The sequence below is a fragment of the Betta splendens genome, chromosome 14 (assembly GCF_900634795.4).
Source record: "Betta splendens chromosome 14, fBetSpl5.4, whole genome shotgun sequence".
Classification (NCBI taxonomy): Eukaryota; Metazoa; Chordata; class Actinopteri; order Anabantiformes; family Osphronemidae; genus Betta; species Betta splendens.
The window spans coordinates 2954856-3097588 of NC_040894.2; the positions used below are offsets into that span (position 1 = coordinate 2954856).

Here is a 142733-nt window from a genome sequence, read left to right on the forward strand (position 1 = left end):
GACTTTCCAAAGCTTCAGTCAATTTCAATGGCGCTCTGACAGCAGCCGCGTGAAATGAAAGGTAAAGCTGAGCGAGACGCAATCACTTGGAAAAGTTTGAGAAGCGCAACATGAAACAATATTTGAACTTATTAGTAGAGATACAACAGTGCATCGGAGGCAACTGAAATATGTTTAACACCATTGCACAAAATGCAAATGAGGTTAAACCCTAAAACAACCAGATCCAATTAAGACCAAACTGCAAAGTCAGACACAGTCTCCCAATTAAATGCTGATTTATGGATGAAATGCTAAAAGCCTAATCTCTCAGTCATGGAGGCTTTGACCAGCCCTCATCAGTCTCCTGGACATTATTAAAGATCAAGAAAAGACCATGAAAACAATCGCAGGTCCTATTGGTGCATATTAGTCTTTGAAGCCTCTAATTGGCATCTGTTATTTCTCTCATGAAAAGAACGGCTCAGCTTCCGACAAACACCGCAATCAGTACTGGGTGACACGAGGCCGCCCTCCTGACAACCAGAACGAAGCAGAGGGTAATGCATCATCTCCAGGTCTCTAGATTAGAGGACCGGCCTCGCAGCGCTCCCTGGACCGTGTCCATGCAAACGCAGTATTGATCAGAACGGCGCACTGAATATAAGATCATAATGGCCTCGTTTGGTCTTGAGCCTGTAAAGCAGGAGCTCATCACGCGGGGATAAACTCCGGGGGCCGTGTGGGCGATAAGGCAGAAGGAACGCGGACCGTATGTGTGCAGATTTACTGTAGCATATCACACAATGAGAGGAGGTCTGGCTGCTTCAGAAAAGCAGATCCCGAGACTCTTCAAGTCCCCTGAGCAGCGACTGCATAGAAAACGAGAGCATATATAGAGAATATGACGTATAATCATCTTAATTGGTTCTTTGCTTCATCTAATTACCACAGCTCCGCTCTTCACTCCGTCATAGAGCCTGCGAACACGAAGAAATGGCTGTGGATTCACATTTTAGGGTGCGTGTTGTAAAATGCGTTTATAATGACCACCTTTAAACGCTCACAGCTTCACAGACCTGAAAATAAAAAACATGATTTACACTTGTCTCTACTTTGTTTAGTTTTGCAGTTGTTTCCTCTAAAGACCAAGCCGTTAACTTTAATCCTCGTCACATTACTGTACAGGCTAGATTAGATCATGCAGCGCAGACTATTCAAATAAATCCACAACCCAATCAATAGCAATGGCCTATAACCATAATGTGATAATAACACTTCTTGCCGACTTGATGTTCCTGTAACCGCTTGTAGTCCATTCTACAAAGTGCTTCCTCTGAGCAGCAAATGAAAACTGACAAATTAAAAAATCATTACAATGTAAAAACAGATCAAACCAATTCAGCGCGAGCACAAACAGGAAAGGCTCCTGGTTCTGGTTCTAGTCCAGGCGCTGATACCTGCTGGGCTAATGCAGGTGCGGTACTGAGCAGCTCCTGAAGGTGAAACAACGTGACTTCCACCACACAGTAACATATTGAAATCATAATGTATGAGTCTGGTCACGGCTCCTATTAAATTTTCATGCCAGGTAACGTGAAGGTGCCTCCTCCCCGGCGCATTATGTGGAACTAAAGGAAATGGCGTAGACACGATGGCTCGTTGCAACAACTAAGTTCCATATCACCTGCAATCTATTCTGACTAATCAATCCGCCAGAGCTCCCACAAGATTCATTGTTCTGCCGCGGTGCCTTCGATTCCAACCAGTGGCACCTCGTCACAGCCCACTCCACCACCGCGTCCCGCCGCCCGGATCTGTTGGTCGATAGTGGGTGCTGGGGATTTTAGTGCACTTTAAAGTGGACTGAGACGGATTCCAGAAACCTGCAGCCCCTCTCGTGTAAAACAAGCCGCCACAGAGGCCACAGCCCCCGGCCCCACTGCTCTGCCTGCCGAGACAAGCGGCCGTGAGCTCCTCAGCATCATGCATCTCTATTGATTAGGTCTCAGAGCCTATCGGGAGGCGGCGGGTAATTTTTGGACCGTTAGCAGCTCGGAACTGTTGCAGCTACATCTGTCTGCGCGTGCAGGGACAGTTTTTCTTCTAAGCAGCATGGATTTTTAAGTCAGCTGAACGGTCCAGTGAACCAACAGGCCTTCAGGGGCCTGATTTATCAGCCGCGCGTACTGTATGTGCAATGCGCTCTGCTGTGATCATGCTTGCATGTATCAATGTGTCTGTGTGGCTGAATGGAATGGAATTGAATAAAGCAGGATGTTTTGGGGCAGTAGCGTCCCACTGCTGGTTTCGCTGTGTGGCACGTTGGCAGCCTTTACAATCAATGCTGATCGATGGATATGAGCTTTGGTCAAACCATCCATTGTACGATGAGGTGCTTTCAGGCCTGGAGAGAAAGTCATAATTCAAGTTTGATTCATAGCACTGAGTCTTGAGATGAAAAATACAGCATTTGATTTTATTCTCTGATAAACGAATCAATGTCCTCGTGTTGGCTGAATCTAATTTTCAATTTCCCCTGTGAGTGATAAATTGTCCATTTTTACTGTCAGTCCTCTATTGATGACACGGTGCAGGCGCCTTCAAGTCAAAGCTTCCCTATGCACACTGGAGTCAGATATCTGTAAGTGCAGTTCTTGCTTTATTTGATTTCCTAATCTAATGTCAGTCCTGTTGGCTTCCTTTGGCGACAGAGCGGTCAGTCCGATCGCATTACCTGCTCTGAACCCCTGTGTGTTTTATCACTAGCAGCAGATAACGATAAAAGAGAAGTTCATCAGTTTCCTCTCTACTTTGTCTGCTCTACTTTAAACTGCTCCTGTGGAGGACAATATGAAAAGCAACAGCACCATCGTCATCTAAAGCTGTAATAATCATGTTTGAAATGTTAAACTCATATTTCTATTTGAATAATCCTTGTTTCGATTACACAGCATAACATCAGATACCAGGTAGTGTTTCTTGTTCCCGGCTTTGGCCTTTATGTAAGTTTGATGAGCTCCTTCCTTTCTGCCCACACACTGTTTCCCAGGTTTCTGCTGAAATGGAGGCATGTGGCTGTGAGAGACAGCGGAACTCTGAGATGCAGCTTCACTGCCTGCAACGTAATAATGGTTTGATGTTTCACTTTCTTTCCCCTCAGCGAAGCCAAAACAAATATATATTTTGGGACATGTTTATCTGAAATATCTCCATTCAGGTAGTCGGAGGGAAGCCAATGAGGTGAAACCACAAACACAGGAGCTTCCAATGAATCAGGACTCATAGAAAAACCTTCAATTGTTCTGCACCTACAGAACAGACATCAAGTTATTTTGTGTAAACCAATACAACAAACTGCAAGTGGGCTGAAATGAAACAATATGATAACGATGTCGCCTGTGACCAGGAAGAAACAGGAGCGACGAATCACGGCCTCTGCTGACGTCCGATGGCGCCGATGGATCTGGACGAATGCTGGCGTCAACACGCTCCACGCGCTGAAACACGCTCCACGCGCGACAAACCTGCACCTCCACCTACAGACGCGCGCCTTCCACCACAAAGCTGCAGTCGCTGGAGGTCACACGAGAAGCCACCAAGTTAAACATGTCGGCTTTTATTTATGTCCAATAAAACCTGAATAAATCTGCCTCGATCTTCCAATCCGTGTTGGCGGTAAATCACCGCTGTGGTGTTTGAGCTTCACTGTTACGAGCCATTACGCCTGAGTGAAGGTGAGCAGTATTTCATTTCCCCCTTTCTCTCGTGCAGTCACCTGACATGAGCAATCAGATCATTTAACTGTGTAGAGACCTCTATAATTACAATTACAGCCTGTGGTGAGGGAGATATATGGCAGAAATAAACACTCACCTCCATGGTTTCCTTCCCAAGCATCACTCTTGGGCTGAAGGTAAACAGGCTAAGCTACAGAAGCTAATGCTACAGTGCTGGCTGTAACACAAGGTCGAATTCAATCAGAAACACACCGGGCGGTTTTATAGCAAATGCTGTGAAGGGTTTATGATGCTGAACAGGCAGAAGCACAAATAGACATAAAGCTTTCAGCTGCGATTATTACTGCACAATGTGCCGATTATAAATGACTTCTTGTCTTGTTCTGAGCTGGAGAGCAACAAAGCGATAGCTGGTCTGTATTGTCGGCCTGACAAGGCGTTCGCACCTGTGTGAAACCTGTGCAGACTCTGTGACGACGCTCCTCTGGATCAACATTTCTACAGCAACGGACTCATTCCCAGGATCCTCTCATCTCTTTTCATGAAGCACTCAGGCTAATGTTACTCAGCGCTCCTGCAGATGTTACCAGCACAGCGCTAAAATACTGTAACTGCGCCTTCACCCGTGTTCCAAGTCACAGAGAGAATCCCTTTGTGCTCTGGAGGGGTGTAGTTGGAGGGGTTGGAAGGGTAAATGTCCGTCCAAACCAATGTGCTCTTGTGGGTCAGAGGACCTGGATTCCAGCTGTTTCCTGGTGATGCTTTGTGTCTTCATGAGCAAGAAATACTGTACAAACGGCTTATTCCTCCAGTGCACCTGCAGCAACGCTGCTGAACGGTAGCGTTAACCTCTAAAAACACATCTGCAGTCGCTAACTGAAGCCATTTGTCAAGTCAGTATTGTCGGGATGTTGTTTTTTTCTAACAATGACTGATGACCATCCAACCTGCTGGAAGAATTTCAGGTAACAAAGCAATTAAAGACATAACGAAACTCTAACAAACAATGTCAGGATTCAGAAGAACCACCCGCTTTAATGTAGAACAAGTTTTCAGGTTGTCTGGATGTTGAGTGGAGAGATTTAACTTTTCATCAATAGACATTTAAAAGAACCAAACCTGTGGCTTCTGGACGACACGCTCTTTTTTAGAATGTAATTACTCTGAGTCTTGTAGCTGGAAAGCCCTTGACTCTTGTCACTACCGGTTCCCAGTTGGCTTTTTTAACCATGCCGTTGCCTGAGCACAACCAGAGCTGTAATAAATCAATGACTAATGAAAATCAAACATTCAACAGGCGTCACATCACTTCTGGTACAAAGATTTCTAGTGGACGTTTGGGAACCTGGGAGCTGATCACACGTTTGCTGTCCTCCAGTCATTCCTTTCTCGCCCACCGCCCACTAAATGTCACCGCATGTCCAGACCTGTAGCCTTTCCTCTCTTCTCAGATCCGAGACAAGCCCTGTTCCCATGCACTGCGTGGACGACACCTCATATGCATCGAGCAGCACTGTGATGTTGAAAGCTGACAGGGAACAGCCCCCGTGGGCCTCTGTGGCATTCTCCTTTCAGCCCCTGAATTAATGAGCTGTGTTTGAAGGTAGTGCCACTGAGAGGTGAAGCCGAGGCCTCCGCTCGCATGACGGAGGTGTTTATGTTAATGTGTCTGTGTTCCGTGTGCAGTGGTTTTAAAGCAGGAGAGACTGAGCGACATACACAACTAGCGTGCAGGAAAATGCTAATTCAGCATTATTGTGAAAGTACTTGAGAGGTGGGTGTTAGCAGAGGCCTGAGGCAGATGATTACTGTAGGTGGCTGAAGTTAATGTTCAAAGTGGCTTCTGGTTATTTCCTTCCTCTTCACTGTTGCCTGGTGCTTTGTTTGTACATACATCTATTTTATATTTGTGCTCTGTAAAATGTTCAACTTAAAAGGCTTTTGCTGCAACTTGGCTCTACATGAATGAACTGGATATAATTTGATTGTGTTCACATGAGAAAACACATCCTGGCTTCAGCTTCTCCTCAGTTTGGCATTTGTCCATGTTCCACTCAAATGTGATTGAAGCGCGTGTTGAAGAAAGTGTTTCAGGAAGTAGTGATGTACAGTGGATGAGCAGTACTTTTATTACTAACAGAGCAAATGAAGCCGGCCAAGTGTTTCAAATTCAAAAGTGCAGAATGTGATGATTTCATGATTTTTTTTCTCCTCGCGCTCATAGGGTCGAACGTCTAATTATCATTCAGCAGTGTGCGTCTGATAGGGAGAACTTTGAGTTTTGAGGGTGGCCTGGATTTAAGCTCTGCAGCTCAGTATAAATCTTTGTGTGAAAAACAATCTGGGTAAAGGTTGTGCTCAGTCACTGTCACGACAGCTGCCTCGCTCTCCGTGTGTCAGAGCCTAGAACCCAGCCTCCTCTGCACGGAGTGACGTTCTGCAGCTAATTGGGGCCCCATTACTTATTTAAAGGGAACTTGTTTATGCGAGTGCAGAGGTATAAATTATCCAATAGAGGATGTCTTTGGGGTGTTTTGTTGAACAGAGCTTTATTAGCAGCAACTGGTGAGGGCACTGTAATGGCATCCCAATTATTTCTGGAGTCCGCGCCGTTGCCACAGCCAGCCAGCAGCAGTCGGCTAGCACCTATTTAGAGGCGGGAGGGAACTGTAGCACTTAATGACACCGTTAAAGGATTCTCTGTGGACAGATGAGCATTTTATCTGGACCAGGGGACAGTTTTGTAGTAAAATGGGAGCAGTGGCACTAATAGAAAAAGAGAAGCCTGCGTTTTTTTGTTCCCAGTAACTGAATCAAGCCAGATGGACACTTTGTTCTACGATTAATGCTGCATGTCGTCAATGCTCCAACTGATCTTGCAGCTTTTAGCTTAATAAAAAAGTGATAGTACAATAAGTTCAATTAATCTACATTATACGACAGCGATGTCTAGATCTGTGAGGCGTTCATGGGTCATTCCACTATAATGTGTCAGCGAGTCAATGACTCTGAGTTTGTCGTCTATTCATCAGTTGACCCTGTGAAGAAGCTAAGAGCTCTTAAAGTTAGCAGAGCAATCAAAAGCAGAAACTCTTCACACCTGCTTCAGGAAACACTTCACACCAGCAGTGAAAACCTTCAATACTGTAAGTGTTGAATTCTCATTTTCATTTTAGAATCAGACAAATATGAGCATTGTGATGATTAATTATTCCACGTCTTCTGCTCGTGTTTGTACGTACATGTACCTGGTGAAGCGGCTCGTCTTTTCATATCAATCTCTCGATACTGTAAGTCACCTAGTCTTGCGTTTCCTCTCGCCACCATCTATCAAAACTTCTAGTTTCTCTCCATTTCTCTCTCCACTTCCATCTATTTTCCATTTCATCTGTAGACTTCATAGGTCGTCCACATATGTAGCTGCTCTTTCATCTGCCTTGGAGCGAAACATGCACGTAATGTCAAATGTTTGGTCCCACTCACATATTATTCAATTTGTTTTTGGGCCATCCAGATATTATGCAGCTTGTAAACATTCCATTTAATCTTGAAGACGATGTGGCTGACCACCCGCTCGGCTGACAAACGTCATGCAGTGATTGACTTCATGAGGCGATCCATTTGTGGCATTTGTGGCACGGCACTAGAGGCGCTCCTGTGTTTTGTGTGGGTCTTTACCTGAGTTTGTTTCCTGTCTAATTAGTTGACCGACCTACAGTATTTAGTATTTAAGTCATGCCTTTTGTTTCAACCATTGTGGGTGTGTACGCGGTCGTAGCTTGGAAGCTACACCAATGTTACCAAGTTAAAGAGAGGAGCTGTCAATGAAGTGGAGTTTTTTGGTTTCCTTTGATGTCTTGGTTAGTTTTGCTCGTTGTAACGAAGCGTTTTTTGTTAGCCTGCATTAGACAGTGCTGTACATTAGTTTCTAGCAGTCTAAAATGATTGTTTTGTGTTTCTTTGCTTAGGATTTTGCCCGTTAGGGCAAACGTATTTCAGTTTGTTAAAGTAGTAGTGTTTGGGTTTCCTGCATAGCAGTGATTTTAAGTTCTTACCTTTTTTTGTTTGAACTCAGTGCTGCCCTGCAGTGAGTTTATGTTTGTGTTTAATAAATTCTCTGTGTTGGGTTGTGCACTTGGGGTCTCCCGTGTTCCTGTTCCCCTGCGACCTGGTCAGCGGATGCGACCAGGTGAGTGTAATGCTTCAGCAGAGAGCACGACGACGAGGCCGTGTGCACAAAGGCCGTCATGCGTGTCTCCTCCCGGCTCGGTGAGAGCCGTAGCTTGTCCTCCGTCTCCACAGTGTCTCCTCTCCTGTCCCCAGTCCCCTGTCCAGCACAGCCAGTTTGCAACCGACGGGGGGAGTTCGTAACAACATTTCTATCGCTAGGACTCCTACGTCTTTTCCTCTCAGTCTGCATCTATCCGACATTCAGCGAGTTACTGTAGGTACTGTACAACAACCAAAGCACATTAAGCGATGACAGCTGGAACACAACGCACAGGAGGTGGATTAATTAGCCATGTATGAAGCTCTGCCAAGCTGGAACCATCCCAGGTCTGTGAGAAAAGACACAGAATACAGACCATTACCCTGAAACACGAATTCATCACAGTTCAAATATGGTGTCCATTACCCCCCAAAACCACCGGCAATTACAACAGCGGCTTTTAATGGGTTTTAACAGACAGAATTCGTGTAGTGGCCCAAGCTCAGCACCACTTACTGTACCAACAGAGGGTGTGTAGAGGAAAGAAAACAAAGGACTTCAACTCCCTGAACTCTACTTTAGCACAGGTAAAAAGGGAGTCGTTGACAAATGTGTACTGTGCAAATCCTGCTACAACAAAACACTGGGTAAACACAAATAGGTCAAGAAGGTATATCAGACCCAAACTCTAAAGCATGTCCTGCATTCCAACAACCAACAGGTTTTACAGTAAGTTCCCAAAAGTATTTGAGACCTTAAATACCAGTAAGTGTAGTGACAAGGCTGACAGTCTCCCTCCAGGTTCTACAGGTTTTTTAGCAGCTCAAGTGCTTTTAGTTGTAGGAGAATGAAACTTAGTCGCTTTGTGGCTGCGAGAGAGTAAAATGGCTCAGACAGGAGTTCAGTTAAACCAGAAAACCTTCTCTTGTTCCATCTGTCTGGATCTACTGAAGGATCCGGTGACTATTCCCTGTGGACACAGCTACTGCATGAACTGTGTTACAACAATCTGGGATGAAGAAGACGGTAAGAGACTCTACAGCTGCCCTCAGTGCAGACAGACCTTCACACCGAGGCCTGTCCTGGTGAAAAACACCATGTTAGCAGAGTTAGTGGAGCAGCTGAAGAAGACTGGACTCCAAGCTGCTGCTGCTGATCACTGCTATGCTGGACCTGAAGATGTGGCCTGTGATGTCTGCACTGGGAGGAAACTGAAAGCTGCCAAGTCCTGTCTGATGTGTCTGGTCTCTTACTGTGAGACTCACGTCCAGCCTCATTATAATTCCTCTGCCTTTGAGCAACACAAGCTGGTGGAGCCCTCCCAGAAGCTGCAGGAGAACATCTGCTCTCGTCACCACAGAGTGAAGGAGCTTTTCTGTCGTACTGATCAACAGTGTATCTGTCATCTCTGCTCTGTGGATGAACATAGAGGCCACGACACAGTCTCAGCTGAAGCAGAGAGGACTGAGAGGCAGAGAGAGCTCGAAGGGAGTCGACAGGAAATCCAGCAGAGAATCCAGGACAGAGACAAGGAGGTGAAGGTGCTTCAACAGGACGTGGAGGCCATCAGTCGCTCTGCTGATCAATCAGTGGAGAACAGTGAGAAGATCTTCACTGAGCTCATCCGTCTGATGGAGAAAAGAAGGTCTGAGGTGAAGCAGCAGATCAGATCCCAGCAGGAAACTGAAGTGGGTCGAGTCCAAGAGGTTCAGGAGAAGCTGAAGCAGGAGATCACTGAGCTGAAGAGGAGAGACGCTGAGCTGGAGCAGCTCTCACACACAGAGGATCACATCCAGTTTCTACACATCTACCCGTCACTGCCAGCACTGAGTGGATCCACACAATCATCCAGAACCAACACCCGTGCTCTGAGATACTTTGAGGACATGACAGCAGCTGTGTCAGAGCTCAGAGACCAAATACAGGAGGTTCTGAGGACGACGAGGACAAACATCTCACTGACAGTGACTGAGGTGGACGTTTTACTGTCAGGACCAGAACCAGAATACAAGGGCAGAGCTGGGTTCTTAAAGTATTCCTTTGAAATCACTCTGGATCCAAACACAGCAAGCAACTGGTTGTTATTATCTGAGGGGAACAGAAAAGTAACATATAAGAGTCAATCACAGTATTATTCTGATCATCCAGACAGATTCACTGATTGGTGGCAGGTTCTGAGCAAAGAGAGTTTGACTGAACGTCGTTACTTTGAGGTGGAGTGGAGAGGAAAAGAAACAGTTATTATAGCAGTCGCATACAAGAACACCAGAAGAGCAGGATGTGGTGCTGAATGTGGATTTGGATTTAATGATAAATCCTGGGCATTGATATGTAACAACACCAGTTATGAATATTGTTACAACAACATCTTCACTCATGTCTCAGGTCCTCCATCCTCCAGAATAGGAGTGTACCTGGATCACAGAGCAGGTCTTCTGTCCTTCTACAGTGTCTCTAAAACCATGACTCTCCTCCAGAGAGTCCAGACCACATTCACTCAGCCTCTCTATGCTGGACTGTATGTTTATGGTGATAATGCTACAGCTGAGATCTGTAAATTGAAATAGACTCAAGTCATTTAAGATGCAGCAGGTTAAACTTGACTTCATCTTTATTTTTATCTTAATTTTTCACATGTATTACTTGTCTCATCACTGTTATGTGCTTTAAAATTCTATCACTCATCTTCATCTTGTGTTGGACTTTCTTTAGGAGGCAGATTGTTAACTAGTTGAGCAGTGACAGTTGTAAACAAGGCCACCCCTATAGCTTAAAATCCATGTGCAGCTTGTGAAACGACAGAAGAGAGGTTCAGAACAGGTGTCAGAGTGTTGTTGTTGCAGGGTGGTCCACAGGGGGGCGCGTTTTGTTTTTCATATCTATGTCTGTGTAACATATGGGTGTCAGTCCCACTCTCAGTACACAGGTGTAGGGATTTTCCAGCTATGAAGAGTGTAAAAGAACTGAGCGACAAGTTGTTGTGTTTCAGTATATTTGTAGACAACTTTATAATAAAAGCACAAGAGAAAGACAGCGGCTGGTGTCATCATTCGACTGTGCTACAAAATTGGGGACTCGTCTGGGACCAACGGTGCAACTGTGCAAGAGAAGGAGGATGAAATGCTGCATCTGCTTTGGAGTGAATTATGCATATAATGTAATCTTTTTTTCAAATTGGTGCCAGTCACATATAAAATTTCTTTTGGTTCATCCAGATATTAGAGTTCACACACTTCATACAGTACATTTCACTTTGAAGACGATCTGGCTGACAAATACTGGGTAATGTTCCATTTCTATCTGGTAGAATTCCTGTCATGAATTGGTCCACAAGCTGCTCAGGCAGTGGCCTCCAAAAATGGGCTGCAGAAGCTACTCATTTTAACAATGTTTATTGAAACTTCAAACACAAACAACAGAGCGTGAGTCCTGCCTTTGACGCCAACACTGTTCACTAAAGAAAAGAGAGAAGATTATTAGCAATAAGTCATGAAATCACAGCGCGATAAGCAGACGATGACTAGGAGGAAGGTGGCAGGTTTGAGGCTTGGTGGGGTTGATGAAGCTGATGGAAGGTGGAGACCAGGTCTATGGAAAGGAGCTATGGTGATCCTGATGATGAGGCTGTAGATGATGATGGTGGAGGATGGAGCTGGGTAACACCCAGCATCTATATCTATGTCTGGGGCTTTCCGGAGAGCAACATTTGAGAATCAGAGTCCAAACTCGACTCTGTGAAGAAACAAGCACCAAAAAACCCCAATTCCCTAATCCTAATACCGAACAATGTCTGATATCCTGACAAAGCCTTCCGTTATCAGGGCTTGTTCCAAGACTTTAATCAAAATTTCTGTTCATTTGAGTACGGTCAAAAACTTATTTTGAACCACCCTAGCTAGCACCTCTTCTTTACTTCTTATTACCTGCGCATGCTTTCCTCCACTTACCATAGCGCTGCCTGCTGCTTGGAGGTAAGCACTACACCTTACCAATAACACGGACAACAAGCAACTTGGCACTATATAAAACTAATCGTACAATGAATGCAACAACAATGAGGCAATGCATTAACAATAAACCAAAATAACCAAATTAAACAAATGCTACTCAGTGGCTCGTACACCTACAGTAGTAAGTAATTACTGTAGTTCTGTTAGGTGGTAACTGAAACCACCACAATACAGTGTCCTCAGGACGCTCCGAGTCCAATACCACTCAACAATAACATGACCACAAAAAGGCAGAACTTACATGTGAACGAAAGAAACTTACTGAGAGCACATTGGTAACTTGATTTAAAAACAGAAACGAAACGGGACCTTGCCGCCTGCTAGTTGCGTCAGGTGAAAAGTTGTACTGTATTGTAAATCAGGCCCAGACTTTTTTGACTGCACATGTGTAACAGCAGAAGTTGGAAAGAGGTCTTTCTGGTCAGTCATCATCTCCAGCACATCCAATGTCTCAGATGGCGGACCCACATGCACAGCACAGAGGCAGTCACATAAGTTTGAGGGTTTAATGACAGTCAGGACATAGGCGAGGTTCACAACACAGAAGGCAGAGAGGAGGGATCCACAGGCTTCAGCAACAAGGTAACTAGACGTACAAGGAACGCTGGAACGAGGTACAGGATACGACGATCTGGTGGAGAGCTGCGTTGAGTACTGACAGGTAAATACCATGGTGACAGTCTTGTAGTAAAGTGGAAGCAGTGGCACTAATAGAAAAAGAGAAGCCTTCGTTTTTTGTTCCCAGTAACTGAATCAAGTCAGATGGAAACTTTGTTCTACGATTGATGCTGCATGTCGTCAAAGCGCCAACTGATCTTGCAGCTTTTAGCTTAATACAAAGGTAATAGTACAATAAGTTCAATTAATTTACATTATACAACAGCGATGTCTAGATCTGTGAGACTTTCATGGGTCATTCCACTATAATGTGTCAGCGAGTCAATGACTCCGAGTTTGTCGTCTATTCATCAGTTAAACCTGTGAAGAAGCTAAGAGCTCTTAAAGTTAGCAGAGCAATCAAAAGCAGAAACTCTTCACACCTGCTTCAGGAAACACTTCACACCATCAGTGAAAACCTTGAATACTGTAAGTATTGGATTCTCATTTTCATTTTAGAATCAGACAAATATGAGCATTGTGATGATTAATTATTCCACGTCTTCTGCTCGTGTTTGTACGTACATGTACCTGGTGAAGCGGCTGGTCTTTTCATCTCAATCTCTCCACTGAAGTCACCTAGTCTTGTGTTTCCTCTCGCCACCATCTACCAAAACTTCTTGTTAAGGGAAAAATTGTTTCTCCTTTATTCTATGCAGCTATTATATGATTATGACTTATGTTTTGCAATTAATATCTTGTGTTTTGTCTTACTTCTGTTTTATGTATTTGACATTGCACCTAGATTGTTCAATGGTTGTCTCTGCCTGATGGACTCTGGAATCTAGCTTCCAAATGCAAAGCTGGGGAGTTGTGTCTCTCTGTCTGTTGGGGCTTACTGCTCCTTCCTCTTTGATAGTCAGACACCAGGAATGCAGGTGTGAGAATGTAAACACCTCCACACACACGGAGACAGGGATGAGATGGTGCATGCAGTCGGATTGGGCTACACAGACGTTCCACCAAAGCCAGATAAAAGGGGTTAAAAGGCAAAAGCAACTTGAGGATCGTGGGCTCTTTGCATCACACCTTTGTGGTGTGTGCACGGATCTCCCCAGCTGGTTTTTGGTTTGTTGATGTGCACCATCAACATCCATGCTTTTGATTTACTTTCCCCATTATTTTTATTTTCCTTTATTTTTATAATAAATCTCACAAAAGACAAGTCTCTCATCTGCCTATTTATGGGACATTTCCACAACAATTTTGGTGTCCATGAACAGGATTTGCTGCAGGTTGTCTGGACGGTTCGACCAGGGACGATAGTCCTGAGGACTAGGGTCGCTCAGAAACACTAAATTTGATTTGGAAAATTGATTAGATCAAAATAATAAAAATCACTAATACATTTTCTTAATTACTGTAGGTCAAAGTTTGCTCTGGATGGTGAGATGTCCTTTGTTAAGGGTTGGCTCGTAGAACAGAACTTTCGTCAGTACTGAGGGTACAGACAAGGTTTTTTGATCTGTGCTTGGTCTACATGTGGGGGACTGAGTATAAAATACGGCTTCTGAAAGGCAGAGTGCGTTTGCAGAGTGAAGTATTTTTAAGATACGAGGGAAAAAATTGGGTCTTAGAGGGGCCTAACGTTTAGGAAATACTTCGGGAAAGACTCTGTCGCCAGATCAGGTTGGTTCCCTTTTTACGGAGACGTCCGATAAAAAGAAATTTTGATAATGTTCTGGCCAGAACACACAAAAAAATCTAAGGCAGGAAACCGCCGAACTCTGAAGGACGGGTTTGGGGCAATCTGAGTCTTCACCACCAGACAGTAACAGTACAAAATTGATGACGAGTAAATATGGTTATTAGTGCGTTTCATGTTTCAATGAGTGGGAAACTGGTTATGGGTTCAAAAGGAGAATCATTTAGTGTAAAGAGCATATGCACCTTCTTCAGGGCCATCAGTGGGCAAAACGACCGCATCTTCAGGGCTAACAGTGGGCAAAACGACCCCTTCCTCAGGGCCAACATGGGAAAGAATGGCCCCTCCTGGGCCAACACGGGACAGAATGGAGACCTGGCTTGGCGGAACAGCAACCAAAGCAGGGACCAGATGCGTTGCATGTGCCTTCTGGGACTGGGTTGGAGGATGAACTAGAGTCGGAGCCAGGCGCAACTGAGCTGCCGCTGAAGTGGTAGGGTTCTCGCGTGGTTGTAAACCCAGAGCTGCAGAAGTCTGACATAGCAGCGCTGGCCAGGAAGCAGACTGTGGTCCTATGGCAGGATCAAGCAAGACTGTGGTGCTGCGACAGGCTTAGGTTCTGCAGCTGGAGCAGACTGGGGTGCTGCAACAGGCTGAGGTTCTGTGAGTGGATCCTGACTTGTCCCCCTCCGACGTCGGCCGGGATGCCGGCAATTGGGGCCCGACCTCCTCCTCTCAGGAAACAGAACAGGGGCTGAGAGCAAGCCACTCTGGGCCTTCAGTGTCCTCCAAATTTGGCATGCCTCGAAACCAGCACAACGGTCAGTGGTGGGGTCAGCACACCGGAGGGAACGGCGTCCAGGAGCAGACCCAAGCCGCCTCCCGATAGTCCTTCAACAATGCTGAGAAACTAACACGGAGGTGCCCGGGAAGCTCAGCACACAGAAACTCCATGCCATCGGGAAACAATCTTCTCCGGGAGGTAAACAGGAAAAAACAAAATCACTCCGAAGCTGGCTGGGTCCAAGTCTGGCCAGATTGTACTGTCACAAACGAGGGTTGAGCGGAGATGGCGGACCCACATGCATGGCTTTAGAGACTCATGGTAGCAGATAAGTGGTTTAATGTTTCTCTTGGTCAATTACAGGCACAGATCGAAAAACAAGGAAGGCAGATTGGCAAAAGTACAGAGACGGCAAGGAGGTCAATCAGGCAGGAGTTAATAAACAACAGGAAGCTCAGGCTACAGCACCGACAGGGAGAATCCAAGGGACAACGTGCGAGTGGTAACAGGTAAGCAGAGGAACAGGATGCCTGAACGGTACAAAATCAATGATCTGGCGGAGAACAAAGGCAAGTGCTAGTGCTTAAATACAAGACTAATGACCGGATAGGAAACAGCTAATGGATCACGTGACTAAGAACCTAAAGCGGGATATGGATATGGAGTTACTAACAGAAAACAGGAAGTAACTTAAAAATAAAACAGGAAACATGACACAAAATCCAAGACTATGGCAGTATGTGGGTGATGCAAATGCTACATCTTGCTGTGACAACTTTTACACCTTGGATAAACACACATCAGTCAAGAATGTAGACCAGCAATGCCCTAAACTAGTTCTTGCATTCCAGAACAGATTTTACAGTAAGTTCACAAAAGTATTTAAGGCCTGTGACCAAGAAAATGAAACATTTACACAGAGGTAACAACAAGATGACAAGTATCTGAAGCCCAAGTCATCAATTATCATTATATAGCACATACTCATCAACATTTAGATATATATGTAAAGCAAAACAAAATCTGGTTTGAAGACATGTGGAAGCAGCCTTGGGTGACGTAAACGGCTTGGCACTCTTTGGCTACTACAGAAACAGGTTTTTTAGTAGAGAGTGAAGCTGAGACTCAGTTGCTGCAAGAGAGTAAAATGGCTCAGGCAGGAGTTCAGGTAAAGCAGGAAAGCTTCTCTTGTTCCATCTGTCTGGATCCACTGAAGAATCCGGTGACTATTCCCTGTGGACACAGCTACTGCATGAACTGTATTACAAGATCCTGGGATGAAGAAGACGGTAAGAGACTCTACAGCTGCCCTCAGTGCAGACAGACCTTCACACCAAGGCCTGTCCTGGTGAAAAACACCATGTTAGCAGAGTTAGTGGAGCAGCTGAAGAAGACTGGACTCCAAGCTGCTGCTGCTGATCACTGCTATGCTGGACCTGAAGATGTGGCCTGTGATGTCTGCACTGGGAGGAAACTGAAAGCTGCCAAGTCCTGTCTGATGTGTCTGGTCTCTTACTGTGAGACTCACGTCCAGCCTCATTATAATTCCTTTGCCTTTGAGCAACACAAGCTGGTGGAGCCGTCCCAGAAGCTGCAGGAGAACGTCTGCTCTCGTCACCACAGAGTGAAGGAGCTTTTCTGTCATACTGATCAACAGAGTATCTGTTATCTTTGCTCTGTGGATGAACATAGAGGCCACGACACAGTCTCAGCTGTAGCAGAGAGGACTGAGAGGCAGAGAGAGCTCGAAGGGAGTCGACAGGAAATCCAGCAGAGAATCCAGGACAGAGACAAGGAGGTGAAGGTGCTTCAACAGGAGGTGGAGGCCATCAGTCGCTCTGCTGATCAAACAGTGGAGAACAGTGAGAAGATCTTCACTGAGCTCATCCGTCTGATGGAGAAAAGAAGGTCTGAGGTGAAGCAGCAGATCAGATTCCAGCAGGAAACTGAAGTGGGTCGAGTCAAAGAGGTTCAGGAGAAGCTGGAGCAGGAGATCACTGAGCTGAAGAGGAGAGACGCTGAGCTGGAGCAGCTCTCACACACAGAGGATCACATCCAGTTTCTACACATCTACCCGTCACTGCCAGCACTGAGTGGATCCACACACTCATCCAGAACCAACACCCGTCCTCTGAGATACTTTGAGGACATGACAGCAGCTGTGACCAAATACAGGAGGTTCTGAAGAAGACGTGGACAAACATCTCACTGACAGTGACTGAGGTGGACGTTTTACTGTCAGGACCAGAACCAGGACCCAAGAGCAGAGCAGGGTTCTTAAAATATTCATCTGAAATCACACTGGATCCAAACACAGCCTTTACACAGCTGTTATTATCTGAGGGGAACAGAAAAGTAACACGACTGACACAACCACAGTATTATTCTGATCATCCACACAGATTCACTGGTTGCTTTCAGGTTCTGAGCAAAGAGAGTTTTACTGAACGTTGTTACTTCGAGTTGGAGTGGAGAGGGACAGAGGTTTATATAGCAGTTTCATACAAAAACATCAGCAGAGCAAGCTATCAGTCTAAATGTGTATTTGGATGTAATGATAAATCCTGGGCATTATTGTGTAACAACACCTTTTATGAATATTGGTACAACAACATCAGAACTCCAGTCTCAGGTCCTCCATCCTCCAGAATAGGAGTGTACCTGGATCACAGAGCAGGTCTTTTGTCCTTCTACAGTGTCTCTGAAACCATGACTCTTCTCCACAGAGTCCGGACCACATTCACTCAGCCTCTCTATGCTGGACTGTATGTTGTTGGTGATAAATCCACAGCTGAGATCTGTAAACTCAAATAGACTTAAGTCATTTACGATGCAGCTGGTTAAACTTGACTTCATCTTCATCCTGTGATTTTTCACATTCATTGGTGAGTTCTTATTAATGTTATTTGTCTTATCTCTTATCTGTCTTCTTCTTGTGTTGGACTTTCTTAAGGATGCAGATTGTTGATTAGTTAAACTTTGTCCAATGTAAAAATCGAAATGTGTTTCTGATAGTTTGTTGAACATTTCCATTGATCTATTGGTTTGTTTCGGCTTTTTATCCATTATTATTATTTGTATTTGAATGTCCATCAGTGTTGATTTTGGAGGCATCTACACTGGAATCTTCATCTTTCCCAGACTAGGTATTCCATTCTGAGCTGCTTTGCTGTATATAACTAAAACCAAAATCACTGCATAACTGCAATATAAGAAAGAGATTTCAAATTTCAAGCTATCCTCTGAAATGTGTCGTTTATGTTTTGCAGTTCATTGTTCCTTTTCATTATACACTAACTGTCAGAGTGAAAGTTACAGCAGCTTCTGTCCGTCCATCTGTGACGTTTAGTGGTACAAATGTTTATCAATTCAAATGACCGAAAATGATGCTGCAAACTAAATAAAAAAAATTGAAAAAGGAAGAGAAAAGAGAACAACAACATAAAACATTCTGTCCATTGTGAGCTGTCAGACTAAGGACAGATTAATTAATCATCTGCTCCATTTACTTTTTCCTTTACAGTAAGTAGAAGTACAGTTGACCCGTACTGTATCACACAGTTCAGACTATACAACATAAAGGAGATGATTTGATGGTAGAGGCACAGTCACACGCAACAAATGAGAATTGTCCTCATAATCATTAAGAATTTCCTGCAACAAAACAGATGCTGTACACATAAACTTCTAGGAGCGACAGAAAGAACAACTGCCACAACTTTGAAGGATTGTTGTCGGCGGAGAGTGGTCAGACAGTGTGACTGAGCTCCACCAACACCACCAAGGTCAGTCCTGTTTTTTTTTACTGCAGTGGCAGCGTTCTGAGAGTGAGGGAATTTTAAATTAATGTCTAAGTAGATGCTGAATGCAGAGAGGCCTAGTTGAATGTGGTGCAAGGAACTACTCAGGCAGGTCTAGGAGGAAGGTTGAGAACTGGGACCGGTACCGCAGATTATTAAACCTTTACTTTGTTGCATTTCCTACGACAGTTGTGTTGCCGTCACAAACAAAGGATGTGCAGCATGCACTGTTCAAGCTGTGACTTGAAAGTAAGTAACTGTCAGGACTCGGGCAGGCGGCGGACCCACATGCACAGCACGGAGGCAGGATTATGATCAAACAGAGGTTTATTTTCCACGGCAGGATCAGACGGTCCAGGTCATACACAAAAGGGTCACGGCAAAAATACAGGCAGGGATCAGGCAAAACTCACGGTCAGTTAGTTAGTCCAGGTTCTTTTACAGGCGGCGGTACAAACAAGGATCAGGCAGGATACACGGTCAAGACAATACAGGAACAAAACACGAGGATCACGGAACACGGAACACGAAACACGAAACACGGGAACGAGGAAACTCAGGGAACTCGGGAACTCAGGAAACTCGGAGACACAAAAAACTCGAAACTCATGAAACTCGGGACACTAATGAAACTCGGGGACTCACAAGAAACACGACAATCTGGCAAAGGACGATGGAACAGGTGGTGGCTAAATACACAGAGTGATTACATAATTACTGACAGGTGTGGATACTGAGAACTGGTAAGTGGACAGCTGACTGGAACAGGAAGTTAACAAAATAAAACAGGACATGGCGTGACGACAGGAAACAACTAGAAACGAAACCCAAATCATGACAGTAACTTGCTAAGCTTTGCTAAGCTTCAGAGGACATTGTACCGTCCACCAACACCAGTGAATGACTTTATCTAAGAGCAATTTCAAATTTTTCTCGATGAGTGTAAAACATATAGCTTCCATAGGGATCAGTCTCATTATGTGCTGCAGCCACTTTTTAAAGGTTAGGGGCTTATCCCAAACCCAAGACGAGTAAAATCCCTCGCCTTTCATGAAAGAAAGCCGTGGAACAGTTTGCCTATGGGATTTACGTTAAACTGGTGTTTCTATTAGACGTTAACGTAGCATGTTATTCGACAGGCTATTAGCAATGCCATGCTATGTTGTGATGCAGCTCGAGTTAAGGTGGGTATGTTCTAGTAACGCTACCGTTGTGACTCTAGGTGATCGTTTATCAGAACACCATAACCACGTTTACTTTAACAATGATTTTAAACAGCCTTATACGTAATGCAGTTGTTAGATAGGCCTGGATTTCAGTGCAGTATCTTGGTGCTTCCCGCTAATCAACACCGTCTACAACAAGATAGACACCCAGTGTTGCTGCAAAATCTCTCAAGATGTTACCGATACCAATTACACGGGCAGAAAGCTTGGTCTGCGAAATCACGATCTGTTAGAGCGAGTAATCTATGGACAGAGCGTAGCATTTAACTTGTGTTTTGTGTCATGTTTTTGTGAACGATCAGGAGCGTCTTGTCCTTTACCCAATTAACTGTTACCTCCCGGCAGGCGTTGTCAGGGTCTAAGTAAACTGTGGGTGAGGCAAAGCAGAGTCAGAGTGGTGCAGGTCTCAGCTGACGGTTGAAAGTGAACACTGCAAACTAAATAAACGATTGTTATTTCGCAGACCAAGCTATCTGCCCATGTCTTTGATATCGGTGACATCTTGAGAGATTTATTGATGTTGATCAGTAACCACAGAACAATGAGTACCGAAGACCAAATTGCCCCACATTGTCAATCATCATTTGTCAATTAATGCTATCTGCCTACCTTATTAATGAGAGTTACAAAGAGTCACACCAGCTAGGACATAGCCCGGGTCAAGAAGGTCTGTGTCAAATGTTGGAGAACCAGAACAACCTGATGTGAAGCAGGCTACTGGAACAAATATAAGTGATGAGAACAGGGAACTATTGGAATGCTACTACACCAGTAACCCTAGTAAGCAGAGTTGCATGAAAAGAATGTGAGAACTACGGATACTTCGAAACCCAACATTTACACTAACATCAAAACAAATAGTAGCACGGTGCTCTAATATCCTCAAAAACACCTGACAACTAGAAATTGATAAGATACAACAAAACATATTGTAAATGAGGGGAAGATATCATCATCCTCCCCAAAATCAGAGATTGGGTCCCAAGCCCCATTATTAACGTTACTTAATGCGAGAGCAGCTGACCTAAGGTTGAAGATCATGACTAAGATGGACACATGGAAACCCAAGGCCAGTTACCAAGTATAGGTGAAGCACCATCTGAAAGTCTGCAAACAATACCAATTAGGTGATATACAGCACAGCAACCATGATCCTTGAGGTACTTGGCTTTAAGATCAAGACAAGCCATAAGGTGCAGTATAACCCATGGAAGGTTGGAGCTAAGATCAAGGCAACACAGAAAGAATATAAGAATTGCAGAAAGGCATGACGAAGAAGTACCACCTACCTAACTGGTACAGCGACATTACTGTATATGAGGCCTTGATGACTACCAAGCAAAGACTCACAGATAAGTTGAAACCAGGAGATCCTCCACTGAGCCACCCAAGGTGTACTTACAGTGGTAGGGTAATAGCATGAGAGCAGACCCACCCCCAAGGCTGGAGACTGAAGAATACTGGAAAGGCATATGGGAGAAGGAGGCATCACATAACAGCAATGCCCAGTGGCTGGTGTAATTCAGAGCAGACCACAGCAACCTTCCTGAGCAAAATCCAGTTACCATCATAATGGCAGAGATCCAAGAAAGGGTCTCTGTCACGGATCGGCAGAGAGCGGACCCACATGCACAGTGCGAGGACACGATGGTAGGTAGTAAAGAAACAAGATTTAATCCAGAAAGCGTGGTCACAGACGGTCCAGGTCATACACAGTAGGCTCAGGTCTCAATACGAAAGGAGCAAGCGTAATTGGGTCTATTAACAGGCATGGTTCAGTAACAGATTAAACAGGCAAAGGTACCATACAGGGTTGAGCAGGAATCGGTGATCAGAGGCACGGAATAGGATCGAGACGAGATAAGCAGGACTGAGGTGAGTGCTGGAAGGTGACGACTGGCGTTCAACGATCTGGCAACTGGCTGTAGTAAGTACTGGGGTTTATATTTTGGCAGTGATTGCTAGATTATTGACAGGTGTGCATGGTGAACTGGGAGTGACAGGAAACAGCTGTGACATGAACAAAAACCGGAAGTCCTTCAACATTAAACAGGAAATGGAAACTGGAACCAAAACATGACAACTAAGTCCTTTCAAACTAAAACAAAACCAAAACCTGACAGTCTCAAGTATGAAGAACACAGTACCAGGCCCTGACATGATCCATGTCTACTGGTTGAAAAAGCTTACCTCACTCCATGAGCAGCTAGTGGCACAAATAAACAAGCCACTAGTAGATGTAACTCGCCCTGAATGGTTAACGAAAGGCCGAATAGTCCAGATCTTGAAGGACTCCCAGAAGGAAGCATTCTCACCCAACTACCGCCCAATAACCTGCCTTTGCACAGCATGGAAAGTCCTGTCAGGAATTCTAACAGCTAACATGAGCAGGCACATGGATCAATACATGAGCAGTCCTTAGGAAGGAATTTGTAGTAACCATAGTAAAACCATAAATCCCTTCAGGTCAAGTCCTGTCTGTGCTGTGCATTTGGGTCCTCCACCGTGTTGATCTCTGACACGTGACGTGTCGTCGCCTCACGCTCTCATTAGTCACGTGATTTGAAACATGCTCGAGATTCTGCTTGACGTCACTTCTGCTTCAAAAGATCGATGCTATGTCGAGTAGAAGTTGGTCATCTCTAACCGACCTTGGATCTCGTTTTTGACTGTGCCTTGCTTGCTCCCTGTCTGTACTGTTTTGGACTCTGCCTTGTTGATTGAACCTTTTCTGGAGACTGACTGCATTGCTTGATCCCTGTCTGTACGGTTGCCTTCATCCTGCTACTCCATGTACCAACCTCTGCCTGTCAGGACGAGGCAATCTCGTGGTCAGAATAGCGTGCAGGATCGTTACCAGATGAGCTTGGTTGACACGGCAGACAAGGCAGACAAGGAGAGGCAGCAATCATTAACGGTGGTCAAAACCAGGTTCAGGCTCACGAAGAATGACAGGAACAAGGACGCTGGAGAGTAGTGAAATGCACTGCATTTTTAACAGGTGTGTGTAATGAGGACCGACGATGACATGAAAACAGCTGGGACGTGAGTGAAGTCCTTTCAAAGTAAAACCGGAACTGTAACTAAAACATGAAAATGGCATAGCTGTGATGTGAGCAGAGCAGGAACCAGACCAAAACTGTGACATATATTTTCTATCCAATAACCTCCCATCATTGTTTCATGTTTAACTAACCTCGTCTTTTCTCTCCAGTAGTTGTGCTTTATCCTCTCTTTCTCTCTCCCCCACTCAGACTCAGAGCAGTCTCCAGTCTCTGGTACAACCATCCTGCTTGTGCTCTGTTGTTACCTGTTCCTGCTGTGCTTTTCTCTCTCTCTATCCCATCATCCCAACTGGTAGAGGCAGATGGCTGCCCAACATTCAGCCTGGCTCTGCTGGAGGTTCCTTCCTTGATAAACAGGGATTTTTTTTTCTCTCTATTGTTGCTGTTAAGATTGTAATTAATTACAATTAAGGCTTGAAATAACTGTGTTGCTATTTGGCGCTATATAAATAAAATAAAATTGAATTGAATTGAGACCCTCACTTGCTCATGCAGTAGCTCAAGCTGAGGTAGTTTTTAGGTGCCCTGAATAGATCTGCTGTGCACAGACCAAAAAGCAAAAATGCCCATTTGCGCAAGTTCCTACAGGGAGCATTGTCCTCCGCCCACTGCAGAAACAGGTTCTTTATCAGCTCAGCTGTTTTTAGCTGTAGGAAAGTGAAACCGAGAGTCAGTCGCTGCGAGAGAGTAAAATGGCTCAGACAGGAGTTCAGTTAAACCAGAAAACCTTCTCTTGTTCCATCTGTCTGGATCTACTGAAGGATCCAGTGACTATTGCCTGTGGACACAGCTACTGCATGAACTGTATTACAAGATCCTGGGATGAAGAAGACGGTAAGAGACTCTACAGCTGCCCTCAGTGCAGACAGACCTTCACACCGAGGCCTGTCCTGGTGAAAAACACCATGTTAGCAGAGTTAGTGGAGCAGCTGAAGAAGACTGAACTCCAAGCTGCTGCTGCTGATCACTGCTATGCTGGACCTGAAGATGTGGCCTGTGATGTCTGCACTGGGAGGAAACTGAAAGCTGCCAAGTCCTGTCTGATGTGTCTGGTCTCTTACTGTGAGACTCACGTCCAGCCTCATTATAATTCCTCTGCCTTTGAGCAACACAAGCTGGTGCAGCCCTCCCAGAAGCTGCAGGAGAACATCTGCTCTCGTCACCACAGAGTGAAGGAGTTTTTCTGTCGTACTGATCAACAGTGTGTCTGTCATCTCTGCCCTATGGATGAACATAGAGGCCACGACACAGTCTCAGCTGTAGCAGAGAGGACTGAGAGGCAGAGAGAGCTCGAAGGGAGTCGACAGGAAATCCAGCAGAGAATCCAGGACAGAGACAAGGAGGTGAAGGTGCTTCAACAGGACGTGGAGGCCATCAGTCGCTCTGCTGATCAAACAGTGGAGAACAGTGAGAAGATCTTCACTGAGCTCATCCGTCTGATGGAGGAAAGGAGGTCTGAGGTGAAGCAGCAGATCAGATCCCAGCAGGAAACTGAAGTGGGTCGAGTCAAAGAGGTTCAGGAGAAGCTGGAGCAGGAGATCACTGAGCTGAAGAGGAGAGACGCTGAGTTGGAGCAGCTCTCACACACAGAGGATCACATCCAGTTTCTACACATCTACCCGTCACTGCCAGCACTGAGTGGATCCACACACTCATCCAGAACCAAAACCCGTCCTCTGAGATACTTTGAGGACGTGACAACAGCTGTGTCAGAGCTCAGAGACCAAATACATGAGGTTCTGAGGACGACGTGGACAAACACCTCACTCACAGTGACTGAAGTGGACGTTTTACTGTCAGAACCAGAACCCAAGAGCAGAGCTGGGTTCTTAAAATATTACTGTGAAATCACACTGGATCCAAACACAGCAAACTTGTGGTTGTTATTATCTGAGGAGAACAGAAAAGCAAAATATAAGAGTAAACTTTGGTTTTTTTCTTCTCATCCACACAGATTCACTCATTGGTCTCAGGTTCTGAGCAAAGAGAGATTGACTGAACGTTGTTACTGGGAAGTGAAATTGACAGGGGGAACAGTTTATATAGCAGTTTCATATAAGAACATCAACAGAGCAGGACTTGGACCTGAATGTGGATTTGGACATAACGATAAATCTTGGGCATTAATATGTAAAAATACCAGTTATGAATATTGTTACAACAACATCAGAACTCCAGTCTCAGGTCCTCCATCCTCCAGAATAGGAGTGTACCTGGATCACAGAGCAGGTCTTCTGTCCTTCTACAGTGTCTCTGAAACCATGACTTTCCTCCACAGAGTCCAGACCACATTCACTCAGCCTCTCTATGCTGGACTGTATGTTTATGGTAATGATGCCGCAGCTGAGATCTGTAAACTCGAATAGACTCAACTCATTTAAGAGGCAAAGGATTAATCTTTACTTTATCTTCATCTTATAATTTTTCACATTTAATTCTCATTACTGTTAGGTCTCTGCTTTGTTATTCCATCACTTGATGGTCTCCTGGTGTTGGACTTTCTGATGGCAGACTGTTAGCTAAACTGACATTTGTCCAGGTAACAAATGGAAACAGGTCTCATAGTTTGTTCTACTTTTTAATTGCTATGTTTCTTTGGGCTTATCATCCCTTATTATTGTTTTTTTTTTAATTTGATCAATGAGAGATGTTAGGGGTCAGCTACACTGGAATGTTTACTCCCTTTTCCCAGGAAAAAGGGGCTGAACAGTGGGTGATGGCATCCGTTCTGACCTGTTCCATCTGTATATAAATAAAACCAAAGTACTGCATCCACCTCTGATATGTACCATTTGTATTTTGCAGTAGTAATAAGCTCTGACAAACTCCTGGGTAAAGTAATTGTAATTACTGTACTATCAATGGAAATAATGGAAATGAATCTTTTAATTGAATAAATCTTTGGTCATTTTTCATCATACACTGTCAGACTGAAACTTACAGCAGCTTCTGTCCGTCCATCTATGACATGTATAATGGTATAAAATGTTTATAATTTCAAATGACTCAATATGTTGCTGCAAACTAAATTAAAAATGTATAAGTTAAGAAAAGAATAAGGAAAAAAGATAACATCAACATAAAACCTTCTGTAGCCTTCCTGGTTAGCTGTCAGAATAATCATAAATACTGTGGTGCGTCTAGTTGCAGTCTTATTAAAGACAGATCAATCTTCTAAATAAAGAGAAGTGATGTCAAAGCAAAGATACTACACTGATATTTTACTGTATATGTTTTGACGTATGTAGAATCAGTCAAGAACGTAGACCAAAAACACCCTAATTTACTTCCTACATTCCAGAACAGGTTCTACAGTAAGTTTCCAAAAGTATTTGAGGCCAGTAAACACAAGCAAATGCAGCATTTATGAGTATCTGAATTTCAAGTTATCAATCAACATTATACAGTACATACTCATCAACATGTCTTATGATTTCTTTTTCGGGTAAGTTGCCATGGCAGGCTGAGAGGGGCGGACCCAGGCTGCTGGAGCCCAACTGCTCAGTCCGCCATTGCTTTTCATGTATACACCTAAAGCACTAATATTCAATGGCCGTATGATCCAGAGTGCAGCCCAAACGCGAAGCAGCTGACAGCGGGGAGATCGACCACAGGGCAGTTTAGAGGAGCTGTGTGCAGTAGACAGCTGTTGATCCGCACCACACACCGATGTGAACAACTGAATATCACTGTGCTGAATTTTACCGCTGCTGATTTTGTTCAGATAAAATTGCAGATTCTACTGCTGATGACACACCATTAGTATTGGGCTACATGTGAATGGAGGAGCTAGAAAGTAACCTCAGGATACTAGGAAGAAACTCGGAAAAAGCACAGTTACAAGCTGCTGCTTTTCATGTTGTGGACTGTCAGGGATAGTGTTGCTAACGTTAGCCTGTGTATTAGCTTGGCTAGCAGCAACCCTTTTTTTTTCTTCTGCCTTGGAGATTGATACCAATACCAATACTAGTGTTAAGGTATGTGCACATACTCATACAAACATATACATATCATATACATACACATATGCATTGTTACTATATACATGTTCCATACTACTTAATAATACCCATATAGCCATACAACACCACAATTTCCATATTCACACATTATTGATATTGGTAGTGATAAGTATCAGTAATACTTACAGTTGGGTTTAGAAAGCCTGTTTATCAGCTCAGGTGTTGAGTATCCCACTGCAAGGTTAGTAAGGCTGTAGCTTAACATTATTCACCCAAAGGGTGAGGCAGACGTTGGTGCATGAACAATGCCACTCGTGAAAGCCAGGGTGATGTAAGGAGCTTGGTCACTACGCCCATCCAGCAAGCAGAGGAAAGAATCCTAGCAGCCAGGGAGCCCACACACCTTCAGTTCCAGGAGGGCAGGTGTTGCGACCCAAGCCGCCCACACAGAGCCCCCATGCAGAGTCGCAGCAGCCACAGAGACAGCACCCAAGGCCAGAGTGGGCCACCGTGGGTCAATGCTGTCCGCCTCATGAGAACCAGGGGACCCCCCCCCCCCCCCCGTGGGAGGGTCGGCCTGAAAGAGTGGAGCCCGAGGACCCACGGTCCGTAGGGAGCCCACTAGGAGATCTCCCCGCACCCAAAGTAGGGCCCACCCCTAGTCCACCCCCACCCCCACACGAGCGGAGCGGGGCCGACCCCATCGGCCCGACCATATCCCCTGGCACCACACCGGGCACAAGGGCAGCAATTGGTGGGGGTCAGCAGAAAAGAGACCACCCAGGCAGCAGATCTATGTACCCCGAGCGGAGAACGGGACCCTCAACAAACCAACCGCACCACACGCATACGTACTCACACAGACATAGACACACACCCACACACACTTAAACACACACAACCACAAACACTCACACAAACAACCAGCCAATCATGCGTGAACTCATGCACTCTCAGATACATTCTCGCACCCGCATCATTCGCTTGATCTCATTCGTGGGGAGGGTAGGTCTCCGGCCTGCCGCCCATTATGCCCCAGGCAGGGACTGCAGCTCCTCCCGAGCCCCGCCCAACCCCCCAACTCGGGAGAAGAAGGGGGCATTGGAAAAGGCACCCCAGAACCCTGCAACCCAGCTTGGACATGAGTGTGTGGAACTAAAGTGCACTGAAAGTGGGGGACACCTCCAGGAGCATGACTGCTGGCTGACGGTTTGACCCCCGGACATTGTCCCCCCACCGTTAATGTCTTTTTTGCAGTTAAAACTGGGTGGTGATCTTTCCACCAGGGCCAGTGAAAGGCCCAGTGAAAGAACCCACCCCCGACCCTAAATGTATGTGTATGTGGCTAGGTATGAGGACTTTTGGAGATCACCAGTCCCTGAGGGGTCCAGCAGACAGAGCCATCAATGTGAAGGCTCCTTTCACTGCCAGCCCCCCCGGAGGGAGCCCCCAAATTCCTGGATGAGTGTGTATGACTAATGCAATTAAACTCCAGAGCATCCCACTTAAGAGGAACGGAACCACTTCCCGGTAGCCCCGGTCCCTCCATCAGCAGGACGCCCCTCGCAGAGCTAAGTGGATGAATGTGGAGAAATGCCGTTTGGAAGTAAGGCACCAGGGTCCGCAGAGCCAGGTTCCCGACTAGTTCTGCTACCCATTCCACCGCCCCCCACAACCCCCAGCCAGGAAGAGATAGCCGAGACCCGGTGACCGCAGTACTACTGCCCAGGCACCGCACACAGTGCAGCCAGAACCATCCTCACCTTTCTGTCACACCTATTCTCTTGCTCAAGTATGCCAATCCTCGCCCCGTGTAGTGCTACAACCTACACACATACTCTGCGGTTGTGCATTGAGGGCCAACCTCCGCCCAGGGCCAGGGTTAGCAGCAACCCTAATACTAATAAAATAATTAATTTCATCCTTTTGTAGGTAATATCGGCCGGTCGCATATCGTCACACAAACTTTTGGAAGGGACAACCGTCTTGTTTTGCCAGCCACTAACAGCCGACGAAGAAAAGAAGGCTAAAATAATAAGCTGCTTAACAACTTAGAAACGATGTCTTCATTCATGGGCAGCCTCGTCCTCCTCCATACTGTAACTTGTCAGCGCTGAACTCTGGCTCATACAACTAACTATAAATATCAGACTGTGCGTGCTGAAGTACTCGTACTTCTAAATATTTTACAGCGGAACCTCCGGCCACTGAATATTAGTGCTGTAAGCATATGCGAGGAAAACAATGGCAGACAAAGCAGGTTTGTTCCAGAAAGCTGGGTCCGCCCCCTCTCAGCCTGGCTTCGCCCCCTCCCAGTGGAGGCAGGTACAGAGGAAACCAGGAAGCACTAGTTGTAGTCTGTGAGCCCATAGCAAGTAATCCGCCAGTCTGTGTTTGAGGAGGAATAAATGATAACTTCTCTGCATATAAAATATGCAAAGAGACAGATTTGGAGGTTTAGATATCTGCTTTCTATGACATGGAAGAAGATGCAGGCAGAAAAATGAAAATAAGAGGCATAGTTTAATAACTTATATCTAATGTTCTACTGTAAATTTACTGCTTTTATGTGACTTTGACTGTGAGACAATTTTAAGATTATGTCTATTAAAAAGTGTATATGCATATTTAAATATTAAACATATTGTCTATATGTCTGCTTATATTGTATTTATTGGGAGGAAAGCACATTAATGCTCAGTTTTACAAATAAAATAACCCATGGAGCCCAGGTCGATTGAGTCTCCATGGTTCTCATGCTGTGTTTAAGGACCGGCATCTGCCCGGGATTCTCTACAGTCTAACTCTAGTTGGATCATGAAAAAACTACTTTAACTAAAGTGCTTTTTAACCCAATAAATGCTTTAAGAAAAATTGTAGCACATACACATAGAACGCTGTTAATAAAATTGATTGGTTATGTAAGTAAATACATGTGAAGTGCATGACACCGTTGTCTGGACAATGTTAGTGTCAGGCTTCGGCAGATGTCGGACCCACATGCACAGTACACTTGAGGGTTGAGGAGTAAAACAGTGTTTATTGTATCAACGTCGTCAAGCAGTCTGGGTCATACACAGGGTGTCTCAGCATGAGGTACAATGAGGAACAGGCGAGATCAGGTCCAAGAGACAGGCAGTGGTTCGGTACACGGATAGACTCGGCAAAGGTACAGACAAGGGCTAGGCAAAACTCACTGGTCAGACGGTCAGACAAATACCACAATCCAGGACGAAGGTACAGAGGAGGGTCAGGCAGGAATAGGCGGTCAATAACAGGCGAGATCAGCAAAACGAGATAACAATACAAGAACGCTGGATAGTGGTGCAAGGACTCAACAATCTGGCAGCTAGAGTGTGTGAGAGGTGGAGACTAAATACTGGTGTTGATTTACTAATTACGGACAGGTGTGGATAATGGGAACCGGTGATGACAGAAACAGCTGAGGTGAGATGTGAACAGGAAGTCCTTTCAACCTAAAACAGGAACTGACATAAATCGTGACAGTTAGTCACTGTTTTACTTTAGTCACCGCTTGACGTCACCTGTCGCTCACTGAGTTTCATTGCAAAATGATATAAAATAAACTTATTTATTTTATTTTATTTACAGTTCAGCTTGGATTGTATTATATGCGCTGTGATTGTGCAAGAATTTAGAATAGAGGGAACATTGGCCTCCGCCCACTGCACAAACAGGTTTTTTAGCAGCTCAACTGCTTTCAGCTAAGAGTCGCTGCGAGAGAGTAAAATGGCTCAGACAGGAGTTCAGTTAAACCAGGAAACCTTCTCTTGTTCCATTTGTCTGGATCCACTGAAGAATCCAGTGACTATTCCCTGTGGACACAGCTACTGCATGAACTGTATTACAAGATTCTGGGATGGAGAAGACGGTAAGAGACTCTACAGCTGCCCTCAGTGCAGACAGACCTTCACACCGAGGCCTGTCCTGGTGAAAAACACCATGTTAGCAGAGTTAGTGGAGCAGCTGAAGAAGACTGGACTCCAAGCTGCTGCTGCTGATCACTGCTATGCTGGACCTGAAGATGTGGCCTGTGATGTCTGCACTGGGAGGAAACTGAAAGCTGCCAAGTCCTGTCTGATGTGTCTGGTCTCTTACTGTGAGACTCACGTCCAGCCTCATTATAATTCCTCTGCCTTTGAGCAACACAAGCTGGTGCAGCCCTCCCAGAAGCTGCAGGAGAACATATGCTCTTGTCACCACAGAGTGAAGGAGTTTTTCTGTCGTACTGATCAACAGTGTATCTGTTATCTCTGCTCTGTGGATGAACATAGAGGCCACGACACAGTCTCAGCTGTAGCAGAGAGGACTGAGAGGCAGAGAGAGCTCGAAGGGAGTCGACAGGAAATCCAGCAGAGAATCCAGGACAGAGACAAAGAGGTGAAGGTGCTTCAACAGGAGGTGGAGGCCATCAGTCGCTCTGCTGATCAAACAGTGGAGAACAGTGAGAAGATCTTCTATGAGCTCATCCGTCTGATATTAAAAAGCAGGTCTGAGGTGAAGCAGCAGATCAGATCCCAGCAGGAAACTGAAGTGGGTCGAGTCAAAGAGGTTCAGGAGAAGCTGAAGCAGGAGATCACTGAGCTGAAGAGGAGAGACGCTGAGCTGGAGCAGCTCTCACACACAGAGGATCACATCCAGTTTCTACACATCTACCCGTCACTGCCAGCACTGAGTGGATCCACACACTCATCCAGAACCAACACCCGTGCTCTGAGATACTTTGAGGACGTGACAGCAGCTGTGTCAGAGCTCAGAGACCGACTACAGGAGGTTCTGAAGAAGACGTGGACAAACATCTCACAGACAGTGATTGAAGTGGAGGTTTTACTGTCAGAACCAGAACCAGAACCAGCACCCAAGAGCAGAAGTGGATTCTTAAAGTATTCCTCTGAAATCACACTGGATCCAAACACAGTAAACAAATTGTTGTTATTATCTGAGGGGAACAGAAAAGTAACATATAAGAGTCAATTACAGTCTTATTCTAATCATCCAGACAGATTCACTGTTTGGATTCAGGTTCTAAGCAAAGAGAGTTTGCCTGAATTTTGTTACTTTGAGGTGGAGTGGAGAGGGACAGGAACGGTTTATATAGCAGTCACATACAAGAACATCAGCAGAGCAGGAGGTGGGGATGAATGTGGATTTGGATATAATGATAAATCCTGGGCATTGATATGTAACAATACTGGTTATGACTATTTTCACCACAACATCTTAACTATTGTCTCAGGTCCTCCATCCTCCAGAATAGGAGTGTACCTGGATCACAGAGCAGGTCTTCTGTCCTTCTACAGTGTCTCTGAAACCATGACTCTCCTCCACAGAGTCCAGACCACATTCACTCAGCCTCTCTATGCTGGACTGTATGTTTGGGGTGAAGATGCCACAGCTGAGATCTGTAAACTCAAATAGACTAAAGTCATTTAAGATGCAACAAGTTAATCTTGAGTTCATCTGCATTTTCATTCTGTGACTTTTCACATTCATTGCTGAGGTCTCGTCACTGTTATTATATATTATATATAAAAACTCCCTTCTCACCCCACGCGGGTGGTCACATCCACTTTCCAAGCTCGGGTCCTCTACCAGAGGCCAGGAAGCTTGAGGGTTCTGCGCAGTATCCTTGCTGTTCCTAGGACTACACTTTTCTGGCCTGAGATGTCGGATGTTATTCCAGGGATCTGTCGTAGCCACTCCTCCAGTTTGGGGGTCACAGCCCCTAGTGCTCCGATCACCAAGCACCACTGTGGCCTTCACCTTCCAAGCCTTCTCCAGTTCTTCTCTGAGCCCTTGGTATTTCTCTAGTTTCTCATGTTCCTTTTTCCTGATGTTGCCATCGCTTGGTATTGCCACATTCACCACTACGGCTTTCCTCTGCTCTTTATCCACCACCACATATCTGGTTGGTTCGCCATTACCATTCTGTCTGTCTGTATCTGGAAGTCCCACAGGATCTTGGCTCGCTCGTTCTCTACCACCTTGGGAGGTGTTTCCCACTTTGACCTTGGGGTTTCCAGTCCATACTCCGCGCAGATGTTCCTGTATACTATGCCAGCCACTTGGTTATGGCGTTCCATGTATGCTTTGCCTGCCAGCATCTTACACCCTGCAGTTATGTGCTGGACCGTCTCTAGGGCCTCTTTGCACAGTCTACACCTTGGGTCTTGTCTGGTGTGGTAGATCTGGGCCTCTATGGCTCTGGTGCTCAGGGCCTGCTCCTGTGCAGCCAGGATGAGTGCCTCTGTGCTGTCCTTCAGCCCAGCCCTTTCAAGCCATTGGTAGGATTTGTTGAGATCAGCCACTTCAGTTATGTTCCGGTGGTACATCCCGTGTAAGGGCTTGTCCTCCCATGATGGTCCCTCTTCCAGCACCTCATCCTCTGTTCTCCACTGCCTGAGACATTCACCCAGCACGTCGTCTGTCGGGGCCTTATCCTTGATGTACTTATGGAGCTTGGATGTTTCATCCTGGATAGTGGCTCTCACGCTCACTAGTCCTCGGCCTCCTTCCTTGCGACTAGCGTACAGTCTCAGGGTGCTGGATTTGGGGTATATATATATATATATATATATATATATATATATATATATATATATATATATATATATATATATATATATATATATATATATATATATATATATATATATATATATATATATATATAATATTCTTTATATTGTCTTCTTGTGCTGTACTTTCTTAAAGATGCAGATTGTTGATTACTTAGTTGAACTTTGTCTATGGTTAAAATTGAAATGTGCGTCTAAAAGTTTGTTGAACATTTCCATTGATCTATTGGTCTGTTTCGGATTTTTATCCATTATTATTATTTGTATTTGAATGTCCATCAGTGTTGATGTTGGGGGCAGCTACACTGGAATCTTCACTCCTGTTTCCCAGACCACGTATTCCATTCTGAGCTGCTCCATCTGTATATAACTACACCCAAAATAACTGCGTCCTCCTGTGAAATGTGTCATTTGTGTTTTGTAGTAGCAACAAACTCACATGCACACAGGCACAGTCACACGCAATAAATGAGAATTGTCCTCATAATCACTAAGAATTTCCTGCAACAAAACAGATGCTGTACATGTGAACTTCTAGGAGCGATGACAGAAAAAACGGGGAGGGGGACTTTTATTCTAAGAAGCTCAGACAGTGTGATCGAGCTGCTACAACACCATCAAGGTCAGTTCTGGGTTTTTCCTGCAGTGGCAGCGTTCTTAGTGTGAGGGAATTTTAAATTGATGTCTAAGTAAATGCTGAATAAAGAGATGAAGAACAAGTTTCACTTCTGTAGTTTACCTCTATAGGATGCCGAATTTAAAGGAGCCCCTATAACTAGTTTTCTCACATTTAACTAAATCACACAAACATGTTTTCTGACATTTAGTTAAATGTGCCAAAGTCTAAATGTAAATGTTAAATGTAAATGTTAAATGTTAAATGTTAAATGTAAATGTAAATGTAAATGTTAAATGTAAATGTAAATGTAAATGTAAATGTAAATGTAAATGTAAAAGTTAAGTGTTAATGTTAATGTTAAATGTTAAACGTAAATTTTACATGATCACCTAGTGCAAGACTGAATATTCATGAATGTGCAAGTAGTGCAAGCCTCCACCCCTACCCTCAAACAGTGCTGGTCTCAGATCAGAGAGGCAAACTCAAAAACCTTTTGTTTTTAGCCTGGACGTAACTTCGGCTAGCTAGTATAGTTAGCCAACTAATTCTCCACCGGCGCCACAGAAATATTCTTTTAAACCTTCTTAACTCCTCATTAATGGTGTTTACGACAGAACAGCAGTTTGAAGCGGAGCCTCAGCCCGCACACCTGCCGTTACAGCCCATTCAATCTGCCCCAACGGGAGGGAGTCGGACCTGGCGGCCATGATGGCTTCGACTTCAGGTTTCTCTTCAATATTGTCGTCCACCGATCCAGAGTCAGATGTGGGCGGAGCTATGCGTACTGTTTATATATATACCATACCGTTTGACGTATTTGAGTCCGCGTAACTGATCTAGGATCATAGGGGGTGGAGTCTAATTAAATATTCAGTTCAATCATTTAACATTTAACATTTTACACTTACATTTACATTTACATTTACATTTACATTTTTGCACATTTAACTAAATGTGAGAAAACATGTTGTGTCATTTAGTTGAATGTGAGAAAACTAGTTATAGGTGCTCCTTTTACATTCGGCACCCCATATACCTCTGTCCGACAACGTTTCACTAAAAACAGTCAAAATTATGCATTATACCAATACATTATAAATGTTACTGGTTCTTTGGGACCCCGTGGACCCTATTCAAAAATTACTGCACATTTAAAACAGCTGCAGGTGAAAGGCACATAGCTTGTGTCCACACCCAGAGCAAGTGCAGTCGTCACATCAGACCTAATCACCTCAGCACGATGCAGCGAGGAACGATCCACAACTTATCCGTTATGACGGCCGCTGAATGAAGTGGCCATATGCGTGGGTCAGCTCTTTATGAATCCCTCGCGGCGGCGGAGCCTGGCAGGGAAGGATTATCCCTGAAAACAGATGGGCAGGAAAAGAAGGAGGGAGCGATCAAGCTGAGAAGGCTCTGCTGGGTGTCTCTTTATGGCAGAATGAATTACAGACGTCTGGCAGCGCTTAATGTCAGAATGCAGCACATTATCCCTGATTGATCAGTTTTACATTGACTCCACTGGATTAACTGTACAGTAAGTGCACAGGCAGAGTAGGGCATAAAGCAGAGGTACACGGTGGAGAAGAGCAGGAAGAAAGCATAAACCTCTGTCTGCAGATAAATATATAAAACTGGGGAAACTGTGGGACAATCATGCTGCAGTTATTGTCATTTACTGCTTGACGTACAAACACATCACTCCATCGCTCTATGAGCTGCGCAAATGGAACTGTCACCCTTAATGTGGTGACATCAACAACATCAACAATCCACAAAAGCGCAGTCTAATCAGCGCACAGCCGTTGTTTCTGTGCTGTTACAGATGCGCATCCATAATAAGTTAATGGGCTAAAGCTAATAAAGCTAAGCAGTAATACAGCACGCAGTGACAGCTAACGATCTCCGTGCTCTGCCGCGATTCCACTGATGACGCAAGTTGTCTTAATGCTGTTGTTTCTAGCGGCTCCACAGCGGCGGCCGCTCTGTAATTGTTGGCCCATAATCCTGCTCATACGTTTGTTACTGTCGTGTCAGGGCACGTTTGGCTCGATTGAATTTGGAATTGTTTCTAATCATCATTAGATCTGTGTGGTTATAACTGTCCTCGGGTGTTTTAAAGGCTGAGTGTCACAGGGCCTTGGATTAAAAGCACAAGCACTTAAACATCACTAAACACCACCTGGGTCTCGCACGCTGGCTCCATGGAGCACGATGGAGGCCACACATTAATAAAAGGCCTTTACTTGAACCACAAAGTCACCACAAAGGTCCCTTCACCCGCCCCAGTCCAGGAAGCAGCACCGGATGCCTGCCTGCAACCTAAGCAGAACGCTGTGACCATTCAGTCAGTGGCTGCATGGGTAAATGATAAATAGGAGCCAGAGCAGTAATAGCACGAGTACGAGGCTTATCTGCTCAAAGTGTAAAGGCTGCCCACACCCCCAGGGATAAACAAGGGGAAAATGCTGCTCTGGCATTTTCACTACAGTGTTGGATAAATTAGCGCCGGATAACACGGTGCACAGATTATAAATAGTTACGAAGCCACAGCTGACCATGTCCATCCATTACTCACACATACAGTACGAGTACACAGACGTTGGTATAATAAACCTCAGAGCCCAGATAGTCAAATGAAACATGGTGAATAATGTATATTACGCTCAGTGATAATTGTAGACAGAACAGGTGAGCATGTGTTTGCCTTCTGTTCATGTCACCGGGAATTAATTTATTCAATACTAACAACATGCTTCCCTCAGCTCCAACAGGAGAAACTCCCTCGCAGGAAGGAAGGGTGAGAAACAGGAGCAGGAGATGCGTCGCCTCAGAATATGAGAATCTGAAGACTGAAGTATCAAGACCATAAAGTCACCTGCACTCGTCTTAAAGAAGCAGAGAACTGGATTCATCATCGTCTGCATCATCAGTAATGTCTGGGATCCGTCAGTGCATGAAATATTTCCAAAAGTATGTGCTGATTCTTTGTTGTGGTGCGGACGCCTTGGATCTACCATCACAATGCAAATAAAACACCAAACAGCATATTCAACATTTTAGACTGATTCAAAATAACAAAAAGGCAAAAAACTGAATAAAAGAATAGAGCTGGTATTTTACTTCCACTGAGATCCAGCACTTAAACGTCAACGTTAAAATTTAATGTGGGAAAAGGAGATCACAGTGTGGAAACGATCAGCAGTTCAGCAGTGCACGTTGTTTGTAACCCATGGTTGATCATGTTTCATTCAATTAATAGAAAGATTGTTATGTTAGGAACTACAATAAAAAACAAAATGCCTCTTACAGGCAGAAAACGCTGCTGATACAGATCCTAAACAGACTCAGACGCCCCGAGACGAGGAGTGACTCAGCAGGCGACTCCTCCTCCGTCGGGGCCCGATCACAAATGCAGGAGGCGGCGAAGTGACACACTCACGCTGCAAATCCCCCGTCGACCGTAATCTGATCTCGACCGCGGCACGTTAATACATCACAATTACCTGCTCGCCGTGGACGCTGCCATTAGAAATACATGGTCTCCATTACCAGAGCGTGTGTGTGTGTGTGTGTGTGTGTGTGTGTGTGTGTGTGTGTGTGTGTGTGTGTGTGTGTGTGTGTGTGTGTGTGTGTGTGTGTGTGTGTGTGTGTGTGTGTGTGTGTGTGTGTGTGTGTGTGTGCGCATCCTCACCTGCGTTAGCATCTGTTGGGAACTGAGGTGCTCTAAATCTCCTCACACACTACTTCATATCCAATTATATTTCCCTTACATCACGGGGACTGCAGCGTGTCTGCTCAGTCAGTACCGGCCTGGATCCGTGGCCCAGGCTGCAGAGGTGTGAGTGGCATTTCAGGCTGTTAGCGCCTTCACTGGAAGAGGACTGGAGCACGAGGCACGAAGGAAACAAGGGGCCATGAGCTGTTTGCTCGTACCTGTCTAATATTATCACACTGTGATTTAAAAAAGGGGAAGTCTCTCTTAATATTAATAGTGAGTGAATATTCAGTTTGGCCCATTTTCTAAAATAAACCATGTCTCCGCTGGGAGGACTTCACGAGCAGGACAGCTCTGACGGATGGAGCCTCAGACACAGTGAACCTGACAGCGTTAAGTCAGGAGAATTAACGCTGCCAGAGGAAACATTAATGTTGACACTTCATTAAATCACAAAAAAGAAAGAGAGAGTCTCAGAGGGCGTCCAAGCACAGATGACAGCAGCTCAGATGGACACGTTCAGTCGTCCACCTGCCGTGAGCGGAACCCGTGACACGGAAGGACACCGGTACCGAGTCCGCTCCTGAAGGTGGAATCCACAACGCTCATCGGCACCACAGCAGCTCCATCATAAGGTGACAATAAAACAGTACTGTGAAACAGTACAAGTACACAGTCTAATCTGACAGTGTCCAACTAAAGGCTTCAGCAGCTTCACAGGCATTAAAACCCTTTGGAGCAACTACAGTTTTAAGTACTGGCTACTTTTCGGACGTACTTGATGGAAATGACTGAGACTCAAGGACGCTCCCTGGCCGTCGCTCACACTGATTTAATGAACCTCTAACGAGGGACCAGACGCAGGTTAAAGCGGCAGCACCGCAGACTGAGTGCGTCCCCGGGTCTCGTCCCGGTGCCACGCCGGCTTCCTGCCTGGGCTGTGGCGCCGCTACGTCGGCTGCTCAGGGACCCGGCGCCCACGCAGCCTCCGACCCACTTTCCCACGAGCCGTGCTTCGTCCCCGGCCGCGTCCTCGGCGTCTGCAGGTGACGCCCGGCAGCTCGCGTCCTCCGTGAGGCCTTCGTCCCCCCCACTTCCTGCCCTTTCACGTCCTCCCCCCGCGTCGCGTCTCGACTCGTCTTGTCTCACCTCGTTACATCGCGTCTTTGCTGCGGGTTCATTCGATTGTACAGCTCTGCCCCTGCAGCCTCCGCACATCAGTTTAAATTTAAATGCATCTGGAAAATGGCACGACTAAAAGCAAGCGCTTAACATAATCTGAGGGGAATGTTAATAACCCACTTCCTCCACTTGGAGCCGTGGTACAAATGACACCTCCTTTTATTCTGCCGGGGTGTCGTGGGGAAGGAGCAGCCTCCAAATATGACAAAGGAGTGTTCTGATAAGATTGTTGGCTTAAGGACACAGAAAGGGAACAAAGGCCTGAGCAGAAGCCTGATGGGGCTGTATAATGCGGGTCTCCTTGGGCTACAGGTGCTTCCATAAATATTTATCTGAAGCCTCAGGTTGGCGTGAGCTGTGATTGGTTGTTCCGCCCGGCAGTTGTCAGCCTGAACATGCTGATGCATTAAGTAGACCAGGAAACATTTGCATACTGGTTTACATTTAATTGAAGCTGACGCGCAGTCACGCAAACCTGAGCTGCAGAGAAACCTCCGCTGTCACGTCAATGTCAGCTCCTCTGTGAATCCACTTTAACCAGACCACAATTAAATTTCCCCTTTTTATTACATTCACATGCTGCTAGAAAATATTAATTAGCACTGAGTTAATCATGGCTCCGCTTAAAAGATTCCAAACAATCCTTGACAAATCCTTGAGGGTTTTTCAAACCCGGACCTTGAACACGGTTTCCTGTTCCGCGTTTGGCTGTGAACGGAATGACTTCCAGGGATCGCGCTTTCAGTCAGTCGAATGACAAGGCCGTCAGGACCGAGGATTTGTGCTCATGTCGCTGCCTGTGATTTTTACAACTCTAACCACTACACTGCACAGCTTCACATCCTCAGTACATGCTGCAAAAGCCTAATGCATTAGAGATTAGGCTCTTTCCTCAGCCCAGTCTTTCATTGTTCATTTTTACTCCTCGCTCCTTTTCCACTGCTGGGGTTTCCGTTCTTTTTGTGTGTGTGTGTGTGTGTGTGTGTGTGTGTGTGTGTGTGTGTGTGTGTGTGTGTGTGTGTGTGTGTTGAAACCGTGTGAAAAGCTCCAGGGCTCAAAGGTGAACGGATGCCACTCTCGCTAAATTGTCCGTGAAGGACAGTCCGAGAGCAATAGATGGACAGAGGAAGAGTGAGAACTTGAGCGAGTGAGTGGGAAACAGCCTGAGTGAAAGTACAGAGGATGAAGTTACAAGGAGAGTTAGGACAGAGACACTGAAAGACAGAAATATTAGTGGGAATGAGAAAGACATGGAAGAAATATGAGATTGAGTCGAGACTGAGGAGAGAAAGGCTTGACTGTCAGTCACTTCTGGTTTTTCAGGCATGGGTTCCTGTTGCCTTCGAGGCCCAGACATAAAGTGGTGTGAATCAGGGGGAAAACAGAGTATTGAGAGCTCCAGGGACATTGAAGAGTAACAGGAAATTGCATTGTGAAACTGTCTGACTCACAAAGTTTGAACCCGTCTGACTCAGACAAACTGACAAACACAGTTTCGCAGCATAACACTGAAATATTCACGGATTTTCCTTTTCCCAGAGCATAAATTAAGTATTAGACGCATTCGGATATTCTGTGCTGAGGTAATGCACTAAACACTGAAAATCTTTTCAGCATTTGATATTTTTGCACATACAAAACTTACCTGAGCTTCATAATTTATAATAATTATTTATTTATAGTTTTCAGTAAGAACTGATTTGTGATCATCACAAAACCCTCTTCACCGGCGTCAGTGAACCTGAGCACATTCTTCCCATTTTATAGTTTGTGTATATGTTGTATGCAGTTATTCAAGTTGACAGCATCCAGCCTGTGTCAGTCAGTTCAACAGACTGTGGACAAAACATAGCTCACAGCAGTTTGTCTGGAAATTATAGGAAGGAGGAGTGTGTAGACCCGTCGGGCGTCAACCCGTAGATGCTGTGTGACGTCCTCGGGTGAAGCCTTTTTGCAGGAAACTGTCTGAGACTTTGTGACTCTGTGATGGGGTTTGATTGACAGCAGAGCTGACAGGTTTTCCACCAGCGGAGGAGCAAACCTGTGCTGGTAACAGACCAGCACCGATGGGATGGACGGACGTTCTAGTAGCTGTACAATGGAGTCTGTGTAGCATTATTTACAGTGGCCACGGCTGATGTGAAGGATGAAGCTCAGAACAAGCAACCGACAGGACAAGAGGACGTGATCTCATCTCTTCTCCATAGATCTGCTGCACCTGCTTTTGTTCCCCTGCGCTAAATTTGTATCTCAACTAAAACGAGCGGCAGCATCATTTCACAGCCAGCGTGAAATTTGCAAAAAGCCTGAACGCAGTAGGATGAAACTGAGTGAAGAGGAAAGAAGTGGAGGCTAAAACGGGACACGTGTCTGTTTACGCACGCACACACACACACACACGCACGCACACACACACACACACACACACACACACACACGTCCAGCTCAGGTCAGTGAGCTTTGACGGTGAACCGGACGGGGGAGGATGGGATGGGAGGGGGTGTGGTTTGGGGTGGGGGGTCTGCGGGGTCTTTTCTCTGCGAGCAGCTCGGAAGCAGCCTCCAGTTACTTCATGAGCCAGAAACGCTGCAGGAAGCGCTGACGCCACTGGGGATTTGCTGTACAGGGTTTCAGGGAGACAAGCGCACAGATACCAACACAGTGCTGGGTGGGTTTGTTAAGGCTCTATGCAGAGTTCACATCAGACAGATAAACAAAGAAGCGTCTCATTATCTTGGCAAATACACAGAATTAAGCAGCCTCTGTCCTGCAGAACATCCGTCACGATGCCTGTATTTAACCTATTTTATGATCAAAGCTATTATGTGAATTCAATTACTATTTACGTTTGCCTTTGAGTATTCTTGACTTTTATTTTTTGTGCAAAAGCAACTCCAACACCTACAGACACACTCACAGCCATCACGATCGATTCCAGGCTCGATGAATCACATTCAGTCGGCGCGGTTCATCGATTTGCATCCTCTCACCGCTCTAATTCTTTGTACTCGGACAAAACCCTTCCACTTTGCATATTTCTACAGGCAAGGTTGGAAAATCCTCGGCGTGTGCTACTTTGTTCTTTTCTGTTGTTTGTTGTCCAGTTAGCGCGAGGGGGGGGGGGGGGGGGGGGGGGGGGTCTGTTAGACAATTAGATGACAAACGATTACTGTGTCTATTAAACAGAGCAGGCGAAACCAAAATGACAAAGCTGCTTGAGAGATGGACGACGTCCAATGATCTGTGGTTCTGGAACGGCCCGAGTCAACTTCTACTACTTCTATCATCACTTTTTAATGGCTCACATTAATCTTTCAAGGATACCTAAGCGGCTCCAACAGGAGTTATCGTAAGCCCAGAGAATTCAAAATACTTCTTGTGAGCGGAGTGACTTATCTGATGCCAGAGGCTGGGAGACGTGTCAAATGTGGTGAGACGCAGCAGCCCTTCTTATCCCCGTATGCACAAGAACGTTACACCCCACCCAGATTTATCTCACTTTTATTTTCTTCTGTATTTTCTCCCCATTCTGCCTCGCTGTGACCCAGTTGCAAAGGTAATCTCGGTGAAGGATCCTCTCCCCGTCCCACATATCAAGCCTGCGCGTCACCACACATTCCAGCTCTATCTTCCACTGTGATACAGACATATCGACGTGTTTTCAGAGCCTATTCACATTTTGTCACTGAATGGTTTTTATGCATGGTTATAATTTAGTATCAATCCGACTCAACATCAATAACTCATTACAGGCTCATTTTTGTCAATAACTGATTGAATAAAGCAAACATTTTCACTCCACTGTCTGTGTATGACGTGGGTTCAATAGATCAATAAGTCATCTCCTGACTTGTCTAAAAATGACCTTCAACATAATATCTCCACGCTTCACTAAGGCCTTCAATCACCTCCAGTTGCACTTGGTGTTTTACTGCTTTAACTATAAAAGTCAACACAAAAAAAACTAAATTAACAACAAACACATAGGATGCATTGCTAATGCAGGAATTGGTTTGCATGGATGTCGACTCTTTAAATGAGAAGAGCAGCAGAGCGGAGGATGGAGGACGTCACCTGTGCAGATGCAGACGTACAAACACAGAGGGGACGGCGTTTGAATCCACCATCCAAAGCCTCCGTGATACACAGCCTGGAGGCTCTAATGACTGAGTGCACGTTCACCCGGGGAATTAAGGGAAGAGGCCTCTAAGAATGACTCTGAGGTTCTGAAATATTGTCTGCGTCCATCTGCCCCCCCCCCCCCCTCCTCCTTCCGTGGATGCGGATTCAGCAAATCCCCTTCGCCCTGCCTGGCTGGCTGCTATATTCCGTCCATGCAGAAAAGCCCCGCAGAGGTTTAACAGATGGTTTCGTCTGAGTCAGAAAACCGAACCGCGAGGGCAAGAAATGTGTGATACAATAATAAGGTGTGATACAATAATAAGTGGAGGCGCCACCAGGTAAACATCATTCTTAGTTCCTGATGGTGAAACCACTGTGGAGATGATAGGCCGGTTTTCCTTCAATTAGCATGACCGCTGGTTTCTAGCACCACTGCAGAGCTTCACAGCCGCTTCCATCATTTCTCTGCTTGAGGACATTCAAGCGTCGTGGCTCCTACAATCCCAACACTTACAAAGAAATATATTGAAGCAACTTTAACCGAGCAGGAAACTATTTCATCTCACCTCAGGCTCCAAACGTCGGCTTTACAAGAAGTAATCTCAAAGATAAATTTTAATTCCCATTCTTACACAGGGACTAAGGATGCTTCCAGAGAAATACCTTTAATTGAACTTCTCCATTAGACGTGACACAGAGGTTTTCTATTTCAACGGCCTTGGAGCTGAATACAGATTGGTCAAATGCACAGCGAGTCTTCATGGTTCGTAAGTTGGTGCAGATTCCAGAATGTGCATGATATCAGCCCGCGTCGCCCTTATTCATGCATTCCTCCCCTCTTCGTATGCATCCCAGCGCCTCGACCTGAAAGGAAACGTCCTAATTGGAGGCTGCTTTCTATGCAGGTTCCGCTCCACATCAGGAATTCACAGGAAATAATGACGGCATGAAACAATAAACGGGGAAGGGCCTGTGTGTTTGTGTGCACACTACCAATCAGTGGGAACAAAGCGAAGGAGGAGAAACCAGACAGGAGACGTGTCCTCGTTCATTCTGGGTCTGGATCATTCCATTATCTTGACATAATCCGCCCCAGATCCGCTTACTTTTCCTTCTAGCTCTGAAATTTCCACAGTGAAGGCAGCGGTTTCTGTCGCTGCATCTCAATCAGGTCATTGTCTTACATCCAAGGGCGAGCACGCTCAGCCAGCACTCGATAGAAGACAACTACAGGGGCCTTGAGGACATCGATTATGCGACTCCTGCCGTACTGTACACACATCCCCATCGTGCTCCGCTCTGCACTCGTGTATCACCACCGTTTCATTGCAGTACACATGTTACGCACATTTAAGAAGTTGACTCTGAGCAGAGCTGAAAATGTCTGGAGCAAAACTTGAGCCAGATATTTCAGGAGATTTTCATCCATGAGAACAGCGACAACCACCCAGAGGATGACTTTCACTGGCAGAAAACAGCCTTGACAGGCGGAGAGGGCGAATCGCTGGTGAAGGAAAAGCATGAAAGAGGAAAGATGTGAGTTTGCAAATGACCGGAGGAACAAGAACAAAGCAGCGAGACCGGCGTGATTAGAAATGAAACGGTGCGATGGAGAAGGACGGCGAAACACAGCGAGGGCCCAAAGAGTGGAATGAAGGAAAGACGAATGTGAAGAAGGGTTGAAGGAAAAGGAATGAGATGAAAATGGAGACTGGAAGAGTGTCCAGCTTAAGAGTGAAACACAATGAAAAAATCACCAGAGGCACAAATGTTCTGTCCAGAACTTTTCCTGCTCTTTGATCAAAGGCGCATTTGCTCTCCTTCCACTTCTACTGTTTCTCTCCAGACCTCAGAAACAGTCAACATTCAAGATTGATCTCTAAGACTGATTTATATATTCCACATACGCAGGTGGAACAGCTCAGAATCGATGCTATCAGCCATTATCACACAGTACCATCTTTAGACTGGCCAAAGTTCAACTGATCAACAATCTGCCTCCTAAAGTAAAAACACAAGAAGAGTGGTGGGATTTTAAAGCAGAGACATAAAAGTAATGAGAACTCAGCAACAAATGTGAAGAATTACAACATGAAGATGAGGTCAGGATTAACCTACTGCATCTGAAATTACATGGATTTATTTGAGTTTACAGATCTCAGCTGTGGATTTATCACCAACAACATACAGTCCAGCATAGAGAGGCTGAGTGAATGTGGTCCGGACTCTGTGGAGGAGAGTCATGGTTTCAGAGACACTGTAGAAGGACAGAAGACCTGCTCTGTGATCCAGGTACACTCCTATTCTGGAGGATGGAGGACCTGAGACTGGAGTGAAGATGTTGTTGTACCAATATTCATAAAAGGTGTTGTTACACAATAATGCCCAGGATTTATCATTACGTCCAAATACACATTTAGACTGATAGCTTGCTCTGCTGATGTTTTTGTATGAAGCTGCTATATAAACCTCTGTCCCTCTCCACTCCAACTCGAAGTAACAACGTTCAGTAAAACTCTCCTTGCTTAGAACCTGAAAGCAACCAGTGAATCTGTGTGGATGATCAGAATAATACTGTGGTTGTGTCAGTCGTGTTACTTTTCTGTTCCCCTCAGATAATAACAGCTGTGTAAAGGCTGTGTTTGGATCCAGTGTGATTTCAGATGAATATTTTAAGAACCCTGCTCGCTCTTGGGTCCTGGTTCTGGTCCTGACAGTAAAACGTCCACCTCAGTCACTGTCAGTGAGATGTTTGTCCACGTCTTCTTCAGAACCTCCTGTATTTGGTCTCTGAGCTCTGACACAGCTGCTGTCACGTCCTCAAAGTATCTCAGAGGACGGGTGTTGGTTCTGGATGAGTGTGTGGATCCACTCAGTGCTGGCAGTGACGGGTAGATGTGTAGAAACTGGATGTGATCCTCTGTGTGTGAGAGCTGCTCCAGCTCAGCGTCTCTCCTCTTCAGCTCAGTGATCTCCTGCTCCAGCTTCTCCTGAACCTGAGGAGTCGAGGCGGACGACGCCGCAGGAGGCAGCGCCACCCCTGCGGCAGAAGGCCACCAGACCAGACGACGAGTCCGGGATGGACATGACGCTGGAGACGGTACCAGACGGGGAACCAGGGTGGACGCGGCTGACGCCGGACCACCCGGAGCAGAAACGAACGTGGCCGGAGCCAGACAGGGAGACGTGGAAACAGACGTGGAGACGTGGCCAGGGCCGGGCCACGAGGAACCGATACAGGTGTGGCAGGCCCCGGACCACGACTGGACTGGAACCTGAACGGGACACGACTGAACTGAAAGCTGAGCGGAACACGACTGGACTGGAACCGGAGTGGGACACAGCTGAGCTGGAACCGGAGCGGGGGCAGGGGACGGGGGACCGCACGAGTGCAGGAAGTCCTCCCAGCGGAGTAAACGTGGAGCTGGGCAGGCTGGTGCAGCAGCGACGGTCAGACCGGGCTGGGAAAAGGAAACTGAAACCGGGACCATCGGTGGTGCGACCGAGGCTGGCGTAATCCGAGGGAACGGCGTGAGGGCAGGTGTGGTGCGGAGTGTGCTGTCTAACTCTCACGCACGCTGTCCTCGTCCTCCAAGGTGCACACCGCCACCTCCACGGCGCTTCGCTGGGGTTCCGGGTTGGGCGCCCTTCGATAATCCTCCGCAAGAATCTTAAAATAATTGCGGAGGTCGCTGGGTAACTCGGCGCATGAAAAATCCATGGCTTACGGCAGAAACCCTCCTCCAAAACGCGAAAAGCAAAAGAGAGGGGGAAAAAAAACGAACTGGGAAACTAACTTGAAGCTGGCTGGGTCCTACTCTGGCCAGATCGTTCTGTCACGGAACGGCAGAGAGAGGACCCAAATGCATGTATGTCATCCGTTGTTCCAGCTATTTCCCTGTTTTGCTTACCTGGTGTTGATCCTGCTTCGTATCGCTGAACTCCTGCCTTCTCCCCGACGAAACTGTAGCCTGATTGTTTTCTGTTACCGAACCATTGCCTGTTTTTGGAACCTGATCCAGCCTGCTCCCATTTACCGAAATCCTGAGACCTTCTGTGTATGACCTGGACCGACCTGTACCAAAAGTTTTTGGATTAAATCTTATTTCTTTACTACCTACCATCGTGTCCTCGTACTTTGCATTTGGGTCCTCTCTCTGCCGTTCCGTGACAACGTTTGTGTTGAATAAACCGTTTTATGTTAACTGTTAATTCTGTGTTTGGGTCGTGCATTTGAGGTCTCTCCTGTTGTCTCCAGATGCGGGCAGGTGCGTGTACCGGTCTGTTAGAGAACCAGGGTTTTATTAGCGTCACGGGTTCGCAGCTGTGTGCAAGGTGGTCGTAGTGCAGTGTTTCCTCCCGGCTCAGTGAGAGCTGTAGCTTCTCCATCAGAGCGGGCGTTTGTCCACTGCTCCGCCTTCACAGCATCTCCTGTCCCCAGTCCTCAGTCAAGCCCCGATGGTTCTGAACCGCTCGGGGGGAGTTCATAACATTCCACTTCTACTGTTTCTCTCCAGACCTTAGAAACAGTCCACATTAAAGACTGATTTATATATTCCACATACGCAGGTGGAACAGCTCAGAATGGATGCTATCAGCCATTATCACACGTTGCCATTTTTAGACTGGCCAAAGTTCAACTGATCAACAATCTGCCTCCTAAAGAAAAACACATGAAGAAGAGTGGTGGAATTTTAAAGCAGAGACATAAAAGTAATAAGAACTCAGCAACAAATGTGAAGAATTACAACATGAAGATGAGGTCAGGATTAACCTACTGCACCTGAAATTACATGGATTTATTTGAGTTTACAGATCTCAGCTGTGCCAACATCACCATAAACAAACAGTCCAGCATAGAGAGGCTGAGTGAATGTGGTCTGGACTCTGTGGAGGAGAGTCATGGTTTCAGAGACACTGTAGAAGGACAGAAGACCTGCTCTGTGATCCAGGTACACTCCTATTCTGGAGGATGGAGGACCTGAGACTGGAGTTAAGATGTTGTTGTACCGATATCCATAACTGGTTTTCTTACACCTTAATGTCCAGGATTTATCATTACATCCAAATCCACATTCAGCCCCACATCCTGCTCTGCTGATGTTCTTGTATGTGACTGCTATATTAACTCTTCCTGTCCCTCTCCACTCCACCTCAATGTAACAACTTTCAGGCAAACTTTCTTTGCTCAGAACCTGAGGCCACTCAGTGAATCTATCTGGATGATCAGAATAATACTGTGATTTACTCAATAATGTTACTTTTCTGTTCCCCTCAGATAATAGCAACCACTCGTTTGCTGTGTTTGGATCCAATGTGATTTCAGATGAATACTTTAAGAACCCAGCTCTGCTCTTGGGTTCTGGTCCTGACAGTAAAACGTCCACCTCAGTCACTGTCTGTGAGATGTTTGTCCACGTCATCCTCAGAACCTCCTGTATTTGGTCTCTGAGCTCTGACACAGCTGCTGTCACGTCCTCAAAGTATCTCAGAGGACGGGTGTTGGTTCTGGATGAGTGTGTGGATCCACTCAGTGCTGGCAGTGACGGGTAGATGTGTAGAAACTGGATGTGATCCTCTGTGTGTGAGAGCTGCTCCAGCTCAGCGTCTCTCCTCTTCAGCTCAGTGATCTCCTGCTTCAGCTTCTCCTGAACCTCTTTGACTCGACCCACTTCAGTTTCCTGCTGGGATCTGATCTGCTGCTTCACCTCAGACCTCCTTTCCTCCATCAGACGGATGAGCTCAGTGAAGATCTTCTCACTGTTCTCCACTGATTGATCAGCAGAGCGACTGATGGCTTCCACCTCCTGTTGAAGCACCTTCACCTCTTTGTCCCTGTCCTGGATTCTCTGCTGGATTTCCTGTCGACTCCCTTCGAGCTCTCTCTGCCTCTCAGTCCTCTCTGCTACAGCTGAGACTGTGTCGTGGCCTCTATGTTCATCCACAGAGCAGAGATAACAGATACACTGTTGATCAGTACGACAGAAAAGCTCCTTCACTCTGTGGTGATGAGAGCAGATGTTCTCCTGCAGCTTCTGGGAGGGCTCCACCAGCTTGTGTTGCTCAAAGGCAGGGGAATTATAATGAGGCTGGACGTGAGTCTCACAGTAAGAGACCAGACACATCAGACAGGACTTGGCAGCTTTCAGTTTCCTCCCAGTGCAGACATCACAGGCCACATCTTCAGGTCCAGCATAGCAGTGATCAGCAGCAGCAGCTTGGAGTCCAGTCTTCTTCAGCTGCTCCACTAACTCTGCTAACATGGTGTTTTTCACCAGGACAGGCCTCGGTGTGAAGGTCTGTCTGCACTGAGGGCAGCTGTAGAGTCTCTTACCGTCTTCTCTATCCCAGAATCTTCTAATACAGTTCAGGCAGTAGCTGTGTCCACAGGGAATAGTCACCGGATCTTTCAGTAGATCCAGACAGATGGAACAAGAGAAGGTTTTCTGATTTAACTGAACTCCTGTCTGAGCCATTTTATTCTCTCGCAGCGAATGAGTTTTAGTTCAGTATCACTTTCTTTTAGCTAAAAATTTTTGAGCTGCTATAAAACCTGTTTGTGCAGTGGGTGGAGGCCAGTGTTCATTCTAGTCTAAACGCTTGCGCAGTCGTACATTCCTTCTCTTTTGTCCACGCACAGTGAATCTCTGCAGCGCATACAATAAAATCCAAGCTGAAATGTGAATAACATAAACACAGTTTATTTTGTTCCATTTTGCAATGAAACTCTGAGTGACAGGTGACAATAAGCTACTGTATGACTACAGTAAAACAGTGACTAACACTGTCCAGACAACGGTTCACACGTACTGTATTTACTAACGCAACCAAACAATGTCGTTAACAGTGTATTACATGTATGTGCAGCTTATCTTATAGTATTTATTTGGGGAAAAATATTTTAGTCAACTAGTTTTAGAGCCATTTTACTCTCTCGTTTGCTTCTCTACAGCTAAAAGCAGCTGACTTACTAGAAAAACCTGTTTGTGCAGTGGGCGGAGGCTGGCAACCGTTCCACGTCAGCACAGGGTGGTTACACATGTCTTCAAACCAGAGTTTCTATACTGTAAATATAAATGTCTGGAGCAAAACTTGAGCCAGATATTTCAGGAGATTTTCATGCATGACAACAGCGGCAACCACCCAGAGGATGACTTTCACTGGCAGAAATCAGCCTTGACAGGCGGAGAGGGCGAATCGCTGGTGAAGGGAAAGCATGAAAGAGTAAAGATGTGAGTTTGCAAATGACCGGAGGAACAAGAACAAAGCAGCGAGACCGGCGTGATTAGAAATGAAACGATGCGATGGAGAAGGACGGCGAAACACAGCGAGGGCCCAAAGAGTGGAATGAAGGAGTGACGAATGTGAAGAAGGGTTGAAGGAAAAGGAATGAGATGAAAATGGAGACTGGAAGAATGTCCAGCTTAAGAGTGAAACACAATGAAAAAAATCACCAGCACAAATGTTCTGTCCAGAACCTTTTCTGCTCTTTGATCAAAGGCGCATTCGCTTTCCTTCCACTTCTACTGCTTCTCTCCAGCCCTCAGAAACAGTCGACATTTAAGACTGACCTCTTTCTACATTTCTTATTCTAGTCTATGTTTTTGCTCCTTTAAGCCGAGCTTCGCTGTCTCACGTCAGAAATACCTGCAGAGAAACGGCACAAAGACCAAGAAAATGTGTTTTTTCTTGAAGAAATGCTCCAAATGCTTCAATTTTCCGTCTCCCAAAGTTTTGCCTTCGCACAGATTCCTGACCCGCATTCACAAAAAAACAATATTTGTAGCAGCTGAAATTCAGTCATAGATTTGGTTGACATTTGCCACACAACCCCGTGGTCAGAAAACAACAGCCGGGTGTCAGACAAGCATAAAGACTCATTAAATAGTGAACTCTGCACCGGAGATTATCAATTCAATGGATTTCTGTTCCTAGGTTGGAGTAGCTGCTAAGAGCTCAGGGAAACGACAGCTGGGGGTTTAAAAGTTCACACATTCACAGATCTAAATTAAAAGTTGTCTCAAACATCATTAAACATTGATCTTTACTTCTACAAGTGAAATCATTCTAATTCTGCAGACGGCACAAACCGACCGCTGCTGCTCTTTTTACACCACTTACCGCGGTGAAACGTACCGTCAATACAACCTTCATAACTCTGACTCCATATATTTCATGCGCCCCCAAGACCTGTCAATCATCCTGATGTGCCGTCTGCTGGCCTGCAGCGGAGGTGAGCTGCATCCATAAAGCAAGCGGAGGTGTTCAAGGAGCAGATGGTGAACAGGAGCGACGGGCGATAAAAACAGAGATGTAAACATTAAAGCAAACAAACACCTGCAGCAGGAAACAAAATGAAAGGAATGTCCAGCATTAGGAACAAAAACTATTAGAGAGATTTAGGCCTGAACACTTATGCATCCATTCCCCTGCACAGACCATTAAACACGCTGTGAATGAAGCTTGCCTTAATTCAAAGTAATTGTATTTTCAGCTGAGATTAATAGAAGGATTTTCCCATCTCTGATAAACTGCGCATCCATTTCCCCCGTCCTCTTCTTCGTATCATTGTCTTGTAATAACGTCCTCCCAGGAGCCGTGGAGTCACACAAGCAGAGATCCAGCGGCTCCCCGATTGCGCCCCATAACCTCTGTTCCTTCATCAGTCAGAGCCTCCGCACCCAGAGGCTCCTGCAAACAGTCTCCTTAAAAACCCTGCGCCCACAAAATGAGCAGCCTTTCACCTTCCCTCTTCCTCTCGCTCTTATTATCTTTTACACTTCCCATTCCAAAATCTTATATTTTTGTCCATATTCTTGTAAAATTTATATAAATAGAGGAGAATTTAAAAAGTTTCTCTACCTTATTTTACATTAGGGCAGAACATCTGGACTTTAAAAGGGATCAGTTCTTGTGTTGTGATCCTTCATTAGCCCTTCTGCAACTTTTACAAAACAATTATACTATGACTTTTTTTCCATATGTACACTTTTAATAAGCAGCGTTAGTCTAGTATAGTGTCAGAGGGGAAGTTAATGGATGTGAATCCCATGAAACTGGTCGGCTGTCGGGTGTTTCGCACCTTAGTGGCCTCAATCACAGTAAGGTAAAAAAGGAAGGGCATAAAACTTGATTCGTCAATTTAAATTACATCAGCTTCTACGAGAGACATTTCCCCACTGACAAGTAGACAATGTGTCCACGATAATGGGCAAAGGAAATAAATTGACATTTAAATAATCCTAATCGCTCTCGGAGATCCCAGCGGCGCGCGCTAGCGAGACCGCTATCGAAACAGTCCTCGACTTGACTCGACAAACCAGGAGTCAGTTCTGCTCTTACGCAACAGCTGAGGTACAGTATGTTACAGCTCATGACATAAATTTTAACACCAGGCTACAATTTAAATAAATACAGTCAAATGCAACATCCTTGAAATAAATCCAGCATCTACAAAAGGTTATAAAGTTGTGTTTTGCTAGCTTGATTTCAAGAGGTTTTATTTTGAAGATATGTTCCTGTTGCACACTGGGTTTCTAACATTTTGTTTCCCCTCAGTGAACATATCGCTCAATGTTAAACAGTCCTGCTCTTATTGGAGAGGCATTAAAACCTCCCAGGTCATTTACGAGCTGGTCACTACCAACCTATCCAGGTGCAGGAACCTCAAATGTGCCTTAAAAACAGCGAGGTGTGATTCTGTTGCTGGAGTCTGAGGCGTTTAGAGTTCGGTAACGAGCCCCGTCTCAGCCAAAATGACGTATGAGCGCTCCTCTACAGCAGAAAAAACACAGATATCATAATAAGATTCATTACTTTTCACTCGGCTACAGCATGTCTTTATTGCAGCCCGCATCCATCTCTCCCCTCAGCCTGTGGACCCAGAGCCCTGGAGTCCTCTCAGCAGCCAGGTCCTCGTGCACCGCTCCCTCTCCATCAGAAGCCAAATCCACTGATAGCTCCCCATAATGGAGAAATCCAATCAGTCTAGCCACCTGCACAATGGGAGATATGAACCCAGGCCTCCAGAAAGAGATTTACAGACACAGGCAGAAAGACAGAGAAATGCCTCCAAGTGTATTTTTATATTTCAATGGAAAAGAGAAAGTAAAGTGGGATTGCAGCTCTAATCCTCATTTATCAAATCATCCTTCTATAGTGCTACAGCATAGACTCTGCCCTTCACACTAGACACTCCCACGCACACAAACAGGAAAAAAAGGACAATAGGTGTCCTTCAGAACGCAAACGCTGCAGCCAGACGTTGGGTCTTCACAGAATAATAAGGAATAAAAGCAGTTAATCAGGTTAAAGGCAAACATCAGGCCTGATTTCACTGAGATTAAAGCTTGTGCCGTCACTTTAACCTCCTCTCCACCAGCTCATGACCTTCTCCCACTCCTCGAAGCTCCAGCTGCATGGTGCATAACTGCGGCTGCTATTCATTACTCATTCCACTCTGCATAATTTTGATTATTATTCTCCAATAGTTCCCCCCCTAATTTGAACCACTTGCTCGGCTCTCCAGCTAATTATACCGTGTTCCACGGCTCTCGCTCATCGTTTACAAAGGGCGCTGGCGTACACAGCTCTGCCTCCCACCTCCCACCTGTTTGTATTCAAACCTGCGCTCATCCCGGGCTTCGGCGGTCACGAGTCAGCAGTTTGCCCCGTCTTTCAGAAGTTTCGGGCCAGGTTTTTCTGTCCTCTCATCCTCTTTTCTCCCACCACGCAGATGAATAATAAATGGACCATCGTGGGGATTGCGCTTTCAGATGAGCAGCTGCGTTTTGTGAGTCAAATGCCCTAAATTCTGCCCGACGTGTATAGAGTCAGCGGCACAAGTTCTGGGCAGGATTAGTTCTGGATGGTTTGCACAGCATTCAGGGCCTGGAGGATCATGTCCAGGGAAAAGATATTAATCAAGAATCAAGGCAAGCAAACATTACATGTAGTCGCAATAACGGTTGTCGGGTGTAAAAACAAACTATGGAAGGTGCAAAGTGCGTCAATAAAACGCAGTATAAAAAAGTTTACTGTGTAACAAAGTCATCGCTGAGTTCATTCTGGAGGGAAGTGAATAAAGTGATGGACAATTTCGCGATACACGGATAGAAAAGCTCATTATACTGTATGATATCGCCCTCGTCGCCCCGACCGTGACTCCTTTAACCTCGTCTCGCCTCCTTTCTCGCTCTTTCATCTGCTGAAAGACCAGATAACGCGGCAACGGCTCCATCGATAAAGTGGATCCTCTTTGTGCTCGGCGCCGGGGCTATTTGAGAAAAGCCAAATCGCTAAATAGAGCCAGTCATTAGAGGCGAGGATTACGGCAAAACATTAGGTCTTGTTCTCCCAATAATTAGCCGAGGGAACGGCTATGGATTTCATTTCTAACTGGACTCCACTAGACGTGATTAGTTCATCCTTCAGCAGCTTTTTTCCTGCGTCTCAGGTATTTTGGCTCGGTTCAGTCAAGTACTTTCAACATAATGAAGAGTGAGAATCAATCTGTCAAAGTGATTAAAATCTACACAGAACCTCTTCAAAAAATACAACTTTTCTTTTAAAATACTGATTGATTCGGGTTTCATTTAAATTATTAAAGAGTTTAAAAATTCCCACAAAGACTAAAGGAGTTTTGTTTTTTTACTGAATCCACATCCTTCCTAAATCGATACAGATTTAGCTTTTAACACTCAGTAAATTAAACAGCGGTAGCTAATTAGCTTGTCAATGTCAATGCTTGACTGCTGCTTCCTGTAAATATTAATTACACTATTGTAACTTGTAGTAGAAAATATTTTACTGTGTAAAAATATTTGCTGCCATGCTGTGACAGCTTCAGTTTTTATTAACTAATTTGTAGGTGATGTCCAAAAAATGCCCTAATTCAGACATAACACACGTTCAAAGCAAACTATTTTCAGCATTTAAAATCTGAGGGCACCAGTTTCCTCGGCTATGATGGACGCTTCCTTCAGTATTTGAAGGAGCCAGGATTGAGTCAAGCTCCGGAATTCAAATGACCTGTGATGAAAGCGAACAGGTTTTGGAGGATGAGGGGGGTGAGAGTCGGCAGCGCTTTAAAACCACACACTTGTCATAGCAATTTGTACCAAATTAACGGGCGGACGTAAATGTTTTGTTCCCAGCAACATGCAATTGAAGGTATGAAGAATGAAAAGTCTGGGCCAAGAGAAAGAAATGACTGTTTTAAACATGATGAATCACTGTGATTTCACCAAGTCACTTCCCTAAATAGGCAATTACTCATGAAGAGCCCTCACACCTTTGCAACCTTGCTATGCAAGTCGATACATGGATTTCTGGGTCTATAAAGTACGTTTTTCAACATCCATATATTTCTACAAGTCAATATGCTGCAAATTACACCCAGCAACAAATAGGTTTGTCATCAAACAGACCACTTTGCTTTTCTTTCAGAAAAAGAATAAATAAATAAATCAGGAGACTGAAACATGCATTCATGAATGTGGGGCTCAACAGTAAATCAATCACACTCCACGCTGGCGCCTGAATGATATGAACCACTCATAAATTATGTATGTCAATAACACGGCGGACGTGGAAGTGATTTGAAAATGTGGGACGTACATGGAGTCAGTGTGAACGATGACACACGTGTGCTGTTGAGGTGAAGGTCAATGAACTCACGGATCCCCGGGTTTGAAAATAATAAATAAATTAGATAATAAACCTGCAAATGATTCATTTTATCTGATCTGTCAATTTTAAACCAACAGCATCACTGCTTTTCACTTTGCCATTATTTAGACAACACACTCATCACCTGAGTAAATACTAGTGTCTCAGTGAGCGGCTCAGACCGTCCAAGTGTAACATAGGTGGAGCTGCGTGTCCACTCGCGCATACGTTCAATCTCACGGGACTGAAAAACAGCCGTCATAACAGACACATTCGCTGGAGTGAGCGTTGGCGTGTGTGATGAACGTTCTCAGCGTTTAAGGCGCGAAAAAGCAGGAGGACGCTCACATTCTTCAAACAGAGACTCGACAGCTGTATCTGATGAAACCAGCTCTTTGATCTGATCACCTCAAAAGAGGGAGCGGAGGCAAATCTACATCTCCTCATGCTTGTCATGTTTCATCACACACACACACTTGAAAATGATCCTCTGTCACTTTATGACGATGGCTTTTTGTTTCACTTCTTGCATCAACTTGGGTCTTTCCCACTTGTTTAATCCTCACATTTGAAACGCAGACGCCCTCAGATATTTGCCTTTAAATGTGGCTGTTTGTTTCTCAAAGCATTAAAAAGTCCAAACCAAAATGAGAAAACAATCAAATAATCAGGGAGACCTCCAGCAACGAGGAAGTGCTTCTGTCCACAAATAAAACGCAGCTGTTTAATTCCTCTCCACCTTTTGCAGGACTGTTCATTTGGATATTGTTGACTCCACTGTACGTGCCAACGTCTATCTATAATTACATCCACCGTCATTTGTGTGCTGGGATTATCACACTTGGCAGAGCAGGGTGCTGATAAAGCACCTGACAGAACGTTTGCAAACGTGCGTCCCGAGCGTGAGCGCGCCGTGGATGCTTCACGCGGACAAGGCGCCGATTGCACACGTGCAATAAGCCGCACGCGTTTTTATCTCGGGACAAATGCAACTGAAAGCTCTGAGAGCTTAACTTAAAGCGTTCGCTCCAACGAAGGGTTAAGAGCAACCAGGAACTGGCAGAAGTCCCTCCCCTCGGGCCCGGCTCCTCCCCCTTCAGGTGACGAGTGAGAGGTGAGTCACCGGAGCAGCGTCGGGTCCCGTTCAGGAGACGCGCGTGCACGTACACGGTCAAAAGCTTTCACTTTTCAGCTCTTTCTGCAAAATAGTTTGTGTAATTTGGATATTTTTCCAATTTGCTGAGTTTTCACATCCACAGAAAACTATGTGCGACCTGACAATGTACTATATATTGATGCATAAACAGCCTGTTGTGTCGATGACCAGGAAACTCCCCAGATGTTTTTCACATGCGGAACCTGTGGTCAGAAACAGCAGCCACGATCACGCAGGAGTTGTGGGACTTTCTGTGATTTGCAGCGCTGCAGTGACGTCATGTTGATGCAGATGTGGAGCCTTTCAGAACCGAGCCGGTTCCATTAGAAAACTTCCCTTTCTGGAGCAAATCTAAAGCCATTTTTCTACTGGACCATGAAGAAAATCAGGGCTGCAATTGTATTGTATTCAATTGTATTGTATTCATGCTTCTGTTCCCCGGCCGGCGTCGCTTCGTTGTGTTGTTGAGCGGAGATGGAGCCGACGGATGACGCCCCCCCACACACCCACACACACACACACACACACACACACACCTCCGTCACTGCAGGTACGATCGGAGCAGTCAGTTTGTCAGGACACGCCACAAACATGTTCCATTCTGTTCATTGATCCGCAAAGTGGTTGTTTAACAGATTAACCAGAAGTTTGTCCATTCCCTCTCACAATATTTGTGTGATTGTGTCTCTCTGTCCCAAAGCGGCTTTGATGGAAGGCCTCATTAAACATTAAAAGGTGATGTCACTCGGTCGTGTGTTTATTTTACCAGGGACTCGGACCTTCACCAGCCGTAAACTCTGAGACACGTGGACGTTGGGAGAGAGTTTACTCCATCCTGACACGAGAAACACAAGACAGTCGAATGCAATGACCCCCCACCCCGACCTGCCGAGCACCACCGATGCGCAGATCTCAGTTCAGTTTTTAGACTTTGCACAAACACCATACACTAAGACGCAGCATGTTACTGCTGGAGGCCATTTTATCGCTGAGCCAACGATGCTCATTCGGCCCGAGGACTGGAGAGTGAAGGATGAGGCCGTGGCACAGTGACGGCAGTAGGAACGAGTACAGCACAGATGATGTCATGAGCAAACGCTGATACAATATTACACATTAGTACGCGTGAACTCGCTTCTGCTCGGCCGGTTCGGGATGAAGTCCACAGAATCTAATGTCTGAGAACAAACAGCGTTAGAGGAGTCGATTCCCAGCAGATTGAGCTCAGGCGTCTGCTGTCCCCCATCACTCCCCCCCTCGTCTCCCCCATCGGCCCCAGATCTCAGCCTCCGTCCTCCTCACGGCGCCGCCCGTGAAGCGATCATCAGTCTGAAGGCGTCGTCGACCGGCGTAAACCTGACGCCGACTTTAAAAGACTCAGTCCCTGGATTCACCGGTGAGACGCGTGTGATTCCACACAAACCACAGAATCATTGCTGGAGCGCGTGGAGAGGTTGCATGTGTCACTGCCAAGTCACAGGGCGGCAGCCGTGATTTGGCTGCGACACAGGCGAACAAACAGCTGCTCGTTCTTGGCCTCATCCTATAGTTTGGTCCATTTTGCTGTTGGATAATGGACGAACAGGGTCTGACTAACAGCAGACTGTGGGTCTCTGAGCGGCGACTACAGCCTTTACAGGCCTGAAGTCTGGAGCGGCTCAGGTGCTGGTACTTATATATATACATTATATATACATATAATGGATGTATGGACAGTTCACTGACACCTGCACTGACGGGTGGAAGTTTTCCAAGTTCAAACGTCCAAGTTTAGATTTTTGCGCTTCGGCAGAAGCTCCCGCTGATGAAAGGATGATAAAACGCATTCCGTGAATTACTCCGCGCCTGTTTTCCGCCGCATCCTGAGAGCGGACGTCGTGATTGGACCCTGATTGGCCGCGTCTCTCCGCGGAGTCGCGGCGACGCCTGATTGCTCTCTGCTCCCGTTTGATGACGCGTTCAAAGTTTGTCCAACGGGGCCGCGCGTCGGGCGCTCGCCGAGCTTCAAAGCGAGCCGCGCCGTTTCATGCGCGCCGCCGCCTCCTGCGCGCGGCCGCCTCGGAGCGCCGCCCGTCCCCGAGCGGCGGCTGCGCGCAGGGAGCAGGTCGCTGTCACCGCGCTTCACCACCCCTTGCACCGCATTTCATCAACCCTTTCTTCTCCAGCGCCAGATTGCATATGGCGACTTCATTATTAATGCGCTCGTCTCTGCACTAACGAGCGCGCTGATTTCAGACGCGTTTTGTCTCAGTGTCATCATGTTGTGACAAAAACAGATACATTCCGCCTTTGATTTTCCTCCTTTCTTTGCAAACACACATTTTCGCTGACGGTTTCTCGTGACACTGTGTAATCTGCAAGTCATGTCTCGCTGCAACACCAATTATTAAGACAGAGGGGAGGAAGCACGGCCTGATTGTGAAACACTGATCCAAATGAGCAGGTTTCTCCGTGTTGAGAAGCAGACGGTGACCTTTGAATATGACAGCGGCTTCGGACGTTATCACGCCATTCAATGGTCATTATCAGCGGTTATCAGCCCATACGTATGAGGCGGTAGGTGCCCATCTACCTGCTGGCAGCGGTGAATAGGTGCGGTAGGTGCTGCTTAACATAGCATGTTAGCTAGCTGTTAGCTGTTAGCGAGGAGGCAGAGCAGGCACCTACTGGCCCGTAAGAATGCGCTGATAAGTTCTGATCAGCCCATTCGTTATGGCTGATAACATCCAAAGCGGGTGAATATGAAACCTTTTCATGCCAATTACACTAAGGACGGTCACTTCCTCTCCGTCATCCTTGAGAAAAACAAGTTTGTTTTTTATAATTATTCCCAACGCTGATATGCTTAAACGTGCACTGCACTAGAGATAAGTTCAGGACGGTGATATGTTCAGGATGAAATCCACATCAAGAAGATGTTAAAATATAGATTATAAAACATTTCCCTTTTGCTGACAGTACAATTAGGTGTGATTTATTTTATAAAGTAACTTTATTGCATAAAAACATTACAACAACAGTGCACATTGGCCAAGTGTGTTCTACTTTACTCTTAGAATCAACAAATTAAATATGGTTTTGTTTCTATTTCTTATATTGAAGTGGTAAATGCAACCAAGGTAATAATAAATCAGCAGGTCAAGTGCCAAATCATAGGTTGACCTCCATCATAAAACTGTCACAGAAATGTGCAGCAGGCCACAACACAGGACTGTCTTCTCATATTTACTTTTTTGTTAGCACAGCAACAAGTAGTGTACGTGAGTAGAGGGCGCAAAATAATGATCTCACCTACTGTAGGCGCCACCTTGGCCAGGGTCGGACCTGTACTCCAGTAGTCTGAAATATGTACAGATGGGACAGCGACAACAAGTGTGAAGAATTACAGGATGAAGATGAAGTCAAGTTTAACCTGCTGCATCTTAAATGACTTGAGTTTATTTGAGTTTACAGATCTCAGCTGTGGCATCATCATTATAAACCCATAGTCCAGCATAGAGAGGCTGAGTGAATGTGGTCTGGACTCTGTGGAGGAGAGTCATGGTTTCAGAGACACTGTAGAAGGACAGAAGACCTGCTCTGTGATCCAGGTACACTCCTGTTTTGGAGGATGGAGGACCTGATACTGGAGTGAAGATGTTGTTGTACCAATATTCATAACTGGTGTTGTAACACATTAATGCCCAGGATTTATCATTACGTCCAAATCCACATTCAAGCCCACATCCTGCTCTGCTGATGTTCTTGTATGCGACTGCTATTGTAACTAATCCAGTCCCTCTCCACTCCACCTCAAAGTAACAACGTTCAGTCAAACTCTCTTTGCTCAGAACCTGCCACCAATCAGTGAATCTGTCTGGATGATTAGAATAAGACTGTGGTTTACTGATATGCATTATTTTTCTGTTCCCCTCAGATAATAACAACCAGTTGCTTGCTGTGTTTGGATCCAATGTGATTTCAAATGAATACTTTAAGAACCCAGCTCTGCTCTTGGGTTCTGGTTCTGGTTCTGACAGTAAAACGTCCACCTCAGTCACTGTCTCTGAGATGTTTGTCCACGTCTTCCTCAGAACCTCCTGTAGTTGGTCTCTGAGCTCTGACACAGCTGGTGTCACATCCTCAAAGTATCTCAGAGGACGGGTGTTGGTTCTGGATGAGTGTGTGGATCCACTCAGTGCTGGCAGTGACGGGTAGATGTGTAGAAACTGGATGTGATCCTCTGTGTGTGAGAGCTGCTCCAGCTCAGCGTCTCTCCTCTTCAGCCCAGTGATCTCCTGCTCCAGCTTCTCCTGAACCTCTTTGACTCGACCCACTTCAGTTTCCTGCTGGGATCTGATCTGCTGCTTCACCTCAGACCTTCTTTCCTCCATCAGACGGATGAGCTCAGTGAAGATCTTCTCACTGTTCTCCACTGTTTGATCAGCAGAGCGACTGATGGCCTCCACCTCCTGTTGAAGCACCTTCACCTCCTTGTCTCTGTCCTGGATTCTCTGCTGGATTTCCTGTCGACTCCCTTCGAGCTCTCTCTGCCTCTCAGTCCTCTCTGCTACAGCTGAGACTGTGTCGTGGCCTCTATGTTCATCCATAGGGCAGAGATAACAGATACACTGTTGATCAGTACGACAGAAAAGCTCCTTCACTCTGTGGTGACGAGAGCAGATGTTCTCCTGCAGCTTCTGGGAGGGCTCCACCAGCTTGTGTTGCTCAAAGGCAGAGGAATTATAATGAGGCTGGACGTGAGTCTCACAGTAAGAGACCAGACACATCAGACAGGACTTGGCAGCTTTCAGTTTCCTCCCAGTGCAGACATCACAGGCCACATCTTCAGGTCCAGCATAGCAGTGATCAGCAGCAGCAGCTTGGAGTCCAGTCTTCTTCAGCTGCTCCACTAACTCTGCTAACATGGTGTTTTTCACCAGGACAGGCCTCGGTGTGAAGGTCTGTCTGCACTGAGGGCAGCTGTAGAGTCTCTTACCGTCTTCTCCATCCCAGAATGTTGTAATACAGTTCATGCAGTAGCTGTGTCCACAGGGAAGAGTCACTGGATCCTTCAGTAGATCCAGACAGATGGAACAAGAGAAGGTTTTCTGATTTAACTGAACTCCTGTCTGAGCCATTTTACTCTCTGGCAGCGAATGAGTCTCAGTTTGACTTCCTCATAAAGAAGTTGAGCTGCTATAAAACCTGTTTTTGCAGTGGGTGGAGGCCAATGCTCATTCATGTCTAAACACAATCTTAGCCATTTTGCATTTCAACTCAGTGAGCAGTGACTAAAGTAAAACAGTGACTAACACTTTCCAGACAACGTCATGTGTTTTAAACATATTAACTTACCCAACCAATCACTGTCATTAACAGCGTTCTATGCGTATGTTCAGCTGTTCTACAGTTTATTTTACAATATTTATTGGGGTAAAACGCACTTTAGTCAAAGTAGTTTCTCACGATCCAACAAGAGTCAGACTCTGGAGAATCCCGGGCAGGAGGCTGTCCTTAAACACATCATGAGAACCATGGAGACTCAGTTGCCCTGGCTCCTCTGGGCGCTGTGTCATGTTGTTTTATTTGAAAAGCTGAGCATTAATGTACTTCCCCCCAATAAATACAAAATATGCAGACATACAGTATACACAACATGTTTAATATTTAAATATTTAACAACATTTTTTAATAGACAATCTACTTCAATATAGATTGAAGCTTTAAAGCCACAGATTGGTTCTGACAGTGTAATGGACGTCTGTAGCACTTTTTTTTGTTGATCCATCAAACTTTTATCATCTAAGTCGTCTAAAAACCAAACGTGTCAGAGCCATTGTTGCATTTGACTCGCCTCCTCTCAATGAACAGCTGTCTGTCATCATGTTGTGACAAAAACAGATACATTCCGCCTTTGATTTTCCTCCTTTCTTTGCAAACACGCATTTTTGCTGACGGTCGCTCGTGACAGTGTGTAATCTGCAAGTCATGTCTCGCAGCAACACCAATTATTAAGACAGAGGGGAGGAAGCACGGCCTGATTGTGAAACACTGATCCAAACGAGCAGGTTTCTCGGTGTTGAGAAGCAGACGGTGACCTTTGAATATGAAACCTTTTCATGCCAATTACACCAAGGACGGTCACTTCACTTCCTCTCCGTCATCCTTTCCCCACTCGCCTTCTTCTAATCTCATTTCATCTTTATTTGCCCAGTTTCTCCCTCCCTTCATTGATCCCATCACCTGCCCCCCCCCTTCACCTGTTAGTTCCAGCACAGCTCGGCCAGAGAGCTGTCAGCGCGCCGACGCCCTCTCCTCCCGTGTGGCCGTGGATCCAACCTAATCAGACCCCCGGCAGCAGCGTTTAGCTCTCTGTCCTCCTGCAAGACGCTGACAGAAGCGCTGCGGTTTGTTTTCCTGCTAGTGTTAATTATGTAACCCAATTATACCATCACACAGTTGATGCAGGGAAGCTAAATTAAAAGTGATTGGCTTCATTACGGTCGCCTGAAAGCTGCACTGGGTGCTTTCAGGAGTCCCACTTAAAGTTACTCCGCTGATGAAAATCATTCCGATCTGCAGGACGTCACTTTATTGGATTTTCTGAACACTTGCAGCAGAGGCGGCGCATATATTTATTGCAAATTTGATTTTGGCTCATTTCCATAAGAATGCATGCATACAGAGCGACGTTTGGAGCCCACCGCCGGATCTGCAGGCCTCGCCTTTGTTTGCAGTCACGCTGTTTGGCTTGTTGGTATTGTTGTACCGCCAGACGAGTCATCACTGCAGCCAGATTAGGCCCAAAAGGTCTTCAGCTGTTCTGTAGCAGAACAAACCAGGGGTTTTCAGAGCACAAAGGGCATCATCTGAATAGGTTCCATCTCTGCACACAATGTAGCCTGTGATCCATCCAACAACTTTGAAAAAAAAAGGTTCTTTTTTATAATTTTCCGAGTGCTGATATGAGTGTGGGCACTGCACTAAAGATTAGATGATACATCTGACCAATAAGCAGAGAGAATCTACTCACATAGTTTGAAAAGACGAGTTTTGTTACACTAAACTAAACCAAACCAAGGAGAAATTAAAATATGTACAGATGTGACAGCCACAACAAATGGGAACTATTACAAGATGAAGATGAAGTCAAGTTTAACCTGCTGCATCTTAAATGACTTTAGCTTATTTGAGTTTACAGATCTCAGCTGTGGCATCTTCACCCCAAACATACAGTCCAGCATAGTGAGGCTGAGTAAATGTGGTCTGGACTCTGTGGAGGAGAGTCATGGTTTCAGAGACACTGTAGAAGGACAGAAGACCTGCTCTGTGATCCAGGTACACTCCTATTCTGGAGGATGGAGGACCTGAGACTGGAGTTAAGATGTTGTTGTAACAATATTCATAGCTGGTTTTGTAACATAATAATGCCCAGGATTTATCATTAAATCCAAATCCACATTCAGCACCACATCCTGCTCTGCTGATGTTCTTGTATGCGACTGCTATAATAACTGTTTCTTTTCCTCTCCACTCCACCTCAAAGTAACAACGTTCAGTCAAACTCTCTTTGCTCAGAACCTGCCACCAATCAGTGAATCTATCTGGATGATCAGAATAAGACTGTAATTGACTCTTATATGTTACTTTTCTGTTTCCCTCAGATAATAACAACCGTGTGTTTGCTGTGTTTGGATCCAGTGTGATTTCAGAGGAATACTTTAAGAACCCAGCTCTGCTCTTGGGTTCTGGTTCTGACAGTAAAACATCCACTTCAGTCACTGTCTGTGAGATGTTTGTGCACATCGTCCTCAGAACCTCCTGTAGTCGGTCTCTGAGCTCTGACACAGCTGCTGTCACGTCCTCAAAGTATCTCAGAGGACGGGTGTTGGTTCTGGATGAGTGTGTGGATCCACTCAGTGCTGGCAGTGACGGGTAGATGTGTAGAAACTGGATGTGATCCTCTGTGTGTGAGAGCTGCTCCAGCTCAGCGTCTCTCCTCTTCAGCTCAGTGATCTCCTGCTCCAGCTTCTCCTGAACCTCTTTGACTCGACCCACTTCAGTTTCCTGCTGGGATCTGATCTGCTGCTTCACCTCAGACCTTCTTTCCTCCATCACACGGATGAGCTCAGTGAAGATCTTCTCACTGTTCTCCACTGTTTGATCAGCAGAGCGACTGATGGCCTCCACCTCCTGTTGAAGCACCTTCACCTCTTTGTCTCTGTCCTGGATTCTCTGCTGGATTTCCTGTCGACTCCCTTCGAGCTCTCTCTGCCTCTCAGTCCTCTCTGCTACAGCTGAGACTGTGTCGTGGCCTCTATGTTCATCCACAGAGCAGAGATGACAGATACACTGTTGATCAGTACGACAGAAAAGCTCCTTCACTCTGTGGTGACGAGAGCAGACGTTCTCCTGCAGCTTCTGGGAGGGCTCCACCAGCTTGTGTTGCTCAAAGACAGAGGAATTATAATGAGGCTGGACGTGAGTCTCACAGTAAGAGACCAGACACATCAGACAGGACTTGGCAGCTTTCAGTTTCCTCCCAGTGCAGACATCACAGGCCACATCTTCAGGTCCAGCATAGCAGTGATCAGCAGCAGCAGCTTGGAGTTCAGTCTTCTTCAGCTGCTCCACTAACTCTGCTAACATGGTGTTTTTCACCAGGACAGGCCTCGGTGTGAAGGTCTGTCTGCACTGAGGGCAGCTGTAGAGTCTCTTACCGTCTTCTCCATCCCAGAATCTTCTAATACAGTTCATGCAGTAGCTGTGTCCACAGGGAAGAGCCACTGGATCCTTCAGTAGATCCAGACAGATGGAACAAGAGAAGGTTTCCTGGTTTAACTGAACGCCTGTCTGAGCCATTTTACTGTCACGCAGCAACTGAGTCTAAGTTTCACTTTCACTTATAGCTGAAAGCATTTGTGCAGCTGTAAAACCTGTTTGGGCAGTGGGCGGAGGCCAACGTTTATTCTACTGTAGGCTAAACACAATTGCACCCATTTTGCATTTTAACTCAATGAGCGACACAGTGAGCGGTGACTAAAGTAAAACAGTGACTAACACTGTCCAGACAACATTGTCCTGTGTTTTCATGTGTCTCAGCAGCAATGACCTAATGAACTACTTTACTAATAAAATTATCACTATTAGAGAAGACATTGAGCAGCGACGTCCTCCAAATGACAGAAAGCACTGTCTAGATCCATTAACTCTAAATTTACCAAATCCTCTGTCTTACCTAGACAGCTTCTTTCCCATAACTCATATGGAGTTAGCTTCAGTAATTAACACTTCCAAGTCGTCCACTTGTCTTTTAGATCCAATCGCAAACAGAAGTTCTACTTTTAATGAGCTCATCCATATTAAATCAAATCAACCAATCTTAACATTTAGGCTATGTACCACAGGCTTTTAAGGTGGCTGTGGTCAAACCTTTATTAAAAAAAACCTACTCTTGACCCTGGACCCTTTCAAATTTACCCTTTATTTCTAAGGTTCTTGAAAAAATTGTGGCTAAGCAATTGTCTGATCACCTGAGTGGGAATAACTTGTATGAAGATTTTTAATCAGGATTTAGAAAACATCATAGCACAGAAACAGCTCTGGTTAGAGTCACTAATGATCTTCTCTTAGCTTCAGACAATGGTCTAGTTTCTGTCCTTGTCCTGTTAGATCTTAGTGCTGCTAACTAGAACATAGAATCGGAATTAAAGGAACAGCACTGGAATGGTTTAAATTCTCCACATGCACAAGGATTAGCTATGGAGTACCACAGGGTTCTGTACTTGGTCCAATTCTGTTTAACCTATACATGTCTCCTCTAGGTGAGATTATTAGGAAGCATTCTATTAATTTTCATTGTTATGCAGATGATACTCAGCTATATATGTCTTTTGAACCAAATGAAACAGATCAACTACTCAAAATTCAGAGTTGTTTAAAAGACATCAAATCCTGGATGTCCAAAATCTTCCTTCAACTAAATTTAGATAAAAATTAAATTCTCATTGTTAGGCCTAAAAATTTGAGAGAGACACTATTGGGTCAGATATCCACCCTCACTCAAAGAAATGAGTTGTTGCATTTACTCAACTGGGTTATGTCAATCGGTCCCACACAATGCAGTTGCTTAGAATAGAATAGAATTAATAGAAATAAAAATCGACAAATAAATCCAACAACATGCTCTTAAGTTATTTTAACTTAACATTATTAAGTAAATGCTACCGCATGGAATTATGTTCAGTCAACATGTTACTATTACGTTGAGGCAACATGATCTTATACTATGTTCAGTGTACTTCACCTAACACATTTTTGTCCAATTTAATAAAAATTTAATTCACATTGAAGTTGTTATTGTAGCAGGAATCACCAATGCATATATCTCCTATGGTAATTACTTGATACCAACTGGCCTTCACGATACAAATCCCTCTGTGGATCCGAACTCGCGACCTATTCCTCAGAAGCGCAACTCTCTAACCACTGTACCAACTGACCAGTTATTTCTTGCAGGTTAAATATAACTGTTTACAATAACCGTACCTGACTTTCAATAAAGTGCTTCAAGAGATTTACTACAATTGTTAAATCCCTCACAAACCCCCTATGAAAGACAGACGACCAAGGCCAGAGACGTCGCCCCGTATGGCGCAGCCGGAGCCCCACCCTGGAGCCAGGCCCAGGGTGGGGCTTGTATGTGAGCGCCTGGTGGCCGGGCCACGGGGCCCGGCCGGGCACAGCCCGAAAGAGCGACGTGGGGCCGTCCTCAAGTGGACCCACCATCTGCAGGAGGACCCGTAGGGGGCCGGTGCAAAGTGGATTGGGCAGCAGTCGAAGGCGGTAGCCTAGGCGACCCAATCCCTGGATAACCAATCTGGCTATTGGGACATGGAATGTCACGTCACTGTGGGGAAAGGAGCCTGAGCTTGTGCACGAGGTCGAGCGGTACCGGCTAGAAATAGTCGGGCTCACCTCCACACACAGCCTGGGCTCTGGAACCCAACTCCCTGAGAGGGGCTGGACCCTCTTCTACTCTGGAGTTGCCTGCGGGGAGAGGCGGCCGGCCGGAGGTCGATGATAGACTTTGTAGTCATGTTTTGGACACTCGGGTGAAGAGAGGGGCTGAGCTGTCAACTGATCACCACCTGGTGGTGAGTAGGATCTGCTGGCAGGGAAGGAGGCTGGAACGACTTGGCAGGCCCAAACGTATTGTGAGGGTCTGTTGGGAACGCCTGGCTGAACCCTCTGTCAGACGAACCTTTAACTCACACCTCCGGGAGAGCTTCGACCATACTCCGAGGAAGGTTGGAGACATAGAGTCGGAGTGGACCATGTTCTCTGTCTCCATTGTCAACGCGGCCGTTCGGAGCTGTGGACGCCATCAAGCTGAAGAAGGAGTCCTACCAGATCTGGTTGACCTGTGGGACTCCTGAGGCAGCTGATGGGTACCGGCAGGCCAAGCGTGCTGCAGCCCGTGCCGTTGCGGAGGCAAAAACTCGGGCCTGGGAGGAGTTTGGGGAGGCCATGGAGGAGGACTATCGCTCAGCCTCAAAGAGATACTGGCAAACTGTTCAGCGCCTCAGGAGGGGGAAGCAGTTCTTTACCAACTCTGTTTTCAGTGGAGGTGGGGAGCTTATGACCTCAACTGGGGATGTTATTGGATGGTGGAAGGAGTACTTTGAGGATCTCCTCAACCCCTTCCACATGCCTTCTGCTGAGGAAGCAGCCCATCACCCAGGCTGAGGTCACAGAGGTAGTTAGTAAGCTCCTCGGTGGCTCAGCAGCGGGGGTGGATGAGATCTGTCCTGAGTACCTCAAGTCTCAGGATGTTGTGGGGCTGTCTTGGGTGACACGCCTCTGCAACATTGCGTGGACGAGGGGGACAGTTCCTCTGGACTGGACAACCGGGGTGGTTGTCCCTCTTCACAAAAAGGGGGACAGGAGAGTGTGTTCCAACTATAGGGGGATCACACTTCTCAGCCTCCAGGGGAAAGTCTATGCCAGGGTACTGGAGAGGAGAATTCGGCCGATAGTCGAACCTCGGATACAGGAGCGACAATGTGGTTTTTCGGCCTCGTCGTGGAACGCTGGACCAGCTTTATACCCTCAGTAGGGTGCTTGAGGGTTTGTGGGAGTTTGCCCAACCAGTCTACATGTGTTTTGTGGATCTGGAGAAGGCATTCGACCGCGTCCCTCGTGACATCCTGTGGGGGGGTCTCCGGGAGTATGGAGTCCAGGGCTCTTTGCTAAGGGCTGTTTGGTCTCTGTACAACCGGAGCAGGAGCTTGGTTCGCATTGCCAGCAATAAGTCAGACCTGTTCCCGGTGCATGTTGGACTTCGGCAGGGCTGCCTTTTGTCACCGGTTCTGTTCATTATTTTTATAGACAGAATTTCTAGGCGCAGCCAGGGGCCGAAGGGGGTCAGGTTTGGGGACCACAGGATAGCATCTCTGCTTTTTGCAGATGATGTTGTCCTGTTGGCTTCATCGGGCCAGGACCTCCAGCGTGCGCTGGTGCGGTTTGCAGCTGAGTGTGAAGCGGCTGGGATGAGAATCAGTTCCTCCAAATCTGAGGCCATGGTTCTCGACCGGAAAAAGGCGGTTTGCTCTCTCCAGGTTGTAGGAGAGTTCCTGCCCCAAGTGGAGGAGTTTAAGTATCTTGGGGTCTTGTTCACGAGTGAGGGAAGGAAGGACCGTGAGTTTGACAGACGGATCGGTGCGGCGGCTGCAGTCGGTGTATCGGTCCGTCGTGGTGAAGAGGGAGCTGAGCCAAAAGGCAAAGCTCTCAATTTACCGGTCAATCTACGTTCCTACCCTCACCTATGGTCATGAGCTTTGAGTCATGGACTCAATGATAAAGCTCCTTCTTACCTCATAGTTCCTTATGCTTCCAGCAGACGATTCTTACACCGTAAGAATCGTGGAGACTCAGTCGGCCTGTGCTTCTCTGTGTTGTATGTTATTTTATTTATAAATCTGAGCATTAATGTGCTTTCCCCCAATAATTACAAAAAGATATATAGAAAATATGTTTAATATTTAAATATTTAACAAACTTTTTAACAGACAATCTACTTTAAGAGAAAAGAGAAAAAAGATTAAATGCCACAGATTGGTTGTGACAGTGTAATAGACGTCTATAGCACTTTTATGTGTTGATCCAGCAAACTTTTATCATCTAAGGCGTCTAAAAACCAGAAGTGTCAGAGCCATTGTTGCATTTCATTCTCCTCCTCTTAATGGACGTCTGTCTGGGGGATTAGGGCACAATCAAATAACGTTAATTTAAAGTCATTAGGATTTATAATCTGAGGACCACGATTATCAGCGCTGTTGTTAAGTGTGGAGCTCAGTACAGTAGAGTCAACCTCTTCCACCATTTGTGCAGTTTTAAAGGGCTCATATCATGCAAAATCCACTTTTTAGACATTTTGGAGCGTTCCTATGACTCTATGGGTCACATATACACACACTGAGCACGTTAGAAATGCATTTCCTGCTTTTTTCACATTTTGAAAACGTAAATTTTCTCATCCAATGGAGAGAGATATCTACTGTTCTGAGGCCGTTCCCCAGGTTTCGTCATACTGGTTGAAAGTTCTCCTTGCAAATCCTGAACCACCACCCCCACAATGATCCCGAACCAAAACTGGACTTCCGCCATTTCCCCCCTCTCACTCACCGTGAACAGACCAGCACGGCAGCGTTCAAGTCCTCCCATAGAAATAGTTTGGTTCTTATGTGTTCTAACCAACACCAAAGTCTATTCACTTTACCAAGGGATAAACAAGTGACTTGTGACTTCGTGGGTCACTTTTATTTTTAACGGACCGGTGCCAGAAACACTGCCTCAGCATTTATACGTATGTGCATTTCAAACGAGGGTGCGTACAATGCTGGATTTGTTTCACGGCTCCTGTTGGAAAAAAAAGGACCTATTCCTAAAGTCCGTCATCCACTCACTGCAGTAAGTACATGCTTGATATTTATAATGTTTTAAAATGTTAGTTTGTCCGTTTAAAATGTAGTAACCTATGTGTGAGTCAAGTTACTAGCTAGCTATGCTAACGGCTACAGCCAGTCGACCGAGCCTTTGTCCCCTTCAAATGTGCTCATGTGGGCTCGTGCAGCCACACACCTGTGTGGAGAAAAGCTAATGACTAACGGCATCGAGCGGCTACAGGCAGGGAGCGGTGGGTCTAGCGTCTGTCCTTTTTCTGTAATCACATACACCTGCGGGGAACAGTTGATCGTTATCGCCCTTCCAGCGGCGACAGACAGGAAGCGGTGGATCTAGCTCGCTGTAGTAAGTTTGTGCTTGATACTTGTGATATCTAAATATGTTAGTTGGGTCTGTTTAAAATGCAGTAACCCACGTGTGAGACAAGCTAATCGCTAGCGTCGCTAACGGCTACAGCGAGTCAACCGAGCCTTTGTCGCTTTCAAATGCTCTACTGAGTTGGTGCAACCACACACCTGTGTGGGGAACAGCTAATAGCGATGGGCCTTCGATCGGCGACAGGCAGGAAACGGTGGATCGAGCTTTTGTCCTGTTGACGTGCTGCCGCTCCTGTTTGTGTGTTGCGTTAGCTGTTAGCATGCCTTTAGGCCTTTGCACTTTAGAGCTACAGTTGGTCGATCGCTACAAAAAGAACCTGCAGATGAACGCGGTTATGTTTATTACCCCGTCCTGTGTCACAGCCTAAATCAACTTGTGATTTGGGGTTATGTCATTGTTCTATCAAATTCTAACATGATTAGTTGGAATGATTACTGTGTTGTGTTTCAAGCTTAGTTGCTAATTAGTCACATCTCTACAATACCTGCTGCTTATCTGGTCAGTTACCGATAGCTTGTACCATAGCCATTATATTTGTATGACAAATACAATTTACAGTAAATGTAACAGTCTTTTCTATACTGTAGGAGGGCAAATCCCAGTTGCCCACATGCAAGGAGGCTGTCAAACAGAGAAATCACTGCAGACTGTTGGTACACGGACATCTGCTGCCCAGCTCAGGAGTGAAGGTATGCAAGTTTGTATGTACCAACAGTAAGATAGGTAATAGAAGATTTTAATTGGTATATACTGTTTAGATTTTATATTTGAATTGTAACAACTGTTTATCTTTTGTTTTAGCACAGACAAGCCTTTCCTCTTGTTTGGTTTAATTTTTTGTCTGGTATTGTGTGTTCTTACATTAGAGAAGGTTTTGACCTACATAATAATGAACATTTCACTAATCTACAATTCTGATTGCAGTACCTTTTGTTTTGATGAGGTGATGGTGAGGACAGCCACAGCTTCCATCTGGTAGAGGACTGCTTCCGCTCAGTCTTCCAAATAGTGATGAGAACAAGGATCACCACATCTCCCTGTTTACCCTTCTTTCATGCATTTCGTCTGCAGGGCCCTGCAAAAGCTTCTGACCTCAAACCCCCAGACTTCTTAATTAACTCAGTAACCTATACATTGCACATTGGAGTGTGAAGGTAACAGTTTGTTCTAGCTTTGGAGTAGTGGTGTATGTTTTTGGTTTACAATAAAGTTGGCTTTAACTATTATGTATTTCACTAAACTCTGTTTCTGAAGGTAAAACACTTTTATTTAGGAAATCATAGTATTGAAATTACATGTTTTTCTCTTTCTAATATGGTAAGCTATAAATTTGAAGCGGCCATAAATAAAAAGCATATAAATTATATATAAATAAAATAAAAAAAAATTCTTAATGAGTGTTGCACTCACAAAAAACACATTTTTACTCAAACGGTAAAGGAGTTATTCTACAGGTGGTCTACATCAATCATACTATGAGTGTTTTAGTGTTTTATCCATCAGGAAACTGCCTTCATCTACAACCCAAGCATGAAGAGATGGCAACTCAGATTCTTCACCCCAGGAATCCTCAGCACCAGCTCACTAGCCTCTGTAGACTAGATACCTGTAACAACTTCAGATACAGAGACATATTACTGTCAGATTTATCAAGAATGACAAAAAACATAATTAAAATCAGTAAAAATACGTTAGATCAATATATTATTTGAACCAATGCTTTTTGTTCCCAGGTAGGTCATGCAGTGATTGCTCTAAATATTAATGCACATTTTTTAAATAAAATTGTCAGAGCAGCAGCACAAGTAAGACAAAAACAGTGAAATGTGTAAATGTAAAATGTATTTATATTATTTCAGCTATGCTCTCAAACTTACTTATTTGAATAATGTAAGCTAAAGTAGTGTTTTCTATTAACGAGAGTTTTCCAGGTAAGTCGTGTTGTGAATATTCAAGCTGCACACGCCATTTAGCATACGCATTAGCAACCGCTAGTCGCTTTGCAAATTACATAAATCAATTAAATTGAAGTAAATGCGACATTACCAATGAGACACATCTTGCATCAGCCGAAATGTGGCGACTTCAACCGCCTCCTCTTCAGCTTCAGGGTCAGATTCGGGATCGTAGACGTATGGTTCTACTACGCTACGAACCAGCTGACTAATGTCGTGCAGTTCTGTAGTGGTTCTTCTTCTTCTGTGGAGGATTGCGGTGGATTGCATTCTCAATGTCGCACTACTGCCACCTATTGTATCCTAACCGTGCGGTGGCTCGTATCCATGGAGCCAATTTAAAAAAAAAACAACAACAAAAAAGGTATGCGCTTCCGCACAGAGGTGTGGTGAGCAGCTTCGCTTGCGACACGCCCAGAAAACAGAGCGTTTGCTGATGGAGAGTGAAAACCACACATTGACAGGGGCAGTGTGGGCGATCTAAAGGGTTTTATGGGATGAATATTTACAGAGACCTTACTGAGACATTAAAGTCTAATATTTTTTAGAATGAAAAGTATGATATGACTCCTTTAAGACCTTTACAAACATAATGCTCCTGAATCTGAATTTTTCCTTTTCCCCAAGAAAAGTGGGTCAGATTATGACGAACCGTGAGGCAGCCCCTCCCGCCAGGAACTTATCAGGGGTTCGGGTGCGAAGCCCTGCAACAGTCTAACACTTTGTCCAGGGGATGTATTTGAACATCGACCTGCCTCCGGCTACGAAGCAGGAGATTAGCTGCAGCTCTGTGGCCTCTTTTAAATTATGACTTCCTCACATGCAAATACAGTAGCTCCCGTTCGTCTCATTTACTCGTTCTAAGCCTTGCATAGTTTTGAGCTCCTCTTATTAAACTACTTTATTAATAATGCAGGCACTCACCTGTGAAGTTGTTTCCACGCATCCTTCTTGACCTACTTGCGAAGGCAAAGCAATTTGAGGACGCCCCTGATGTTCAGCCGGTTTGAGGGGAATTAATTTCTCCGTAAGCTTGATTTCCCATCAACTCCACAGCATGACGACGATCAAGGGCCTCATCTACCTGAAGAGGCAGCCAGAAAGAGGAGACGGAGGAAGGAAGGGACGAGGAAATGACTCCCACACTCATATTTATTAATATATTTTAGGAGCAGAGGACCTATTTTTCTATTCTATGGTTTGGGAATTAAAACGTGAGCCTGGTTTTCTTCATGAATCTAAGTGGAGGAAAGGAAAGCAGTCATGCTAAGTAAACTGTAATTACATTGTGTAATAGCGTCTCAGCTGTGCATGTGATGCCTTTCTGCTTACATCTGCACCCGGCTTCTCTCACCTCTCCCTCCTCCCAGCTTCTGTTCTTGCTCCAAACTCCTACACTTCTCCTTCAGCTCAGCCGTCCCCTCCTCCATAAGGTTGTAGTTGTTCGCACTTTCAACAAGTTGTCAGAGCGAGCTGTGAAGCAACACTGCCCCCTAAAGGCCGGAGAAACTCAAAAACTAGTGGGGGGGGGGGCTCAGAGTTGAAGAAAAGTTTGACACTGTAGGATTTAAAGTAGTGAAACTACATTTCAACGAAAACCTGCATCTATCAAGAGAAACACTTTATTTCCCAAAATGGAAACTGATGAGAAATAGGAAAAGATTTATAATCAAAAAGTCATAACTGCACTTTCTGAGTATCAGCTATTCTACACATTTCAGTGACAGTCATTTGTTTCATTCTGATCCAGTCACTAAATGGATCTGGCTCTAGCGCAGCTCATCACAGCGATCTGGAGGATTGAAGCCGCTCTGATGAACGACGGCTCACATGACACCTGGCGCCACGTTGTCTGTGACGCTGGGAGTTTTAATTAAAGTGATTCTGCAGCGTGCACCACTTTGTAAAGCAAAGCCGTCACTTCGACAGCACATCATCCTCCCTCCAACAGGACAAACAAAAACACCGGTGTCGCCGATAACAAGAGCAGCAAAGTGGCCCCGCTCCTTGTGGCGCCGCATGCAGAGAGGCCAGATGTGAGTGCAAACATTCAGAAGAGCCAGACTTACTGCATGAACCCCCCCCTGCATCCTTCACTCTGAACCTTAGTCACCTCCAGTCATTGATATTCAGCGTTCAGGGCGGATTCTGACTCGCAGGCAAAGCTAGACTCCTCCTGTCATCAGCAGAACCCCCCCTCCAGCTGTGAGACGGGGGTGTCTTAAAGCCTCGTAATGGCTGTGACTGAACATGAGTCATGATCCTGAAGATGAAATATTATAATATTATGCGCATGCTGTAACAATGTGTAACTGAATGACGCAGCGGCTTTTCTTGGATCGTGTCCTGGTATTTCTACCTGCGTTTACATTTGAATTTCACAAGTCAGCGGTTTTGGCAGCATTTCCGAGGAGGACGTTCGACAAACAACTGGCACAGATGTGAACGCTGCCAGACAGTCGCTGCGATGTGTTAAACAACTGCGAAGAGCCGGTTGGTCATGAAAACCTACGAAGCAGACGCAGCAGATAAATAAACACAGATGGAGCCTCACACGGATCAGACACGTGTTTCCTAAAGACATCTACATGTAAATGAGCCAGGTTGACACAGTTGGTAGAAAAGCCTGAAACATACATATACTGTAACTTAACTGAACACATATAATATAATAACACAGAAAAGGAATTTAATATCACAATACCAGATACAGAATGAGGAAAATGTGGGAGAGCAATCAGCCCACATGCTCACGGTGTGGAGGGAATTCTCCCTTAAAATGTTTGATCCGTTTTTTTTATTACTCCAAGAATAATCAGCAAATGTCCTAATAAGAATGTCCCATTGGAGAGAATGTGGCTCTATAAATGTATTGACCAAGCCATGTGTTCTGGAACTGCCCCAAAGTAATATTTTTTGGGGAAAAGATAATTAAGGAAATTGAGTAAGTAGAAGATTTCAACGTCTCCGCTGACTTGATAGGATTTTATTTCTTTAACTTTAAAAATGGAAGAATGCCATGAAAATATTAATGGTGGCTGGCAGAAAGGCAAAAACACTCAAAGCAAGAAGAAATGATCTCAAGATATAAAGATCCATCATATGAAAAGGCCGACTGGTGCTGAGAGACTCCCACAAACACAAATGGGCAAAAGATGGACAAAATACACAAGAGAGCAGACATGTCAGACATGTGACTGACTTGAACTGACTGATAGGATTGGGAATTTTTAGGTGTGATACTGTACCCAGACACCCTGGTATGCTAGGTAAAAAGTGACAAAAAATATATATAATAATGTATTTGAACTTTTAAATATCAGGGTTTGAAAAAGTCTGAAATAAGTTAAGCAGCAAAATCTCCTTTAGGTGAAGATGTTCTTATAAATCTGGGTTTGGAAATCTGTGACTTAATGACATTTTATCGCCACTTTTCCCCCCCATCACGCCTGAAACCCGCCGTCCTCCTCTGCGAATCGCTGCACACTTCCAGCGTTCCGCTGCCGAGCTATTAAACAGCGATAGTAACCCTAATTACCTCCTCTCTCCAGACAACACAGACCTGTGTGCTGTGTCATCTGTTCTGTTTGTAGATCAGCGCTACCTCTGGAGGATTAGCAGGAGACCCCAGCCTCAACAGGGTCACTGGAACAGCGCCTAATGAGACACACGCACAAACAGCAGCGCCACACACCAAGAGATAGGGAGTAATGAATCTCCCACCAGCTGCACTGCACACCCAACCAGCCAATTACTGCGTGTGCTGTGGTCCAGGCAGCTGTGCTACAGTATCAGGCCCAGTATCCGGAACTTAAATTCTCTGTTTGAAAAAAACAAACAAAAAGAAAGTGAGTCGACTGAAGTCTCCATTTTGACGGTTATTATCTTATTATCCGGCATCACAATAAACCTCACAAAGTTTCACTTCTTTCATCATCCAGTCTGAAGGAACCTGCTCTAAATGTCTGTACATTTCATGGGAAGCCGTCAAATAGTTGACATGTTTTAATCTGAATTGACGGATTTCCAGGTTTGCCTCGTTTCCCACATTTATACATTACTGAAACTACAATAGTCCAACAGGTCTGTGGCGCATGCACTGCACCACAAACCCTCAGTCTGAAGTCTCAGCTGGAATATTTGTACAAAATGAGAGTCATGACCTCTGTCAACAAATCACAACTGATCTCTGCAGTCCCTGATTCAGTGCCAGAAGCAATGAGTCGGTCCTCCACAGGCTGAAGAGGCTTCTCTGTTTGCTGCATTCTCAAAAGAAATTTACGTTTCATTTCTAAGTGAGGGTTCGTGTGTGAGATGACACGCAGGCAGAACACACTCAAACACAACATGGTGGTGGTGTTTTTACAGGCAGCCGCCCTCCAGAGGACGGTGGGGCCGCTATTGATTGATCGATTCTGTGTATTTCAGTAGTGAGTGTCAAATAAAGGAATGCAGCTGCAGCTTCTTCATCTTCATCTTCTCTTATATCCTGCACATTTTATCAACAGTATTTGAGAGCAGGGAGTTTTTGTAACCTTTAAACAAGAAAAGGCTGCCAAGGTCACGCTGCTATTTGCAGAAGAGGCCCGAGGGAGCAGCGGCATGTGAAGCACTAGCTAGCAGCTAATTCACAGGCGCTCACCTGGGAGCTGCCCGGCGTTATCACAGCGTTATACTGCCGTTGTGCTGACGAAGTGAAGGATCCCACTGCAGCTCCACCAGCGTGACCAGTTCAAAGGCAGCAGTGTTGTTAAAGAGTAGAACTGGCTAACATCGAGCAGCATTCCTGCAGCAGCATCAATGAGAAGAGAATAAAAGCAGTTTAGACCTATGGCTTCAGTAATTAGACCCCATTGACTCAGAGTAAATGTTAGATGGGTTTTATTTATTCCTGTCAAATCAAAGTCTGAAATGTCTCTGTTTTAAACACCCTTCTGAGCTGGATGTTAAAGTTGAACCTGGAACCTTATTTTACATGTAAAATTCCGCTTATTGAAGACTGATGTTCCTTTGGGATAAGATGAAAAAGATTAAATTTCCATTGTTCAAAATCTTGAAAAGACGCCTTAGGTTCTGGGATCAAACTGGTGCTCAATGGTTTTTAAGTGCTGTCAGACGGTGGAGAGAAGGAGACGGATGAAAGGTGAGACACAAGACGAGCAAGTCAACAAAAACACACAAATCAGTTTAAAATGTGCTGAGCACCACTGAATGTGTTGCATTGCTCCTCTTACAGTGGATCTTCCTTTTGATGAGCTTCTGTGCTGAGGGCATCGGTCCTGTGACTGGAAACATCTTCTCCTCCGCTCTGAAAAAACTAAAACTACAAGACGTATAGACGAATTATTACACGAAGGACCGTGACACCGGACCGCTCAGTCTTAAATACATAAACAGCCATTAAGGCTGAAACAATAAGATGCATCATCCTCATAAACTCACACCTGTCACACAGAAAAGCCGCCACGCTGAGCCAAACAGAAGCTCTGCCTTGGTTTTATTGTGTAATAAACTCTTCTATTATTACAATATGAGCTACAGGGAAACTATGTCACTCAGCTCATCATTATTAAACTAAGCCTCAATAGAAGCACTTACAGCATAGAGGAGGTTTAATACCAAAGTCTCAGCTATGTGAATAAAGCGCTGAGTTATTAAAAGGTAAACATGATCATTTCCACACGGAGTGAGACACATGTTCCCCAAGATTAAAGTCTGGAGGCAACTTGTCACTTTATGTATTTTATATTATATAGAAGAATCAGAAAAATCTATACTCAAGTCATTTCATTCACGACGGCTGGTAAAAAAATAAAGAAAGAAAAGAAAGTTCAGCAATAGGCTCCAAAGTGGGCCGACTTTAATTGAATCAGAAATAAGGAAAAGGTTTTTAATTTGTTCATCTTGAGGCGAAGCATGAACGGTACAAATTATTTAATTAGCAGTGACTGCCATGTTGAAGTGTGCCTACATGACTTGCTTCATAATTCTGATTTACCTTAACAGTTAGCCTGAAATTAGCGCTGAACGTCCTACTTGTGCTTTGCTCCGTCTGGTCCCAAAATAGCACCGGTCTGAACTAATTTATTTTTGACTGGGCCGGTGCCGGAGCCGGAGCCAGACGTAATGAGCAGGAGCTATACTGAGCCGCGCGTCGTTGCCATGGCGCCGCAGATAAGCAGGCACAAAACTATTTAGTTCCCATTTTCAGCTTCAACGTTGACTTTAACCTCCAGATTTCAGAACTTTAAGCGACTTGTACAGCTCATTTCTTACGCCTCTACAGTCGGGAGATCTTTCCTGTAGAGGCCTATAAATGTAGCTTCAGCTTCACACGTCTCAGTCAGCGTCAAGTCACACTTTGTGCAGAGGCAGAAGTTGCTAAAGGTCACATAAAAAGTCACCACGAGCCACGGAGGTGCAGCGCTTAATAACCGCCGCTACTTAAATACATCAAAGACGCGCGATACTGAAAAAGAATTAATGCACATTCTGAGCCAGCCAGAACTCAACGTGCCACCAGAAATGTCTGGGAGTGGGCCGCGATACTAAAATCAGCATTTTATTAAATATTTTATCCTCTTATGTGCTCTTCTAACCTCAGAGCAAGTGAAATGAAACCAAAGCCACCTTAAACCTTAATCTTCACAGCACTTGAACACTGTTTATGCTAATACGCGGCGGTGACACACACAAAAACAGTAAATCCAGGACCACAAGCTTTGTCTTTAACAACCTGTTCTGTACAGTGAGCGTTTCCTGCTCTGCGGTCCGTCTCCGTAGGCGACGGCGAAGCCATCGAAGGCGGTGGGAGCGGAGGCCAACGTTAATGAGCGCCAGCGTAACCTCTGCGCTGTAGCCGCTAATGTCTCCCATCTGTAGCTTCTGCACATTATGACCCTCAGCTCATATCTCTCACACTTATTCTCCAGGCTGCACGAGATCAAATCCCGCTGTAAAAGTGATGGATGGCGCAGGAAACGCCTACAAATGTGCTCAGTAATGACAAAAGATGTGCGATGTGCAATGAATGCATTTAATGCGGCTGAGTTCGGCTACTGAACATAAGGCGACCGTCTTTAAAACACTGAGCACGGCCATAAGAGGAAGATTTGGATCCGTGACACGTCTGAGCCGTCCAGGCCTCCAGGACACGACACATGGACTCTGCAAATTACACAGTCAGACTAAACTGTACTGAAGGGAGCTGAGCTTAAGCCGAAAGCAGTACAAGTACAAGTCTCTTAAACAAATTAAGTTTCTTAGTGTTGCTGATGCGGCCAAATTTCCAAACTTCAGGTTTGCCAGCGAGGCTGCAGAGAAATGCTTTGATGCAGGATTTTCGCTCTCCCCTTGTAAAACTTTGACTGAAAGAGTAACTGAGGCCAGATCTGCTGGAAAAAAGGCCCCGTAGCCGCTCGTCTGGTAAAGCAGCGCTGCTCAATGAGCACCAGCAAAGAGATGCACTGTGCAAATTGAGGCAGCTTTATTTGTGTGGTCCTCCATTTCCTACAAAGTGAAACTGGTTATTTTTGATTTGCTAATTCTGTGCAGCCACACGTGACCCGTCTCCCTCAGATGCATGAATATATCCACCTCGAAGCTCCAATTCCCTCTCATTTACACTTTTGCAAATGTAAGCAAAGGAGTGAAAAGAGAGAGACACACAGATGGATAAGAAGAGATGGGAGGGAGGGGGGGGTTATGGGGTAACGCAACAAATTGGAAATCAAATTAGATTATGAGCTGGGACACGACTTCCTGTGCACTCAGGCCTCTCGCTTGGCCTCGTTCTCCGTCTCTGCCCCGTCACACCTGACGAACAGACAATAATGAGGGAGCTGTGTGTGCTTTTGGCCGCAGTGAAGCACTTTATCCTTGGCCAGCGTCCACTTTGCACTCAAACAGATGTATACGCACAGAAATGCCGCTGAAGACGTGAATTACAAAGAAAGCATCACACGCGGAGACAGGGTGGGCGCAGGATGATGCTGCAAGTCAATCTCCTCTGCTCTTATTTCTCACTTTCCATTGTTCAACCACTGTCGGACAAAGCAACACAGCTGCAGCAAACACGAAACGAAACATGACAGGACAAAAAGTCTCTTAGCCCGGATCCAAGGGTCGTGTGGAGAATATTGAAGTGTTTTTCACTGTCGTTGTCATTCACTGGGCCTGGTGACCGACAGGCAGTTCAGTGATGGGCTGTGGGTTTGATGACTGCAACACAAAGCTTTTACTACTGCTTCACTAATGTCATGCATATTTGAGGGAACCGACCTGTGAACAACAGGAACAGGCCTCGCTGTGATAAACCGGCACCTCAGCTCATGTCTCTGCTGATGACGGGTTAGGATGTTATTTATGAAACTGGCCACTTTATTAGGTACAGATAATAATCTACACACACACACACACACACACACACACACACACACACACACACACACACACACACACACACACACACACACACACACACAAAGACACAGGAGGGATTCTGCCCAAACGAGCTGCATGTGACAGCAGTGAAATCCCTGCAGAAGGTAAATAGACGGAGGAGGTTTTATTTAGAAGCCGGGAGCGGAGCTGAGAGCGCGTCGCCTCCCGCTGCGGCTTTGAAGGCTGGGGTTAGAGAGCAGCGAGCCAGATAGGACGGGGGAGCAGGGAGCAAGCGTCAGACTTTGGCTGCTTCATCAGCCTCCCGCCCGCCTGCTCCTCACTCACTGCGTTCCTTCCCCTCTCCTGTCTCGCCCTATTTTTCTCAGTCTCTCTGTTTGTGGTGTTCTCTGTCTTTTTCCTCTGTGAATCTTTAATGATCCTCTGTGAAAACTTTTCCAGAAGCGAAAGTCACAGAAAAAAAAGGAGGAGGAGGAGGAGGAGGGGGGTAAACATTAAAACAGAGAAAGAGCCGTCACATGGAAACCTGGTAAATGCAAAATGTTTTCCCAAAACTTGAGAGGAACGAAAGAAAAGCAAAGCGCACGACGACAGCTCATTTGGGACACTTTGAAAGAGAGAAGCTAAATATTCAGATTAAGGATATTCCAGCGCACACTGTAAATATTGGTTGAAGAACTGGACCTTGGCGCCGGCTCACAGGGACGCGGGTCGAGCGGCCTCAGGCGGTGGAGGCGTCCACCTCCGTGTCAGGCTTTGATCGATCACTTCCTCTGAGCACAGGTGAAGCCCAGACAGAAACTGAAACTTCCGGCAGAATTTAATTTTAGACGAGGACATTTAATGAAGCGTCGGAGTCACCGGCGGTGCCACGGTCCCCCTGCGCCGCTGACCCACTTCACGCTCGGCGCTCGGCGGCGTGAAATGACTCGACTCTTTGGAGCCTTGGACAAACGCGCGCATCGCGCCGGTCGACGAGGTCGCGTGGGCCCACTGGAACCTCGACGTCCGTCATCAGCATCAGCATCAGCACCGCAGCGCTCGCACTGCTCCTGCAGCAGGACCTCTCCTCACCGCTCTCATCAGCCTCCACATCCACCGCCCTCACCCTTCGCCCTTCATCTCCCCGCCTGTCATCCTCAGCGCTTTAGATCAAAGTATTAAGAGTCGATCCTCACGCAGGGAGACGCATGTGTGGCTCAGAATGACGGTAGTGAACGGCCTGGCGTGTACGCGGACACATCCGGGCCTGCAGAGACGGGACCAGGACGGGTTATTGGCATTTAAAACGCCCAAAGTGCTGACGCTCGCCATCGATTGATATCTTTCATCTGCTCGATGGGGTGAACGCATGCATAATCACAATTACAGAGGGCTCTGATCTTTAATCTACAGCCGATTCATTTTTGTCAATGCCTTTCATTTATATTCATTAGCTCTTTGAAGCCGAAAAGACGGATTTCCATTCACGCTGCTGAGGTCAGATGCTGCTTGTAGTCGAGTGTCATTTTGCTCTCGCCGTTGGTTCGCCTGTAAAATCCATATTTCAGGAAAGTTACCTTGGAGTTGAGGATAACAAACGTTCAACCTCAACTTTGTGTGAAAAATAGCTGCTTCGTCAATTTTCAGAGTCTCACTTGTCTCAGCTCGAACATTACCTCAGTTTCAAAGTGGTTTCATCATAAAATGTGTGTCTAATATCCAAAGGAGAGGCCATAAATTAGCACATTTATTACTCTTTCATCAGAGTTGCCAAAGTGCGTTTGTGTTTAAGAGTGAGGGGAAGCAGACAAGTCAAGAGCGTTTAGGTGTTTCCCCAAAGGGAGCGAGCAGCCGAGTGAGAGCCTGCAGGGTCCCATCACCAGCGACCCGTCTGTGTGAAAACACATCACAAATAACTGAATGAGCCCTAAACCCGAGCAAATTATCACTGGAGACTTTGAGGATGTTCAGTTTTCACAGAGTCATGAATAATAAAGTGCAAACACCTAAGGATGAAACAGGCACCTACATCTCTGTGAACGTCAGATGTCTTCTCCTCACCACCACCACCCCCCCCCCCACACACACACACCCAAAAGCCAAGTTCCGAGAGAGCAACACATCTAGAGGTTTGTTAGCGGCTTCCACACAATCTGTCATTTCCACATTAGCAATTAGTCACATGCTTTTTCGCTAACAGACTCGGCGCACAGCCAATTAGATCGAATCAGCACGGGGCCACGTGCAGCTCCATGTGGCGAGCGAAATTAATTACCACATCTAGTCGAGCTTAACAATAGTCCATCACTTCAACCATCGCTGTTCACGTCACCACGGTTCATTCACGCGTCACCCGGCGTAAACGGCTGGAAGCTGCATTATGCAAATCCTCCTCCTGCGAGTTGACGGCGCCGGTGTTTGGATGCACCCTGTGAGGTTTGATTGAAAAGGTAATTACTGTATTTGCAGATTAATTTGTCAGTAAATTAGCCCTGACTTTGTCACAAAAACACCGGCTGATTTGAATCATTTTACGACATTAACCTTTGAGTTGCTAACAACCACAAGTCTCCCAACATGCGATGGAGGTGAAGTCAGTTTCCCAATGTTTGACTGGTTGAGAGTTCGAAAAAACAAATCCATCAAAATACTGTAAAAAAACAACAATCACCCATAGAGCACAAGTTAAAGATGCTCTGTCACCTGTTCCTGGAGCTATTTTTTGCAGCATGGCACAAAATGCAGTCGTACTGAGAAGGCTGATGAAATACAGAGACTTTGCACTTTCTGAGGCTGCAGGCATCAACATCCAACATGAACCCTCCAATGTTTACACTATTTAAAAAGGCACAAATTTTACAATAAACTACATTAAAGATTGTTAATTGCTTTTACTCCAGTGAGAGTCTAGGTTCTATTCAGGGCCCCGTGGCCTTCTTGGTGAAGGCCCTTGACCTCCTCTGGCCTAGTTAAACATTCCCACAAGAAAGGCAGGCACAAAAAGAGTCTTAAGTTAGTTGGGAATAAAACACTGCAAGTCCTAGAAAGTCGATAGGGTTGCGCAACTCAATTTCCTCCAAGTCCAAGAACATCATGAAGATAATGGATTTCTTGTCAAGAGAGCAGGGGCTTGGTGGTGTAAGATGCCAGCTGCAGCGAACACCAGCTCACACACGTACTGTAGAGTTTACGCAGAGATAAGAACGACTAAAATGCATAAAGGGTAAAAGGGATGAAATGTGTTTGAAGAAAAGAGAGAAACTGGGGGAGAGCGAGGGATGTCAGCGAGAGATAAAACCGGGGATGGACGACAGAGGAATGGATATTTTAGCTGGAGGATAAAAGGAAACCCTGAGGGAAATGCAGGCAGGCAGAGAGTGGGGCTGAATAGAAAGAGTCTGAGATGCAAAGTGACCACGGAGCAGAAAGAAACAGGCGGAAGGTGAATTACTGAAAAGAGCGAAGAAGCAAGTGAAGAATAGACCAGTAATTTGAGTGGAGGTTTAGATTACGTCCTCAGAGAGCAGCAAGAAGAGAAAGAGATTCAGGGAAGGACGGGAGGAAGAGCGCATGATGATGGAAAGGTATTCAAAGATTAAGTTATTTGGCTGGAGGATTCAGCATCAAAGATGCATGTTGATCAGAAAAAGAAAAATGCAGGAGGGAAACAACGGAAGGACAGAAGAAAAACAGAAAGAGAAGGAAGGAAGGAGGCAAAGTGGGGAATCAACAATAGTTTCAGTGAAGGATTAAGGACCCTGAGGGCCGTCCCAGAGGAGGCGGGGATGATCAGAGAGAAGCACTGACAGTTGGCGGAGATTTACATTTTCACAAGTTTTACATGAATTATCAAGGGCTTCCTGAAAAGTTTGGAGTTCACCAGGAAGTTTGTGCCCACTGAGGACAAAGACGGAAGCACCTGCAGCCTAGAGCGCGTTAGCAGAGCGCGTTAGTAGCGCGTTAGCAGAGCGCGTTAGCAGAGCGCGTTAGCAGCGCGTTAGCAGCGCTCGTTAGCAGAGCGCGTTAGCAGCGCGCGTTAGCAGCGCGCGTTAGCAGAGCGCGTTAGCAGAGCGCGTTAGCAGCGCGTTAGCAGCTGTAAACACTGCCAAGGAAATATTCTCTGCTCATCCAGATGCAGCAGCTGCTTATTGGAGCCCCTCTGTGTTTCTGTCTTCATCAGTAAATCCAATTTCTCCTCGTGGGCCTCTCTGCCTTCTTCTGGGACTGATTAAAAGGTCAACCTCGCCTTGTTCCCGTCTCTGTTGGTGCCCACTATCACTAAAACCATTCTGTAAAAGCTGCAACACCTCCACCAGCTCAACTATAAGCTAAACATTAGAAATCGTAGAATTACAACTTACATGTCGTTAAACAAGGGCGTCTTTATTTTGAAGCAGCTCCGTAGACGGTGGCGTCAGTTTCCTCAGGAAGCGACAGTCGCACTGAATCGTAAATGCGTTGTACACGTCTACAAAAAGCGTTAGAACTTAATGAACCTGTGACTCTGAGGAGCAAATGTCTCACAGCATCACCACCTCTCTGACCTCTGGAGTTCGACTGATCCATGTCTGTATTTCTAGAGTTTAAGTTTTAGTTTAAGATTAATCCATTCCGTCTGTTTTAGCGCGTTAAGAGTAACTGATTCTGAATCTATGTTATTGTCTCTAACAAACACGCATCGGTCATTAGAAAATGCTGTCCTGCCACAGAACTTTAGAGCTGCACAGCATCTGTCCTTGTGCAGGCGCCAAGTAACCACCAGCTATAATCTATAGGAACGCACCATCCAGCAGCTCGCCCACCCCGGCGTGTCCACGGACACATTACACCACCAATAATAGCTCACCATATAGAAGCCATGAGAAAATGAACCATCAATCAGAGCCCGGTGACAGCTGGGTAATTTAAAGTGCAGCGCGCCGCGGGCTCGCTCGCCCGCTGGAGAGAGAGAGAGAGAGTGCATGATGCTACTCCACATGCGTGTGTGTGTGTGTGTGTGTGTGTGTGTGTGTGTGTGTGTGTGTGTGTGTGTGTGTGTGTGTGTGTGTGTGTGTGTGAGCTACTGCCGCTCATCCCCACAGCCTTCGCTCAGTAATGAGAGCTTTATGCGTTTTCATTACTTTGCGCCAGACAACAGCATCGCACTGAGAGCTGTTGGCAGAGACAGTGGTTTAAGGAGCGGAGTCAAATCAGATTAAGGAGCCGAGACGCATGGTAGTACAGGTGAGCGAGCCGACGCCGGCATCAGGGTGTGAAAAAAAAAAAAAAACAGGCCCACAGCTGTGTGCGCACGAACACAATCACAGTTATTGATGCGCTGGAGGATGGAAAGCGAGCACGCGTGTGCGTTTGCTCATATTGTGGCCGTCACATTTTATCGAAATTCTCCTGAAGGGAGCAAAAAGGTAATATTTGATCTGTAATGGTGTGTCATTTTAAATCTTTACAGCATCTGCCTTGTAAAACCCTCAGACCGGGACTAGTTGCTGAGTAACTGTGGCTTCGCTTGGATTTGAGCTGATCAGAATGAATTACAGCTTAGTGGTCACTTGTGTGCTGCGTTCGGGGCTCAGCTGTTCACAGCACACCTAAACCAGCCAGCGCTCAGCAAACTAATGGAATCACTCAGAAAACAGATGGCACAACATTAGGAATGGCAACAAACATCCTCTCAGCGTTACACTGTGTCTGATTGTTTAAAGCAAAATGAGCCAACAGACCTCCATTCATTTAGTCTTTCAAACACTCAAACTCTGGCTGATGGAATTGCAGAGAAAGGGAAGAAATCATTGTGGATTCACTCTATTTGCAGTTCGTACCCAGATAAGGCGTCCGTGTGAGCTTAAACCTGTTTCAGAAAAGCTCACGATTCTTCTAAAGCTGTGACAGCGACGCAAGAGGAAGAAAAAGCGGGCGCGTGTGAAGGAACACAAAAGAAACAACGGGAGTTGTGAAATCAGGCGGCGTCTGAGTCTGAGCTCTGACAGGAACACGTTCAGAGACGGAGCTTTGATTGCTCCAGCCGACGTCTGCGCCATCAGTTCATTCACTGAGACAAACAAACATGGCTTGTATAAATATTTAAGCTTCAATAAACGCCTGCATCTTCTCGCTGTTGTCTCTGGGTCCATAGTGACTAGATGACGCATCGCCAGACAAGAGGAGCTGAAGGAGCTCGTTGACTCATGAAGCGTCTTCCCTGTCCTTCAGTGAGTTGAAACTGGAACCGCTGGCCCAGGTTCACACCATGAACGTGCACCAAACGTACACAGAATCGCATTGTGCCATCAAGACAACACAAGCCATGGTGTAGGAGAAGAAAAATGAAAATGTATGGGTAAAAAAAGAGAGACCACACATGTGGATGTGGACAAGGACACGAGCCTTCAGACGGGACTCCGTTCAATGCTGCTGCTGCCTCTGGACTCACATTCATCCCTGAAGAGTTCCCACCAACAGGGTACAGTGTTGGTCGTTGACTAGGCCATCGTTGAGGCTACTGGTTGTATGTATGTCATCCAAACACAGGGAACGAGGACTGATTGGTGCATTCATTAACCTGTCATTAATTGTCTTAGGCCTTTGTCTTGTGTCAGAAACAATAATGATGAAGTCATCAGAACGGAGTCTCTTCCCTTCAACAACCAGGTCAGTCACGATACATCACCACCAAAAGGGCTCAGAGAGACGAGGAGGAGGATGAGGAAGAACAACCAGGAAGCGGAGGGAAAACGGAAGGAGAACGGAAGGAGAACGGCGTGGCTTCCAGGACAAGGGCGCGTCATCGTGGAACAGGGTAAGAGAAATGAAAAGCATAATTAAAACAGGAGGAGGAGAGCCCTGGCAACGGCACGTCCTCCTGAGACGAGTTTGTTCTGAGCGTCAGGGCAGAGGAGACGCGGTGAATCAGCTCTCGCTCTCTCTCTCTCTCGCTCTTTACACACTGACTTTAAGATGGGAACATTTGCATTTCTCTTCCCCTCGTTCCCAAACTCACATGCTGATTCACATTCGTACACATTCGTACACACACACACACACACACACACAGTTTGTGTGTTTGGACACATATTGTACATCAAGAACGGATGCTCTTAAGCCAAACACCTCTGAAGCAGTTAGACATGGAGCTTACAGCAGCAGAAACATAGAAGGGATTTCGTCAAATGGGAGTTTTCCAGCCGAGAGCAACAAAGCAGATCAGAGGGAACACGCGAATAAGCAACAACTTTTGGCGCCTCTCCATCATTTCACATAAGGATCCATAGGTAGAGAAGAAGAAAAATGTCTGAGAGGTTTGATCTGAACTAAAGCAGGAGGGCACTGGTCCAGATGCAACATGCCGATTTTAAATGACACATAACTCTGCAATCTCAAACAGTTTAAAAATTAACATGCATATTGTGCCTTAAAACCCAAACCTGTAGTTTCTGGCTGCAATGTTTAAAAACATGTTTTTATGTTTTTAAACCAAAAGCAGGAAATAAAAATGTGTGATGAGAGAAAATGGGATTTGTTTAACCTGGTGCAAGAGTAAAGTGAAGCAGTTTTAGAGGTTCTTTGACAGCGAGCAGCCGGTCCTCAACCCCTGGTTCACAAGCCTCCATGGGCCCAACAGCACCCACTCACCTGGTACCGGTCCCAGACCAGGCTGAGGGGTTTGAACCCAACAGGACGGAGGAAGGAGAAATGAGACGCACAGAATTTGCCTAAGCATTTTATCTCCCCTCCGTCCTGACCTGGGGAGATGAAGTGCTTTAATTAAACCCATTATCCTGGAGGAGAGGGTGAGGGTGAGCGGGAGAGGAGAGGAGAGGGAGTGGGGGCGAGCGGGGCGTCGGGGGATAAGACCGGAAACGGAAGGGAGATGAAAAACGCCGTCACGCTGCTTCTCATTTCATCCTCTCACAGCTCAGCCTTTATTCTGTAACATTGGGTAAAGAAGGTGGAGGACTGAACACACCTGTAACCACGGTGAGCTGATGTGAATGCAAATGAACTGTCCCATAAGTTCAGGAACTCTCAGACATTTACTTTAACGTGCTGATTTTGACTCATTGATCCCTCCAAGCGGCGCCGACTCCACATAAAGTCAAAGTCGTACGGAGGTTGAAAGATGATATTTATCGCTGATACATTTTTCCACGGCTTATTCGTATCACACTCGTACCATCTTAATGACTTGGTGGCGTTAAGCAGCCAATAAATCAGTCGTATCACAACATGTCAACACTCCCGCTGACTGGTCACTTGTGAACTCCAACATTAAACACGAACATCTGCAGGAAGGAGCTACACATTTACTGTGACTGAGCCATCGTCATGGAGACGCTGGCGATTTCAGGACGTGATCTTTCCACAACAAGCCGTTGAAGCTCACGTTTCCTCAGACACAGTCCAACCAAATCACCTCTGAAATCAAAGCTCCGGTGTGAAGGTTAAGTGAGGCTGGAGTGGGGAGGAGTCTTTGAATCAGACAAAAAGAGCTGATCTGCACACTTTCAAGCAGAAGCTCCAGACCTGGGATTAAACGGTGAAGCTGTGCAAACACTGATGGGAGCACGTATTGATTGATGTTTGGCCGGTGGCGTGAGGACATCACAACGTGACGGCGCAGTAGCGCTGCCTCAGCAGGAGAGCGGGTGGCGACTTCTTGGCTGCATGGTGGGAACGATCGTTTAGACAATCAGGCCATGAACATTTCATCCACAAACCGAATGTGTGCTACTGTGTGGGGAGCAGCTTTACTGGTCAAGTTCAAGCAGATGCTCCGAGACTTCTTCCCTCTCTGGACACAACCTCCAGCACGTCCTGGGACTCCAGGTCCCATAGGAGCGGACTAATTATTCAGAGATGTGGAGTAAGGACGATGGCAGGAAAAGCTCCCCGTGCTCAGGATTCCTCATGAGCTACTGATTGATTGAAGGTTGAAAACGCGTGTGGGGGGGGGGGGTCTTCAGCTGATAAAAGCTAAAGCTGATTCAGCAGAGACGGTGAACGTTGAGGTGACTCTTCGGATTCCCCCAACGACAGGTTTATCAGTTCAGTTCCATAGACCATAAACTTAATGGATGCAGCTTCTCGTTTTTGACCCGTTTCTGTCATTTTCGGACTAAATATTGACGGAGCCGCTTTTCAGAACCGGTGAAAGCATTCTCTCCTCCGGATCACACAGCAGCACTGCTGCAGCTCGTTGAACGTCTGATCACTGCACCAACTGTGCGCAGCCCAGAGGGACCGGTCTCTGCAGGTTGTAGTACACAACCCATATTACTGCTGTGAAATGAACAACTGCACTCGACGGCGTGACATCTGGCAGAAATATAAGCAAAGTGGAAAAAAAACTTAAGTCACAGTTTGTTTCCTATTGGACACTTTGACCCGTCGCTGTCACGCTGTCAGGACGAGATGCGTCTGTGAGTCTGCCTGCAGCTCCTCGTGTCATTTGGAAGTGGGGTTAATCTTGACAAAAGTAGAACATGTTGAGTGTTGTCAAAAATCACAAAGTGAAACTGTTAACATCCTGAACCCCCAGTCTTAAATTGTTTTTCCTCGCTCGGCTGGGCCAGCGTCAGCCCTCTGTGTGAAGCTTATTGATCCTTCCCGAGGAAGCAGATTGACGGCCGCCAGTGACACGGCCTCCGATGGACAGTGGAGCTTATGTCTTTTTGTGCGACCGCTCCTTCTCTCGCAACCTGATGAGTCTTCAATTAAAGCCTAGCGACGGACGAAAGGGAAGCCGGCGAGCGGCGCGGAGCCCGAAGTAGACGGAGATTAGCTGGGAGGAGGAAGACTTTAATCTGCAGAGGTGCAGCACAAGGCAATAAGAACATAATCTTGATGGATCATTCATTTCGGCTGAATGCATCATTCTTCGCTTACAAGAGGCGTCACACTTCACAATCACTGCAAACAAAATATAGACGCGGCGTTGAGCCTCCTGCGCTGATGACTTTAATAAAAACCCCAGAGAACGCACCTGCCACTGCGACACAACAAAAGCAACGCACTCATTAAGCCGGCCTTGTTTTCATTTTAAGGGAGGCTCATTTTCTCTGCTTCTTGATCGTGCGACGCCTCCAGCAGGTTCATCTCCACGTTGTGCTTCTTCCTGCACAACCTCAAACATCTGACGTCAGTCTCCATTAGTTCATCCTAATTCATCTGGAGGATTATTAGACATGACCTGTGTCTGTAATTAATCTGTTTTGTAAAAACCACTGTTCACAGACCACTTGCACGTCTCCGTCAACGCCTCGGTGTTGAAAACGCTCCTCGCGTCACATCACACGTTACTGTAACTTCAGCTCCAATGAAGTGAGTCGCTGCCTCATATCAGGCACGACTCACGCCTTGCGCTTTACACGCTTCGTACAGCGGCATTAACCTCTCCAACATCCAACATCTGAAGGAATGAGCAACAATCTGTCGGCTGCTGATGTTGGAGACTTTTTCAATGTTTCATTCTGCGCATTCAGCCGTCCGAAACATAAAAAAAGCTCCCAAGGCTTCGGCCGCTCAAGTAAAACTTATGACGGAGAACGTTTCCTTCCACTTTCAACGACCTGACCTTAAACTTTTCATCTCTCAAAGCAGTTTCCTCACCTTTAAATACATCGTTTGCTTTGCAAACCTTAACAGGAGTCTGAGTAAATCTTTGATGTAGAAGTGCACTTTTGTCTTTTCAGGAGAACGTTTAGCTTCAGGGAATGGTGTGCTGTGGGTCCTGGCTATGGTAATTCACTGTACTAAAAGCAGTGTGAATGCAGGGACTTATCCGTCCATTACACACATATGAAGTCCATTCCACACATTATAAAACAAATGTCAGCAACACAAAGGTGTCGCACAACATTATGCCCCAATAGCTGGAGAGGATCAAGCTTTAGAAGGCTTTTCACATTTAGATACAGCAATGAATGTTAATTGTCACAGTTCTGTGACATCAGACATCCTGGATTCCTTCTCCGCATTCAGTACATATTTGCTGGATGCCGCAGCCCGGTGAAACCAGAACAGAGGCGAGTGCACCGCTCTCCATTCGAGGCCAGTGTGTGAGAACATGCTGCAGGGTTGCTCCAATTCCCACGACTGCTAGCGCTGAGGCTGCAGTCCTACATAGCCGTGGATGCCTCCCGGGCTTCAGGCATCGGTCAGGCCTTTAGTGGGAACTCGAGGGTCCAACCTCTCCCAGAGGCGCCGCACACTCCAGCGCCACCGCAGACACGCACTCACGTGACTGACAAACGCGACCTCGAAGGGGAACCGGCGCTATGGCCACCGAGCCTCGCCGTCCTGATTAAAATGTGACGGCTTGCTTACTGTGCCGCTCCTTTTTCCTGTGCTGTCAGCCATTGATTTCCCTGGTCTGATCTAATCCTGGGTTCACATAGCTGAGCTTTAATTAGGGAGGGAGAAGCAGCAGAAGAGGGAATAATAGCGAGTCCATATTACAAATACCCAAAGCTCTCAAACTGCAGGTTCAAAGCTGGATCAAGGGGCAGAGGAAGGAAAGTGAACCTCTGGGTCAAACATCTGCTTTAATGGTGCCACTAAAGCATCCGGGCTTCCGGCGACTCCATTTAATCTGATCTCCACGTCGTCAGCGCCGACGCCCTCCTGTCGCCGCCTTGTCTCCGCCGCCGTTTGAGGGCGCAGGGGTGAGTGGAAATCAAGACATCTGTCACCGTGAAATAAAGCTATCGCATTCCCTGCTGCAAGGAGCCCAGTTCCACCTTCAGAGGAACCTGACTGAAGAGAGTTCAAAACACCCTGTCTGCCTGCTGGGGGGGGGGCGCTACGCTTCTCACCTTCTGGAGAAACTCACACCCAACTTTTATGTGCATCATTTCCAAAGTTCCGTGTGGCTCTGCTTCCATCTGCTGTGCACAGGGAAAACTGCAGACGCGTCGGGCAGCGAGTCGCTGGTTGATGAAACCCGGTGCTCAGTGTGTGAGCGGCACAGGCGGTGTCTGTCTCAAGTGTTTGCACAGCTTGATTAGATCATACGTCTGCAGAGTAGAAGCGAAACATTCTTCCGTTTTGCTGCGTCCTCGATGTGCAGGTCCTCGGAGCCAGCGCTCCCCACCCCACCCCCCGCCGCTCTGCCCGGCCTTTAATTATCCCCACCCTAATAGCCTATTACCTTGATAAGGTGTGTTCTGCAATCAGAAGCTGCGAGATAGCAGTTCACCCGGCATTCCTTGAGTCCGCCTTCATCTGAACTCCTCCATCTGCTGATTGACTGACCGTAATCAGCGGTGGAACGCTGGACGCTCTACTCCTCGGCCCAGCATCCAATCACATTCAGACCCAGCTCCTGAAAATAGAAGGCGGACGACGTCGAACCATCACATTCATCCGTCACATACTGCCGCATGGCTTCATTACAAATCAGCTGCCTCCCTGGTGATGCATTCAGGGAACATTCACAGCAGAAAGCAGAGCCGGAACCTCAGTGGCAGCAAGTGACGGTCATGTATCTCAAACATCGTCCACACAGAAGAGACTTGATGCTTTTTTTAAGGTACAAACAAAAATCCTCATTGATGGATGGATAAAAAACTTAAGTGCTTGGAGGTCCCGGTGCCAGTCTGCCCTCCCACAGAGACCCAGCGTTCTGACAGAACCCACACAAGCAAATATGTGCACACTAGCAGGCGCTAATAAGGGACATGAGCCAATTCTGACAGCTGTGTTTGTGTGAGATCTTTGGACTGAGACCTTAACCAGACTGCCTGCCTGCGCCGAAGCCAACGCCAGCACAAACACTGGAAACAGTGTAAAAAACAAAAAAGTGTAAAAAACACTACAGCGATGACCAGACAAATAAGTAAAACGTTCCTTTTACTCCCAACGATAAGGAGCAATACTTCGAGCAGCGAGCCATCCTGTGAGACTGAGAGGCTTGAAAATGGCAGCGGTCTGTGGGAAGGTCACAGCCTGTGCTCCACGCATCCATTTGAGCTTTTTGGCACAGCGATCCGCTCTGATAATGGCTGCCTGGAGGGGGCCCTCACTGGATGAATGGAGCCGCTTTAATCTCGGGGTGGGACACCTCTGCGACCTTGTCGGGAGGTGGCCCAGGTTCTGGGTGACTGACGAGACTCCCCTCAGGCGCGGCCCCAAGCACGGAGCACGCTCTTCCTCTGAAACAGGACAAACAGAGGCCGGGTCTCACTTCTTCAGCTTGTGTTAAACCAACAACAATTCCTAACTAGAGATACAGCAGTTATTCAGATGCAAGTCAAAGAAGAGACAAAATCACAGCAACCACAGCCCAACCTGAACACATGCAGAGAGGAACTACAATGAACAACCTGACGAGCACAATCTGGGAAGAACTGGTCCCTGAGAACCAGGTGTGGGCGAGTGAAGAGAGAGAGAGGAAAAGAGTGAGAGATCAGGAGAACGAACAAAAGAGGGGCCATCATCACTCGTGTACAACTCACATGTTCATGTAATTATTCACGTGATGAGCATCATGTGAAGCAGTTTCTTCAGACCTCCACATCTCGTTAGTTCTGCTGATGGTCAGTCTGAGGTTCTGTCCATCTGGCGTCAGGTGTGGATGCAACTCACCTTCAATCAGTGTCACAATTAATGTCCAGTGGTAAAGCGGTACAGACCTGGCGGCTACTGGCTCAGGAAGCTCCGGTCCGGGGACGTAATCCTCAGGTGAGCTGTTTAATTTTGACTGCTGGATGCCAAATTCAACAGGTAAACAAACAGGCACATATGCCCACGCACATGAATAATTAGAAATAAACAAAGCCGACAGCCACTTACCCTCTGGTTCCCCGCCAGGTCAGGCTCTTTAACTATTCCCCGTCCATTTCAGCCGCTTATTGCAGAAAACCACTCCCTCACTCGTTCTCCTCTGTGCAGTTGTTTGTTATATGATTCTTCTCTCCCACAGGACGGGTTCTGGCCATTTAGCAAACCCATTAGAACCTATTGTCTTGAGAGCGGTGACCGGTCACAACAGCCTGGCCTAATCAGAGTGCAGGGAATTCATCACCATCTGAAGGGAAAAAAGCTGTTGATACCATTTGTTTCTCTCACACTGGTCCGGAGGCAGAAAAGCTCACAGCTCAACTAAATAGCTCCACAGGGAGCGAGGCCCAACTCAGCTTCTCCATATGTAGGCTTTCAAAATAAGGGACATAATAAAAGCATCTCAGCTCCTCAGGAAATCTATACAATGAAAACAAACTTAATACATTTCTTCTATATTTCTTGTACTTAGCACAGGCTCCTCTCTCTATCCCAGTCTTTATTTTCCTCAAATCCTTTCTTCTTCCCCCAACTTCTTGAACCAAAACACAGCCTAATATCAAAGTAAGACAACTCAAAACCCAGTGCTTGGTTCTCAACATTTCTATTCTGACTTATTTTGCAAAGATGCTTAACAATAAAGATTGATGCAGCTTTATCTAACACGTTTCAGGTCATTAAACTCGTCTGTAACAACTTCCACAATCAGCACCATGTACACAGGCAGCTCAAGTTGAGCTAATCTGTATTTTTCCATCTGTAGCTGCCACATCCGCCACAGACACTTAGGCTAATTTGATTTTTCCAATCACTCAGTGGCAAATTGCAGCAAAGCGAGTTAGAAAGTAAGAGGTTGCAGCAAGTGCCGTCAAGTCTAGACCGAGACAACGAAGCTCGATCATGGAAATACGAGTCAGGGAGAAACAAGCGGGGTCACTTCAAACACAGCCATCCAGACAATGTTATTAAGCAAATGTACCATGGCCTTGAAGATTTGACATTAGTTTGGAGCAATGTGAGGTTAAATACAGCCAGATGTTGAATCAAAGTGGAGCTGACAGCCCATTTGTCTTCATTTTAATTACAGGACGCTTAATTACTTTTTACTAATGTGATCTGTTTTCTAATTTGGTTGAATGAGCTCTGAATCTCTTGGTTTAATTTATTGGAGTTTCTATCTGGTGGATACAAATATGTCGACCTTTATATCAGTTGGTATCAGCCACGTTACACTTGACTCTGTGGGTTTATAGAAACCAACCACAATGTAGTCACCCCCCAAAAAAACTTCATCAAAATGGACCTAAAAGAATATTATAAGATGAACTGGAGTCCTCATTAGATGAAGGGTTTGGAAGAGGTCACAACATCTGATTAACTGCTGGAAGGATTTAAAATCTGGCTGCTAGCTTAGTGCCTGAGCTCATGGTCCAATTTTCCACATGGCTGCTGTGGAAAGATCCCGTAATAACTGCAGTGAGATTGTGTTTTACATCACCGGGACGGTGTCTTACATGTTGGAGCTAATAAGGTAGATTTGCTCCATGATATAAAGCTGGGTTTGACTGTAGACCATGAGCGGAGCCAGAGGAACCCAGTAATATTCACCAGTAAAGAGTCCAATAGGAACCAAACTCATTTACTCACTGCAGCCCGTTGAACATGAATCCTCCAACAACCTGTGACAGCCGGCCGACAAAGAGCGCACAGGTGAGGTTCAATCCCCGCCCCGCTGCACCAGGGTGCGTTGGATTTATGAATCAGACGCTAGAGGATGTCATATGTGCAACTGGGTTCGTTTGTCTCATACAGCGTTTCCACCTCCACAAGAGATATGAACATGCCTCAACATTATCGATTATATTTCTTTGAAACATGATTGTTATTACGAGGCTTCAAATGAACCAGCTGAATGATTCAGGATCATTTATGTGATGGGCAAAGTTCAGATTGTTCAGAGAATGGCTTCACTGAAATCTAAGTGCTTCTGCTGGAAAGTGTGTTCTCTCCCACATCAATCGATTTATTCAAACACCTGATACCACAGAAGCGTGTGCTGCACCCGTGCAACCGCCGTAACAGGTGAAACCCTGCCTTGCCACAAAACAACTGATATCTGTGTGGTCCTGAACTCATTAACTGGGTTTGATTCCTGTGATTTCTTACTTCCATATTTCAGCCTGAAGCCAGAGTCTATTTTTTTGTCCACCCTGCTGCCTAACTGTCCAAGTTGCTCCATTAGTCTTGTTTACTGTACATGAAGGCGTGAAACACGTCTGGCCTGAAACAGCTCCAGGGCTGAGTATGTGCAGTCGATACAGGACTGGTTATCTAAAATGTAGATTCTGGGAAATTTCTTTCACATAAACTCAGAAATAATGCTGAGGAAGCTTCACCAGGGTTTTCCAGTGTGCAGCAATCAATAGATGAGAAGGTGAGGGTTGAGCTTGTGTACACACACACACGTGTGTTCTCTCTGCTACTGTGCACGTGCTTGCGACTGGCGGCCGTTTTCACTTGAAGTGAAATTGCATTTCTGTCATCTGTGCATTAATTGACATAATTTCCACTGGAGGAGTAACTGTGCACCTCGGGCAGTTACATCAAGCGCTGCGTTGTTGCACAAATGGGGCCGGATTGCATTGATTTTGGGAAAAGAGGCTGTTTTAAAAAGGCTCCAAACGTGCGAGCGACACGAAGTCCGATGATGTAACAGAGACACGGGCAGCGATGACGCAAGTGAGATGTGGGAGTGTGAAAGACCTGAATGAAGCCGCGTCGTCTATTTTTGGTACTTTACAAATATGAGGACAGGAAAACAAAACTTTACCACAAGAAAAAAGGATTTTTTCCATTCGTTCTCTTCCTACGTTCCTTTTTTTCGAACGCATCCTCTGTCGTCATCAGCAACAGCACCAGCAGCATCAGGTGTAAATGTGGTTTAGTAAAACCTGGGACTCTGTTGTTGTTGTTTTTAACAGAATTGTATCAGTAGACTATAGTTGTTAGGACCTGCATCAATATATATAATCACAACGTAAACATCCACTTTTGTTTAAGTGGTTGGTTCCTCTTCGTCCCAGGTCGATCATTTTCTTTGTATTTATTTCAATTGTTCAAGTAATTGGAACAAAATGCGCCGATTAAAAGCACTTTTGAAATCAATAAACAATTCTTCTCCATCAGCCGATACAACAGTGAAACACTTGTGTTGTGAAACCGGTCAGACGGTGAACGCATCGACTCAAAGCAAGTCATGCAACCAGTGAGTGAGCGTTTCAATTCGAAGCGTGTGTAATATCAGCCTTCATTAAATGGCAGCAAAGCGTTTCTTTACAATAGTCCCCGGTTGCTTCTTAAAGTAGCAGCTGCATCACAGGGACCGAGGAAGCAGACGCTTTAAATCATGGACCGTTCAAATCACAGACGTGCTGTAGTAGGTGGATAGTTGGCAGCAACGACAACAGGAAGCTCGCAGCATAGATTTGCTGCGTGGACAAAAAAGGCACGATTGTGGCCTAGAATGAAGACTGGCCCCGCCCACTGCACAAACAGGGTTTTAGCAGGAAGTGGTTTCTGTATGGTGATTCAGGTCAGTCCACCTGCTAACACATCCAGATATTACTGCAACAAATAGAGTCACTTTACTGACCTCCATTTAGTTCAATTACATCCATTTTCTTTAAGGATGAATGGCTGAACAGACCTTCTGTACTGGCCTTCGCCAAAGTTGTGCTAAATAGAAATGATTAAAACGACAGACACTAAATACAAGGAGGCTTAGACCAAACCCACACCATTTAGGTGCAGGTTTCCTGAAATCCTGGTCCTGAAGAATTTTATGTTCTGGCTCAGAAAATGTTTTTTTTTTGTAATGGTGGCTTACACAACACCAGCGCCTCCCTGTCCTACTCCAGTAGTGACTCCCCAGCAGACAAACCACTCACTGTTTGCTCAGGGGCAGCGGAGCCTGTGCCGTCTTCTATCATCAGAGACCCTTGGTCTCTTTTTACTTACTCTGCTTCCAACCCTTTGAACCAAGTATTGGTTTAGTCATTAATATTTATTCCCCTTTACATCACTTTGATGGTGAAGCCTTTTGAAAATTTTCATTTGGTTCTGAGCCAATAAATAGCGTTGACGTTATTTAGTGGTTTGTGGGGACGTTTACTCTGCGTTACTCTGTCCCTGTAGAATGTACGGGACAGTCTCCTATAGTGGGTCATGGTCTCTGCTGGTCTTCGCAGTCACACACAACAAAGCTCCTCCTGGGCCACAGGAGACATTATGCAGCAGATGGTGTAATTCTCCCTTTGACTAGTAAACCAACCGATGGACCTGCGCATCCTTTTACTCTATGTCGTAAATTGGTCAGTATGGTTGAGAAAGTCAAATATAATTTGAAAAAAAAAAATTATCTGCTTTAGTGTGTTTAGTGATAAAAGTACCTTTCAGCAGCGGTTTGTTTGGATAGGTGGGGTTGGAATTCCCCATGAAGTAAATGGGTTTGCCTGAAGGTAGGTTCACTCTGAGGGAGTGAGGTACAGTATTTAAGCAGTGGGGTTTGGGAAGTGAAGAAGAGGTGGAGTAAAGATGAAGGACCCAGTAAAACTAAAGTAATTTCTGAGACAAGGTTGGAGACATAAAGTATGCGAGGGTATTAAGTGACGGTAGTTTGTTGAAGGTGAAGGTTGTAAAGGTGGTTAAAGTGGGGGAGAAGCAAAGGAGTGGATGTAAAGGGGTTATGAACGGAGTCCCGGTAGGGGTCAGTATGGAAGTATTGGTAGGCCATTTACAACGTAATTAGAAAAATGTAGTTTGTACTAGAAGACTGACAAGAGAAGTGAAAGGAGTGGAGACCGGTAGTGGAGTTTGATGGTGTGGAACTGCCTCAAGAAGTGTTTATTGGGTTTGTTACATATTCAGTGATAGGTGGTAAGGCCGCCGCCGTGTCTGCTCTGGGGAAAGGCCCGTAACAAATCATGAAGTTTGCGGTTAAATTGCTCACACTGACCATTCCCTTGTGGGTGATATGGGGTAGTACGACTCTTTTCAACCTTATAGATTTTACACAGTTGATTGATCAGTGCACTCTCGAAGTTTCGACCTTGATCTGAATGAATTCGACTCGGGGGTCCAAATGATTGAAACCAATGCTTCACCAGTACCTCCGGCACTGTACTGGCCTGCTTGTCCTTAGTCGGGACAGCCTGTGTATACTTGGAAAACACTTTGGTCATTACTAATGTGTTTTTTCTACCATCTGTCGAACGCTCCAACACCGTAAAATCTATGGCTAGAATTTCATAGGGCCACGATGCTTTAATACTCCCCATAAATGTTTTAACCTTTGGCTGAATAGCTTTGGAAAGAAAACACCTTTCACAATCTTTACAATTGTGAACACCCTGTCAACACACTAATTTCTGTCTGCACAATGGGAATTCTCTCACCCTGTAGATCTAACTCGGGAGCCTCTGCATGTCTTAGGTTCTCATGCTGACGCGACAAAGCATCTGCGTTGATGTTTTGGGAGCCCGGGCGATACCTTTTTGATAGATCAAAGGCAGCCAGCTCTGAGACCCATCTCTGCTCTGTAGCCCCTAGTTTCGCTATCGCCAGGTGACTTAACGGATTGTTGTCTGTGAATACTGTACAGCGATGGCCTAACAGGTATTTCTCTAAATTTTCAGTTACAGCCCATTTCAGAGCCACCAGCTCCAGTTTCATGGAGCTGTAGTTGTTCATATTACTATTACTGATAGTACCCGGAACCGCTGCTCCCTGTACTGAAGGGTTTACAAAAAGCCCTTAGTGGAACACGGCACACACTGTCATGCTGAGGGTTAAGGCACCGCAATACAATTCACACGTGATTAAATAAACCCCCCGATCGGCCTTTTAGCACGATCAACGGGCCAGGCTACGGATACCCACAAGGGACGGCTAGGAAAATGGCTAATGCTAAACGACACAAAAAAACAAAAAACTAATTATACAAAGAAAAACGTGGTTAGTCCACCCTTACAGAACATGCTCCAGCATATGACAACAGGCCATGCAAGGCTGAGTGGACTAACCAAAGAAAAAAAAAAAACTTAAAAAAACCCAAACAGACAGCAGGAAACAGCGATATGCCGCAACAGCAATCCCTGCAACACACAATAACGAAAACTCAACATTTAATTCAAACCTTAATAAGTTTTCCAATTTTAATATTTTACTTTAAAACCCCTCTAATTAGAAGTACCTTCCCTGTCAATTACCGTATACACGATCGTTGCGCGTCTCCCTCTGGACACCACCCCACTGACTGCGTGGCTGCCCCACAAGCTCCAGCGACATTACAACATAAAAACAACAAGACTTCAGTTTGCTAAAACCATAACACTGCTAGCGCTCAAATCCACAAATCCCTCACCCTGTGCAGCTCCCACTCACGTTCCGACCGAAACCAGCGTCCTTTCCTTCGAGAACCATCAGTATGGTAGTATTGGTATCAGTATAACACCTGCAAGCTTCTTATCACCTCCCTTCCCAATCAGAGAGGCGCTAACGTCACTCACCAGGTGACAGTGACTACATCTGTCTACTTTGTTACTGTAATTACCGCTTGTTGTCACCTGTAGCTCAGAGTTGCATTGCAAAGTGGTACAAAATAAACTATGTTTATGTTATTTACAGTTCAGCTTGGATTTTATTTTATGCGCTGCATAGATTTGCTGTGTGAAGACAAAAATGGAAAAGTGTATGATTGCGCAAGCGTTTAGACTAGAATGAACACTGGCCTCCACCCACTGCACAAACAGGTTTTATAGCAGCTCAAATGCTTTTAGCTAAAAGAAAGTGAAATTGATCTGAGACTCATTCGCTGCGAGAGAGTAAAATGGCTCAGACAAGAGTTCAGTTAAACCAAAAAACCTTCTCTTGTTCCATCTGTCTGGATCTACTGAACGATCCAGTGACTATTCCCTGTGGACACAGCTACTGCATGAACTGTATTAAAAAATCGTGGGATGAAGAAGACGGTAAGAGACTCTACAGCTGCCCTCAGTGCAGACAGAGCTTCACACCGAGGCCTGTCCTGGTGAAAAACACCATGTTAGCAGAGTTAGTGGAGCAGCTGAAGAAGACTGGACTCCAAGCTGCTGCTGCTGATCACTGCTATGCTGGACCTGGAGATGTGGCCTGTGATGTCTGCACTGGGAGGAAACTGAAAGCTGCCAAGTCCTGTCTGATGTGTCTGGTCTCTTACTGTGAGACTCACGTCCAGCCTCATTATAATTCCTCTGCCTTTGAGCAACACAAGTTGGTGGAGCCCTCCCAGAAGCTGCAGGAGAACATCTGCTCTCGTCACCACAGAGTGAAGGAGCTTTTCTGTCGTACTCATCAACAGTGTATCTGTCATCTCTGCCCTATGGATGAACATAGAGGCTACGGCACAGTCTCAGCTGTAGCAGAGAGGACTGAGAGGCAGAGAGAGCTCGAAGGGAGTCGACAGGAAATCCAGCAGAGAATCCAGGACAGAGACAAAGAGGTGAAGGTGCTTCAACAGGAGGTGGAGGCCATCAGTCGCTCTGCTGATCAAACAGTGGAGAACAGTGAGAAGATCTTCACTGAGCTCATCCGTCTGATGGAGAAAAGAAGGTCTGAGCTGAAGCAGCAGATCAGATCCCAGCAGGAAACTGAAGTGGGTCGAGTCAAAGAGGTTCAGGAGAAGCTGAAGCAGGAGATCACTGAGCTGAAGAGGAGAGACGCTGAGCTGGAGCAGCTCTCACACACAGAGGATCACATCCAGTTTCTACACATCTACCCGTCACTGCCAGCACTGAGTGGATCCACACACTCATCCAGAACCAACACCCGTCCTCTGAGATACTTTGAGGACGTGACAGCAGCTGTGTCAGAGCTCAGAGACCAAATACAGGAGGTTCTGGGGACGATGTGCACAAACATCTCACTGACAGTGACTGAAGTGGAGGTTTTGCTGTCAGGACCAAAAGCAGAATCTAAGAGCAGAGCTGGGTTCTTCAAGTATTCCTCTGAAATCACACTGGATCCAAACACAGAAAACAACTGGTTATTATCTGAGGGTAACAGAAAAGTCACATATAAGAGTCAACAACAGTTTTATATTCATCATCCAGAGAGATTCACCAAGTGGCCTCAGGTTCTGAGCAAAGAGAGTTTAACTGAACGTTGTTACTTTGAGGTGGAGTGGAGAGGGAAAGGAACGGTGTTTATAGCAGTCACATACAAGAACATCAGCAGAGCAGGACGTGGGGCTGAATGTGGATTTGGATTTAATGATAAATCCTGGGCATTAATATGTAACAATACCGGTTATGAATATGGTTACAATAACATTGTCACTCCAGTCTCAGGTTCTCCATCCTCCAGAATAGGAGTGTACCTGGATCACAGAGCAGGTCTTTTGTCCTTCTACAGTGTCTCTGAAACCATGACTCTCCTCCACAGAGTCCAGACCACATTCACTCAGCCTCTCTATGCTGGACTGTATGTTTGGGGTCATAATGCCACAGCTGAGATCTGTAAACTCAAATAGACTAAAGTCATTTAAGATGCAGGTTAAACGTGACCTTAGCTTCATCTTGTAATCCTTCTTTTTCATTAGTTCAGTTTTGTTTCACGCAGAAAAATACAAGCGTAACTAAACTCGTCATTACAAACTATGTGAGTAGAATCTTTACGTTTATTGGTAAGATGTGTTTTTTTTCCTCTTAACTGTTGCTGTTAAATTGTAATTAATTACATTTTAAGACTTAATGTACAGTATGTGGGATTTGTTGGGTTTAGTTGTGTACAGTAATAAACCTTAACTTGTAAAGTACCTTGAGATAATTTTGCTGTCATTTGGTGCTATATAAATAAAATTTATTGAATTTAAAAAAAATGTATTTGATCACTAAAACCTTCACTAATCTGGTTGTGTCCAGATGTTGCGCCTGTGCTTGTAAGATGGATGAGGGTCCTCATGCTGCTCTGATGACGCCAGCAATTTGAAAGTTAAAATCGGATGACATGCTTCAGACTAGGACTGCAACAACAAATACACAAATCAATAATAATCGACAACGAAAATAAATGGATTTATCGATATCGACATTAACGCAGCCGCTGGCGAAATGCTGGAAAAAAACAAACCAACCGCCACCAGGAGAAAGGCTGCGCCCTAATTCCTTCATATGAGCATTAAATATTAAACAAAGACAACGTTAACCTGCAAGTCATACAAAGCTCAGCTGGTGGTTTGTAAATACTACAGCGACACAGGAGAACATGAGAATGAAACACTGGTGTCCCGGATGTAGCAGCGGGAACAAACACTGATTATCCATCACGATGAAGACTCTTCATTAAGTGCCGCTGAGTTTAAACTTACTTTGTTCCTTATTCTGTTCTGCCACTAGCGTCAGCTGGCTGCATCATCTCGGTCGCTACATAGTTGATGTGTTTTTGTCTTGTACAGTACCTCTGTCACCTTGACGTGGGTTATAACACGTTCTCACACAAATACTGAGAGACAAGGCTGTGGATCAGGTCCGGTCTTTACTGTCATTCCTTAACTCTACATTCAAGTGCATTCGCCCCTCTCTTGCGCCCTCAATGGCCCACACCATTATTGCGCACAGATTAGAGAGAATACAGCGACAGAACAGTGCAGACACTAAATGTAACAGCAGCATTAAAATATGACAACATGGATTTTAGTGGTTGTCACCATTGCCTCAGAGCCAGAAGAAGCCCAGGAGTCTCTGTGGAGTTTACATGCCAGAGGAGGGAGGCATTGGCCACATCTGGAGCCCCGCAGGTCTGAGAGCGACGGCAACGAAAGCAAATGTAACACTGCAGTGGGTTTTTCTGCTTCACGCTGCAGGCAGCGCTCCAGAGCGGTGGTGACGGGTCAGGGTGCCATGTAATGGTTGCTTACACCACACCAGCTCCTCCCTGTCCTCCTCCAGTACCGACTCCCCAGCAGACAAACCACTCACTGTTTGCTCAGGGGCAGCGGAGCCTGTGCAGTCTTCTAGCATCAGAGATAAGTCAAATATAATTTGACAAAACATGTTATTTGCTTTAGTGCGTGTAGTGATAAAAGTAACTTTTCAGCAGCGGCGTATTTGAAGAGGAGGGGTTGGAATTCCCCATGAAGTAAATGGGTTTGCCTGGAGGTAGGTTCACTCTGAGGGCATGCGGTACAGTATTTAAAGGTCCATGCATATGCAAAATTCCCTTTTTGGACATCCTGGTAAGTTTATTTGACTCCCTGGGTCACATTAAGACACTCCTGGTGTGTTAGAAGCACGCCCCCTACTTATTTCACATTTTTGAAGTTTATCCAATCCGGTTCAAGAACCATCGTTTCAAATTTTGCGGACTGGATATGTCTGCATTCGCGCTGACCAATCACAGAACCAGCTTCGCCCCCCCCAGACAAACCTGGACCCCTAAATGTACCTGAAACTCCAGTCACAGGCAAAGAAGAAGAAGTCACTCACTGCGCAGTCTACCATAGGAGGTGGCGCTAAAGCACCTTTCAGTTGGTTGCCACCCGCCATTTAAAAGACAAAAGAAGAAGAAGTCACTTAGGTTGAAAAAGCTTGCTGCTTCCCCAAACGTAAGTACATGCTTGATACTTATTTGATGTATGTACTCCAGACGTTTCTCTGTTTATAATGTAGCTTTCCTCCTGTGTAAGGAATGCTAATTGCTAGAACCGTTGAATCTAACAGCTACAGTGACAGAGAGAGACAGTGTTGCAAGGTGCTGACACGCAATTTGGATGAGTCCAAGCCTCTCCAGCATTTGTCCGGTTCGAATCGTGTGAAATATGGTACTGAGGTCATTCACTCCGCTCACATTATAGCTGCTAGCGCGATGGTAGCGCAGCGTTAGCGGCTAGTAAGTAAGTTGTGAGAGTCAGCTGTGTTTCTAATTACTACCGAGCCTGTCATGTGTATGTTGTAGCCCGAGTAGACCCGTGAATTTGGGTTATTGCAAGTTCTATCTAAATCTAACATGTGTGTTGTTGCTTATCTAGTCAGCTACTGTAGCTGTAAACGTGACGTGTTTTTTTATACATTTAACAGCAGTATGATCATTTGTTGGCCAATATGCAGTTTTATTTGACAGATATTGGATTTCACATTTCAGTAGTTGTGGTATTCATAATCTGATCTATATTATTGTCTATGTATTTACTCTGTATGCAGTTGGTCAACTTATTTTGATATTTTAGTCTGTTGATGGGTAATTTGTAACTCTAGTGTTATGGTGCAGATTATGTGGAAAATGTGGTTGAGACCATCTTCAATAAAGTCCTGCTGTATTCAGGTTGTTATATGGAGGACCTTGTGAACATCCCGGCCCTCTGAGCAGAATTTGAGCAACCTGACAGAAAGGAGGTTTATTTCATTAATGTCATGCCAAGATTTAACAAACCAGCACTATAAAATAAGTTGAAAACATGTTTGCTCCTACCCGTTCATTTTGTGGTCTGCAAATTGAACTGTGATGGTAACTTATCCAACATTATAGTACTGGTGCATTGGTTGACAATAAAGTTGGCTTTGACAATACCTAATGAGGGAAAACAGACAAATGTTTTATAATATTTCAACTTTTAATGAGGTATTGCCACAAAAACAATAATTTAGGTATTTTACAGGTGGTCTAAGTCCAACATAGGTGCCTTGTCCCTCAGGAAACACTGCCCTGATCCAGACCAGGGAAGGTGGGATGACTTGAACTCTTCGTCCTAGAAGTCCCCAGCACCAGCTGACAAGACTTCTAGGCTAGATACCTGCAACAACTTGAGATACACACAGACATAGTACTGAAAAAAACAATAACTACATTTCTATTAGTTATATATTAGCACTTGATATATCATACACCTTACTAAAAGCAATTAAAAAAATATTAGGTCAATATATATACAAACAAAACTATGATTGTAAACCAAAGTTCCCAGGTACAATATGATTAATCTGTAAATAGTAAAATGTTCAAAAGTTTTTATGAATTTCTGAGATACTGATTTATTCCATGCATGTGTAATTGTCTGATATACTGTATATTAAATGTGTTCTGTAATGAATACACATTCAATCATACTGGCTCCAGTCCTAGATCTTCAACCATACATGACAGTAGGTTTGGTAACTGGTTCAGGCGTGTTGAGGTAAGATTTAAGTAAGTAAGTTATGAATATTCTGTTGTATTAATTCAGGCAGCTAATTTGCAACCATTAGTATTAGCGTTAGCAGCTAATCAAGTTACGTATTATATAAATCAAATTAAATTAAACATGAATCTGCCAGTTAGACGTACCTTGCGCCAGTCGGAGTTTAACCACTTCAACAGCCTCCTATTCGACTTTAAAGTCAGATTTGGATCAAACATAAGGTTGAACTTCACTACGAAGACGAGTCAGCCAGTGTCACTGTTACAATGGATTCAGTGACCGTGACGTTTGATTCCCACGGCGGATCACGGCTATGCGCTTCCTCAAACGGGTGTGACGATCAGTTTAGCTTCCGACACACTCTGAACATAGAGCGTTGTGGACGAGAGCTTAAAACACACATTTTCAGACGGGCCGTGTGGGCGATCTACAGCGCTTTTTGGCATGAAAAGTTACAGACACCTTACTGAGACATCAAGTCTAATTCTTTAGCAATGTGGAGCATGAAAAAAGCGTGTGCATGGACCTTTAACCAGTGGGGTTTGGGAAGTGAAGAAGAGGTGGAGTAAAGGAAGGATCCAGTAAAACTAATGGAATTTCTGAGAGACAAATGTAACCCTTTTACCACCCGGCTCGTTATGAAAAGGGAATAACTAATAGGTGTTATTGTCCGTTAAACATTAAAATAATGAATGGGCAAAAGAGACATTCTGATGTATATCAAACAGTCTAGAGTCAAGTATGATTACCGCTTTACCAAATGTTTATAGTGCAAAAAACAATACACACCTTAAGTAAATATAACCATAAACGTACCCAGTCAAACATACAGATAATATTTTTAACCACAACAGTTAATCTCACTATGAACTGAGCGTCGCATTCAGACCTGCGTTGGCGCGCGTTGGAGCTCATTCCCATTAAACATATTTCCTTCTTGTTAGTCTGAATAAATTGTATTCAGTCTTACCACCCAGAACTCCATGCCCCGTCGTCCTCCACGCAGGGCGAGCGGTGAATGTACGCCGACAACTCCGTCTGCTTCCTTTCTGCACGCAGGTAGGTTGCTCGGACACGAGGATGCTAGCGCTAGCGTTAGCGTTAGCGTTGAATTCTCTCCGTCGTCCCTGAAAACTCAGTCTAATTCACTCCCTTACAGCGAGGGTCGTTCTCCAACTTCCACTGGGCAGTAAGCAGTCGTCCAGGCCTACTGGAGATGACTTTTAACAACTTTTAAAACGCACTCGTGTCGGTGACATCCTCCGTCCTTTTTCGATCTCTTCCCGCTCCTCATGCTCTTTACTTCCGGCTCTCTCCCTCCCGTGATACGTTCAACGTATCATAAAATAATAGGGAATTAATTATCTGGGTATTTCTATCTTGTAAACAAAACAAAAAATAAAGAAACTCCTTCTGAGAAATATTTGAACACTCAAAACATAGGTTAACTTTTATAATAAAGTTATAAACCTAATTATTTCTCAATGGAATATAGTACAAGCAACATTTTGATAAAACATGTACATCAAAGATATCGCACGGTGGTGCGGTGGGTAGCACTGTCGCCTCACGGCAAGAAGGTTCTGGGTTCGATTCCCGGAGGCGGCCCTGGTGCCTTTCTGTGTGGAGTTTGCACGTTCTCCCCGTGTTTGCGTGGGTTCTCTCCGGGTTCTCCGGCTTCCTCCCACAGTCCAAAGACGTGCATTAGGTTGATTGGCTTCTCTCCATTGCCCGTAGGTGTGAGTGTGTGAGTGACTGGTTGTCTGTCTATGTGTTGCCCTGCCCTGCGACCCGTCCAGGGTGTAGCCAGCTGGGATAGGCACCCCCGTGACCCCGCACCAGGGAGTAAGCTGTTAAGAAAATGAATGGATCAAAGATATTAACAATATTCTAATTCGTTGAAAAATCAGATACACAAAGTTGAGAGATAAAGTACGCAAGGGTACAGGGACAGTAGGGACAGTAGTTTGCTGGGTGCCTTTTTGTGTGGAGTTTGCATGTTCTCCCCATGTTCGCATGTGTTCTATCAGGTTTTCTTCCACGGTCCAAAAATATGCATTAGGTTGATTGGTCACTCTGAATTGTGTGTGTGTGTGTGTGTGTGTGTGTGTGTGTGTGTGTGTGTGTGTGTGTGTGTGTGTGTGTGTTGCCCTGCGATGGACTGGCGACCTGTCCAGGGTGTACCCTGCCTCTCACCCAAAGTCAGCTGGGATAGGCTCCAGCACCACCCGTGACCCCGCATGAAAATAGGTGGTAGAAAACGGATGGATGGATAAATGGATAGTTTGTTGAAGGTGAAGCTTGCAAAGCAGTTAAAATGAAGCAAAAGCAAGGGACTGGATGGGAGGGGAAGATAAACAGAGTCCCAGTAGGGGAGGGAGTGGGCGAAGAAGAAGACGTTAGTGACTTTCATAGTTTTCTCTCTTTTTTCACCATCTGAGCATAGCTGGGGGAAATGGGAGGAAGTGAAGGATGATTTGAATGAGCAGGTCAGGAAGTACTGGCTCCAGGGCGTTGCAGTGGAAGGCAAGAACGCTACGAACACAGCTGTGTGCAAGGTGGCACTACGACCTACGTGCCACCTTGCACACAGCTGCGAAACCGTGGCGCTAATAAAACCCTCGTTCTCTAACAAACCGGTACGTGCACCTGGCCACATCCGCAAACCAGGTCGCAGGGGAACAGGAGAGACCTCAAATGCAGGACCCAAACACAGAATTAACGATTAACATAAAACGGTTTATTCAACACACACATACATTCACTGCAAGGCAGGACTCGGTTCCAACACAAACATGCAAGAACTGAAACTCACTCCTAAGCAGGAAACCTAAACACTACTACTTCGACAAACTAAAATACACTCCGTTCCAAACGGGCAAAATCCTAAAACATGGAAACACAAGACAATCACTCAAGACGACTCGGGACTAAACTACAGCACGGTCTAATACGGCTAACTAAATAAGCTCTAAAACTAAAAACGGGCAAAACTGACCTAAACATGGAACATGAAGACACCAGACACTCACAAACCTCACAACAGGGAACAACAGGACAGGACATCAAAGAAAACCAAAACTTAATTTCAACAAAACTCCTCTCTTTAACTCACGTAACTTGTGTAGCTCCCAAGCTACAACCGTGAACCAACAAAGGATGACACGAACAGCACAACTTAAATAACACTAGGAGGGTCCACTAATTACATAGACAGGAAATTAAACTCAGGTGATGACCCACACCACAGACACAGCAGCGGCGCCGTGGCTGAATGTCACAGAAGGGAAATAGGACACAGAGCGTTGTTTAAGCTTATAGTGTATGGGGTGCCAAATGTAAAAGGAGCACCTATAACTAGTTTTCCCACATTTAACTAAATGACACAACATGTTTTCTCACATTTAGTTAAATGTGCAAAAGTCTAAATGTAAATGTTAAATGTAAATGTTAAATGTTAAATGTAAATGTTAAATGTAAATGTTAAATGCTAAATGTTAAATGTTAAATGTTAAATGTAAATGTTAAATGTAAATGTTAAATGTTAAATATAAATGTTAAATGTAAATGTTAAATGTAAATGCTAAATGTTAAATGTTAAATGTTAAATGTAAATGTTAAATGTTAAATGTAAATGTCAAATGTTTGCCGAGTGTAAACTGAATATTCATGAATGGGCAAGTAGACTCCATCCCTACCCTCAAACAGCGCTGGTCTCAGATCAGAGACGCGAACTCAATCACCTCAAACAGTGCGCACAAACCCTGCCCACATCTGATCTGGAAACTTTTGTTTTTAGCCTGGACGTAACTTCGGCTAGCTAGTATAGTTAGCCAACTAATTCTCCACCGGCGCCACAGAAATATTCTATTTAAACCTACTTGACTCCTCATTAATGGTGTTTACGACAGAACGGCAGTTTGAAGCGGAGCCTCAGCCCGCACACCTGCCGTTACAGCCCGTTCAATCTCCCCCAACGGGAGGGAGTCGGAGCTGGCGGCCATGATTGCTTCGACTTCAGGCTTCTCTCCAGTATTTTCGTGCACCGATCCAGAGTCAGATGTGGGCGAAGCTATGCTAAGCTACTGTTTGACGTGTTTGAGTCCGCGTCACTGATCTTAGACCAGCGCTGTTTGAGGGTAGGGATGGAGTCTACTTGCCCAAGCTGTAATGTTAAAAACCAATGCACAAATACTAAAACATTGTTTTAGACCTTTTCAGGCTATAAGAACAGAAGTTTAAACTACGGCACTTGCAACTGTGCTTTTACGGTGTATTGAGCTGTCTTACAATAGCTTGGCATCAGAACATGACCATTATAAGCCATAATGCAAGAAACCAATGCAGAAACACTAAAACATAGTTTTGGAGCTTTTTAGGCCATAAGAACACTAGTTTCAACCACGGCATGACCATTATAAGCTGTAATGTTAGAAACCAATGCAGAATCACTAAAACATTGTTTTGGAGCTTTTTAGGCCATAAGAAGACTAGTTTAAGCCACGACACTTGCAACTGTGCTTTAAGGGAGTATTAAGCTGTCTTACAGAAGCTTGGCTTTAGAACATGACTATTATAAGCTGTAATGTTAGAAACCAATGCAGAAACACTAAAACATTGTTTTAGACCTTTTCAGAATATAAGAACAAAAGTTTAAACTACGGCACTTGCAACTGTGCGTTTACGGTGTATTGGGCTGTCTTACAGTAGCTTGGCATCAGAACATGACTATTATAAGCTGTAATGTTAGAAACCAATGCAGAAACACTAAAACATCGTTTTGTAGCTTTTCACTCCATGAGAACAAACGTTTAAAGCACAGGATTTGCAATTGTGCTTTAGGGCGTATTGAGCTGCCTTACAGTACCTTGGCCATATTGTAAGACACCAATGCAGAAACACTAAAACATCGTTTTGAAGCTTTTCAGGCCATATGAAGACTAGTTTAACGTGGAGTGTAGAGGGACAGAGGTTTTTATAGCAGTCACATACAAGAACATCAGCAGAGCAGGATGTTGGAAAGAATGTTTATTTGGACATAATGATAAATCCTGGGCATTTATATGTAAAAATACCAGTTATGTTTATTGTTCCAATGTGGTGGAAATTTTCCGTAAAGAAGTAGATGAGAGAGAGTTGTCCTTTTGTGTGATTTATTGAAATAATAAAGAAAATAAAAATAATGGGGAAAGCAAATAAAAAGCATGGATGTTGATCGTGCACATCAACAAACCAAAAACCAGCTGGGGAGATCATTGCACACACCACAAAGGTGTGATGCAAAGAGCCCACGATCCTCAAGTTGTCTCTGCCTTTTAACCCCTTTCTCTGGCTCTGGTGGAATGTCTCTCTGCAGCAATGGAATTGTTTGTGCCACTTTATCTGGCTGTGAGTGAGAATGTTTGCTTTCTCACTTCTGCATCGTCATGTCTTGTTATCCAAAGGAAGGAACACCGAGCTTCCAAGACAAGATGCATTCGCTTTAACAGCCTTGGGTCTGGTGGGGAGTCAGATAGGATGGAGCCAGAGTCCGGGTGTAAAAGACAAACATATATCATAAATTATTAGTCAGTCAAATGGAACATCAGATGTTTAGACTTGATGTACGTCAGGGCACAAGAGATTAGTTGTTTGTGTAAGAATGTTCCGTTCAGTATTGTACCTAACCAGCACATGACGAGTGTGTTGGATAAGAAACAGCACTAAGGTAAAATTTTTCATTACATTCCCCCCTTTTGATTACACATTAATCAAACACTAAAATAATAAAATTTTCAAACATTGCATTTTGTAGTAACAGCCCTTACAAATGAAACAGTAAGTGTATTACAGTAAGTCAAAATTCAAAAAACACCTTAACATAAAATGCAAGTAACTTAGGGATAAAAGGTTGTGAGCTGTTTTTGGTGGGTAGTTAAACAAGAATAACCTCTGTATGAGCATGTGAAGAAAATAAGCCCATAATCATATTTGTATCAGATTATATTTTGTGATCAGATAGCCTAAGACCATCGTCAAAGTCATTAAGTGAATTAGAGTTGGGGTTTTTGAACATAGTGCATTGTGTCATTTGATACAAGAGTGTTGCTGAGGTCGCACGCATGATGAGACCTCTAACCAGTGGGATAACTTTCGGATCTTTAATTGTACATTTGCGTGTAGAGCGAATAGGAGATTCAGGGATTTAACCAGAATGATGATGCATATTTCCGCTTGTGTTGTCTTTCATCTGTAGATGAAGGATAAAACATTTTTGCAGCAGTGAATAAAGTGATTGTGAGCAAATTAAACACCAAGTCAACTTCAGGATATTTAAACTCAGTGTAAAGTTACAAGGATACATCATATGATAAAGGCAATAATCCAAGTAACATTTAACAACTTCCACAGAGCATCAAAGTGTGACAAGCGTCTGTGGAGTCTGTAGATGGTAAAAGACTCTCCTTCTGCTAGTTTACCAGCTTCAGTCAATACAATCAACTCTGCAGCCTGAGCAGAGTAGTGTCTTAGCAAAGCGCCAGACTTCAAGACGACCTCTTGACAGTAACGTTCAGCATGTTGAGCAAAGTGGTGTTGCATGTAAGCCATCGGGCTGTAGAAAGATGTGATCTATTCCAAAAAGAATCAAAGTATGAGGACAAAAGAACATAAGTCGTACAACCTGATTTCTCATCCACTGTTTGAGTGAAAGGTCGCGTAGGGTCAGATCAAGAAGACCCAAAGTAGGAGTCGACTGAAGAGCAAGCTTGAGGTCAGTGAACGTCGTTCAGCCTCAGACGTCCACGTGAGACAAGAAGTGGACGATGAAGACGTCTGCATCAGAACCCTGAGTGGGGCCTCAAAGACAGTAAAGTTAGGAACGAAAGTCCTACAATAAGAACAAAGACCTAGAAAAGACATCAGCTGTTTTTACGTGCACGGTTTAGGCAGGTTTCAAATTGCTTCAACTCTGTTGGGTGAGATGGATTTGCCATCAGCTGTAATTACAATGACCCAGAAAATAACCTTTGTCTGAACAAAGTGTAATTTAGACAGGCTCTTTGTGGCCTGTAGCATCCAATGTTTCTGTATCTTAGTGGTGTCTGCAGTAACACCATCTATGGTTTCCTTTAAGAGGCTGTTGTTGTTTACATGGTCTGTGGTCAGATTTAGGTGTGATGACCACTGGTTCACATCCTCTGATCGAACCTACATCATGTCTGTGTCAGGACTCGGGCAGGCGGCGGACCCACATGCACAGCACGGAGGCACGATTATGATAAAACACAGGTTTATTAGATACGGCAGAGTCAGGCAGTCCAGGTCATACACGGAAGTGTTCAGTGAGCGGTAAACAAGGGAGCAGGCAATCTCTGATTAAATGTCCAGGCAGGGTTCGGTACACAAGCAGGCTCGGTAAAGGTACAAACGGGGATAAGGCAAACTCACGGTCAGGTAGTTAGTCCAGGTTCTTTTACAGGCAGGATACACGGAGCTAGGCAAAACAGGAACAGGCACGAGGAGCACGGAACACGGAACACGAAAACACGGGAAACACGGGAAACACGGGAAACACGGGAAACTGGGAATGCTCAGGAAACACGCGACACTGATGAAACACGACAATCTGGCACTGGGGTCTGTGAGTGGTGAGGCTATATACTGGTACTGATTACTGATTGGTAACAGGTGTGGATACTGGGAACCGGAGAGTGACGACTGGGTAAACAGGAAGTTTACCCAGTTGTTAACAGGAAGTTAACAAAATAAAACAGGATGTGGCATGACAACAAGACATGGCGTGACAACAAGACATGGCGTGAAACTTGACAGTACCCCCCCCCCTATGGCGCCTTCCACGGCGCCCACGGAAGCCCCCCCCCCCGAACCAGGGCGGGCGGAGGGTGGTCCCAGGCGGAGGGACCGAATCCCTACCCCCCAAGGCACACGAGCAGGGTGGGTGGAGGGAGGACCGGAGGAGGGCCAAAACAAGAGTCCAAAGTCCATGAACAGGAAAAACATGAAGTCCAGGGATTCCCTCACGGGGGGTGAAGGCGTGGCGAGATCCTGCTCAGCCGCCGCTGAGGCAGAGGGGCACACCCAGTGCCCTTGGGCTGGGCCAGCGTCCACGGGGATCCCCCCGAACGGCGATGTCCTCCTGGCGGACGCTGATCCAGGAGGCTGAGGAGTCGAGGCGGACGGCGCCGCAGGAGGCAGCGCCATCCAAGCAGCAGGATGCGCCGGGGGCGAGGCCACCAGTCCGGCAGCCGAGCCAAGGACGAGGCAGGAACCAGCGTCGTCCTCCTTGGACCACCGCGACGAGAGACAGGAACCGGCGGCGTCCTCCTTGGACCACCGCGACGAGAGACAGGAACCGGCGGCGTCCTCCTTGGACCACCGCGACGAGAGACAGGAACCGGCGGCGTCCTCCTTGGACCACCGCGACGAGGGACAGGTGTAGGTGCGGCCGGAGCCGGGCCGCCAGGAACCGATGCAGGTGCAGCGGGAGCTGCGACGGGCGCGACCCCCTCCTGGAGGTCCGCCGGGACTGCGGCGGGCGCGACCCCCTCCTGGAGGTCCGCCGGGACTGCGGCTGGCGCGACCCCCTCCTGGAGGTGCGCAGGAACTGCGGCTGGCGCGACCCCCTCCTGGAGGTGCGCAGGAACTGCGGCTGGCGCGACCCCCTCCTGGAGGTGCGCAGGAACTGCGGCTGGCGCGACCCCCTCCTGGAGGTGCGCAGGAACTGCGGCTCCGAGGGTGACAGGGACTGGAACGACCTCTCTCGGGCCGACAGGAAGGAGGACTGGAACGACCTCTCTCGGGCCGACAGGAACGAGGACTGGAACGACCGCCACCGGGCCGACAGGAACGGGAACGCCCTCAACTTGGCCGACGGGAACGCCCTCAACTTGGCCGACGGGAACGCCCTCAACTTGGCCGACGGGAACGCCCTCAACTTGGCCGACGGGAACGCCCTCAACTTGGCCGACGGGAACGCCCTCAACTTGGCCGACAGGGACAGGAACTGGAACGACCTCAACTTGGCCGACAGGGACAGGAACTGGAACGACCTCAACTTGGCCGACAGGGACAGGAACTGGAACGACCTCAACTTGGCCGACAGGGACAGGAACTGGAACGACCTCAACTTGGCCGACAGGGACAGGAACTGGAACGACCTCAACTTGGCCGACAGGGACAGGAACTGGAACGACCTCAACATGGCCGACAGGGACAGGAACTAGAACGACCTCAACATGGCCGACAGGGACAGGAACGGCACCTACTTGGCCGACAGGAACAAGAACGGCATCTACTTGGCCGACAGGAACAAGAACGGCATCTACTTGGCCGACAGGAACAAGAACGGCATCTACTTGGCCGACAGGAACAGGAACGGCCGCAACATGGCCGACAGGAACAAGAACGACCCCTAACGGATCGACAGGGACTGGAACGGCGTCAACATGGCCGCCAGGGACTGGAACGGCCGCAACATGGCCGCCAGGGACTGGAACGGCCGCAACATGGCCGACAGGGACTGGAACGGCCGCAACATGGCCGACAGGGACTGGAACGACCCCTAACGGATCGACAGGAACTGGAACGGCGTCCCCTCCGGAGCTGGCATGACAGCTTACAGCTGCCGAGCTCGACGGGGAAGACGTCGGGCCTGATTGGGTGGAACTAACAGTTGTCAGACGGACGGTGCCCTCTGACTGGGACAAGGACTGAGCGTGACTGGACTGAACTGGGACCTGGACTGGGCTCGACTGGACTGGGCTCGACTGGACTGGGCTCGACTGGACTGGACTGAAACCTGGACTGGACTCGACTGGAGCGGGGCTCGACTGGACTGAGACCTGGACTGGGCTCGACTGGACTGAGACCTGGACTGGGCTCGACTGGGCTGAGACCGGGACTGGGCTCGACTGGGCTGAGACCGGGACTGGGCTCGACGGGGCTGAGACCGGGACTGGGCTCGACGGGGCTGAAACCGGGACTGGGCTCGACGGGGCTGAAACCGGGACTGGGCTCGACTGAACTGGAGACTGAACAGGGCTCGGCTGAACTGGAGACTGAACAGGGCTCGGCTGAACTGGAGACTGAACCGGGCTCGGCTGGACCGGAGACTGAACCGGGCTCGGCTGGACCGGAGACTGAACCGGGCTCGGCTGGACCGGGGACTGGGCAGCACGCGGCTGGACCGGGGACTGGGCAGCACGCGGCTGGACCGGGGACTGGGCAGCACGCGGCTGAACCGGGGACTGGGCAGCACGCGGCTGAACCGGGGACTGGGCAGCACGCGGCTGAACCGGGGACTGGGCAGCACGCGGCTGAACCGGGGACTGGGCAGCACGCGGCTGAACCGGGGACTGGGCAACACGCGGCTGAACCGGGGACTGGGCAACACACGGCTGAACCGGGGACTGGGCTAAACACGACTGAACCGGGGACTGGGCTAAACACGACTGAACCGGGGACTGGGCAAAACACGACTGAGCCGGAGACTGGGCAAAACACGACTGAGCTGGAGACTGGGCTAAACACGACTGAGCTGGAGACTGGGCTAAACACGACTGAGCTGGAGACTGGGCTAAACACGACTGAGCTGGAGACTGGGCTAAACACGACTGAGCTGGAGACTGGGCTAAACACGACTGAGCTGGAGACTGGGCTAAACACGACTGAGCTGGAGACTGGGCTAAACACGACTGAGCTGGAGACTGAACAGCGCGCGGCTGAACTGGAGGCTGAACAGCGCGCGGCTGGACTGGAGACTGAACAGCGCGCGGCTGAACTGGAGACTGAACAGCGCGCGGCTGGACAGGAGGCTGAACAGCGCGCGGCTGAACTGGAGACTGAACAGCGCGCGGCTGAACTGGAGACTGAACAGCGCGCGGCTGGACTGGAGGCTGAACAGCGCGCGGCTGAACTGGAGACTGAGGGCCGCGTGAGAGCAGGAAATCCTCCCAGGGAAACAACCATGGAGCTGGGCAGGTTGGTGCAGGCACGACGATCCGACGGGGCGGGGAGGAGGAAACCGAAACCATCGGCGGTGTGACCGGCGCTGGTGTGGTGCAGAGCGCGTCGCTTAACTCATCAAACTTCGCGCACAGTCGCTCATAGAGGCGATGAACACTGGGGTGATCTAACGCGGTGTCATCGTCCTCCAGCGTCACTATTGCCACCTCCACGGCGCTGCGCTGATTCTCCGGGTTACTAGCCCGCCGGTAATCCTCCGCGAGGATCTTGAAATAATCATGTAGGTCGCTGGGTAGCTCGGCGCAGGTGAATTCCATGCTTCCGCGGGAGAGTAATATTCGCCGTAAAAAAACAAGGGAAAAAAACAGTCACTGACCTGACCGGAGGCTAAGTGCTGGCTGGGTCCAAGTTTGGCCAGATTGTTCTGTCAGGACTCGGGCAGGCGGCGGACCCACATGCACAGCACGGAGGCACGATTATGATAAAACACAGGTTTATTAGATACGGCAGAGTCAGGCAGTCCAGGTCATACACGGAAGTGTTCAGTGAGCGGTAAACAAGGGAGCAGGCAATCTCTGATTAAATGTCCAGGCAGGGTTCGGTACACAAGCAGGCTCGGTAAAGGTACAAACGGGGATAAGGCAAACTCACGGTCAGGTAGTTAGTCCAGGTTCTTTTACAGGCAGGATACACGGAGCTAGGCAAAACAGGAACAGGCACGAGGAGCACGGAACACGGAACACGAAAACACGGGAAACACGGGAAACACGGGAAACTGGGAATGCTCAGGAAACACGCGACACTGATGAAACACGACAATCTGGCACTGGGGTCTGTGAGTGGTGAGGCTATATACTGGTACTGATTACTGATTGGTAACAGGTGTGGATACTGGGAACCGGAGAGTGACGACTGGGTAAACAGGAAGTTAACAAAATAAAACAGGATGTGGCATGACAACAAGACATGGCGTGACAACAAGACATGGCGTGAAACTTGACAGTCTGTGTGTGAGTCACAGGGAAGCAGGGGCTTCCTGTAAGGCTGAGTGTTGGGTCAGAGCGTCCTCTGAAAAATAAAATTAAAAACAAAAGCATGTAGTGGGTGTCATTAGAATGTGGAGGAACCAAGTTCACTGTTTGCTGCACATGACGGGCAGAATAAAAAAAAACGGTTTTCTAAAAGTATGCAAAGTAGGTGAATACGTCACATGGGGTCAGAAGTCGTTCACCAGTCTCCACCTCGTTGACATCTGTTCACGAAAGGACCCACGTCCTGCCTCTGTCTCCATCATGTTTTCACAGAGGGACGTGTGGAACTGTAGAATAAAAATCAAAAAACCTTTTTGTTCGTTAGTAAAAGAAATCGCAAGCGCAGACCTGTGTTCATCCCAAAAGAGGGAAGTTGAGGTCAGTTTGAGTGTGTGTGTGTGAAATCATAAACAAGCTGTGATGCAGCCTGTGTGAGGGCCTCAGTTACAGCCCCCCCTCAGCAGCCAATGATAAGAGCACAGCTGAGCTGAAGTTAACACCAACAAAAGAGGGATTATTTAGAATGTCTGTAGATGTAACCTGCACTCCGTCTGGAGTGGAAATCAATCAAATACCTAAACTACACATCAGATCTCTTCCTAAGAATTTAAACTGGGCATAAGTTTGAAAGCAAAAATTAATGTTAAGGTGTCTTGCTGTCAGATGTTGCACAAGACAGTGAAACAGTAAGTTTTTCTTTAATAGTCTGGTACGTACAGTAATTATTATTACTTCTCTCTAATAGTCGTCTTCCCTTTAATAGTCATTAATAGTCTGTTTCAGTCGATCTCGGTCTTCCTATAGTCTGGTCTTGTTTTTTCTACAGTCTGGTTTTATTTTGTTTTCTTCTGGTCTGGCCAGACAAACCTATATTGTGCACATCTTTTTAGAAACATGAAGGATTTTATTACTGAATTTGTTGCAAATTGAAATAGTTTAAACCGATCAGACTGTAAAGTCATGCAGCAGTTGTCATTTAGCTGTTTGTCATCATTTTAAAATCACTCTGTGGGTTTTTTTTTTTTTTTTAGCAAAAAGCGATTCTTCATTGCGAGCAGATAAGCATGAACATGAATTTGAGCGTGTATCAGCTGTAAGCGTGTTTCTTCATTGCGTGTATGAATGTGTGTGTGTGTGTTTGCGGTACCGTCTTGTACGTCACGTGAAAAGGAACCGTCACCTTCCTCCTTCCCCAACCATCAGTCTGATGTGAGCGCCAGCGGGTGAAGCCTTTCGATGGGACAGTTGTTCTTCGATGACAGACCTTTCCTGGATCCTCAGATGCAGCTCTATTGGGCCGATCACGTCTGAAGCCTCTCCTGTTGTTTCAACCAGTGTCTGTGTCAGAGCACGTCTTCTCTGCTGTTGCTCTGTCCTTGTTTTCCTTTGCTGATTGTCATAAGCAGGTGTCTGTCAGACACACACGCTTGTAGTAGCTGGTTCATCTGATGAGCCCAGAACGTGATGGCTGCAGACGTTGTGGGAGTCGCTGAGGCGTCCATGCTGTGGTCTGTGTCCTCCAGCTGCTGTGGTGTCAGAGCTTCCACCCTGTTCTGGTTGTTGGTCAGGCGCTTCCCCCCTCGGTTCTTCTGCTGATGGTGGGAAAGGAGTCCAGATCCGGATTTACCCTCATCGCGCTCAGTTCTGCATTAGAATAGAGAGCAGAAACGTGGGAGCATTTGCTCTTGACATGATATGTGTGTGGTGTATGTGTGTGTGGTGTGTGTGTGGCAGAGTGCAAACAATTCTTCCCCAGAGTTGTTATCTCCTTTTTTCCTGTTACTCTCATCACTCTTTTGTTTCTTTTAGGGCTTTAGTTTTGATAGTTTTGCTTTTTCAAATCTCTCTCTCTAAGGTGCATATGTCTTTTACACTAAGTGATTCTACTTTTGAACCCATAACCAGTTTCCCACTCATGGAAACATGAAACGCACTAATAACCATATTTACTTTTTACTTTTAATTACTTTTACTTTTGTAATGCTGCAGTCTGGTGGTGGAGACTTAGATCGCCCCGAACCCATCTTTCAGAGTCCCGGCGGTTTCCTGCCTTAGATTTTTATGTGTTCCGGCCGGAACCTTTTTTCGAAATTTCTCTTCCACGGACGTCTCCATAGAAAGGGAACCGCTCAGATCAGCGACAGGGTTCTCGGAAGTGGTCCCTCACCGTCAGGCCCCTCTAAGACCCGGGTCCCTCGTATCTCAAAACCACGTCCCCCTGCAAACGCGCTCCGTATTTCAGAAGCCGTCTTTTATTTCCTTGTCCACTCCTTTTGGACTGCGCTCAGATCTGCACACTGGTCTGTATCCTCAGTACAGACAAAACAAGCTTGGTCCCACGAGCCAACCCTTAGCAACCACCGTCTCGGCCACCAGGGCAGACTTTGACCTAATTCATTTTGACCCGAAAATATTAAATTGTTAAAAAAAAAATTAAAAAATTTTTTGTTTGGTCCTAATTTTTATATTTTAGATGTTTTTCAGCCACATAGTCGTTTTAGAAATATTATTATCTCTAGTCCTAGTTATATTTTCTTTTATGTTTTAGTCTAGTAGGGGATGCTTTAGAATTAATTGTTATTTGCCTTACTTTCCCTAACCCAAATGATCAGAGCCAAGTAAACCCCGAATACCTGAAACCAATTTCAAACCCGTTTTCTTTTTTCTTTTTTTTTTGTTTTCTTCGATAAGTCGCAACAAAACGGAATCTCTCTCACCGGGCCGAGTAGAGGTTGCATTTTGTGTTCGTTGGATCTCGTCAGAGGCGATCCAGACGGGTGAGCAGTCCTCCCAGCTCTGAATGTCTGTAGAGGTTTGGAAGCTGAGCGACCCTAGTCCTCAGGACTATCGTCCCTGGTCACACCGTCCAGGTGACCTGCAGCGGATCCTGTTCGTAGACGTCAATTTCTGTGTTGGAAATTTTCCATAAAGAAGTAGATGAGAGAGAGTTGTCCTTTTGTGCGATTTATTGAAATAATAAAGAAAATAAAAATAATGGGGAAAGCAAATAAAAAGCATGGATGTTGATCGTGCACATCAACAAACCAAAAACCAGCTGGGGAGATCAGTGCACACACCACGAAGGTGTGATGCAAAGAGCCCACGATCCTCAAGTTGTCTCTGCCTTTTAACCCCTTTCTCTGGCTCTGGTGGAATGTCTCTCTGCAGCAATGGAATTGTTTGTGCCACCTTATCTCGCTGTGAGTGAGAATGTTTGCTTTCTCACTTCTGCATCATCATGTCTTGTTATCCAAAGGAAGGAACACCGAGCTTCCAAGACAAGATGCATTCGCTTTAACAGCCTTGGGTCTGGTGGGGAGTCAGATAGGATGGAGCCAGAGTCCGGGTGTAAAAGACAAACATATATCATAAATTATTAGTCAGTCAAATGGAACATCAGATGTTTAGACTTGATGTACGTCAGGGCACAAGAGATAAGTTGTTTGTGTAAGAATGTTCCGTTCAGTATTGTACCTAACCAGCACATGACGAGTGTGTTGGATAAGAAACAGCACTAAGGTAAAATTTTTCCATTACATCCAACAATATGTTCACTCCAGTCTCAGGTCCTCCATCCTCCAGAATAGGAGTGTACCTGGATCACAGAGCAGGTCTTCTGTCCTTCTACAGTGTCTCTGAAACCATGACTCTCCTCCACAGAGTCCAGACCACATTCACTCAGCCTCTCTATGTTGGACTGTATGTTTATGGTAATGATGGCAGTTCTGCAAACTCAATTAGACTCAAGTCATTTAAGATGAAGCAGGTTAAACTTGACTTCATCTTCATCTTGTAATTTTTCCCATTTGTTGTGTCTGTGTGACAGGAAACAGTTGTGACATGAACAAAAACCGGAAGTCCTTCAACATAAAACAAGAAATGAATCTGGAACCAAAAACATGACAACTAAGTCCTTTCAAAACAAAACCAAAACCTGACACACGGTTCTCATGATGTGTTTAAAGACCACTTCCTGCCCGGGGATCGCCACAGTCTGACTCTCATCAAATTGTGAGAAACTACTTTGACTAAAGAACTTTTTCCTCCTATAAATGGTATAAAATAAGCCGCAGGATAGCAATACCTATGCCTAGAACAACGTTAATTGATTGGCACAACATTGTCTACGTTGTTACTATAGTTACTGCTTGTTGTCACCTGTAGCTCAGAGCTTCATTCCAAAGTGGTACAAAATAAAGTGTGCTTGTGTTATTTATAGTTCAGCTTGGATTTTATTTTATAGATAGATTTGCTGTGTGCAGACAAAAATGGAGAAGTGCACGATTGCGCAAACGTTTAGACTAGAATGAAAATTAGCCTCCACCCACTGCACAGACAGTCTTTATAGCAGCTCATAGCTTTAGCTAAAAAAGGGAAACTGAACTAAGACTTATTCGCTGCGAGAGAATAAAATGGCTCAGACAGGAGTTCAGTTAAACCGGGAAACCTTCTCTTGTTCCATTTGTCTGGATCCACTGAAGGATCCAGTGACTCTTCCCTGTGGACACAGCTACTGCATGAACTGTATTACAAGATCCTGGGATGAAGAAGACGGTAAGAGACTCTACAGCTGTCCTCAGTGCAGACAGACCTTCACACCGAGGCCTGTCCTGGTGAAAAACACCATGTTAGCAGAGTTAGTGGAGCAGCTGAAGAAGACTGGACTCCAAGCTGCTGCTGCTGATCACTGCTATGCTGGACCTGAAGATGTGGCCTGTGATGTCTGCACTGGGAGGAAACTGAAAGCTGCCAAGTCCTGTCTGATGTGTCTGGTCTCTTACTGTGAGACTCACGTCCAGCCTCATTATAATTCCTCTGCCTTTGAGCAACACAAGTTGGTGGAGCCCTCCCAGAAGCTGCAGGAGAACGTCTGCTCTCGTCACCACAGAGTGAAGGAGCTTTTCTGTCGTACTGATCAACAGTGTCTCTGTTATCTCTGCCCTATGGATGAACATAGAGGCCACGACACAGTCTCAGCTGTAGCAGAGAGGACTGAGAGGCAGATAGAGCTCGAAGGGAGTCGACAGGAAATCCAGCAGAGAATCCAGGACAGGGACAAAGAGGTGAAGGTGCTTCAACAGGAGGTGGAGGCCATCAGTCGCTCTGCTGATCAAACTGTGGAGAACAGTGAGAAGATCTTCACTGAGCTCATCTGTCTGATGGAGAAAAGCAGGTCTGAGCTGAAGCAGCAGATCAGATCCCAGCAGGAAACTGAAGTGGGTCGAGTCAAAGAGGTTCAGGAGAAGCTGGAGCAGGAGATCACTGAGCTGAAGAGGAGAGACGCTGAGCTGGAGCAGCTCTCACACACAGAGGATCACATCCAGTTTCTACACATCTACCCGTCACTGCCAGCACTGAGTGGATCCACACACTCATCCAGAACCAACACCCGTCCTCTGAGATACTTTGAGGACGTGACAGCAGCTGTGTCAGAGCTCAGAGACCAAATACAGGAGGTTCTGAGGACGACGTGGAAAAACATCTCACTGACAGTGACTGAGGTAGACGTTTTACTGTCAGAACCAGAACCAGAACCCAAGCGGAGACCTGAGTTCTTGAAATATTTCTCTGAAATCATACTGGATCCAAACACATTACATACATGGTTGTTATTATCTGAGGGGAACAAAAAAGTAACATATAAGAGTGAACTACAGTCTTATTCTGCTCATCCAGACAGATTCACTGAGTGGCCTCAGGTTCTGAGCAAAGAGAGTTTGACTGAACGTTGTTACTTTGAGGTGGAGTGGAGAGGGACAGGAACGGTTGTTATAGCAGTCACATACAAGAACATCAGCAGAGCAGGATGTTGGACTGAATCTGTATTTGGATGTAATGATAAATCTTGGGCATTAATATGTAAAAATACCAGTTATGTATATTGTTACAACAACATCTTCACTCGTGTCTCAGGTCCTCCATCCTCCAGAATAGGAGTGTACCTGGATCACAGAGCAGGTCTTCTGTCCTTCTACAGTGTCTCTAAAACCATGACTCTCCTCCACAGAGTCCAGACCACATTCACTCAGCCTCTCTATGCTGGACTTTCTGTTTATGGTAATGATGGCACAGCTGAGATCTGTAAACTCAAATAGACTAAAGTCATTTAAGAAGCAGCAGGTTAAACTTTACTTCATCTTCATCTTGTAATTCTTCCCATTTGTTATGGTTGTCCCATCTGTACATATTTCATTTTCTCCTTGGTTCGGTTTGTTTTACACACAGAAAATTCAAAGCATGACTAAACTCGCCATTTCAAACGATGTGAGTAGATTCTCTCTGCTTATTGGTCAGATGTGTTCTTTTTCTCACTACTGTTGCTATTAAATTGTAATAATTCAATTTTAGGACTTGCTGTATGTGGGATTTGTAGGGTTTAGTTGTGTAAAGTCTTAAACCTTACTTTGTAAAGTGGATTGATTAAATTTGGTGCTATATAAATAAAAATTAATTTAATTGAAAAAACTGTATATGATCACTAAAACCTTCACTAATCTGGTTGTGTCCAGATGTTGTGACTGTGCTTGTACGATGGATGAGGGTGCAGAGGCATGAGCCACAGTTTGAACCATTTGTCTCTAGAAGCATAGAACCATAAACCTCCAGTTCCCCTCACACAGGAAGTCAGCAGAGTGGACCCAGTGGGTTCATGTGCATCTTTAACTCATGCTTCTCTGATGACTCCAGCAATTTGGAAGATGATCAGATGATATGCTTCAGACTAGGGCTGCAATAACAAATCGGCGAATCGATAAAAATTGACGACGGAAATTTATCGATTTATCGATATCGAATTTAAGGCATCCGCTGCCAAAATGCTGGAAAAAACAAACCAACCGGCACCAGGAGAAAGGCTGCGCCCTAATTTCATAATATGAGCATTAAATATTAAACGAAGACAACATTAACCTGCAAGTCAAACAAAGCTCAGCTGGTGGTTTGTAAATACTACAGCGACACAGGAGAACATGAGAATGAATCACTGGTGTCCCGGATGTAGCAGCAGCAACAAACACTGATTATACAATCACGACGAAGACTCTTCATTAAGTGCCGCTGAGTTTAAACTTACTTTGTTACTTAATCTGTTCTGCCGCTAGCGTCAGCTGGCTGCATCATCTCGGTCGCTACATAGTTGTTGTGTTTCTGTCTTGTACGGTACCTCTGTCACCTTGACGTGGGTCATAACACGTTCTCTCTGGGGACACAAATACAAGGCTGTGGATCAGATTGGTCAGGCCACTCTCTTGCGCCCTCAATTGCCCACACCATTATCGCGCACAGTCCAGGTCTATCACATCCCTTATTTTCCTAAGATAATGTATGTTATCTTATCATGAAACAAGCAGAACTCACATATGTCAGGGCTCACCGCGAGCAGACAGTGATGAAGGACCCAAACGCACAGCTCAGGGGCAGGATCGGGAATGAACGAGATTTATTTATCATAAACCAAGAACGGCAGGCAAAACAGAAGTCGGGCAGGCAATTGTCAAAAACCGAGGATCACGATATCCAGGCAGAAGTACAGGCAGGGACAAGGCAAAGCACAGTCAGAGCAGGCACGAATCAAAAAAACAGAAAACTTACTTGGACACGGATGGTGGGTTTGACAAACTGGGCACACAACGAACAACTAACTGACAGAGAACAAAGGGATGTGCAGGTGCTTAAATGCAGGGGGGTGATTAATGATGGGACACAGCTGGTAATAACATAAAAGCAAAAAGGGGAACTAAGCATGACAGGGCAAAACCGCAAGTGCATGAAAATAAAACAGGAAGTAAACACATGGTTAAGTGAACCAAACTGAAGCAGACAGGAACCAGGACCGGGAACAACAAAATAGAACAGGAAATGAATATAACAACCCAGAAGACACAGGAACAGCCCGGTTCATGACAGAACCCTCCCTCTAAGGGCGTATCCCAGATGCCCAAAAAAAAAACAATCAGACAACCCAGCAGGGTGGGTGGAGGGAGGACTGGCGGAGGGCAAAAACTCAGGCCAACCCCGCGCAGACATCAACGGGCGGGTGAAGGGCGGACTGGAGGAGGGCACAGCCAAAAAACTCCCCACAAAAAAAAAAAAAAAAAACATGCCCAACACAGAAGACCGGGGAGACAAAAACCCACCCGATAACGACAAAAAAATGGCTCAGAGTCCAACACACAAGCGTCCAAGTCCAAGGCACAGGAAAATCAAAGTCCAAACTCTCCCCTCTCACGGAGGGTGGTGACGAGGGAAGATCCTGCCCAGCAGATGCTGCGGCAGAGCGGCACGCCCAGTGCCCACAGGCTGGGCTAGCGTCAGCCTCGCGTCCCAGTCGGCCTAGGGACGCTAGGCCGACGTCTCCACAAGATGCCTCTAATGACCCAACACGGTCCTCCCGGCGGGCGAGGCATCAGGAGGCCGAGGGTTTGGGGTGGCTGGTGACGGCAGAGACCGTACCACCGTTGCGGCAGGCGACGTCATCCTCCAGGCGGGGAGCTGCCCCAATGGCAGGGCAGCCGAGGTGGCCGACGACACAGGAGGCAACGCCACCCCTGCAGCAGGCTGCACAAGGGCGAGGATAGAGGCGGACGCGTCTCTATAGGGCCCCCCGGCACCTCCAGGAACAACTCCTGTATACAGAGAAACAAGAGACCCCAGGTACCGGGCCCACCTGAACCAGTCCGGACTCACAGGAACGGAACGGGGCGGGGTCTCTGCAGGTCCGCCAGGAGCTCCAGGAGCGGTTCCTTGGCTGGCGTCCTTGAAGCCTGGAACGACCTCCACCTGGGGGCTGACAGGGGCCGCGGCTGGGGCGACCTCCGCCTGGAGGCCGACAGGAACGGCGTCCTCACTGGAGCCGACAGGAACAGGAACGGCGTCCTCACTGGAGCCGACAGGAATAGGAACGGCGTCCTCACTGGAGCCGACAGGAACGGCGTCCTCACTGGAGCCGACAGGAACGGCGTCCTCACTGGAGCCGACAGGAACGGCGTCCTCACTGGAGCCAAAAGAAACTGGAACAACCTCCGCCCGAAGGCCGACAGGGGCTGGAACGACCTCCGCCCGAAGGCCGACAGGGGCTGGAACGACCTCCGCCCGAAGGCCGACAGGGGCTGGAACGACCTCCGCCCGAAGGCCGACAGGGGCTGGAACGACCTCCGCCCGAAGGCCGACAGGGACTGGAACGACCTCTGCCCGAAGGCCGACAGGGACTGGAACGACCTCTGCCCGGAGGCCGACAGGGGCTGGAACGACCTCTGCCCGGAGGCCGACAGGGGCAGGGACAAGAGCAGGAACGTCCGCTTCTTAAGGGGCGACAAGGGCAGGGACGGCTTCCTCTCTGGAGCCAACAGGGACAGGAATGGCTTCCTCTCTGGAGCCAACAGGGACAGGAATGGCGTCCTCTCTGGAGCCAACAGGGACAGGAATGTCCGCTTCTTCAGTGCCGGGCAGGAGTGGGCCTTCCCGGACCAACAGGGAAAGGGGTAGAGACCTGGTTTGGCTGGGCGGCAGAGGAGCTCGACGGGGCAGAAGCCTGGCTTGACTGGGCCGGAGCTGGGCTTGGCCGGGAAGCAACAGAGGTCAAGGCAGGTGAGGGGCCTGTGGTGCTTGTAGGCTGTGGCACAAGGGCTGGTGTGGACCGTGGCACGGGGACTAACGCAGACTGGAGCATAGAGGCTGACTCCGCTTGTGGTTCCGCATACCTCCAGGCCTCATACAGCACGGGAACCCTGGGAACCAGGGCCGCCGCCTCCTGGTGAAGATATTGTCTGGCATCGGAGCGTGGGCATCAGACCTGGGACTCCACCGACGAGTTCTAGGGAGCCAACGACGGGGAGTTGGTTCCCTCTTCTCCGGCGTCAAGGCAGAGGCAGGAGTTTGAGCCAGCGGAGCGGCGACAGTAACGTGGACTTGAGCCGGCAAAGCGGCAACAGGGAGTTCAGCCGACAGAGCGGCGACGGGGAATTCAGCCGACGGAGCAGCGCTGGGAAGAGCGGTGGCGGAAGCAAATAGTGAATTGCGGGTGGACGTCGTGCGCCGAGCATGTTTCAAGTCTGCCCGCAAAGCCTGGAGCCTATTGAACAGCGCCCTTACCCCAGGGTAGTGAAGCCACCAGTGCTCCTCCTCGAGGATCTTCACCGCCAGATTCATCACGCGGAGCCGTGCCCTCACGCCGGAAGCCTCCGCGTATTCCTTCGTGAGCTCCGCGAAGCACCAACGGAGATCCTCCAGTAATCCAAGACAGGAACGGCATGGTTAAAAAAAAGTAACACCGGGCGAGAGAAAAAACAAAAAAAATTGACAAAAACACCCGTCTGATTACGGCTGGCTGGGTCCGAGTCTGGTCAGTTAGTACTGTCAGGGCTCACCGATGCAGACAGGGATTAAGGACCCAAACGCACAGCTCAAGAGACAGGATCGTGAATGAACAAGGTTTATTTAACATAAACCAAGAACGGCAGGCAAAACAGAAGTCGGGCAGGCAATTGTCAAAAACCGAGGATCACGATATCCAGGCAGAAGTACAGGCAGGGACAAGGCAAAGCACAGTCAGAGCAGGCACGAGTCAAAAAAACAGAAAACTTACTTGGACACGGATGGTGGGTTTGACAAACTGGGCACACAACGAACAACTAACTGACAGAGAACAAAGACATGTGCAGGTGCTTAAATAAAGAGGGGTGATCAATGATGGGACACAGCTGGTGATCACATAACAAGCAAAAAGGTGAACTAAGCATGACAGGACAGAGCCGGAAGTGCATCAAAATAAAACAGGAAGTAAACACATAGCTAAGTGAACCAAACTGAAGCAGACAGGAACCAAGACCGGGAACAACAAAATAAAACAGGAAATGAATATAACAACCCAGAAGGAACAGCCCAGTTCATGACACATATAGAACTTTCTTGATTATTCTTGCTCACTTAGGTCTTTACCAAGCACTATGAGCCACTGGTTTCTTTTAGTAACGCCAACACTTATGTTTAACAATACTTCTGAGCATAACATGTCAACATTGTAAACATCTTGTCCATAACACCATGTCCTTGAGTGCTTTCAATGTCCTTGGTGGAAGTACTGGCAGGTCATTTAAGTAAGTAGACACGTAAGTAGAAAAATGTAGTCGGTGCTAGAAGACTGACAAGAGGAGTGGAAACAGTAAAGACGGAGCTGGTTGTAGTGGAGTTTGATGGTGTGGAACTGCCTCAAGAACTGTTTTTTTTGGGTTTGTTAAGTATCCGGTGAGAAGAAAAGGATGCCTGTAAGAAAAGGAAGCAGGAAGGGGAAAAGAGGGAGTGGGCGAAGAAGAAGACGCTAGTGACTGTCATAGTTTTCTCTCTGTTTTCACCATCTGAGCATAGCTGGGGGAAATGGGAGGAAGTGAAGGATGATTTGAATGAGCAGGCAGGTCAGGAAGTACTGGGACCAGGGCATTGCAGTGGGATGCAAGAACATATTTGGTAGTTCCTAAAAGGGTAAATGTTATGAACTCCTCCTTAGCGGTTCAGAACCATCGGGGCTTGAGTGAGGACTGGGGACAGAAGAGGAGATGCTGTGAAGGTGGAGCAGTGGACAAACGCCCGCTCTGAGTGGAGAAGCTAAGGCTCTCACTGAGCCGGGAGGAAACACTGCACTACGACCTACGTGCCACCTTGCACACAGCTGCGAACCCGTGGCGCTAATAAAACCCTCGTTCTCTAACAAACCGGTAAACGCACCTGGCCGCATCCGCAAACCAGGTCACAGGGGAACAGGAGAGACCTCAAATGCACGACCCAAACACAGAATTAACAGTTAACATAAAACGGTTTATTCAACACAAACATAAATTCACTGCAAGGCAGGACTCGGTTCCAACACAAACATGCAAGAACTGAAACTCACTCCTAAGCAGGAAACTTAAACACCACTACTTCAACAAACTAAAATACACCCCATTCCTAACGGGCAAAATCCTAAACATGGAAACACAAGACAATCACTCGAGACGACTCGGGACTAAACTACAGCACGGTCTAATACGGCTAACTAAATACGCTCTAAAACTAAAAACGGGCAAAACTGACCTAAACATGGAACATGAAGACACCAGACACTCACAAACCTCACAGGGAACAACAGGACAGGACATCAAAGAAAACCAAAACTTAATTTCAACAAAACTCCCCTCTTTAACTTGTGTAGCTTCCAAGCAAGACCGTGTACACATCAAACAGTGGAACAAAGGGCATGCCTTAAATACTAAAACAGGTGGGTCCATTAATGACATAGACAGGAAATTAAACTCAGGTGATGACCCACACCACAGACACAGCAGCGGCGCCGTGGCTGAATGTCACATGGAAGGAGAGCGAATGCGCCTTTTATCACAGAGCAGAAAAGGTTCTGGACAGAACATTTGTGCCTCTGGTGATTTTTTCATCGTGTTTCACTCTTAAGCTGGACATTCTTCCAGTCTCCATTTTCATCTCATTCCTTTTCCTTCAACCCTTCTTCACATTCGTCTTTCCTTCATTCCACTCTTTGGGCCCTCGCTGTGTTTCGCCGTCCTTCTCCATCGCACCGTTTCATTTCTAATCACGCCGGTCTCGCTGCTTTGTTCTTGTTCCTCCGGTCATTTGCAAACTCACATCTTTCCTCTTTCATGCTTTCCCTTCACCAGCGATTCGCCCTCTCCGCCTGTCAAGGCTGTTTTCTGCCAGTGAAAGTCATCCTCTGGGTGGTTGATGCTGTTCTCAAGCATGCGGATCTCCTGAAATATCTGGCCCAAGTTTTGCTCCAGACATTTTATATGTTATAGAAATATAGTTATGTTTATATATTATAGAAACTCTGGTTTGAAGACATGTGTAACCACCCTGTGCTGACGTGGAACGGTTGCCAGCCTCCGCCCACTGCACAAACAGATTTTCTAGTAAGTCAACTGCTTTTAGCTGTAGAGAAGCAAACGAGAGAATAAAATGGCTCTGAAACTAGTTGACTAAAGTATTTTTTTCCCAAATAAATACTACAAGATAAGCAGCACATACATGTAATAAACTGTTAATGACATTGTTTGGTTGCGTAAGTAAATACAGTACGTGTGAACCACACTGTTGTCTGGACAGTGTTAGTCACTGTTTTACTGTATTCATAGAGTAGCCCGTTGTCACCTGTAGTTGAGGGTTTCATTGCAAAATAGAACAAAATAAACTTTGTTTATGTTATTCATATTTCAGCTTGGATTCTTCAATTCTATTCTATGAGAAGGAATGTTCAAGTGTTTAGACTAGAATGAACATTGGCCTCCACCCACTGCACAAAGGTTTTATAGCAGCTCAAATGATTTTAGCTAAAAGAAAGTGATACTGAATTAAGACTCATTCGCTGCGAGAGAGTAAAATGGCTCAGACAGGAGTTCAGTTAAACCAGGAAACCTTCTCTTGTTCCATCTGTCTGGATCCACTGAAGGATCCAGTGACTATTTCCTGTGGACACAGCTACTGCATGAACTGTATTACAAGATTCTGGGATGAAGAAGACGGTAAGAGACTCTACAGCTGCCCTCAGTGCAGACAGACCTTCACACCGAGGCCTGTCCTGGTGAAAAACACCATGTTAGCAGAGTTAGTGGAGCAGCTGAAGAAGACTGGACTCCAAGCTGCTGCTGCTGATCACTGCTATGCTGGACCTGAAGATGTGGCCTGTGATGTCTGCACTGGGAGGAAACTGAAAGCTGCCAAGTCCTGTCTGATGTGTCTGGTCTCTTACTGTGAGACTCACGTCCAGCCTCATTATAATTCCTCTGCCTTTAAGCAACACAGGCTGGTGGAGCCCTCCCAGAAGCTGCAGGAGAATGTCTGCTCTCGTCACCACAGAGTGAAGGAGTTTTTCTGTCGTACTGATCAACAGAGTATCTGTTATCTCTGCTCTGTGGATGAACATAGAGGCCACGACACAGTCTCAGCTGAAGCAGAGAGGACTGAGAGGCAGAGAGAGCTCGAAGGGAGTCGACAGGAAATCCAGCAGAGAATCCAGGACAGAGACAAAGAGGTGAAGGTGCTTCAACAGGAGGTGGAGGCCATCAGTCGCTCTGCTGATCAAACAGTAGAGAACAGTGAGAAGATCTTCACTGAGCTCATCCGTCTGATGGAGAAAAGAAGGTCTGAGGTGAAGCAGCAGATCAGATCCCAGCAGGAAACTGAAGTGGGTCGAGTCAAAGAGGTTCAGGAGAAGCTGGAGCAGGAGATCACTGAGCTGAAGAGGAGAGACGCTGAGCTGGAGCAGCTCTCACACACAGAGGATCACATCCAGTTTCTACACATCTACCCGTCACTGCCAGCACTGAGTGGATCCACACACTCATCCAGAACCAACACCCGTCCTCTGAGATACTTTGAGGATGTGACAGCAGCTGTGTCAGAGCTCAGAGACCAAATACAGGAGGTTCTGAGGACGACGTGGACAAACATCTCACTGACAGTGACTGAAGTGGAGGTTTTACTGTCAGAACCAGAACCCAAGAGCAGAAGTGGATTCTTGAAATATTCCTCTGCAATCAAACTGGATCCAAACACATTACATACAAGGTTGTTATTATCTGAGGGGAACAGAAAAGTTACGTTATTGAGTAAATCACAGTCTTATTCTGCTCATCCAGACAGATTCACTAATTGGCCTCAGGTTTTGAGCAAAGAGAGTTTGACTGAACATTGTTACTTTGAGGTGGAGTGGAGAGGGAAAGAAACAGTTATTATAGCAGTCGCATACAAGAACATCAGAAGAGCAGGATGTGGGACTGAATCTGTATTTGGATGGAATGATAAATCTTGGGCATTAATATGTAACAATACCAGTTATGTATATTGTTACAACAACATCAGAACTCCAGTCTCAGGTCCTCCATCCTCCAGAATAGGAGTGTACCTGGATCACAGAGCAGGTCTTCTGTCCTTCTACAGTGTCTCTGAAACCATGACTCTCCTCCACAGAGTCCAGACCACATTCACTCAGCCTCTCTATGCTGGACTTTCTGTTTATGGTAATGATGGCACAGCTGAGATCTGTAAACTCAAATAGACTTAAGTCATTTAAGATGCAGCAGGTTAAACTTGACTTTATCTTCATCTTATAATTCTTCCCATTTGTTGTGTCTGTCCCATCTCTACATATTTTAATTTCTCCTCTGTTTTTTTTCTGGAAAATATTTTAAGACATGTTGTATGTGGGATTTGTTGGGTTTAGTTGTGTACAGTCTTAAACAACGGCTGACTTAAGGCTGGTACCCAGATACAGAGAAGGAGGAGAGCGTTTTATTAAACAAGCATAAAACAAGGCGCTTGTAATGACAAGGATAACAAATAAATTAACAGAAAACGCTGCCAAAAACCCCGGAACTCAACCTTAATAAACAAAACACCTGGAGCATGGAAGCAGGATCAAAAGACGCGGTGACTTATTGCGTTACGGCAGATCAGGATCGACACTTCAGCAGTAGCTAATTTCCAGAGCAGCTGCTTACAGTGACACACCAGCAACTGGAACGCGTCTCAGCAGCTAATCTAAATACCATTCACAATTACCCAAATACACTATACCTGATCTGAACGGTACTCTAAGCCCCGCCTAAAAGGGGTGGAGAACAACCCCCAGCACTCCCCACACCCTAACAGTCACAAAACTTTACTTTGCAAAGAGCCTTGAGACAACCTTGCTGAGATTTGGCGCTATATAAATAAAATTTAGGTGCATTGAAAAACTGTATTTGATCACTAAAACCTTCACTGATCTGGTTGTGTCCAGAAGTTGTGCCTGTGCTTGTAAGATGGATGAGGGTCCAGAGGCATGAGCCACAGTTTGAACCACTTGTCTCTAGAAGCATAGAACCGTAACCCTCCAGTTCCCCTCACACAGGAAGTCAGCAGAGTGGAGCCAGTGGGTTCATGTGCATCTTTAACTCACGATGCCCTGATGCCTTGAGTACTCTGGAAGTTAGAATCCAATCACATGCTTCGGACACGTACTGGGAGGTCACAATGATGTCGTTCTTGTTTTTCCTCGGCTCCAACCTAAACACAGAACTTCATCGCTCAATTTGAAGCTAACTAACGAGGCACCGCGGTTTCTGTATGGTGATTCAGGTCAGTCCACCTGCTAACACATCCAGATATTACTGCAACAAATAGAGTCACTTTACTGACCTCAATTTAGTTCAATTACATCCATGTCCTTTATGAATGAATGGACAAGCAGACCTTCTGCACTGCCTTCCAAAAAGTTCTGCTAAATAGTAATGATTAAAATAACAGTTGTGTTTTCCCCTCATTGGATCAGGTCCTCCACCCCCACGCCTGTCACCCACTGTGACGAGCCCGAGCCGTCAGGCCCCATCGGGCCTGGTTTTGCCCAGGTGAAGAAGGAGTCGGCCACATCTGGAGCCCCGCAGGGCTGAGAGTGACGGCAGCTAATGTAGATGAAACACTGCAGTGGGGTTTTCTGCTTCACGCTGCAGGCAGTGCTCCACAGCGGTGGTGACGGGTCAGGGTGCCATGTAATGGTTGCTTACACCACACAAGCTCCTCCCTGTCCTCCTCCAGTAGTGACTCCCCAGCAGACAAACCACTCACTGTTTGCTCAGGGGCAACGGAGCCTGTGCCGTTGTCACGGCGCTCTAGGTAGCGGACCCACACGCACAGCGGAGACAAGGCTCAGTGAACAACAGGGTTTATTCGAGCTCGTGGTCAGGCAGGCAAGGGTCGGTACACAGGTAGGTCATCGGTAGCAGCACAGACGAGGATAAGGCAAGCGGATGTCAAAGACAGGCAATGGTCAGACTCACACAGGCAGACAGGATAATCACAGGCTGGGCTGGAGACGTGGTCAGGAACAAAACAGGATCAAAAGCACGGCAAGGTAACGATAAGAATGCTGGAAAGCTGAACGGGTGAGTGAACAAACAATCTGGCAAGGTGCTGGGCTTAGAGGTGGTGCTTAAATACAAAGTGAGTGATGACTGATGAACTGCAGGTGTGTACAATGACCGGGTGAAGCAGGAACAGCTGTGATGTAACGTAAACCGGAAGGTGAAGCTAGAACCAAAAACAGAGACCGGGAGATTACCAAAATAAAACAGGAACTACTGTGCTAAAACGGGACACAACAAGAAACAAAACCTCAGATTGTGACAGTACCCCCCTCCCAAGGGCGGATTCCAGACGACCAAAGGCAAAAAACCCCCGAGCAGGGCGGGCGGAGGGAGGACCGGCGGAGGGCCAGAACAAAAAACAACCCGCACGGAACAACGACAGGGCGGGCGGAGGGCGGCACTGGGGGAGGGCAAAAACAGAAACCCCCAACACAACAAAACACACGCCCGAACACGACAGACCAGAGGACCCCCCCGAAAAACAAAACAAGAACGAGTCCCATAATCAAGAAGACAACATGAATGTCCATGAGACCAGAACAAAGTCCATGACCAGGAAAACTCAGAGTCCAGGAATCCCCTCACGGCGGGTGGAGACGAGGCAAGATCCTGCTCAGCCGCCGCTGAGGCAGGGTGGCACGCCTAGTGACCTTGAGCTGGGCCAGCGTCCACGGGGACCACCCCGAACGGCGATGTCCTCCAGGCGGACGCCGATCCTGAAGATTGAGGGGTCGAGGCGGACGACGCCGCAGGAGGCAGCGCCATCCAGGCAGCAGGAGGCGCCGAGGGCGAGACCACCAGTCCGGCAGCCGAGACAAAGACAAGGCAGGAACCAGAGGCGAAGACAGACGTGGAGACGAGGCAGGAACCAGAGGCGAAGACAGACGTGGAGACGAGGCAGGAACCAGAGGCGAAGACAGACGTGGAGACGAGGCAGGAACCAGGGGCGAAGACAGACGTGGAGACGAGGCAGGAACCAGGGGCGAAAACAGACGTGGAGACGAAGCCGGGAACAGACGTGGAGACGTGGCCGGAGCCGGGCCACCAGGAACCGATTCAGACGTAGCCGGCCCCGGGCCTCCAGGAGCGGAGACAGACGTGGCCGGCACCGGACCACCAGGAGCAGAGACAAACGTGTCCGGGACCGGACCCCCAGGAGCTGAGACGAGCGTGTCCGGGACCGGACCACCAGGAGCAGAGACGAGCGTGTCCGGGACCGGACCACCAGGAGCAGAGACGAATGTGTCCGGGACCGGACCACCAGGAGCTGAGACGTGCGAGTCCGGGACCGGACCACCAGGGGCTGAGGCAGATGCGATCTGTGCCAGATCAACCGGGATCGCTGCAAACGCGGCCGGCGCTGGACCACCAGGAGCTGCACCTGCACACATTGGACCAAAAAACACAGGGACCAGGCGCGGGCCGATCACCTCCTCCGGGAGGGCGGCAGGAGACCGAGCTGGACCGACCTCTTCCGGGAGGTCGGCAGGAAACAGAGCAGGACCGACCTCCTCCGGGGGGTCGGCAGGAAACAGAGCTGGACCGACCTCCTCCGGGAGGTCGGCAGGAAACAGAGCTGGACCGACCTCCTCCGGGAGGTCGGCAGGAAACAGAGCTGGACCGACCTCCTCCGGGAGGCCGGCAGGGGCTGCAACAGACGCTGCGGCAGGAGCAGTTCCCTCCTGGGGATCGTCGGGAGCTGCGGCCTCCGAGGGGTCGACAGTGGCAGGAACTAGAACGGCGTCCTCCTCCGAGGAGCCGACAAGAACTAGAACGGCATCCTCCTCAGAGGAGCCGACAGGAACTGGGACTAGAACGGCCTCTACTTGGCCGACAAGAACTAGAACGGCGTCCTCCTCAGAGGAGCCGAAAGGAACTGGGACTAGAACGGCCTCTACTTGGCCGACAGGAACTAGAACGGCGTCCTCCTCTGAGGAGCCGACAGGAACAGGAACAGGAACAGGAGCGGCCTCAATATGGCCGACAGGAACAGGAACAGGAGTGGCCTCAATATGGCCGACAGGAACAGGAGTGGCCTCAATATGGCCGACAGGAACAGGAGCGGCCTCAATATGGCCGACAGGAACAGGAGCGGCCTCAATATGGCCGACAGGAAAAGGAACGGCCTCAATATGGCCGACAGGAACAGGAACTGAGGCCTGGTGTGACTGGCTAGGGGTGTCCGCTAGCTGGCGTAAAGATGGAGCTTGAGCTTGGCGTGGCGGAGCCGGGGCTTGAACTTGACGTGACTGAGCTGAGGCCTGAGCCTGACGTGACTGAGCTGAGGCCTGAGCCTGACGTGACTGAGCTGAGGCTTGAGCCTGACGTGACTGAGCTGAGGCCTGAGCTGCTGCGGGCTGAGCTGAGGCTTGAGCTGCTGCAGGCTGAGCTGAGGCTTGAGCTAGACGTGGCTGAGCTGAGGCTTGAGCTAGACGTGGCTGAGCTGAGGCTTGAGCTAGACGTGGCTGAGCTGAGGCTTGAGCTTGACGTGGCTGAGCTGAGGCTTGAGCTTGACGTGGCTGAGCTGAGGCTTGAGCTTGACGTGGCTGAGCTGAGGCTTGAGCTTGAGCGGGCTGAGCTGAGGCTTGAGCTGCTGCGGGCTGAGCTGAGGCTTGAGCTGCTGCGGGCTGAGCTGAGGCTTGAGCTGCTGCGGGCTGAGCTGAGGCTTGAGCTTGAGCAGGCTGAGCTGAGGCTTGAGCTTGAGCAGGCTGAGCTGAGGCTTGGGCAGGAGTTGCTGCAGCCAGAGACGCAGGAGACGCTGCAGCCAGAGACGCTGGGGCCAGTGATGCAGGAACGGGTGCAGGCTCTGATGCAGGAACGGGTGCAGGCTCTGATGCAGGAACGGGTGCAGGCTCTGATGCAGGAACGGGTGCAGGCTCTGATGCAGGAACGGGTGCAGGCTCTGATGCAGGAACGGGTGCAGGCTCTGACGGGGGTTCAATGAAACCCAGGGCCTCGCGCAGCGTGGGCTTCCGAGCGATGAGCAGGGCGGCTTCACGGAAGTGACGCTCCTTGATTACCGGGTCGGTCTCTGCCTCAGCGGAGTTCAGCCAGTGTGCAAACAGGAACAGGACCGGAGGGGCGCATTGGGCACGGATCCGCAGGAAGATGCTGTCCGGGATGCCTGCGATGGAGATGGGCATGTCGTATGATGGAGCGAGAGTGCCCTCTGCTGGCGGCGAGGGCCGCTTGATTTCTGTGGCCGAGTCCTCTGGAGCCTGGACAGGGGAATCCGGCTGTCGTCGACGCCGTCTGGACCTCCGACGACTAGCTGTGGGCTTCACCTCCTCAACCGCCAGGGCTGAAGCAGGAGCCGGGGCCACGGTACGGACTGAACTGGACTGGGGAACTATGGCGGTAGCGTGGGCATGGACTTGGGCCGATGAACTGGTGTCTGGAACGGGAGCTGGATCTGCCTGAGTGGCAACAGGGGAATGAGCTTGACTCGACTGAGCAGCGACAGGAACGTGAGCTTGGCTCGACTGAGCAGCGACAGGAACGTGAGCTTGGCTCGACTGAGCAGCGACAGGAACGTGAGCTTGGCTCGACTGAGCAGCGACAGGAACGTGAGCTTGGCTCGACTGAGCAGCGACAGGATCTCTTTCCGGGGCAGCAGGAACAGCTGATGAGACGCTGGCGGGCGCCGCGCGCAGAGCGCGTGCCAAATCCCGCCGCACTGCCTGGAGCCTCTCAAAAAGCGTCTGTACTTCCGGGTAGTCAAGCCACCAGAACTCCTCCTCCAGGATAGCGATCGCCTGTTTTATAACGCGGAGCCGCGCCTTCAGACTGGGGGCTTCCGCGTAATTCCTCGCGAGCTCCCCGAAGCACCAGCGGAGGTCCTCCGGCAGCCTCGAGCAGGAAAACACCATCGCGACTCTGCGTTGTCCAAGAGCACAATAACAAAATCCCTTGCAGACCTTAACCAGATGCAAGACGCCGGCTGGGTCCGAGTGTGGCCAGATTGTACTGTCACGGCGCTCTAGGTAGCGGACCCACACGCACAGCGGAGACAAGGCTCAGTGAACAACAGGGTTTATTCGAGCTCGTGGTCAGGCAGGCAAGGGTCGGTACACAGGTAGGTCATCGGTAGCAGCACAGACGAGGATAAGGCAAGCGGATGTCAAAAACAGGCAGTGGTCAGACTCACACAGGCAGACAGGATAATCACAGGCTGGGCTGGAGACGTGGTCAGGAACAAAACAGGATCAAAAGCACGGCAAGGTAACGATAAGAATGCTGGAAAGCTGAACGGGTGAGTGAACAAACAATCTGGCAAGGTGCTGGGCTTAGAGGTGGTGCTTAAATACAAAGTGAGTGATGACTGATGAACTGCAGGTGTGTACAATGACCGGGTGAAGCAGGAACAGCTGTGATGTAACGTAAACCGGAAGGTGAAGCTAGAACCAAAAACAGAGACCGGGAGATTACCAAAATAAAACAGGAACTACTGTGCTAAAACGGGACACAACAAGAAACAAAACCTCAGATTGTGACAGCCGTCTTCTATCATCAGAGACCCTTGGTCTCTTTTTACTTACTCTGCTTCCAACCCTTTGAACCAAGCATTGGTTCAGTCATTAATATTTATTCTCCTTTACATCACTTTGATGGTGAAGCCTTTTAAATGTTTCATTTGGTTCTGAGCCAATAAACAGCGTTGACGTTATTTAGTGGTTTGTGGGGACGTTTACTCTGCGTTACTCTGTCCCTGTAGAACGTACGGGACAGTCTCCTATAGTGGGTCATGGTCTCTGCTGGTCTTCGCAGTCACACACAACAAAGCTCCTCCTGGGCCACAGGAGACATTATGCAGCAGATGGTGTAATTCTCCCTTTGACTAGAAAACCGACCGATGTACCTGCGCATCCTTTTACTCTATGTCGTAAAGTGATCAGTATGGTTGAGAAAGTCAAATATAACTTGACAAAACATGTTATCTGCTTTAGTGTGTTTAGTTATAAAAGTACCTTTCAGCAGCGGTGTGTTTGGAGAGGTGGGGTTGGAATTCCCCATGAAGTAAATGGGTTTGCCTGAAGGTAGGTTCACTCTGAGGGACTGAAGTACAGTATAGTGGAGTTTAATGGTGTGGAACTGCCTCAAGAAGTGTTCATTGGGTTTGTTAAGTATTTGGTGAGAGAGTTTGTTTCAAATCCGGTGAGGTGTGGAGGTGAACATTACTATTGGAAATGTGATGAGGGGGTGGAGCCGAGGTGCTGCAACTGTGGAGGGTAGCACAGTGTAGCGTTCTGGGGTTGTGAGGTTTTAAAGAAGGAAGTCAGGGTGCAACAGGTTAGGAGAGAGAAGAGTATGTCGTATGCAGAGGTGGTGAGAGAAGCAGAGAGGAGTAATGTGGAGAGCACAGGAAGAGCTTCAAAATGGGGAAAGGAAGCAGCAAGAGGAAAAGGGGCTGGATGAAGGGAAATAGGACACAGAGCGATGTTTAAGTTTGTAGTGGAGACAGGGTTAGAGAGTGGAATATAATGCTTTCTTTCATTCTTTTTTAACAAACAGTGCATACTCCAACACAGAAGGTGGTAATGCACTACCATTTTGTCAACCACCAATAGAAAAACAAGAAGAAGAAGAGAGGCGCACGGAGTGCATCTGTGTGTGTGAGTGGTTAAAGTGAGGTTTTTATTTTGGCAAATAATTACCTTGCTTAATCATTTTTTTCTTTGTATTTCTTGTTTGTTTTTTTGTTTGTTGTTTTTTTTGCAATAAGCTCTGATTCAAATTCAAACTAAAGTAGAAATCAAGGTGGAACTGTTATGGGAAAAATTGTTTCTTCCTTATTTCTATGCAGTTATTATATGATTTATGACTTATGTTCTGCAATTAATATCTTATGTTTTGTCTTACTGTATGCATTTGACATTTCACCCAGATTGTTCAATGGTTGTCTCTGCCTGATAGACTCTCAACTCTAGCTCCCAAACCCAAGGTCGGGGAGTTGTGTCTCTGTCTGTTGAGACTTGGTGCTCCTTTCTCACAGATAGTTGGACGTCAGCGATGCAGGTGTGAGAATGTAAATATCTTCACACATA

General features: G+C 46.5%; 10 protein-coding genes, 2 long non-coding RNA genes and 1 pseudogene across 15 annotated transcripts; 7 read left to right on the forward strand and 6 right to left on the reverse strand.

Annotated features, from left to right (window-relative positions):
* The first annotated feature begins 8780 nt into the window (after window positions 1-8780).
* On the forward strand, window positions 8781-11159 carry LOC121201623 (tripartite motif-containing protein 16-like). The gene has a single exon (XM_029174614.2). The coding sequence runs from the start codon at window positions 8814-8816 to the stop codon at window positions 10494-10496; it is 1683 nt and encodes a 560-aa protein (XP_029030447.1). The 5' UTR covers window positions 8781-8813; the 3' UTR covers window positions 10497-11159.
* Window positions 11160-16172: 5013 nt separating this feature from the next.
* On the forward strand, window positions 16173-18580 carry LOC114870023 (tripartite motif-containing protein 16-like; annotated as a pseudogene).
* A 1732-nt stretch (window positions 18581-20312) lies between these two features.
* LOC114870022 (tripartite motif-containing protein 16-like) lies at window positions 20313-27161 on the forward strand. The gene has a single exon (XM_029174621.3). It carries the CDS (start codon window positions 23809-23811, stop codon window positions 25480-25482), a length of 1674 nt encoding a protein of 557 aa, XP_029030454.1. The 5' UTR covers window positions 20313-23808; the 3' UTR covers window positions 25483-27161.
* A 3617-nt stretch (window positions 27162-30778) lies between these two features.
* LOC114870018 (tripartite motif-containing protein 16-like) lies at window positions 30779-32677 on the forward strand. The gene has a single exon (XM_029174613.3). The coding sequence runs from the start codon at window positions 30829-30831 to the stop codon at window positions 32515-32517; it is 1689 nt and encodes a 562-aa protein (XP_029030446.1). The 5' UTR covers window positions 30779-30828; the 3' UTR covers window positions 32518-32677.
* A 12645-nt stretch (window positions 32678-45322) lies between these two features.
* LOC114870021 (tripartite motif-containing protein 16-like) lies at window positions 45323-49902 on the reverse strand. 3 transcript variants are annotated; one of them, XM_029174618.3, is made up of 2 exons: window positions 48405-49902; window positions 45323-45750 (listed from the first exon to the last, which is right to left on the reverse strand). In XM_029174618.3, exons 1-2 carry the CDS (start codon window positions 49792-49794, stop codon window positions 45458-45460), a joined length of 1683 nt encoding a protein of 560 aa, XP_029030451.1. In that variant the 5' UTR covers window positions 49795-49902; the 3' UTR covers window positions 45323-45457. The 3 variants fall into 3 exon arrangements, with proteins under 3 accessions (XP_029030451.1, XP_029030453.1, XP_055370586.1); XM_029174620.3 differs by lacking the exon at window positions 45323-45750 and adding an exon at window positions 48103-48205 and having other exon boundaries at window positions 48277-49900; XM_055514611.1 differs by lacking the exon at window positions 45323-45750 and having other exon boundaries at window positions 48103-49888.
* LOC129605124 (uncharacterized) lies at window positions 45939-46846 on the reverse strand. Its single transcript, XM_055514612.1, has one exon. The coding sequence runs from the start codon at window positions 46807-46809 to the stop codon at window positions 45991-45993; it is 819 nt and encodes a 272-aa protein (XP_055370587.1). The 5' UTR covers window positions 46810-46846; the 3' UTR covers window positions 45939-45990.
* Window positions 49903-60118: 10216 nt separating the features above from the next.
* On the reverse strand, window positions 60119-62638 carry LOC114870020 (tripartite motif-containing protein 16-like). The gene has a single exon (XM_029174616.3). It carries the CDS (start codon window positions 62261-62263, stop codon window positions 60581-60583), a length of 1683 nt encoding a protein of 560 aa, XP_029030449.1. The 5' UTR covers window positions 62264-62638; the 3' UTR covers window positions 60119-60580.
* A 128-nt stretch (window positions 62639-62766) lies between these two features.
* On the reverse strand, window positions 62767-74927 carry LOC114869744 (tripartite motif-containing protein 16-like). 2 transcript variants are annotated; one of them, XM_055514690.1, is made up of 2 exons: window positions 74348-74927; window positions 62767-65918 (listed from the first exon to the last, which is right to left on the reverse strand). In XM_055514690.1, exon 2 carries the CDS (start codon window positions 65880-65882, stop codon window positions 64311-64313), a length of 1572 nt encoding a protein of 523 aa, XP_055370665.1. In that variant the 5' UTR covers window positions 65883-65918; window positions 74348-74927; the 3' UTR covers window positions 62767-64310. The 2 variants fall into 2 exon arrangements, with proteins under 2 accessions (XP_055370665.1, XP_029030047.1); XM_029174214.3 differs by lacking the exon at window positions 74348-74927 and having other exon boundaries at window positions 62767-66010.
* Window positions 74928-93920: 18993 nt separating this feature from the next.
* Window positions 93921-109240, reverse strand: LOC121202743 (uncharacterized). Its single transcript, XR_005898617.2, has 4 exons — window positions 108760-109240; window positions 95594-95828; window positions 95257-95504; window positions 93921-94953 (listed from the first exon to the last, which is right to left on the reverse strand). It is a non-coding gene; the product is annotated as an uncharacterized LOC121202743 (long non-coding RNA).
* LOC114869710 (tripartite motif-containing protein 16-like) lies at window positions 102236-104432 on the forward strand. The gene has a single exon (XM_029174141.3). It carries the CDS (start codon window positions 102468-102470, stop codon window positions 104145-104147), a length of 1680 nt encoding a protein of 559 aa, XP_029029974.1. The 5' UTR covers window positions 102236-102467; the 3' UTR covers window positions 104148-104432.
* An 11620-nt stretch (window positions 109241-120860) lies between the features above and the next one.
* LOC129605131 (uncharacterized) lies at window positions 120861-123496 on the reverse strand. Its single transcript, XR_008696682.1, has 2 exons — window positions 122503-123496; window positions 120861-121429 (listed from the first exon to the last, which is right to left on the reverse strand). It is a non-coding gene; the product is annotated as an uncharacterized LOC129605131 (long non-coding RNA).
* Window positions 123497-124133: 637 nt separating this feature from the next.
* Window positions 124134-126208, forward strand: LOC114869768 (tripartite motif-containing protein 16-like). The gene has a single exon (XM_029174242.3). It carries the CDS (start codon window positions 124198-124200, stop codon window positions 125878-125880), a length of 1683 nt encoding a protein of 560 aa, XP_029030075.1. The 5' UTR covers window positions 124134-124197; the 3' UTR covers window positions 125881-126208.
* Window positions 126209-133130: 6922 nt separating this feature from the next.
* On the forward strand, window positions 133131-135201 carry LOC114869763 (tripartite motif-containing protein 16-like). Its single transcript, XM_029174236.3, has one exon. The coding sequence runs from the start codon at window positions 133167-133169 to the stop codon at window positions 134841-134843; it is 1677 nt and encodes a 558-aa protein (XP_029030069.1). The 5' UTR covers window positions 133131-133166; the 3' UTR covers window positions 134844-135201.
* Window positions 135202-142733: the final 7532 nt, after the last annotated feature.

Coding starts and splice junctions, on each gene's coding strand:
- LOC114869710 (XM_029174141.3), top strand. CDS start 102,468: ATGGCTCAGACAAGAGTTCAGTTAAACCAAAAAACCTTCTCTTGTTCC.
- LOC121201623 (XM_029174614.2), top strand. CDS start 8,814: ATGGCTCAGACAGGAGTTCAGTTAAACCAGAAAACCTTCTCTTGTTCC.
- LOC114869744 (XM_029174214.3), bottom strand. CDS start 65,987: ATGGCTCAGACAGGCGTTCAGTTAAACCAGGAAACCTTCTCTTGTTCC.
- LOC114870018 (XM_029174613.3), top strand. CDS start 30,829: ATGGCTCAGACAGGAGTTCAGTTAAACCAGGAAACCTTCTCTTGTTCC.
- LOC114870020 (XM_029174616.3), bottom strand. CDS start 62,263: ATGGCTCAGACAGGAGTTCAGTTAAATCAGAAAACCTTCTCTTGTTCC.
- LOC129605124 (XM_055514612.1), bottom strand. CDS start 46,809: ATGGTCCCGGTTTCAGTTTCCTTTTCCCAGCCCGGTCTGACCGTCGCT.
- LOC114869768 (XM_029174242.3), top strand. CDS start 124,198: ATGGCTCAGACAGGAGTTCAGTTAAACCGGGAAACCTTCTCTTGTTCC.
- LOC114870021 (XM_029174618.3), bottom strand. CDS start 49,794: ATGGCTCAGACAGGAGTTCAGTTAAATCAGAAAACCTTCTCTTGTTCC. Junction 45,751..48,404: donor GAACATCAGCAGAGCAGGAT/GTGGGGCTGAAT, acceptor ACATCAGCAGAG/CAAGCTATCAGTCTAAATGT.
- LOC114869763 (XM_029174236.3), top strand. CDS start 133,167: ATGGCTCAGACAGGAGTTCAGTTAAACCAGGAAACCTTCTCTTGTTCC.
- LOC114870022 (XM_029174621.3), top strand. CDS start 23,809: ATGGCTCAGACAGGAGTTCAGTTAAACCAGAAAACCTTCTCTTGTTCC.